The sequence below is a fragment of the Oryctolagus cuniculus genome, chromosome 1, assembly GCF_964237555.1.
Source record: "Oryctolagus cuniculus chromosome 1, mOryCun1.1, whole genome shotgun sequence".
NCBI classification, from domain to species: Eukaryota; Metazoa; Chordata; class Mammalia; order Lagomorpha; family Leporidae; genus Oryctolagus; species Oryctolagus cuniculus.
The window spans coordinates 8,345,453-8,464,393 of NC_091432.1; the positions used below are offsets into that span (position 1 = coordinate 8,345,453).

The window sequence follows — 118,941 nt, forward strand, 5'->3', positions numbered from 1 at the left end:
GATAATCAGTTTAGTATACATTAAGTAAAGATTTCAACGGTTTGCACCCCCATTGAAACACAAAGTGAAATATATTGTTTGAGTACTCGTTATAGCATTACGTCTCAATGTACAGCACATTAAGGACAGAGATCCTACATGAGGAGTAAGTGCACAGTGACTCCTGTTGTTGACTTTACCAACTGACACTCCTGTTTATGGCATCAGTAATCTCCCTATGCTCCAGTCATGAGTTTCCAAGGCTATGGAAGCCCCTTGAGTTCTCCGACTCTTATCTTGTTTAGACAAGGTCATAGTCAAAGTGGAGGTTCTCTCCTCCCTTCAGAGAAAGGTACTTCCTTCTTTGAAGACCTGTTCTTTCCACTGGGATCTCACTCACAGAGATCTTTTGCCAGAGTGTCTTGGCTTTCCATGCCTGAAATACTCTCATGGGCTTTTCAGCCAGATCCGAATGCCTTTAGGGCTGATTCTGAGGCAAGACTGCTGTTTAGGACATCTGCCATTCTATGAGTCTGCTGAGTATCTCATTTCCCATGTTGGATCACTCTCCCCTTTATTTATTCTACCGGTTAGTGTTAGCAGGTACTAGAATTGTTTATGTGCTCCCTTTGACTCTTAGTCCTTTCATTATGATCAATTGTGAACTGAAATTGATCACTTGGACTAGTGAGATGGCATTGGTACATGCCACCTTGATGGGATTGAATTGGAGTCCCCTGGTATGTTTCTAACTCTACCATTTGGGGCAAGTCAGCTTGAGCATGTCCAAATTATACATCTCTTCCCTCTCTTATTCCTACTCTTATGTTTAACAGGGATCACATTTCAGTTAATTTTCAACACTTAAGAATAACTGTGTATTAATTACAGAATTAAACCAGTCATATTAAGTAGAACAGACAAAAAAAACTACTAAGAGGGATAATGTATTAAGTTGTTCATTAACAGTCAGGGCTATGCTGATCAGGTCACCGTTTCCCATAGTGTCCATTCCACTTCAACAGGTTTCCTTTTTGGTGTTCAGTCAGTTGTCACCGATCAGGGAGAACATATGGTATTTGTCCCTTTGGGACTGGCTTATTTCACTCAGCATGATGTGTTCCAGATTCCTCCATTTTGTTGCAAATGACTGGATTTCGTTGTTTCTTACTGCGGTATAGTATTCTAAAGAGTACATATCCCATAATTTCTTTATCCAGTCTACCGTTGATGGGCATTTAGGTTGGTTCCAGGTCTTAGTTATTGTGAATTGAGCTGCAATAAACATTAGGCTGCAGACCGCTTTTTTGTTTGCCAATTTAAATTCCTTTGGGTAAATTCCAAGGAGTGGGATGGCTGGGTCGAACGGTAGGGTTATCTTCAGGTTTCTGAGGAATCTCCAGACTGACTTCCATAGTGGCTTTACAAGTCTACCTTCCCACCAACAGTGGGTTAGTGTCCCTTTTTCCCCACATCCTCGCCAGCATCTGTTGTTGGTAGATTTCTGCATGTGAGCCATTCTAACCGGGGTGAGGTGAAACCTCATTGTGGTTTTGATTTGCAATCCCTGGTTGCTAGTGACCTTGAACATTTTTTCATGTGCCTGTTGGCCATTTGGATTTCCTCTTTTGAAAAATGTCTATTGAGGTCCTTGGGCCATCTCTTAATTGGGTTGTTGGTTTTGCTTTTGTGGAGTTTCTTGATCTCTTTGTAGATTCTGGTTATTAACCCTTTATCTGTTGCATAGTTTGCAAATATTTTTTCCCATTCTGTCGGTTGTCTCTTCACTCTCCTGACTGTTTCTTTTGCAGTACAGAAACTTCTCAATTTGATGCAATCCCAATAGTTGATTTTGGCTTTGACTGCCTGTGCCTCCCAGGTCTTTTCCAGAAACTCTTTGCCTGTGCCAATATCGTAAAGGGTTTCTCCAATGTTCTCTAGTAACTTGATGGTGTCAGGTCGTAGATTTAGGTCTTTAATCCATGTTGAGTGGCTTTTTGTGTAAGGTGTAAGGTAGGGGTCTTGCTTCATGCTTCTGCATGTGAAAATCCAATTTTCCCAGCACTATTCATTGAATAGACTGTCCTTGCTCCAGGAATTGGTTTTAGATCCTTGATCAAATATAAGTTGGCTGTAGATGTTTGAATTGATTTCTGGTGTTTCAATTCTGTTCCATTGGTCTATCCATCTGTTTCTGGACCAGAACCATGCTGTTTTTATTACAACTGCCCTGTAGTATGTCCTGAAATCTGGTATTGTGATGCCTCCAGCTTTGTTTTTGTTGTACAAGATTGCTTTAGCTATTCAAGGTCTCTTGTGCCTCCATATGAATTTCAGCACCATTTTTTCCAGATCTGAGAAGAAGGTCTTCGGTATCTTGATTGGTATTGCATTGAATCTATAAATTGCTTTTGGGAGAATGGACATTTTGATGATATTGATTCTTCCAATCCATGAGCATGGAAGATTTTTCCATTTCTTGGTATCCTCTTCTGTTTCTTTCGTTAAGGTTTTGTAATTTTCATCGTAGAGATCTTTAACGTCCTTGGTTAAGTTTATTCCAAGGTATTTGATTGTTTTTGTAGCTATTGTGAATGGGATTGATCTTAGAAGTTCTTCCTCAGCCATGGCATTGTCTGTGTATACAAAGGCTGTTGATTTTTGTGCACTGATTTTATACCCTGCCACTTTGCCAAACTCCTCTATGAGTTCCAATAGTCTCTTAGTAGAGTTCTTTGGATCCCCTAAATAAAGAATCCTGTCATCTGCAAAGAGGGATAGTTTGAGTTCTTCATCCCAATTTGTATCCCTTTAATTTCTTTTTCTTGCCTAATAGCTCTGGCTAGAACCTCCAGAACTATATTGAATAGCAGTGGTGAGAGTGGGCATCCCTGTTTGGTACCAGATCTCAGTGGAAATGCTTCCAACTTTTCCCCATTCAATAGGATGTTGGCCATGGGTTTTTCATAGATTGCTTTGATTGTATTGAGGAATGTTCCTTCCAAACCCAGTTTGCTTAGAGTTTTCATCATGAACGGGTGTTGTATTTTATCAAATGCTTTCTCGGCATCTATTGAGATAATCATATGGTTTTTCTTCTGCAGTCTGTTAATGTGGTGTATCACATTGATTGTCTTGCGCACATTAAACCATCCCTGCATACCAGGGATACATCCCACTTGGTCTGGGTGGATGATCTTTCTGATGTGTTGTTGTATTCTATTGGCCAGAATTTTATTGAGGATTTTTGCATCTATGTTCATCAGGGATATTGGTCTGTAATTCTCTTTCAGTGCTGCATCTTTTTCCAGCTTAGGAATTAAGGTGATGCTGGCTTCATAGAAAGAATTTGGGAGGATTCCCTCTTCTTCGATTGTTCTGAATAGTTTGAGAAGAATTGGAGTTAGTTCTTCTTTAAATGTCTGGTAGAATTCAGCAGTGAATCCATCTGGTCCTGGGCTTTTCTTTTTTGGGAGGGCCTTTATTACTGTTTCAATTTCTGTCTCAGTTATGGGTCTGTTTAGGTTTTTGATGTCTTCCTGGTTCAATTTAGGCAGGTTGCATGTGTCCAGGAATCTATCCATTTCTGATAGGTTTCCCTTTTTGCTGGCATACAAGTCCTTGTAGTAATTTCTGATGATTCTTTTTATTTCTGTGGTGTCTGTTCAATTCAGTATATATTAAGTAAAGATTTCATTAGTTTACACCCACACGGAAATACAAAATGTAAAATACTGCTTCAGTACTAGTTATAGCATTACTTCACATTGGACAACACACTAAGGACAGATCCCACATGAGAATGAAGTACACAGTGACTCCTGTTGTTGACTTAACATTTTGACACTCTTGTATATGGTGTCAGTAATCTCCCTAGGCTCTAGTCATGAGTTGCCAAGGCTATAAAAGCCTTTTGGGTTTGCTGACTTTCAACTTATTCCAACAGGGTCATATTCAAAGTGGAAGTTCTCTCCTCCCTTCAGAGAAAGGTACCTCCTTCTTTGATGTCCCCGTTCTTTCCACTGGGATCTCACTCGCAGAGATCTTTCATTTAGGTCTTCTTTTTTTTCCCAAGTGTCTTGGCTTTCCATGCCTAAAATAATCTCATGGGCTCTTCAGCCAGATCTGAATGCCTTAAGGGCGGATTCTGAGGCCAGAGTGCTATTTAGGACATCTGCCATTCTATGAGTCTGCTGTGTATCCTGCTTCCCATGTTGGATTGTTCTCTCCCTTTTTTATTCTATCAGTTAGTATTCACAGACACTAGTCTTGTTTGTGTGATCGCTTTGACTCTTAGACCTATCAGTGTATCAATTGTGAACTGAAATTGATCACTTGGGCTAGTGAGATGGCATTGGTACATGCCACCTTGATGGGATTGTATTGGAATCCCCTGGCACATTTCTAACTCCACCATTTGGAGCAAGTCCAATTGAGCATGTCCCAGATTGTACATCTCCTCCCTCTCTTATTCCCACTCTTATATTTAACAGGGATCACTTTTCAGTAAAAATTTAAACACCCAAGAATAATTGTGTGTTAATTACAGAGTTCAACCAATAGTACTAGAACATATAACCCTACCATACAACCCAGCCATACCACTCCTTGGAATTTACCCAAAGGAAATTAAATGGGTAATCAAAAAAGCTGTCTGCATGTTAATGTTTGTTGCAGCTCAATTCACAATAACTAAACCTGTATCCAACCCAAATGCCCATCAACAGTAGACTGGATAAAGAAATTATGGGACATGTACTCTATAGAATACTATACAGCTGTCAAAAACAAACAAACCCCATCATTTGCAACAAGATGGAGGAATCTGGAAAACATTATGCTGAGTGAATTAAGCCAGTCCCAAAGGGACAAATATAAAATGTTCTCCTTGATCAGTGACAACTAACTGAGCACCAAAGGGGAAAGCTATTGAAGTGAAATGGACACTATGAGAAACAGTGACTTGATCAGCCCTTGTCCTGACTATTGATGTACAATGTAATACTTTATATCCCAGGGTTTGAGTTATTTCATAACTCACTCACAGTATTTACCATGCTAAACCTGGGTGTGTCACCTCAGACATGACCTTCACACTGGCGCACTGAACACAGAACCTTGGACACACCCACCACATGCCTCTAGGTATTTCCAGAAAGCAGACACTCTATTAGTCACTTAGACATAATCCAAATATTAAAACAGCCACAGTGAAAAAAAACAAATGAGTATCTCCTTAAATGCCAAATAAGAAACACACAAATTAAAGAAACAAGAGTAAGGAAGAAAACATGATATCCTCAAAGGAACATAACACTTCAGTACTAGCTTGTAAATATGATGAGATTAAAGAAATGCCAGATGGAATTCAAAAAAAATTGATCATAGGATAACAGAAGTTATCAGAAGCGAGTGCATGAACTAATGAAATCCATACATGAAGTGAAAGAAATCTTCTACCATGAAATTTAAATCTTACAGAGAAATCAAAATGAAATCTAGGAAATAAAGAATTAAAGAGAACAAATTAAAAATGCTGTGGAAAGCTTTAAGAAAAGGACATCTGACTTAGAAGATGAGGCAAAGGAATTTATAAAGTCAGACCTAACACAAAAAGAAGAAATTAGGAAACTAAAAAACACTGTTAGTAATCTAAAGGACATTATCAAACAACCCAACATATGCAGTCTATGGGTTCCTGAAGGCATGGAAAGATATAAAGGGTTAGAAGGCCATTTTAGTGAAATAAGAACAGAAATTTTTTTCCAATTTGGAGACAAAAAGGGACATTCCAATACAGGAAGTGTATAGAACTTCTAATGGACATGACCAGAAAGGAACTTCACCATGATGCATTGTAATGAAACTCTGCACAGTAAAATAAAGAAAAGATTCTAAAATGTGCATGAGAGAAAATGCCAGATAAATTTCAGAGGATCCCTAATTAATCTCACCACAGACTTATCATTAGAAACCTTACAGGCTAGGAGAGAATGGCGAGATATATTCTAAGTCTTAAGAGAAAAGAACTGTCAATCCAGAATACTGTACCCTGAAAAGTTCTCATTTAACAATGAAGGTGAAATAAAGATCTTGCATGACAAACAAAATTGAAAGAATTTGTCACCACCTGTCAGGCCCTACAAAAAAGCTTAAGGATGTGCTGCATACAGAAACACAGAAACATGATCATCACTATGTAAGAAGGTAAAGGAAGTAAGTAAATCCCTCAGTAAAAGTAAATCCAAAGTAAAAAAATAGAAATGTTCATGGAAAAATGGCAGGGCAAAGTCATTACTTATCAATAGTCATCTTGAATGTAAATGGCCTCAACCCCCCACTTAAAAGGCATAGACTGGCTGAAGGGATTAAAAAATAAAACCGGGGGCGGAGCCAAGATGGCGGAATAGTGAGGGCACGCACCGATAGTCCGGGAAAATTTAATTTAATAAAAGTGGAGTTACGGTAGCCTCAGAAAAAGGATCAGGAAAAAAAATTGCAGAGGAAACTCTTCTGGAGCTAGTGGCGGTGACTCAGAGGCCCTACTGGGAGAGCAGGGTCGCCCACCGTGCAGAAGCCTAACCACGGGAGCTGCAGAGTCTGAGCGCCAGTGCAGGAAGGGGAGTCGATGTGACACAGACACCAGCGGGGAGAGGAGGGATGCCCAGGCCTCCGAGTCCACACATCGGTGCTGGAAGCGGAGGTGAGCTCAGTAACCAGAGACATTGGCAGGGAAATGGCAGACAGAATTTTAGAGGGAAGCAGGCTTTGAAGAGGGAAAGTTCAACAGACTACAGGAGAGAAGAGGAAAAAATAAATAAATAAATAAATAAATAAATAGGTGGGGGCGTACTGGTACAGACAAGTTCCTCTCACCGCCAACCTTGCAAAGGCGAGCAAGAGACAAAGAGCTGGGATATACATAATAAAAGGGGAGAGTTAAGGCTACAATTCAGTAGCCTAGGCAACCCAGTGGGAGTCCGCAGGAGAAACCAAGCCTGCAGAGACTCTTTGGGTAGAAGCCAGAGATCTGAAGCTAAATACCATCCATTCTACTCAGCCTTGCAGTATTACTTACCTCCTGAATAAAAAATAAAATAAAATAAATAGATGAATAAATAAATAAATAGAGATTTACCACGGATAACCTTTGCACACATGTAACCCTGAAGAACCAAGCAGAGCTCTCAGGCCGCACCCATCTCAAGCCTCCAAGGCTCCTTCAACAGCAGGCAGTCCACTTAACACAGACATAGTATAAAAAAAAAAAAACCTCACAGTAAGGGAAAAAGAATTAACCATGCCAAGAAATAAACACAGAAATCGAGGAAACACTGAAAGAAAATTATAGACCAATATCCCTGATGAACATAGATGCAAAAATCCTCAATAAAATTCTCGCCAATAGAATACAACAACACATCAGGAAAATCATCCACCCAGACCAAGTGGGATTTATCCCTGGTATGCAGGGATGCTTAAACATTCGCAAATCAATCAATGTGATACACCACATTAACAGACTGCAGAAGAAAAACCATATGATTATCTCAATAGATGCCGAGAAAGCATTCGATAAAATTCAACACCCTTTCATGATGAAAACTCTAAAAAAGTTGGGTATAGAAGGAACATTCCGCAATATAATCAAAGCAATTTATGAAAAACCCACGGCTAGCATCCGATTGCATGGGGAAAAGTTAGAAGCATTTCCACTGAGATGTGGCACCAGGCAGGGATGCCCACTCTCACCACTGCTATTTAACATAGTTCTGGAAGTTTTACCCAGAGCCATCAAACAAGAAAAAGAAATTAAAGGGATACAAATTGAGAAGGAAGAAGTCAAACTATCCCTCTTTGCAGACGATATGATTCTTTACTTAGAGGATCCAAAGAACTCTACTAAGAGACTATTGGAACTCATAGAGGAGTTTGGCAAAGTGGCAGGATATAATATCAATGCACAAAAATCAACAGCCTTTCTATACAAAAGCGAAGCCATGGCTGAGAAAGAACTTCTAAGATCAATCCCATTCATAATAGCTACAAAAACAATCAAATACCTTGGAATAAACTTAACCAAGGACGTTAAAGATCTCTACGATGAAAATTACAAAACCTTAAAGAAAGAAACAGAAGAGGATACCAAGAAATGGAAAAATCTTCCATGCTCATGGATTGGAAGAATCAATATCATCAAAATGTCCATTCTCCCAAAAGCAATTTATAGATTCAATGCAATACCAATCAAGATACCGAAGACCTTCTTCGCAGATCTGGAAAAAATGGTGCTGAAATTTATATGGAGACACAGGAGACCTCGAATAGCTAAAGCAATCTTGTACAACAAAAACAAAGCTGGAGGCATCACAATACCACATTTCAGGACATACTACAGGGCAGTTGTAATCAAAACAGCATGGTACAGGTCCAGAAACAGATGGACAGACCAATGGAACAGAATTGAAACACCAGAAATCAACCCAAACATCTACAGCCAACTTATATTTGATCAAGGATCTAAAACCAATTCCTGGAGCAAGGACAGTCTATTCAATAAATGGTGCTGGGAAAACTGGATTTCCACGTGCAGAAGCATGAAGCAAGACCCCTACCTTACACCTTACACAAAAATCCACTCAACATGGACTAAAGACCTAAATCTACGACCTGACACCATCAAGTTACTAGAGAACATTGGAGAAACCCTTTACGATATTGGCACAGGCAAAGAGTCTCTGGAAAAGACCCGGGAGGCACAGGCAGTCAAAGCCAAAATCAACTATTGGGGTTGCATCAAATTGAGAAGTTTCTGTACTGCAAAAGAAATAGTCAGGAGAGTGAAGAGACAACCGACAGAATGGGAAAAAATATTTGCAAACTATGCAACTGATAAAGGGTTAATAACCAGAATCTACAAAGAGATCAAGAAACTCCACAAAAACAAAACCAACAACCCAATTAAGAGATGGCCCAAGGACCTCAATAGACATTTTTCAAAAGAGGAAATCCAAATGGCCAACAGGCACATGAAAAAATGTTCAAGGTCACTAGCAACCAGGGAAATGCAAATCAAAACCACAATGAGGTTTCACCTCACCCCGGTTAGAATGGCTCACATACAGAAATCTACCAACAACAGATGCTGGCGAGGATGTGGGGAAAAAGGGATACTAACCCCCTGTTGGTGGGAATGCAAACCGGTCAAGCCACTGTGGATGTCAGCTTGGAGATACCTCAGAAACCTGAAGATAACCCTACCGTTCGACCCAGCCATCCCACTCCTTGGAATTTACCCAAAGGAATTTAAATTGGGAAACAAAACAGCGGTCTGCACCCCAATGTTTATTGCAGCACAAATCACAATAGCCAAGACCTGGAACCAACCTAAATGCCCATCAATGGTAGACTGGATAAAGAAATTATGGGATATGTACTCTTTAGAATACTGTACCACAGTAAGAAACAACGAAATCCAGTCATTTGCAACAAAATGGAGGAATCTGGAACACATCATGCTGAGTGAAATAAGCCAGTCCCAAAGGGACAAATACCATATGTTCTCCCTGATCGGTGACAACTGACTGAACACCAAAAAGGAAACCTGTTGAAGTGAAATGGACACTATAAGAAATGGTGACCTGATCAGCATAGCCCTGACTGTTAATGAACAACTTAATACATTATCCCTCTTAGTAGTTTTTTTTTGTCTGTTCTACTTAATATGACTAGTTTAATTCTGTAATTAATACACAGTTATTCTTAAGTGTTGAAATTTAACTGAAATGTGATCCCTGTTAAACATAAGAGTAGGAATAAGAGAGGGAAGAGATGTACAATCTGGGACATGCTCAAGCTGACTTGCCCCAAATGGTAGAGTTAGAAACATACCAGGGGACTCCAATTCAATCCCATCAAGGTGGCATGTACCAATGCCATCTCACTAGTCCAAGTGATCAATTTCAGTTCACAATTGATCATAATGAAAGGACTAAGAGTCAAAGGGAGCACATAAACAAGTCTAGTACCTGCTAATACTAACCGATAGAATAAATAAAGGGGAGAGTGATCCAACATGGGAAGTGAGATACTCAGCACACTCATAGAATGGCAGATGTCCTAAACAGCACTCTTGCCTCAGAATCAGCCCTAAAGGCATTCGGATCTGGCTGAAAAGCCCATGAGAGTATTTCAGGCATGGAAAGCCAAGACACTTTGGCAAAAAAAAAAAAAAAAACCTAAATAAAAGATCTCTGTGAGTGAGATCCCAGTGGAAAGAACAGGTCTTCAAAGAAGGAAGTACCTTTCTCTGAAGGGAGGAGAGAACCTCCACTTTGACTATGACCTTGTCTAAACAAGATAAGAGTCGGAGAACTCAAGGGGCTTCCATAGCCTTGGAAACTCATGACTGGAGCATAGGGAGATTACTGATGCCATAAACAGGAGTGTCAGTTGGTAAAGTCAACAACAGGAGTCACTGTGCACTTACTCCTCATGTAGGATCTCTGTCCTTAATGTGCTGTACATTGAGACTTAATGCTATAACGAGTACTCAAACAATATATTTCACTTTGTGTTTCAATGGGGGTGCAAACCGTTGAAATCTTTACTTAATGTATACTAAACTGATAATCTGTAAAAAAAAAGAAGAAGAAGAAGAAGAAGAAGAAGAAGAAGAAGAAGAAGAAATTATCAATTCCCAACTTGACTCTCACTGGGATTAAACATGACAATAGGTCTGCTCTGATTTCATCATCATTTAAAAAAAATCATCTATTATTTTTCACTTTATGTTTCTGTGTGGGAGCAAACTGCTGAAATCTTTACTTAATGTATGCTAAACTGATCTTCTGTATATAAAGAGAATCAAAAATGAATCTTGATGTGAATGGAAGGGGAGAGGGAGTGGGAAAGGGGAGGGTTGTGGGTGGGAGGGACGTTATGGGGGGGAAGCCATTGTAATCCATAAGTCGTAGTTTGGAAATTTATATTCATTAAACAAAAGTTAAAAAAAATAAAAAAAAGACTCACTAACACACACACACACAAAAACAATCTATTTGCTGCCTACAAGAAACACATCTAACCAACAAAGACACACACAGACTAAAAGTGAAAGATTCGAAAAAATATTCCATGTCAACAAAAAGGAAAGAGCTGGTGTAGCCATCTTAATATCAGAGAAAATAAACTTTAACACAAAATCTGTTAAAAGATACAAGAAGGGAACTATATAATGATAAAAGGATTAATTCAACAGGATGTTTTAAGTATTATAAAGGTATATGCACCTACAAACAGGGCCACGGGCTATTTAAACAGGATCTAAAGGGATTAAAGGAAACTTAGACCCAAATACAGTAGTATTGGGGTCTTCAATATGCCACTTTCATCAGTGGACAGATCAACAAGACAGAAAGTCAACGAGGAAACATCAAATTTAATCGACACTATAGACAAAATGGACCTTACAGATATTGACAGAATTTTTCATCCTACACTTGAAGAATACACATTCTCCTCTGCAGTGCATGGAACTTTCTCTAGGAAGGACCACATACTAGACCATAAAGCAAGTCTCAGAAAATTCAAAAGAATAGAAATCATACCATGCATCTTCTCAGGACACAGTGGAATAAAGCTGGAAATCAGCAACTCAGGAAGCTCTAGAGCATATGCAAACTCATGTAGACTGAACAACATGCTCCAGAATGAGCAGTGGGTCACAGAAGAAATAAAAAGATGAATCAATGTGTTCTAGAGGGAATGAGGCTTGAAGCCCCAAGGGGGAAAGTACACCAGTCTAACTAGAGGAGGGAAAAAATAAAAGGCACAGTTAGGACACAATTCTTTCTCTCAAATCACCTTAAAAAGACATCCAAGCTCATAGAGCAGGTGCCATTTTTGACAAACATAATAGCTGTGCAAGTTCCTGTCTGTGCCTGGCAATCAGCTGAGCAGAGATACCTGACTCTGTCAGAGAGTAATAACAGGAGGCTAAGATCTAGTGAATGTGTGGAGCTTCTGAACTGAGACAATGAAAAAAAATGAGGGTGTGTGAGAGAACTTACATTGTGGCTCAGACTTTGAGTGGTCTTGGTGGGAGACGCTACAAGCTCGGGCAGCCCTGGCTTCCTGGTGAGAGACACTGCAGGGGAATCTGAACTTACTCTGAGGACTGCACAGATCCTTTGTGTGGTCCTTGGGACAGAGGAGATGAATATTATACTCACTGGGGCTAGTGCTTAGGCACTTATCACCAATGAGGAGAAGAACTCAGCTGAGTGAAATTACTTCCCTTCTGATAAAAAAAGAGAAGAATTACCATGCCAAAATGGGTGTGTCACCTTAGGCACACCCTTAACACTAAAGAACTGAGCAGAACTCTCTGGCCACACCCACCACTAGCCTCTAGAGAGTCACTGAGTGCACACAGTCCACTTATTTACAGAGTCATAGCACAACATTAAAAGCCATGACAGCAGGAAAAAAAAAAAAAACAAGAAACAACCAAAGAGTATCACCACACATTCTGAACAACAAATGCAATAATCCAAGAAACAAGAATAAGGATGACAAAATGATGCTCCCATAAGAACATGACACTTCAATACAAAATTATAAAGACGATGAGACAGAAGGAATGCAAGAAAGGGAACTAAAAATGGATGATAAGAACACTTAGAAATAATCCAAAGCAAGCACATGAACTACTGAAATCTATGCAGGACATGAAAGAAAATCTTTCTCATGAAAATAAAATCTTAAGGAGGAGTCAAAATGAAATGAAGAATTTAATAGAACAAATAAAAATGCAGTTGAGAGCCTTAAGAACAGAATCAGTGAGGCACAAGAGAGAACAAAGAGAATATATCAGACTTAGAAGACAGAGCACAGGAAAATATACAGTCAAACCAAAGACAAGCAGAGGAAATAAGAAATCTAAAAAATAGTGTTGGGAATCTACAGGATACTAATAAAAAACCCAACATTTGGGTTCTAGGAGTTCCTGAAGGCATGGAGAGAGATAAAGAATTAGAAGGCCTTTTTAGTGAGATACTAGCAGAAAACTTCCCAGGTTTGGAGAAAGAAAGAGACGTCCAAGTACAGGCAGGACACAGAACTCCCAATAGACATGACCAGAAAAGATCCTCACCATGTCCCATTGCAATCAAACTCACCACAGTGAAACATAAAGAGAAGATTCTAAAATTTGCAAGAGAGAAATGCAAGATTACTCTCATAGGATCTCCAATTAGACTCATCAGAAATCCTACATACTAAGAGGGAATGGCAAGATATAGCCCAAGTACTAAGAGGAAAAAAAATTTCCATCCCAGAATATTATATCCTGCACAGCTCTCATTTGTGAATGAAGGTGAAATAAAGACTTTTCGTGGCAAACAGAAATGGAAAGAATTTGTCACCACTCGTCCAGTCCTTAAAAGATGTTTAAGATGTGTTACAAGGAGAAACACAAACACAGTCATCAATACAATAGAAGATAAAGGAATACAATCTCTCAGTAAAAAATCACAGCATGTTCAAAGTTTATTAGAAATATCTTTGGAAACATGGCAGGGCAAAGTCACTACTTATCAATAGTGACATTGAATGTAAATGGCCTCAACTCTCCAGTTAAAAACACAGACTGGCTTAATGGATTAAAAGGCAAAACCCCATTTGTTTGCTGCTTACATGAAACATATCTTTCCAACAAAGGTGCATGCAGACTGAAAATGAAAGGTTAGAAAAAGATATTTCATGCCAACAAAACCAGAAAAAAGCTGGCACAGACATCTTAATATCAGAAAAATATATTTTAGCACAAAAACTGTTAAGAGTGACAAAGAGGGCACTATATAATGGTTAAGGGATCAATTCAACAGGAAGGTGGACTATTATAAACATATATGCACCTAATTACAGGGCACTGGGCTATTTAAAAGATATGTTAAGGAACTTAAAAGGAGACTTAGAGTCCAATACAATAGTATTGGGGGACTTTAATACTCCACTTTCAGCAATGAACAGATCAACCAGACAAAAAGTCAACAAGGAAACAGCAGATTTAATTGACACTATATAGCAAATGGACCTAACAGATATCTACAAAACTTTTCATTCTACACTTGTAGAATACACATTCTTATCAGCAGTACATGGAGCTTTCTCTAGGATTGACCACATACTAGGCCATAAAACAAGTCTCAGGAAATTCAAAAGACTAGAAATCATACCATTCATCTTATCAGACCACAATGGAATGAAGCTGGAATTTAGCAACTCAGGAATCCCTACAGCTTATGCAAACACATGGAGACTAAACAACATGCCCAGAATGAGCAGTGGGTCATAGTAGAAATCAAAAGAGAAATCAAAAACTTTCTGGAAGTAAATGAAGATAACAACACAACATATCAAAACTTCCTGGATACAGCAAAAGCAGTGTTAAGAGGAAAGTTTATAGCAAGAGGTGTCTCCATCAAGAAATTGGAAAGGCTGTCAATGCATCTCATGGATCTAGAAAAACTGCAGCAAACCAAACCTAAAACTAATATGAGACAAGAAATAATTGAAATTAGAGAAGAAATAAACAACATTGAATCCAAAAAATTATAAAAGATCAATAAAACAAAGAGCTGTTTTTTTGAAAAAAAATAAACAAAATTGACACACCATAGGACCAACTAACAAAAAAAGAGAAGACCTAAATCAATAAAATTAGAGATGAAAAAGGGAATGTAACGACAGACACCATAGACTTTAAGAGTCTTCAGAACTTACTACAAAGAGTTGTATGCCCACAAACTAGGAAATCTATCAGAAATGGATAGATTCCTGGACACATACAACCTACCTAAATTGAACCATGAAGACAGAGAAAAACTAAACAGATCATAACCAAGATGGAAATTGAATCAGTAGTAAAAGCCCTCCCAACTAAGAAAAACCTAGGACCAGATGGATTCACGCTGAATTCTACCAGACATTGAAGGAAGAACTAACCCAATTATTCTCAAGTTATTAAATACAATTGAAAGAGAGGGAATCCTCCAAATTCTTTCTACTAAGCCAGCAACACCTTAATTCCTAAATGTAAAAAAAAGATGCGGCCAGAGAAAGAGAACTACAGACCAATTTCTCTGATGAACATAGATGCAAAAATCCTCAATAAAATTGTGGCCAATAAAATTCAACAACACATCAGAAAGATCATCCACCTAGACAAGTGGGATTTATCTCAGTTATGCAGGGATGGTTCAACATTCACAAATTAATCAATGTGAGGCACCACATTAGCAAACTGCAGAAGAAAAACCATAGGATTATCTCAATAGATACAGAGAACGCATTTGATAAAATACAATACCCTTTCGTGATAAAAACTCTAAGCAAATTTGGTATGGAAGGAACATTCCTCAAGAGTATCAAGGCAATTTATGAAAAACCAATGGCCAGCATCCTGTTGAATGGGGGAAAGGTTGGAAGCATTTCCACTGAGATCTGGTACCAGACAGGAATGCCCAGTATCACCACTGCTATTCAATATAGAACTGGAAGTTTTAGCCAGTGTCCTTAGGCAAGAAAACAAATGAAAGGGACACAAATTGGGAAGGAAGAAGTCAAGCTATCCCTCTTTGCAGATGATCTGATTCTTTATCTAGGGGATCCAAAGAACTCCACTAAGAGACTATTGGAACTCAGAAGAGTTGGTCAAAGTAACAGGATATAGTCATTTCCCAAAAATCAACTGGGATACAAATTGGGAAGCAAGGAATCAAACCATCCCTCTTGAAGATGAAATGATTCTTTATTTAGGGGATCCAAAGAACTCTACTAAGAGACTATTGTAACCCATAGGAGAGTTTGGCAAAGCAGCAGGATATAAAATCAATGCACATGAATCAACAGCCTTTGTATACACAGACAATGCCATGGCTGAGAAAGAACTTCTAAGATCAATCCCATTCACAATAGCCACAAAAACAATCAAATACCTTGGGAATAAACTTAACTAAGGATGTCAAAGAACTCTACAATGAGAATTACACAACTTTTTTAAAAAATAGAAGAGGATATACAAAAAATGGAATAATCTTCCATGTTCATGGATTGAAAGAATCAATACCATCAAAATGTCCATTCTCCCAAAAGCAATTTATACATTCAATGGGATACCAATCAAAATATCAAAGACATTCTTCTCCAATCTGGAAAAATGATGCTGGAATACATATGAAGGCACAGGATACTTTGAATAGCTATAGCCATCTAGTACAACAAAAACAGAGCTGGAGGCATTACAATACCAGATTTCAAGACATACTACAGGGTAGTTATATTCAAAACAGCATGGTACTGGAACAGAAACAGATGGATAAGCCATTTGAATAGAATAGAAACAGCAGAAATCAATCCAAAATGTACAACCAACTTATATTTTATCAAGGAGCTAAACCCAATTCCTGGAGCAAGGATATTCTACTTGATCATGATATTAACCCAAAATATATGATCTATTTGGTGTGGTTTTGGATTTGATTTGTGAATATTTTGCTGAGCATCTTTACATTTATGTTCATTAAGGATAGGTCAATAGTTTTCTTTTTTTTTCATGTTATTGCTCAATGTTGGTATTAAAGTGATGCTGGCCTAATGAGCCACGGCGCCGGCCAGGACATGTATTCTATAGAATACTATATAGCTGTAAAAAAAAAATGAAACCCAGTCATTTGCAACAAGATGGAGGAATCTGGAAAACATCATGCTGAGTGAAATAAGCCAGTACCAGAGGGACAAATATCATATGTTCTCCCTGATCGGCGACAACTAACTGAGCACCAAACGGGAAACTTGTTGAAGTGAAATGGACACTATGAGAAACACTGACTTGATCAGCTCTTGTCCTGATGGTTGATGTACAATGTAATACTTTATCCATTTTAGTATTAGTAAAGGCAGGGAGAGAATTATTTAGCAGAGTTGCTTTTAGCTTTTGAAATTTAATCCATTTAAAGATTTACCCTCCTGTGTGCTTGTCCTCAGTACACTGTGGAAATTAGCATTGGACTTTGGCATGTACAGTGTCCTTCAATGAACTGAAATAAACCTAGTGAACAGTTCAATTATTTCCTAGAAATAGAATTGGAGAGACACCAACATGAACTGCTTTCTGATTTTTCTGTGGAAGAACAGAAACTCAGGGCTTTTCTTACTTAGTATGAAATTTAGATTAAATACGTGCAAAATTAATACAATCATTTGCTTTCAGTTAAGTAAAGTGGAATGTGATGACATCACTAATTTTGGTAACTGATCATATGCTTTAATTTAAACCACAGTAAGGATTCCTAGTAATTTTAAACTACATGAAGTGTGGTTAGATAAGGAAGGCAGAGGTAAATTCTTATGAGGACTTATTTCCTTGTTTTTACTTATTCATGAATTTGATGCCTTTAAGGTTCTTTTCTAGTTTTCAATTTAACATATTGTCATGATGAACTCTATCTGCTTATTTCTGGTAATGCTCCTCCATTTGAAGTAAATGTTTTATTTCTAATTGAAATATAATAATTATACATATTTGTAAGATAAAAAGTGAAGTTCCTAAACATGTATCGTGTCATGATCGAATTGGGTAATAAGACTACCTATCACTTTGAACACCTATCATTTCTTTATGATGAAAACTTTCAAAATTCTCTCCTCTACCTTTTTTTAAATATGCAGTCTACATTATTGGTAACTGTAGTCACCCCATTGTGCCACAGAATACCCGAGCTTTCTCCTCTAAACTGGAGCACTGCATTGTATCTCTCTCTCAGACTCTCCTTTCCCAGACTCTTCCCCAACCTCTGAAACCACTGTTCTACATTTGACTTCTATGAGATAATTTTTTTTAGGTTTCACAAAGAGTGAGATCATGTGGTGTGGTGCAATGAGAAGGCCATGCCAAGGTGGCCACTGAGAAGCTAGCGTCAGTTACTCAAAAATGTCTTCAGAACCCACCTGGCAATGGAGCCTGCCTGGCAACAGGCAGTGATTGGTTAGGGCATTAACTGCCCCATGACTGGATTGGCTGCCTCGCCTATATAAGCTGCAGTACCAACTGAAATAAGCGAGTCTGTGGGCTGCTTGCCTCTGGCCCACTTTCACCTGACTCTCAGGGTCTGTGTGGTGACACTGTACCTCTTGCCCCCACCATGCTCCTCCTCTCAGAACGAATCCACAGCAACATCTGGCACCTAACGTGACTGAGAGAGAAACAGGGTGTCGGACTTGGCGAGATCTCCCTTTGATTTCGGCAAGTAGGCCCCTCGCTGTTTTGTGTGCTGTTCAGTTCTGTGAGGGTGAGCACAGAACACCCTCCTATGCCCCTTTCCTTGTCCTTTCTTACTTTTGATTCTCAAGGGGTCAGCCCAGCTTATAAACACTGGCGATCCTTTCCATCACAGACCCCGGCCCCTATGGTTGGGTAGAAAGACCCCCTGACAGGAGAATGGAAGGGACCACACCCTCTGCTAACCAATGGCCAAGGGTATGCTTGTGTGTTTCCAGAAAATGCAGGACAGCCCATTTGCGTACCAGCAGAAACATCAAGCCTGCAACTGACAGCCAACCAGAACCAGCAAACAACACAGAATCTGCCTTGTTAGCGGTTGCACCTGCTACTGATTGTCAAGCTGCTGCCTTATCATTCTGCCCTGAGGAACTGCCCATAGCCACATCTGTTACTGCTTTATTCCTCACTTAGTTCTGGTAACACACTCAAATGACCCACAGCCTGTGTGGGTCCTGATTACCATTGTTTCGCATTCTTACCCCCATCAGAGCAAGCACTCCTGTGGTCTCAAGCTTTGAGGGCTGGTTAGTCAATGACAGGTAAGATCCCCTGGGAGACAACCTAAGACAGGCACAGCTGTGTACAGAGACCACATGGAAATGGGGTCAACAATGGTATGGCCAAGAATCATGCCTCACATTGCTCAAAAATAAACGAAAGGGGGGAAATGTGGTGGAATGAGAAGTCCATGCCAAGATGGCCACTGGCAAGCAATCATCACATACTCAGGAATGGCTTCAGAACCCAACTGGCAATGGAGCCTGCCTGGCAACAGGCAGTGATTGGTTAGGGCATAAACTGCCCCATGACTGGATTGGCTGCCTCGCCTATATAAGCTGCAGTACCAACTGAAATAAGCGAGTCTGTGGGCTGCTTGCCTCTGGCCCACTTTCACCTGACTCTCAGGGTCTGTGTGGTGACACTGTACCTCTTGCCCCCACCATGCTCCTCTTCTCAGAACGAATCCACAGCAACAATGTGGAATTTGTTTTTCTGTGCCTGGCTTATGAAATTGAACAAAATGTCTTTCAAATTAATTCATGTTGTAACAAGTGACATGATTTGATTTTTTTACAGCTTAATAGTATTCCATTGTTTATATATAACACATTTTTTTATCAGTCCACCCACTGACAGACACATAGGTTGATTCCATGTCTGGGGTATGGTGAATAGTGTTGCAATATACATAAGAGTGCAGATGTTTCTTTAACATACTGAATTCATTTCCTTTAGATATATTAGTAGTGGGATTGCTGTATCATATTATAGTTCTAATTTTAGTTTTTTCAGGAAACTTCATATTGTTTTCCATAATGACTGTACTAATTTACATTCTTACCAACAGTGTGCAAGGGATCCCTTTTTTTTCAACTTTTATTTAATACATATAAATTTCTAAAGTACAACTTCTGGATTATAGTGGCTTTTCCCCTATAGCCTTCCTCCCTCCAACAACCATCCCAACTCCCACTCCCTCTCCCCATCCCATTCTTCATCTAGATTCATTTAAAATTATCTTTATATACAAAAGATCAACTTAGCATATACTAAGTAAAGACTTCAACTGTTTGCACTCACACAGGTACACAAAGTATAAAGTACTGTTTGAGTATTAGTTTTACCATTAATTTGCATAGTACACCACATTAGGGACAGAGACCCTACATGGGGAGTTGGTATACAGTGACTCTCATTGTTGATTTAACAGTTGAAAGTCTTATTTATGATGTCAGTAATCACCCGAGGCTCTTGTCATGAGCTGCCAAGGCTATGGGGGGCTCTTAAGTTCACAAACTCTGATCTTATTTAGACAAGGACATAGTCAAAGTGGAGCTTCTTCTGGGTCTCCTATATTGGTGCAGGAGCCCAAGGACTTGGACCATCCTCCACTGTTTTCTCAGAAGTGGAGCAGCTCAGACTCGAACTGGTGCCCATATTGGATGTTAGCACTGCAGGCTGGGGCTTTAACCTGTTGCTCCACAGTGCTGCCCCCATCTCTGTGTATTTTCAAAACACCCATCTTTAGTTCCATAGATTCTTCTTGATCAGTTCTGCTGTTGATAGTCTATTGTATTTTGTTGTTGTTTTTTTCAACTCCAGAATATCTGTGTTGCTATTATTATTATTTCAGTTTGTCTGATAAATCTCTGAATCATTTCCCTGTGTTTTCTTTAAGTTTATTGTTTCCTTAAAATAGCTACTTTGAATTCTTTGTATGAGATTCACACATCTGCATTCTCTTAGGCATAGTCACTGGCAATTTGTCCCTTTATTGACCTTATATTTCTCTTTTCTTGATGCTTGCAGGTATGTATTTGTGTCTGCTCATTGAAGAATTCATTGGGGACTTGTTCCTGATTCTCAGACTGGCACTTTCTGGGTACTCATTCTTCTTTAAAACTTTTCAGAAACTCTTGGCAACTTGACTTATGTTCCATAAACTTGTGACTGCTACAGCTACCAACAACAGATGCTGGCAAGGATGTGGGGAAAAGGGGACTCTAACCCACTGTTGGTGGGAAGGTAGACTTGTAAAGCCACTATGGAAGTCAGTCTGGAGAGTCCTCAGAAACCTGAAGATAACCCTACCATACAGCCCAGCCAAACCACTCCTTAGAATTTACCCAAAGGAATTTAAACTGGCAAACACAAAAGCTGTCTGCACATTAATGTTTGTTGCAGCTCAATTCACAATATCTAAGACCTGGAACCAACCCAAATGCCCATCAACAGTAGACTGGATAAAGAAATTATGGGACATGTACTCTATAGAATACTATACAGCAGTCAAAAACAATGAAACCCGGTCATTTGCAACAAGATGGAGGAATCTGGAACACATTATGCTGAGTGAATTAAGCCAGTCCCAAAGGGACAAATATCATATGTTCTCCCTGATTGGTGACAACTAACAGAGCACCAAAGGGGAAAGCTGTTGAAGTGAAATGGACACTATGAGAAACAGTGACTTGATCAGCCCTTGTCCTGACATTTGATATACAATATAATACTTTATCCCTTTTAGTATTTTTTTGTTCTAGTACTATTGGTTGAACTCTGCAATTAACACACAATTATTTTTAGGTGTTTAGATTTAACTGAAAAATGATCCCTGTTAAATATAAGAGTGGGAATAAGAGAGGGAGGAGATGTACAATTTGGGACATGCTCAATCGGACTTGCCCCAAATGGTGGAGTTAGAAACGTGCCAGGGAATTCCAATACAATCCCATCAAGGTGGCATGTACCAATGACATCTCACTAGTCCAAGTGATCAATTTCAGTTCACAGTTGATCACACTGATAGGTCTAAGAGTCAAAGTGATCACACAAACAAGACTAGTGTCTGCTAGTACTAACTGATAGCAACTTCCCCAGCCCCCACTCTGTTGGGAACCTTGCCTGGCAGTGGAATCCTAATAAAAGCCTGTGAATTAATTGATTCGTCTGCCTGGGAAGTTCTGTTATGCGCCAGACACCTTGCATATGGTGCCAAAACTGGGGAGCTGAGGTTGCGAGCCTCCCCTTTCTAGGTTTGATGCCCCCTCACTCCTTGAACCTGTCTGGTGCTCCAGGCTGACTATGGACCACGCTCGACCAACTGTAAGTAAATCCTCCCTTGCTCTCCCTCCCTCCTCTGGGTTGGCCCAGTCTCTGTGATCTCTGGCTAGCTCTCTGTCCGGACAGAGACCTCCAAATTGTGTGCACGTAGCCTCTGTTCTCCGCTCTTTAGCCTCCCAGCAGTTTGTGGAGACATCCCACCACTGGCTTGGCCCCGTAAAGGACTGACCTCTAATCTGTCTACTGAAGTCTTGGACAGGGGACGCCTTGACCAAATTTCAGTAGATCCCGGATACCGGGGAGACCATGCAATCTGGCCAATCCTGAGGGTGGGACTCAAAATGCCCTCTGGCCTGCCTCCTAAAGAACTTGAAGAAACTGGGACTGGCCCAGGACCTACGGAGTAAACGCCTAATTTTCTACTCCATCCAGGCATGGCCTAATTACCTTGAGAATTTCTGCCGCAGGGAGAGAAAATGTCCAGAGGTCCCATATGTCCAGGCTTTCTGAGACCTCCGCTCCCATCCTGCTCCCTTCTCCCTTACTTTCTCTGCCTGCTCCACAGCCCAGGTCTTGCTGGCCAAGATCAGGCCCCCACCTCCTAAGGACACTTCTTCTGTGTTACTGCCAAACTCTCCACCCTCTGCCTTTTTGGACCCTCCTGAGTTCCTGGGGATCCCACAGCTAGCCAGGAACCTCCTGCCCCCATATGCGCATTCTTCCACCCTGCCGCACCCCATGTCCTGCCTCTCCCCACAGCCATTGCTGGAAGCCAGGTAGCCACGTGGCCCAACCACCAGTGTCAAGCTCCACCCCCATCCTATTGGGACTCGCTACTTCTGCTTCCCTGGTGCCCTCCAGCAAAGTTTTGAAAGGACCTGTTCCTGACACGTGGCTCTCTATTCTCCTCCTCTGGTTTCCTTTCTTTGAATCTAGGAAGACCACTACATTTGAAAATATTGCTTTGTAACTTGCTGAGCTTATTTTTGCAATTTAACAGGTTTCTGGGTAATCAGTACTCAATGAAACAGCAATGGGTAATTAGTACTTGTTTTAGATGAATGCAATTTTAATTTTAATTGAATTCAAGTAGAGATATATCATATCAGCATCTTAAGTCATCTAGGTGTAACTGCCAATTTATTATAAACTCTTGTATACTAAACATGTTAAATTTGTGTTAAAAATGTTATAGAAATGTGCATTTGGTAAGGAAGGTTAAAAGGAAAGAGTTATTTTAAATAAAGAAAGGACAAAGTTTGTAAGATTGACTTAATCCTGATGGCTAGTTTACTCTAGACTGGAATGGAAATGATGGAATGTTTCAAGTAGGTTGAAGAGGGTGTGTGGAAGTCACAGAAGGTTACAGAAGAAATCTTGGATCTTAATGAGAAAGCCACAGAGGCCTAAAGAGTTAAATGTTCTGTAAAATCCTACAGGTGCTTTCAAAAATGCTATGTGAAGTAATCAAGTGCCTCTTGTTGAGTTTATAATGGGTTTATAATTTTAAACGTGGCAACTTAAAGTCTCTTGTCATCTACAGTTTTATATATCAGATTTGCTACTCATAAAACTAAAGCGTTGTTGGTTTTGTGCTTAGCTGTCCTCCTATAGGTTCTGATGGACTTTTTCCAGCCACTTCTATTGTATTCAGTACTTTGGGATGGCACTGCAAACAGATGAAGCCAATGATGTATTATAGGTTCCAACTGAGAGAAAGTATGATTAACTGAGGTTACTAAGAGCAGAAAGTAATTCGAATCAATTGGTAAATTAAACAGTTAGAGTTTAAAAAGCTAGTATTGACACTGCTATATTTGTTATCTAATGATTTAAACTGCTTTCTAAGTTTTCATTTGATATTGCTATTGTCAGTAAGTGACCTGGGACTGGCACCCCCATTTATCTATTCTAACTTGTTCTCTCACTTCTCGATTCTCTTCAAGGCAGGAAACTAATTCTATTCTGAAGGACTCTCCAAGGTGCACAATTTGATTTTTAGATTAGATATGGGACTTGAGCACCACCTTGACTTGCATCCTCTGGTCTGCTTTAACAAAAACCAGGAGGAAGAGAAAGCTAGGTATCAGAAGCAATGGGTGGCAGGCCTATTAATGGCTGTTCTGTACAGTGCTCTGCCCTCAAAGATACCCAACAGGCCAGTCCACTGCAGTGGCTTTTAGTGTGGTAAGCCTGGGCTTCTGCAGAAGTCAGCTTGTGAAGAGCCCTGGCAGCTCTGCCAGCCAAGAGTTGGATCACTGGAAGTGGAACTGCCCTGGAGTTGAAGGACTTCATGTCAGAGCCACAGATTTTATTGACTCTAAGCTGAAAAGCCCCTCACTTAGCCCAGCTTCCAAAGTGACCACCACAGCTGAGGGGACAGCCAAGTAGGGTCAGCAACATTACAGGCAGAACTGTAAATTTCCTGTTAGAGATGCCACCTGCCTTTACCTGGCCAGCTCTCCTCCCAGACCAGCTATGTAATGGAAGTAAACAGGGTGCCTTCCCCAAGAAGGTTCACACCTCCCTTAGGATGTACCCTATGTGAAGAGATAGATAAGTCTGGGCCTCTTAACTTACAAGGCCTAAAGCCCACCAGATTATTATCAAGCCCCTTCTGTCAGGTTCTATTTGTCTCTCAATTGGAGAACTTATTCATGACTTAGACAGCACCTTCCTTTGTAACCATAGCCTCTACTCTAACATTAATGGCTCTGCTCCCAACCTTTGTGTACTGATGGTCCTCTCCCTCACTTAATGTTGCATGATTATTCAGAATTTCTCTACAGACAAACCCCTCTACCTGCAAAAGTTGAGTGGCCTTTCTCCCAGTCCCGGGTGGGATCAGATTTAAACCACGTCCATCAAACAATCCTCACAAGGGTCCAGAGACCCCTCCTCATTTCCTGTGCTCTATGAAATCCTTTCACTACCTGGTGAATGCCACTCTTAGGATCATTGGTTGCTACTCTCACCCTGACTTGTATACTACAGTGTCTGTTTAAGTGTTTGCAGCAGGTGATAATGGAATGAACTGAGGCCTTCAGCAACCAAGCAGTCAACCAGATGCTTCTCCATCCATACATGCCTGTCCCTGCAGAGCCCCAAGATACCCCCAGCGGGCCCCTGTAGACAACGTCCCCAGTCAGCAGGAAGTAGCCAGACTCATCATCACCCCCTTTCCTATCATCAAAAGGTCGGGATGGTAGCATTGGGACCCACAAGGAGGGAAGGCCTGCACTTCCGGGAATGGAGGGTCCCTACCTGTACTTCCCTGGAAGAAAAGTCCTTGTCAAAGTACCTGTGGGTGCCTAAAGGTTAACCAATGAGGATCAGACCCACCTCAACCTTTAACCCGCATGCCCTGAATCTATAAAAGGAGCACTCCCAATCTCTGACGCGCAATTTCCCCGGCCCCTGCTCTGTTGCTCTGTTGGGACCGGGGAACCGGGCCCGGGACTGGAATCCTTATAAAAGCCTGTGAATTAAAAAAATATATATGCTAACTGATAGAATCAAAAAGGGAGAGAACGATCCAACATGGGAAGCAGGATACACAGCAGACTCATAGAATGGCAGATGTCCTTAAATAGCACTCTGGCCTCAGAATCAGCCCTTAAGGCATTCGGATCTGGCTGAGGAGTCCATGAGAGTATTTTAGGCATGGAAAGCAAAGACACTCTGGAAAAAAAAATAAGACCTAAATGAAAGATCTCTGCAAGTAAGATCCCAGTGGAAATAACAGGGCCATCAAAGAAGGAGGTACTTTTCTCTGAAGGAAGGAGAGAACTTCCACTTTGACTATGACCTGGTCTGAATAAGATTGAAGTCAGTGAACTCAAAAGGCTTCCATAGCCTTGGAAACTCATGACTAGAGCCTAGGGAGATATCTGATGCCATAAACAAGTGTGTCAAATTGTTAAGTCAACAACAGGAGTCACTGTGTACTTCCTTCTCGTGTGGGGTCTGTCCTTAATGTGTTGTCCACTGTGAAGTAATGCCATAACTAGTACTGAAACATTATTTTACACTTTGTGTTTCTGTGTGGGTGTAAACTGATGAAATCTTTACCTAATATATACTAAATTGATCTTCTGTGTATAAAGATAATTGAAAATGAATCTTGATATGAATGGAATGGGAGAGGGAGCAGGAGATGGGAGAGCTGCAAGTTGGAGGGAAGTTATGGGGGGGGGAAGCCAATGTAATCCATAACCTATACTTTGGTAATTTATATTTACTAAATAAAAGTTAAAAAAAGAATCTGAAAAAAATAAAAAAAGAACTTGTCTATAAATACATGAAATTTGTTCCCTTAATATTAAAATTTTTAAAAAAGAAAAAACCTCAACATAGGGGCAGTCATTATCACAAAGCCACTTGAGATACCACTACATCCCATATCAGACTGATGGTTCAAATCCTATCTACTCTACACTTAAAATTCAGCTCCCTTTAATGTGCCTGGGAGGCAGGGAATGATGGCCCAAGTACTCTGGTTCCTGTCACTTATCTGGGAGATCCAGACAGAGCTCTGGGCCTTGGCTTTAGATTGGTCTAGCCCCAGCACTTGCAGGAATTTGGGGAGTGAAGAGAAGAAGTAGATGGAAAAATTGTCTCCTCCCTCCCTCTCTCTCTCTCTTTGTGTGTGTGTTTCTCTCTCTCTCTCTCTCTCTCTTTCTCTCTCACTGTCATTCTTGCTCACTCTTTCTGACTTTCAAATAAAGAAATCATTTAAAAGGCAACTAAAATACTGTCCTACTACATTCAGCAAGCTTTAATGAACTTTCCAATCTACTATGCTAGTTCATATCATCCACCAACAAAATTTATTTTCAATCTAAGTACTCCCTTTTTCCCATTAACTTATTGCATTGAGAAGAAATCATTCAAAATATATAAATGATGAGAGTAGAAATTTGTAACTTATTCATGGAATTTGGGAGAAAGCTTTCAGTATTTCAGCATTAACCATGATGTTATTGGAAGATTTTCTTTACTTTTCCTCTATCAGTTTATAAAATTCCCTTTTATTCCTATAATGCTTAAAGTTTTCATCAAGAACAGATGTTGCAATTTTCTAAAACTATTGGGCTGATCACTTTTTCTTTTGAATCTCATAAAATGGAAATTTAGTGTTTAATGCTTTCCTTTTTCTTTTTTTTTACTTTTATTTAAGCTATATAAGTTTCATGTATTTCATATATGCAGATATAGAAGAAACATAGTGATGCTTCCCACCAACCTCCCTCACACCCATGTTCCAGCCCTTCTTCCTCCTCCCTTTCCCATTCCCACTCTTAATTTTTACCAAGATCTATTTTCAGTTTACTTAATGATCATAGAGTTAACCCTACACTAAGTAAAAGAGTTAAGCAAATAGTATGAGGGAAAAAAGTGGTTCCTCAACAGAAGAGACAGGGCTATAAACAATCATCAAATCTCAAAATGTCCATTTCACTCCTATAGATTACCTTTTAGGCACTATGTAAGTTATCTCCGATCAGGGAAAACATGATATCTTTCTGTTGCAAAAGATGGAATTTCATTTTTTTACTGCTGAGTAGTGCTCCGTAGTGTATATATATTCCATTATATACCATAATTTCTTTATCCAGTCAACAATTTATGGACACCTGTCTTGATTCCATATCTTAGCTATTGTGAATTGTGGTGCAATGAACATGGAAGTACAGATAAATCTTTCAGATGCTAATTTCTTTTCGTTTGTTAAATTCCCAGGAGTGGGATGGCTGGATCACATGATAGGTCCATGTTCAGATTTCTGGGATATTGCCATACTGTCTTTCACGGTTGCTGCAAAAGTATACATTCCCACAAACAGTGGACTAAGGTACCTTTTTCCCCACATATTCACCAGCATTTGCTGTTTGTTGATTTCTATATGAGAGCTGTGCTTCCTGGGGTTAAGTAAAACCTGATTGTGGTTTTGATATGCATTTCCTTGATTGTTAGTGATCCTGAGCATTTTTTCAAGTGTCTGTTGGCCATTTCAATTTCCTGTCTTGAAAAATGCCTGTACAAGTCATTTGTCTATCTCTTAATTTTTTTGTTGTTGTTAAATTTCTTGAGCTCTTTAGAGATCCTAGATCTCAACCCATTATCAGTTGCATAGTTTGTAAATATTTTCTCCCATTCTGTTGGTTTACTCTTCCCTTTGCTGAGTGTTTTGAGTATTTCTTTTGTAGTGCAGAAGCTTCTCAGCTTGATGTATCCCATTTCTCTATTATTGTTTTGATTGCCTGTGCTTCTGGGGTCTTTTCAAAGAATTCTTTGCCTATTTCTTTTTCTTTAACTTTTATTTAATGAATATAAATTTCCAAAGTACGATTTATGGATTACAATGGCTTCCCCCCCCATACCGTCCCTCCCACCCACAACCCTCCCCTTTCCCACTCCCTCTCCCCTTCCATTCACATCAAGATTCATTTTTGATTATCTTAATATACAGAAGATCAGCTTAGTATACATTAAGTAAGGATTTCAACAGTTTGCTCCCACACAGAAACATAAAGTGAAAAATAATAGATGATTTTTTTAAATGATGATGAAATCAGAGCAGACCTATTGTCATGTTTAATCCCAGTGAGAGTGAAGTTGAGAGTTGATAATTTCTTTTTTTTTTTTACAAAGGATCAGTTTAGCATACATTAAGTAAAGATTTCAACAGTTTGCACCCCCATAGAAACACAAAGTGAAATATATTGTTTGAGTACTCGTTATAGCATTAAATCTCAATGCACAGCACATTAAGGACAGAGATCCTACATGAGGAGTAAGTGCACAGTGACTCCTGTTGTTGACTTTACCAATTGACACTCCTGTCTATGGCATCAGTAATCTCCCTATGCTCCAGTCATCAGTTTCCAAGGCTATGGAAGCCCCTTGAGTTCCCCGATTCTTATCTTGTTTAGACAAGGTCATATTCAAAGTGGAGGTTCTCTCCTCCCTTCAGAGAAAGGTACCTCCTTCTTTGAAGACCTGTTCTTTCCACTGGGATCTCACTCACAGAGATCTTTTGCCAGAGTGTCTTGGCTTTCCATGCCTGAAATACTCTCATGGGCTTTTCAGCCAGATCTGAATGCCTTTAGGGCTGATTCTGAGGCCAGAGTGCTATTTAGGACATCTGCCATTCTATGAGTCTGCTGAGTATCTCACTTCCCATGTTGGATCACTCTCCCCTTTATTTATTCTATCGGTTAGTATTAGCAGGTACTAGACTTGTTTATGTGCTCCCTTTGACTCTTAGTCCTTTCATTATGATCAATTGTGAACTGAAATTGATCACTTGGACTAGTGAGATGGCATTGGTACATGCCACCTTGATGGGATTGAATTGGAATCCCCTGGTATGTTTCTAACTCTACCATTTGGGGCAAGTCAGCTTGAGCATGTCCCAAATTATACATCTCTTCCCTCTCTTATTCCCACTCTTATGTTTAACAGGGATCACATTTCAGTTAATTCAACACTTAAGAATAACTGTGTATTAATTACAGAATTAAACCAGTCATATTAAGTAGAACAGACAAAAAAAAACTACTAAGAGGGATAATGTATTAAGTTGTTCATTAACAGTCAGAGCTATGCTGATCAAGTCACCGTTTCCCATAGTGTCCATTTCACATCAGGAGGTTTCCTTTTTGGTGTTCAGTCAGTTGTCACCGATCAGGGAGAACATATGGTATTTGTCCCTTTGGGACTGGCTTATTTCACTCACCATGATGTGTTCCAGATTCCTCCATTTTGTTGCAAATGACTGGATTTCGTTGTTTCTTACTACGGTATAGTATTCTAAAGAGTACATATTCCATAATTTCTTTATCCAGTCTACCGTTGATGAGCATTTAGGTTGGTTCCAGGTCTTAGCTATTGTGAATTGTGCTGCAATAAACATTAGGGTGCAGACCGCTTTTTTGTTTGCCAATTTAAATTCCTTTGGGTAAATTCCAAGGAGTGGGATGGCTGGGTCGAATGGTAGGGTTATCTTCAGGTTTCTGAGGAATCTCCAGACTGACTTCCATAGTGGCTTGAGCAGTTTGCATTCCCACCAACAGTGGGTTAGTGTCCCTTTTTCCCCACATCCTCGCCAGCATCTGTTGTTGGTAGATTTCTGCATGTGAGCCATTCTAACCGGGGTGAGGTGAAACCTCATTGTGGTTTTGATTTGCATTTCCCTGATTGCTAATGACCTTGAACATTTTTTCATGTGCCTGTTGGCCAATTCGATTTCCTCTTTTGAAAAATGTCTATTGAGGTCCTTGGGCCATCTCTTAAGTGGGTTGTTGGTTTTGTGTTTGTGGAGTTTCTTGATCTCTTTGTAGATTCTGGTTATTAACCCTTTATCAGTTGCATAGTTTGCAAATATTTTTTCCCATTCTGTCGGTTGTCTCTTCACTCTCCTGACTGTTTCTTTTGCAGTGCAGAAACTTCTCAATTTGATGCAATCCCAATAGTTGATTTTGGCTTTGACTGCCTGTGCCTCCCGGGTCTTTTCCAGAAACTCTTTGCCTGTGCCAATATCTTGAAGGGTTTCTCCAATGTTCTCTAGTAACTTGATGGTGTCAGGTCATAGATTTAGGTCTTTAATCCATGTTGAGTGGATTTTTGTGTAAGGTGTAAGGTAGGGGTCTTGTTTCATGCTTCTGCATGTGAAAATCCAATTTTCCCAGCACCATTTATTGAATAGACTGTCCTTGCTCCAGGAATTAGTTTTAGATCCTTGATCAAATATAAGTTGGCTGTAGATGTTTGGGTTGATTTCTGGTATTTCAATTCTGTTCCATTGGTCTATCCATCTGTTTCTGTACCAGTACCATGCTGTTTTGATTACAACTGCCCTGTAGTATGTCCTGAAATGTGGTATTGTGATGCCTCCAACTTTGTTTTTGTTGTACAAGATTGCTTTAGCTATTCGAGGTCTCTTGTGCCTCCATATAAATTTCAGCACCATTTTTTCCAGATCTGCGAAGAAGGTCTTCGGTATCTTGATTGGTATTGCATTGAATTTATAAATTGCTTTTGGGAGAATGGACATTTTGATGATATTGATTCTTCCAATCCATGAGCATGGAAGATTTTTCCATTTCTTGGTATCCTCTTCTGTTTCTTTCGTTAAGGTTTTGTAATTTTCATTGTAGAGATCTTTAACGTCCTTGGTTAAGTTTATTCCAAGGTATTTGATTGTTTTGTAGCTATTGTGAATGGGATTGATCTTAGAAGTTCTTCCTCAGCCATGGCATTGTCTGTGTATACAAAGGCTGTTGATTTTTGTGCATTGATTTTATACCCTGCTACTTTGCCAAACTCTTCTAGGAGTTCCAATAGTCTCTTAGTAGAGTTCTTTGGGTCCCCTAAATAAAGAATCATGTCGTCTGCAAAGAGGGATAATTTGAGTTCTTCCTTCCCAATTTGTATCCCTTTAATTTCTTTTTCTTGCCTAATAGCTCTGGTTAGAACCTCCAAAACTATATTGAATAGCAGTGGTGAGAGTGGACATCCCTGTCTGGTATCAGATCTCAGTGGAAATGCTTCCAACTTTTCCCCATTCAATAGGATGTTGGCCATGGGTTTTTCATAGATTGCTTTGATTGTATTGAGGAATGTTCCTTCCAAACCCAGTTTGCTTAGAGTTTTCATCATGAACGGGTGTTGTATTTTATCAAATGCTTTCTCGGCATCTATTGAGATAATCATATGGTTTTTCTTCTGCAGTCTGTTAATGTGGTGTATCACATTGATTGTCTTGCGCACATTAAACCATCCCTGCATACCAGGGATAAATCCCACTTGGTCTGGGTGGATGATCTTTCTGATGTGTTGTTGCATTCTATTGGCCAGAATTTTATTGAGGATTTTTGCATCTATGTTCATCAGGGATATTGGTGTGTAATTCTCTTTCAGTGCTGCATCTTTTTCCGGCTTAGGAATTAAGGTGATGCTGGCTTCATAGAAAGAATTTGGGAGGATTCCCTCTTCTTCGATTGTTCTGAATAGTTTGAGAAGAATTGGAGTCAGTTCTTCTTTAAATGTCTGGTAGAATTCAGCAGTGAATCCATCTGGTCCTGGGCTTTTCTTTGTTGGGAGGGCCTTTATTACTGTTTCAATTTCTGTCTCGGTTATGGGTCTGTTTAGGTTTTCTATGTCTTCCTGGTTCAATTTAGGTAGGTTGCATGTGTCCAGGAATCTATCCATTTCTGATAGGTTTCCCTGTTTGCTGGCATACAAGTCCTTGTAGTAATTTCTGATGATTCTTTTTATTTCTGTGGTGTCTGTTGTTACATTTCCTTTTTCATCTCTGATTTTATTGATTTGGGTCTTTTCTCTTCTTTTTTTAGTTAGTTGGGCCAATGGGGTGTCAATTTTGTTGATTTTTTCAAAAAACCAGCTCCTCGTTTGGCTGATTTTTTGGAATGTTTTTCTTGATTCAATCCTGTTGTTTTCTTCTCTGATTTTAATGATTTCTCTTCTCCTACTAGATTTGGGTCTGATTTGCTGTAGGTTTTCTAGATCCTTGAGGTGAATTGAAAGCTCATCTATTTGGTGCCTTTCCAATTTCTTGATGTAGGCACCTATTGATATAAACTTTCCTCTTAACACTGCTTTTGCTGCGTCCCATAAGTTTTGGTATGTTGTGCTGTTGTCCTCATTTACTTCCAGAAAGTTTTTGATTTCTCTTTTGATTTCTTCTCTGACCCATTGTTCATTCAGGAGCATGTTGTTCAATCTCCACGTGTTTGCGTATGCTCTAGGGATTCCTGAGTTGCTAATTTCCAACTTCATTCCTTTATGGTCTGAGAAGCTGCATGGTATGATTCTAATTCTTTTGAATTTGCTGAGACTTGCTTTATGGCCTAGTATGTGGTCAATCCTAGAGAAGGTTCCATGTACTGCTGAGAAGAATAAAATCTTTAGCTGTAGGATTGAAAGTTCTGTATATATCTGTTAGATCCATTTGGGCTATAGTGTCATTTAAATCTACTGTATCCTTGTTGATCTTCTGTCCTATTGATCTGTCTATTTCTGAGAGTGGAGTATTGAAGTCCCCCAGTACTATTGTATTGGGGTCTAAGTCTCCCTTTAAGTCCGTTAACAAATCTTTTAGATAAACCGGTGCATGTACTTAGGTGCATCTACATTGATAATTGTTATATCTTCCTGTTGAATTGATCCCTTAATCATTATGTAGTGTCCCTCTTTGTCTCTCTTAACAGTTTTGTGGTAAAGTTTATGTTGTCTGATATTAAGATTGCTACGCCCGCTCTTTTTTCATTTCTGTTGGCATGGTATATCTTTTTCCAGCCTTTCACTTTCAGTCTGTATGGATCTTTGTTGGAAAGATGTGTTTCTTGTAAGCAGCAAATAGATGGGTTTTGTTCCTTAACCCAATCAGCCAATCGGTGTCTTTTAACTGGACAGTTCAGGCCATTAATGTTCAATGTGACTAATGATAAGTGGTAACTTTGCCCTGCCATTTGCCAAAGATAAGTTCTAATATATGCTTTGAATTCCCTGTGATCTTTTGCTGTGAGGTTTCCTTCCTTGGTTTCCTTCCTTTACCTTCTTTCATATTGATGACCGTGTTTCTGTGTTTCTGTGTGTAACACATCTTTAAGCATCTTTTGCAGGGCTGGACGAGTGGCAACAAATTCTTTCAATTTCTGTTTGCTATGAAAAGTCTTTATTTCACCTTCATTCACAAATGATAGCTTTGCAGGATATAATATTCTGGGCTGGCAGTTGTTCTCTCTTAGTACCTGGGCTATATCTCGCCATTCCCTCCTAGCTTGTAGAGTTTCTGATGAGAAGTCAGCTGTGAGTCTGATTGGAGATCCTCTGAGAGTAATCTGACGTTTCTCTCTTGCACATTTTAGGATCTTTTCTTTATGTTTCACTGTGGAGAGTTTAATTACAACGTGTCGTGGTGAGGATCTCTTATGGTCGTGTTTATTAGGGGTTCTGTGACCTTCCTGTACTAGGATTTCTCTGTCCTTCTCCAAACCTGGGAAATTTTCTGCTAGTATCTCACTAAAAAGGCCTTCTAATCCTTTCTCCCTCTCCATGCCTTCAGGAACTCCTAGAACCCGAATGTTGGGTTTACTAATAGTATCCTGAAGATTCCCGACAATATGTTTTAGATTTCTAATTTCCTCTACTTTTCTTTGGTCTGACTGTATCCTTTCCTGTTCTCTGTCTTCTAAGACCGATATTCTCTCTTCTTCACCCATTCTGTTTGTAAGGCTCTCTATTGTGTTTTTCATTTGATCTATTGAATTCTTCACTTCAGTCACTATCACAGTTTCCAGTTGTACTAGTTGTTTCATTTCATTTTGATTCCTCCTTAATATTTCATTTTCATGAGAGAGATGTTCTATCTTGTCCATTAAGGACTTCTGTAGTTCAAGAATTTGTTTTTGAGAACTTCTTAATGTTCTTATCAATTTTTTGAGATCTGCTTCTTGCATTTCTTCTATCTCATCATCTTCATAATCTTGAATTGGGGTGTCTTTTTCATTTGAGGGAGTCATGGTGACTTCCTTGTTTTTATTATCTTGGTTTTTGCATTTGTTATTTGTCATATTGGAGATATTTGGTTTCTTCACTGTGGTGCTTTTTCTTGTTATACTATGACTCTAGATTAAGTGGACTATCTGTTTTTGATGGAGCCTTAGGGCTTGAGATGGGTGTGGCCTGAGAGCTCTGTTTGGTGTGCCAAAGGTGACACTCCCAGGTTAGGCATGGTAATACTCTCTCTCTCTCTCTCTTTCTTTTTTTTGATTCAAAAGGGAAGTTATTCTGCACAGCTGAACAAAGTTGGAGGTAGTTAGCAGGCAAATGATATACCCACAGGAGCCAGAGATCGGAAGCTCTTTCCCAAGGACTACACAGGGAATCTGTTCGGCCCTCAGAGTGGGCTCAAATTCTCCTTCAGTCTCCCACTGGGTTGCCAAAGTTACGGAATTGTAGCGTCTCTGGAGAGTGCTCACGTGAATTCCGTGAGTTCTCTTCCACACCGTCTCTTTTTTCACAGTCTCAGTTCAGTAGCACCACAAATTTACTAGGTCCTAATCTCCTGTTAATTTGCCCCGCCCAGAGTCAGGTTTTTCTGCTAGGCTCAGGGCCGGTGCAGACCTGAGGTCGCTCTGCTTATGACGTATGTCCAAGATGGTGCCTGCTCTTTGTCTTGCTCGCCCTTGAGAGGTGAGTGGAGAGAGAGAAACCCGTGTCCGTACCAGTCACCTTTTTTTTTCTCTCTCTCTCTCTCTTCCAGCTAGCCTGGTGAACTTCCCCCCCCCGCCCCGGGGGTCATTCCCTCTAGTCTCCTCTCTCCGCTTGCCTGCCGTTGTCTCGGGCTATTGAGGTTCGGCTCACCTCGCGTTCCAGCGCTGGTGTGTTGAGTCTGCCGCTGGTGTCCCGAACTGTGGGCTCCCACGCTCTCCACACAAGTCCGCTCCCCTTCCAGTGCCGATGTGTGGACTTGGAGCCCTGGACGTCCCAAGCCTCCCCGCTGTTGTCTGTGTGGCACGCACTCCCCTTCGAGCACTGGCGCACAGACCCTGTGGCTTCCGCAGCTCGGTCCAGCGGCTCAGCTTCCACACGGTGGGCGACCTTGTTCTCCCAGTAGGTCCTCTGATTCACGGCCACTCGATCCAGAAGAGTTTCCTCTGCAATATTTTCCTGGTTCTTTTTTCTGAGGCTACCATAACTCCCCTTTTATTAAACTAAATTTTCCCGGACTATCGGTGCACGCCCTCACTATTCCGCCATCTTGGCTCCGCCATTCTTTGCCTATTTCAATGTCTGGCAGAGCTTCCACAATGTTCTCCTCTAGTAATTTGATGGTATCAAGCTGTAGATGTACATCCTTGGCCCATTTTGAGTTGATTTTGTATAAATTGTAAGTTTAACATATTGGTCTTGTTTCATGCTGCTGCATGCAGAGATCCAATTTTCCAGCACAATTTGTAGAAGAAACTATCTTTGCTCCAGGGATTGATCTTAGCTCTTTTGTCAAAGATTGGCTTGTTGTAGATTCTTGGAAATATTTCTGGGCTTTCCATTCTGTTTGATTGGTCTACATGTCTATTCTTACGCCAGTACCCAGTTAAAGTGCTTATAACTGTCCTGTAGTATGTCTTCAAATCTGGAATGGTGATGCCTCTGGCTTTCTTTTTGTTGTATAGGATTGTTTTAGCTATTTGGGGTCTCATGTTTCCATACAAATTTCAGCATTATTTTTTCTAGATTTGAGAAGAATGCCATTGGTATCTGCATTGGGTTTCTATAGGACTTGTAAATTGAGTTCTGTAGTATGGACATTTTCATGATATTATTTTCTTTTTTATTTATTTTGTTTAAGGAATACAACTTCAGCAGATATAGAAGTGGTGGAATAGGGAGAGAGTTCATTGATATTCCCAGAAAAGTTAGTTTAATATGTGGAGATAGTGAAGTCTCAGGGAAGAGTTGGGGAAAAAATGCAGATGAAAATCTTCCAGAATTAGAGAGACACAGTGGATCTATGAGGAGGACATGGGTGCCCATGGCTCGGGAGCCCAACTGCCAAGAATCTTCTCCTCCACACCAGCACTGGAAAGAGAGGTGAGGCAAAACCACAGTAGCCCAAGACACTGGTGGAAAAGTGGCAGGAAAAGCTTAGAGGGAACGAGGCTTGAAGCCCTGTGGAGTAAAGTACACAAGACTAACTGGAGGAGAGAAAAAAACAAAAGGCATGGTACACACATGATTCTCTCTCTACATACACCTTACGAAGAGTACAAGACAATAGAGCAGGTGCCGTTTTGAACACATGTAACAGCTGCACCAGTTCAGGGCTGTGCCAGCCCTGAACCAAACAGAAAAACTTACTCTGGTTGGGAGTAATAACAGGAGACTAAGACTAATGAATGCGTGGAGCTAATGAACCAGGACTGTGAAAAAAAATTGAGGGTGTGTGGGAGAACTCACAGTGTGGCTGAGACTTGAGTAGTCTTGGTGGGAGACACCACAAATTCGGTATCCCTGGCTACCAGGTAAGACACATTGAAGGGGAATCTGAGCTTACACTGAGGACTGAACAGATCCTTTGTGTGGTCCATGGGACAGAGCAGATGAATATTATACCCACTGGGGCTAGTGTTCAGGCACTGATTGACATCAAGGAGAAGAGCTCAGCTGAGCAGAATTACTTCCCTTCTGAATAAAAAAAGGAGAGAAGATTCACCATGCGAAACCTGGATGTGTCACATTTGGCACAAACTTTATCCTGAAGAAATGAACACAGCTCTCTGGCCATGCCCACCAAAAGCCTCTAGAAATTCAACAAAAGCAGACAGTCCACTAAATCTAGAGTCATAGTATAATGAGAAAAGCCACCACAGCAAAAAATAAATAAATAAAAAGAAACCAAATATCTCCACAAGGCCAAAAACAGAGGAAACAAGAACAAGGAAGACATCGTGATGCTCCCAAATGAACAGGACACTCCAATACAATATTGTGAAGATGATGAGATAGAAGAAATGCAAGATATGGATTTCAAAAAATTTATGATCAGAACATTTAGAAGCTATCAAGAACAAATGTATTAACTACAGAAATCCATACAGGACAGGACAGAAAATCTGTCTCGTGAAAATTAAATCTTAAGGAGGAATCAAACTGAAATGACAAATTTACTAGAACATGAAATTGAGATACTAAAGAGAAATCAAAATGAAATGAAGAATTCAATACTATTGGAACAAATGAAAAACACACTTGAGTGAAAAAACAGAATAATGACGTAGAAGAGAGAACATCGGACTTAGAAGACAGAGCACATGACAGTATACAATCAAACCAAAGAAAAGGAAATTAGAAATCTAAAAATATTGTTTGGAATCTACAGGATACTATTGAAAACCCAATCTTCGGTTCTAGGAGTTCCTGAAGGCATGGAGAGAGAGAAAGGATTAGAAGGCCTTTTTAATGAGACATTAGCAGAAAACTTCCCAGGTTTCAAGAAGGAAAGAGACATCCAAGTAAAAGAAGCACATAGAAGCCCCAATAAACATGACCAAAAGAGGTTCTCACCAAGACACATTGTAATCAAAACTCACCACAGTGAAACATAAAGAAAAGATTCTCAAATGTGTAAGAGATTACTCTCAGCAGATCTCCAATTAGACTCACAGCTGACTTCTCATCAGAAACCCTACAGGGTAGGAGGGAATGGTGAGATATCACCCAAGTACTAAGAGAAAAAAACTGCCAGCCCAGAATAGTATATGCTGCAAAGTTCTCAATCATGAATGAAGGTGAAATAAAGACCTTTCATAGCAAACAGAAATTGAAAGAATTTGTCACCACTCATCCAGCCCTGCAAAAGATGCTTAAAGATGTGTTATACACAGATATACAGAAAAACAGCCATCAATATGAAAGAAGGTAAAGAAAGAAAATCTACCAGTAAAAGACCACAGGAAACTCAAAGCATATATTAGAAATATATTTAGGAAAATGGCAGGGCAAAGTCACTACTTATCAATAGTCACATTGAATGTTAATGACCTCAATTCTCCAGTTAAAAGACACAGATTGGCTGAATGGATTAAGGAACAAAACGCATCTATTTGCTGCTTAAGAAACACATCTTTCCAACAAAGATGCATGCAGACTGAAAGTGAAGGTTGGAAAAAGATATTCCATGCCAACAGAAACCATAAAAAGCAAGTGTAGCCATCTTAATATCAGACAAAATAAATTTTAACACAAAAACTGTTAAGAGAGATGAGAGGGGCACTATATAATGATTAAGGGATCAATTCAACAGGAAGATGTAACTACTATAAATGTATATGCACCTAATTACAGGGCACTGGATTATTTAAAAGATATGTTAACGAACTTACAGGCAGACTCCAATACAATAGTATTGGGGAACATCAATACTCTACTTTCACGATAGATCAACCAGACAGAAGATCAACAAGGAAACAGCAGATTTAATCTAAACTATAGACCAAATGGATCCAACAGATATCTACAGAAATTTTTGTCCTACACTTAAAGAATATACATTTTTATCAGCAGTACTAAAACCTACTCCAGGATTTACCACATGCTAGACCATAAAACAAGTGTCAGCAAATTCAAAAAAATGAGCTATCAATGCACCTCAAGGATCTAGAAAAACTGCAGCAACCAGACCCAAATCAAGAAGGAGAAGAGAAATAATTAAAATCACAGAAGAAATTAACAGGATTGAATGCAAAAAAATTACAAAAAATCAACAAAAAAGCTGCTTTTTTTGAAAAAAAATTGACACACCATTATACCAACTAATTAAAAAAAGAAGAGAAAATACCCAAACCAATAAAATCAGAGATGAAAAAAGAACTGTAACAACAGATATAAAAAGAATCATCAGAAATTACTACAAAGAGTTGTATGCCAGCAAACAGAAATATAACAGAAATGGATAGATTGCTGCACACATACAACCTACCTAATTGAACCGTGAAGACATAGAAAATCTAAACAGACCCATTACCAAGACAAAAGTTGAATCAGTAATAAAGGTACCCCCAACAAAGAAAAGCCCAGGACCAGATGGATTCACTGCTGAATTCTACCAGACATTTAAAGAACAACTAACTCCAATTCTTCTCAAACTATTCAGAACAATCAAAAAAGAGCGAATCCTCCCAAATTCTTCCCATGAAGCCAGCATCACCTTAATTCCTAAACCCGAAACAGATGCAGCATTGAAAGAGAATTACAGGCCAGCGCTGCGGCTCACTAGGCTAATCCTCTGCTTTGCGGTGGCGGCACACCAGGTTCTAGTCCAGGACGGGGCGCTGGATTCTGTCCCAGTTGACCCTCTTCCAGGCCAGCTCTCTGCTGTGGCCAGGGAGTGCAGTGGAGGATGGCCCAAGTGCTTGGGCCCTGCACCCCATGGGAGACCAGGATAAGTACCTGGCTCCTGCCATCGGATCAGCACGGTGCGCCGGCCGCAGCACGCCAGCCACGGTGGCCATTGGAGGGTGAACCAACGGCAAAAGAAGACTTTCTCTCTGTCTCTCTCTTTCACTGTCCACTCTGCCTGTCAAAAAAAAAAGAAAGAGAATCACAGACCAATGTCCCTCATGAATATGGAAGCAAAAATCCTCAATAAAATTCTAGCCAATAGATTGCTACAACACATCAGAAAGATCATCCAACAAGACCAAGTGGGATTTATCCCTGTCATGCAGGGAGAGTTCAACATTCGCAAATCAATCAATGTGATACACCACATTAACAAACTGCAGAAGAAAAACCATATGATTATCTCAATAGATACAGAGAAAGCATTTGATAAAATACAACACCGTTTCATGATGAAAACTCTAAGCAAATTGGGTATAGAAGAAACATTCCTCAAAACAATCAAAGAAATTGATGAGAAACCCACAGCCAGTATCCTATTGAATGGGGAAACGTTGGAAGCATTTCCACTGAGATCCAAGGTATTTGATTGTTTTTGTAGCTGTTGTGAATGGGATTGATCTTAGCAGTTCTTTCTCAGTCGTGGCATTGTCTGTGTATACAAAGGCTGTTGATTTTTGTGTATTGATTTCATTTCCTGCTAATTTGCCAGACTCTTCCATGACTTCCAATAGTCTCTTAGTAGAGTTCTTTGGATCCCCTAAATAAAGAATCATATCATCTGCAAAGAGGGATAGTTTGACTTCTTCCTTCCCAATTTGTATCCCTTTCACTTCTTTTTCTTGCATAATGGCTCTGGCTAAAACTTCCAGAACTATATTGAATAGCAATGGTGAGAGTGGGCATCCCTGTCTAGTACTGGATCTCAGTGGAAATGCTTCCAACTTTTCCCCATTCAACAGGATGCTGTTTGTGGGTTTTTCATAAATTGCTTTGATTGTATTGAGGAATGTTCCATCTATTTCTAAATATGTTTTGAACTTCCCATGATCTTTTACTGGGAGATTTTCTTCCTTTACCTTCTTCCATATTGATGGCCGTGTTTCTGTGTGTAACACATCTTTAAGCATCTTTTGCAGGGCTGGATGAGTGGTGACAAATTGGATGATACTTGGATGTCTCTTTCCGTCTCCAAACCCGGGACGTTTTCTGCTGGTATCTCACTAAAAAGGCCTTCTAGTCCTTTTGCTCTCTCCATGCCTTCAGGAACTCCTAGAACCCAAATGCTGGGTTTTTAATAGTATCCTGTAGATTCCTGACAATATTTTTTAGATTTTTAATTTCCTTTTCTTGGGTTTGACTGTATAATCTCCTGTGCTCTGTTTTCTCAGTCCTATATCTCTCTTCTGCCTCAGTGATTCTGTTTTTCAGGCTCTGAATCGTGTTTTTCATTTGTTCTATTGAATTCTTCATTTCATTTTGATTTCTCTTCAATATCTCAATTTCACGTTCTAATAAATTTCTCATTTCATTTAGATTCCTCCTTAAGATTTCATTTTCATGAGAGAATTTTCTGTCCTGTCCTGTTTGGATTTCTGAGTTCATGCATTTGTTTTTGATTACTTCTAAGTGTTCTTATCATAATATTTTTAAATCCATATCTTGCATTTCTTCTATCTCATCATCTTCATAATCTTGTATTGTAGTTTCATGTTCATTTGGGAGTGTCATATTGTCCTCCTTCTTGTTTCCTTGATTTCTGAGTTTGTTGTTTGGCATTGTGGAGATATTCTTTAGTTTCTTCTTTTTTTCTCACTCTGGTAGCTTTTCTTGCTATACAATAACTCTAGATTAAGTGTACTGTCTGCTTTTGGTGAATTTCTAGAGGTTTATAGTAGGTGTGGCTGGAGAGCTCTGTTCAGTTCTTCAGAGTTAAGGGTGTGCTAAAGGTGACATACCCAGGTTTGGCATGGTAAATCTCCTCTCCCTCTGTCTTTTTTTTTATTCAGAAGGGAAGTAATTCCACTCAGCTAAGCTCTTCTCCTCGATGGCAATCAGTGCCTGAACACTAGCCCCAGTGGGTATAATATTTGTCTGCTCTGTCCCAAGGACCACACAAAGGATCTGTTCAGTCCTCAGTGTAAGCTCAGATTCCCCTGCAATGTCTCTCACCCAGTAGCCAAAGCTGCCCGAATTTGTGGTTTCTCCCATGGAGACTACTCACATCACTGCCACAACCCCTCGGTTTTCTTTTTTATTTTCACAGTCCCAGTTCATAACTCCACATATTCACTAGGTTAACCTCCTGTTATTTCTCCCCACCAGAGTCAGCTTTTTCTGTTTGGCTGAGAGTGGGCACAGCCCCGAGCTGGCACAGCTGTAACGTATGTCCATATGATGCCTGCTCTATTGTTTGCTCGCCTTTGTAAGGTGTGTGGAGAGATACGATCATGTCCGTACCAGTCCCTTTTTTTTTCCTCTCCTCTAGTTAGGCTGGGGTACTTTCCCCCAGGGGGCTTCAAGCCTCGTTCCCTCTAGGCACTTCCTGCTGCTTTTCTGCCAGTGTCTCAGGCTACTGAAGTTTCACCTCACCTCCCTTTCCAGTGCTGGTGCGTAGACTCAGCAGGTGGGGTCCCAAGCCGTGGGCTCCCATGCCCTCTATGTAGGTCCATGTGTCCCTCTAATTCCAGAAGAGTTTCCTCCATAGTTTTTCCCTAACTCTTCCCTGAGACTACAGTATATCCACTTTTATGAAACTATCTTTTTCTGGATGATCAGTGAGCTCCCTCCCTTTTCCACCATCTTGGAGTTCTTGAGAGCCAGCTGTTGTGATTTTAACAGCCTTGCAATATGAAATCTGTAATTTTGATGCCTCTGCCTTTGTTTTTCTTGTATAGGATTGCTTTATCTATTCTATGTTTCCATATGAATTTCAGCATAATTTTTCTTGATCTAAGAAAAATTCCATCGGTATTTTGATCTGGATCACTAGAATCCTCAATGCTTTCTGAAGTATGGACATTTTGGTTATATATAATTCTCCCAATGCACAAATACATAATATTTTTCAATTTTTGTGATTTCTTATATTTTTAATGTTTTTAAATTTTTATCATAGAGATCCTGACCTCCTAGGTTAAATTTATTCCAAGGGACTTAATTATTTTTGGATATCATGAATGGGATTGATATTAAAAGTTCTCTCTCAGCCATGGCATTGTCTATGTATACTTAGGCTATTGATTTTTGTGTGTTGTTTTTATTCACAGCAACTTTACCAAACTCTCTTGTGACTTCAAATAATCTCTTAGTGGGGCTTTTGGATCTCCTATATATAGAACCATGTCACCTGCAAACAGAAATAATTTGATTTCCTCCTTTACAATTTGTATCCCCCTTGATTTCTCTTTCTTGCCTAGTGGCTTTGGCTAAAACTTCCAGTACTAGATTAAATAGCAATGGTGAAAGTGCGCAGGCTTGTCTGGTTCCAGACCTTAGTGGAAATGCTTCCAGCCTTTACCCATTCAATAAGATACTGGCTGTACATTTTCAAAAAATGCTTTAGTTATGCTACAGAATGTTCCTTCCCTCCTTTTCAATTATTTTGCATAGCTTGAAAAGTATTGGAATTAGTTCTTATTTAAAAGTCTGGTATAATTCAACAGTGAAGCAATGTGGTGCTGGGCTTTTTGTTGCTTGGAGGGTCTTTATTACTGACTCAGTTTCCATCTTGGTTATTGGTCTGTTTAGGCTTTCTATGTCTTCATGACTCAATTTTGATATGTTGTATGTGTTCAGGAATCTACACATTTCTTCTACATATCCCAACCTGTTGACATACGGCCATTTGTAGTAGTTCCTGATGATTCTTTTATTTCTGTAGTACCCATTGCTACATCTCCTTTTTCATCTCTGATTTTAATAATTTGAGTCTTCTACCTTGGTTGTTTCTATTTAAGTATGACAATTGTGTTTCAATTTTGTTTTTTTTTTCAATAAACCAACTCTTCATTTCACTGACTTTTTGTATTTTTGTTTCATTTTGTTTATTTCTTCTCTAATTATAATTTTTTCCTCAATAATTTGTGATTTGGTTTGTTGTTTTTCTATGTTCTTGAGATGCATTGATAGTTCATTTGTTTGATGGCTTTCCAGTTTCTTGATATAGGTACTAATTTCTATAAGCTTCCTTCTTACACTGCTTTTGCTATAGCCCCTAATTTTTGACATGTTGAATTGTCACCTTTTCTCATTTTCAAGATTATTTTATTTCTCTTTAGATTTCTTCTATGACCCATGTTCATTCAGGAGCATGTTGTTCATTCTCCATGTCTTTGCATATATTCTAGAGATTGTAGGTTGTTAATTAACAGCTTCATTTCATTGTTGTCAGAAAAGATGCATGGTATGATTTCAATATTTTTAATTGGCTGTGGCTAGCTTTATGGCCTAGTATTTGGATTATCCTAGAGAAAGTTCCATGCACTGATTTAAAAAATGCATTCTACAAGTGAGTGACGAAATGTTCTGTACAAAGCAGTTAGTTCCATTTGGTCTATAATGTTTTAAATAGGCACCCTGGCATTGGTGCATATACATTTATTATAGTCACATCTTCCTGTTGAATTGATGCCTTGATCGATACATAATGCCCTATTTGTCTCATTTAACAATTTTTGTGTTAAAGTCTATTTTCTCTGATATTAGAATGCCTACATCTCCTCAAAATTCACATGATAAATCCAACTCCCCAACATCTAAAGATATAACAGGATTTGGAGAAAAGATAAAATGAGATTGAAGGGACTGGATCCTAATCTATCTCTTATTAGCTGAATATAATATTTTGTGACACTAATAAACATATAAATTTCATAGGTACAAAATTTGGATTCTAGCTATTCTTTCCCCCATACCCACCCTCCCACCCGCAAACCTTCCCACTCCTACTCTCTCTCTCATCTCATTCTTCATTAAGATTCATTTTTAATTATCTTAATATACAGAAGATCAACTCTATACTAAGTAAAGATTTCAACAGTTTGCAACCACACAGACACACCAAGTCAAGCTGAGTGAAAAAAGCCAGTTCAAAGGGACAAATATCATATGTTCTCCCTGTTCTGCAACAACTAACTGAGCAACTAAAAGGAAATCTGTAGAAGAGAAACTGACACTATAGGAAGGAATGACTTGATACTTTATACTTTGTGTGTTTGTGTAGGTGCAAAGTGTTGAAATCCTTACTTAGTATATACTAATTTGATCTTCTGTATATAAAGATAATTAAAATGAATCTTAATGAAGAATGGGATGGGAGAGGGAGTGGTAGATGGGATGGTTTGCAGGAGGGAGGATGGTTATGGGGGGAAAACCACTATAATCCAAAAGTTCTGCTTTCAAATTTATATTTATTAAATGAAAGCTTTTGAAGGGAGGAGAGAACATTCACTTTGCTTATGGCCATTTCCAAATACCGATGGAGACTATGGTCACAAGAGGTTTCCAAAACCTTGGCAGCCCAAGAGCCTCGGGTCATCACTGATGTCATAAAAAAGAGTGTTAATTGTTAAAGGAACAACAGCAGTCACTGTGCACTTGCTCTCCATGTAGGACCTTTGTCTCTATTGAATTGTGATATGAGAATGGACTGCAAATTCTCTCCATAAACTGTACTCTACATGTTGTGTTTGTGTGTGGGTACAAAGTGTTGATGTATATGATTAGCATGGAGTTGGTCCTCTGTAAATAAAGTCATACTAAAATGAACCATAATGAAGAAGGAGATGGGAGAAGAAGAGGGAGGATGAAGGGAGCTGGGTGGAGGTGGGAAATGGGAAAAAACCACTATATTCCTAATGTTGTATCTATGTAAAATTATTAAATAAAATTTTAAAAAAATAAGATATAACTCTTCGAAAAGAAAGAAAGAGAGAGAGAGAGAGAGAGAGAGAGAGAGAGAAAGAAAGAAAGAGGAAGGAAGGAAGGAAGGAAGGAAGGAAGGAAGGAAGGAAGGAAGGAAGGAAGGGGAAGGAAGAACGGACTTGATCAGCCCTTTTCTCACTGTAGAGGAACAATTACTATTTTATTCTTTTTGGAAAAAAAATCTTAAAATCACTGACACTGGTATAAGATGAACTGAAGCAGAATTTCAGTTACCAGCAGTCAGCATTTCCAGTCAACATTCCACTTTGCTTTCTTTTAACTAAAGAGTCTTTTCATTAACCTTCAGTCTGAATCCATTTCTAACCAAGAAAAAGCCCTGCTCTGACGATTGAGAGACACACCATCAGGCACTTTACTAGTGAGTCTCCAACAACACTTCTCTGAAAACAAATACAACATTGAGCTTGTATACTTTAGGTCATATGGAGATTCCAACCAGCTGAAAGTCTGCTCCACTCTTGCGAAGTTCAGGGGTCAGGATCATTCATGGAGAAGTGCTTTAGCAGGATCAGGCATCAATAACTGCTGTCTCTTAGTCAAATAATTACATCTGTGACTTTTTTTAACCTGTTGGCTGCCAACATCAAAAGAACTGTGGAAACTCCTGCTCTTCTCTTCTGCAGTGCTGGGACCGGGCATATTGAGAAAGTGGGGCCAAGATCAACACAGCACTAGAGGACGTGGTGAAAGGAAACATTCTCTTCCTCTGAACTTCTCTCCATTGTCATTGTGCTTCACCTTGGAGACAACCTGCTCAGCCTCAATGGGCTTCGATGTGCTCCTGGATCAAGCTGGAGATCTGGGGAGATTTCAGATCCTTCAGATTGCTTTCTTTTTTGTCGCCAATGTTATAACATACACTCATATTCTGTTGGAGAACTTCACTGCAGCCATCCCTGGGCATCGCTGCTGGGTCCCCCTCCTGGACAACCACACCACCTCTGGCAATGACTCTGACATCTTCAGCCAAGACGCCCTCCTGAGAGTCTCCATCCCGCTGGACTCAAACCTGAGGCCAGAGAAGTGCCGTCGCTTCACCCATCCCCAGTGGCAGCTCCTTCATCTGAACAGGACCTTCCCCAATATAAGTGAGTCAGACACAGAGCCCTGTGTGGATGGTTGGGTGTACAATCAGAGCTCCTTCTCCTCCACCATTGTGACTAAGGTAAGAGTCCTCATTAAACCTCTTTATAGAGAAGTGATGTGAACTGAAGGTGTTTGGATTTGACACAAAGAATGGACTGAGAATTCTCTACCAACTTATTTTGTCAAATGAAGAAAGTCTGCATTCCTTCAGCAATTAGCAATTGCTTATCTGTACCACAATATCAAGGGTGCTACTATGGAGGTTAATGAATTGAACAAACTATACCTCAACCTACTACTATATCATGTTACATAGAGAGGATAACCCTAAATGTTAAAAGTAATTGAAGTGCTACTCTCCAAATGTTTTGCTACTTCAGTGCTACTCAGTACTGATTGCAAAACTGAAGCACAGTGCAGGTAAATCAGAACCTATATACATAGAATCCAGCCATCAGTCCTGTTGAGGCTCTTTAGCTGATTTGATGAGTAGACAATACAAATGGCCAACAGATATGTGGAGAAAAGGTGAATATTACTAGCTCTCACAGATATGAAAATAAAATCAAAACCATAATGAGATATCACCTACTCCAGTTAGAATGGATATTATCAAAAAGGCAAAAAGTAACTTTGGCTGCCCTGAATGTGGAAGAAAGGGAACTCTTACACACTATTGCTGGAATGTAAATTAATACAGCCATTATAGAAAACAGTATAAGACTTCTTCAAAAACTTGAAAGAGAACTGCCATATGACCTAGCAAACTCACCACTGGGTATATATCCAAAAGACATGAAATCATTGTTTCAAAAAGTCATCTCTGTTCCCCCACGGTCATTGCTCTTCACAGTAGCCAGGATTTTATATCAACCAGGTTTCCATCATCACATGAATTAATAAAGAAAATACGGGTGCCCACATTGTAGTTGAGTGTGTTAATATGCTACCTGCAAAGCTGGCATCCAATGTAAGCACTGAGTTGATGCCAAACTGCTCCTCTTTTCTGCTAATGCTCCTGGGAAAGTGGAAGAACATGTGCCAGGTGCTTAGGCCCCTGAGATGGAGTTCCAGATCCTGGTTTTTGCCCCATCTCAGCCCTGGCTATTGCAGCCATTTGTGGAGTGAACCAGTGGATGGGAGTTCTTTCTCTCCGTGTGTGTCTTGCTCTAACTCTCTGTAACTCTGACTTTCAAATATGTAATATATTAATATTTTCCAAAGGAAATACAATTTATACATATTAGATTTCCACTCACTTATTTAAAATAAATGAAATCCTGTCATTTGCATCAAACTGGATAGAACTGAAAGACATCATGTTAATTGAAATAAGTTAGACACAGGAAGAACAATGTTACATGTTCTTCCTCATATATGGAGCTAAAATAAACCTCAGTATAAGCATAGTTAATTACTATAGGCTGTGAGAGATGGAAGGCACAGAGGAAGCTTGGATTTTAAAAACTGGAAAAAAATTGAGAGTGGCTTATGGATAGTGGCAAATATATATGGTGTTAAAATTACTGAAAGCTTGGAATGGGTTGTATGGGAACTCCTCACATAACAAAAATTATAGGTTTTTTTTTTAAACGTCTAAACTGGGCTGGCGCCACGGCTCAATAGGCTAATCCTCCACCTGCGGCGCCAGCAAACCGGGTTCTAGTCCTGGTCGGGGCGCCGGATTCTGTCCCGGTTGCCCCTCTTCCAGGCCAGCTCTCTGCTGTGGCCCGGGAGTGCAGTGAAGGATGGCCAAGTGCTTGGGCCCTGCACCCACATGGGAGACCAGGAAAAGCACCTGGCTCCTGGCTTCGGATCAGCGTGGTGCACCAGCCTCAGCCCACCAGCGGCAGCGGCCATTGCAAGGTGAACCAACAGCAAAAGGAAGACCTTTCTCTCTGTCTCTCTCTCTCATTGTCCACTCTGCCTGTCAAAAAATAAAAAATAGAAAAAAACTAAACTGAAAAGTTTTAAAAAGAAAAACCAAACATTTTATAATAATTAAGCATAAACTATGGAGTAACATGTTGATGACATGATGAGGGAAAAAACTTGGATTTTCCTAAGTATTTAAATTTTGGTAACTTAAGTTTCTTAAAATGACATTTTATGTGAATTTAATTTTGGTACATCACAAATGTGTTGAACAGTAATACAGTAAAAGGATTTGGAGCTCTAGGTGAAAAATTACTAAAGTCGTGCACACACGTGGTAACAGACTATCAGAAGGGTATGGTGTAAAAGAGGCAGTGGCATTTGAAAGGTTGATATGAGTTTCAGTATTTCTAGAGTGTGGGCAACCAGAGGGAAGTGACTGTAGATGAAATTGGAGAAGAAGGCAGAACCCCATAGCAGGAGCTCGTGTGTATCATATGGAGGAGTTTGTGGTCAGGCTCCACCAAAGGGCTGAAGCTCTCCTAACACTCTGCTGTGCTGCTTCCTCTTCCAGTGGGACCTCGTCTGTGAATCTCAGTCACAAAAATCAGTGGTTCAAACCCTGTTCCTGAGTGGGTCGCTGCTGGGAAGTCTGATATTTGGCTATCTCTCAGACAGGTAAGTGTCACCTCACTTTATTTGGGGTTGTTGATCACATGATCCACACATTCATGTATTTTAGAAGACTGATAAGCTCACACTGTACCCTTTATGCTGGGCTACATACTCACCTAATTGTCTGATTTCAGGGAGCTACAACAATAAGCATATTTGCTACATGACCTGGATATTATAATTTGTTATGACAAATCTATTCATTGTGTGCATAATAGGAGACATAAAGAGACATCTAAATAAGATTCAAGCAAGTTTCATGAGTGATTTTCAAAACACATTGAAGGGTGTGAGATTTCTGAGTTGGAGTGAGTTCAATACAAGGACAGGTAGAGAATTTGAGGCATGTTCAAAACCACAAGATTGTGAAATAATGTTGTTGGCCTTGGCGATGATATGAAACACCTGGAACCTGTGAGATCAATGATGACGGACACTTGTAGACTGGCATCGTTTTGTGTCTGCAGCATAGATGCACATGTACAGTGGGTCGTCATTGCTGTAAAATCTCTTGTGAAACAACATGGAGCAGATATGGTGGTAAACCTTACAGCAATAACCTGAGAGCTGATCCTTGTGAAATAGGTACAACATTTAATTATTGCAACAATAAAATGTAAATAATCTTAAGAATTTATGGTGACATGGTTTGGTACAAGAAGTTAGAGATTTTGTGTGTCCTGAAACTGCTTCTCCTGAAGGAGGCAACCGTGCCTGTCACTAAGGATGTCTCTTACTAGAACAACCAAGAACTACAGACGCTCATTGCCATCCAGTTGTCTTAGTTAAGAGCTATGACTTGAGTTTACACAGTTACATATTACATGTACAGAATTAACTTGCCCCTAGCTTTCCATTCTGTCTATTCCCTTATTCTGTTGTCTTTCCACTACAAACTTTTCTCCAACTCTGCCCTGGGAATGTGGTCCCTCCCCTATTCTTCTGGTATCTTCCTGTGGTCAAAGTCAGCATGTATTTCTCTATTTAACCATTTGAGATCTCTGCCCCTAGTTTTCAAACTCCAACCTCAGTACTACAATTGAAATTGCAGAATGAGTGGATGAGCAAATGAATGACAGAGTTTAGATAACATCTGAATAAGTTTTCTTCAAGCGTATTTTTATGTTACACTTTTAAGCAGTATAATTTTAAAATATGGCATATTCATCTGAGTTTATTTGTTTTTATTGTTTTCTTTTTTTTAACTTTTATTTAATGAATAAAAAATTTCCAAAGTACAGCTTATGGATTACAATGGCTTCCCCCCATACCGTCCCTCCCACCCACAACCCTCCTCTTTCCCACTCCCTCTCCCCTTCCATTCACATCAAGATTCATTTTCGATTATCTTAATATACAGAAGATCAGCTTAGTATACATTAAGTAAGGATTTCAACAGTTTGCTCCCACACAGAAACATAAAGTGAAAAATAATAGATGATTTTTTTTAAATGATGATGGAATCAGATCAGACCTATTGTCATGTTTAATCCCAGTGAGAGTCAAGTTGGGAGTTGATAATTTCTTTTTTTTTACAGAGGATCAGTTTAGTATGCATTAAGTAAAGATTTAAACAGTTTGCACCCCCATAGAAACACAAAGTGAAATATACTGTTTGAGTACTCGTTATAGCATTAAATCTCAATGCACAGCACATTAAGGACAGAGATCCTACATGAGGAGTAAGTGCACAGTGACTCCTGTTGTTGACTTTACCAATTGACACTCCTGTTTATGGCATCAGTAATCTCCCTATGCTCCAGTCATGAGTTTCCAAGGCTATGGAAGCCCCTTGAGTTCCCCGATTCTTATCTTGTTTAGACAAGGTCATAGTCAAAGTGGAGGTTCTCTCCTCCCTTCAGAGAAAGGTACCTCCTTCTTTGAAGACCTGTTCTTTCCACTGGGATCTCACTCACAGAGATCTTTTGCCAGAGTGTCTTGGCTTTCCATGCCTGAAATACTCTCATGGGCTTTTCAGCCAGATCCGATTGCCTTTAGGGCTGATTCTGAGGCCAGAGTGCTATTTAGGACATCCGCCATTCTATGAGTCTGCTGAGTATCTCACTTCCCATGTTGGATCACTCTCCCCTTTATTTATTCCGTCGGTTAGTGTTAGCAGGTACTAGACTTGTTTATGTGCTCCCTTTGACTCTTAGTCCTTTCATTATGATCAATTGTGAACTGAAATTGATCACTTGGACTAATGAGATGGCATTGGTACATGCCACCTTGATGGGATTGAATTGGAATCCCCTGGTATGTTTCTAACTCTACCATTTGGGGCAAATCAGCTTGAGCATGTCCCAAATTATACATCTCTTCCCTCTCTTATTCCCACTCTTATGTTTAACAGGGATCACATTTCAGTTCATTTTCAACACTTAAGAATAACTGTGTATTAATTACAGAATTAAACCAGTCATATTAAGTAGAACAGACACCCTGAACGCGCCCGATCTCGTCTGAGTTTATTTGTTAAGTGTGTTTTCATTACTAAAAGGCTGTTACCAAGTGAGAGAGATCTTCCATTGTGGGTTCATACCCCAAATACCCAAAACAGCCAAGGTTGTACCAGTCAGGAGCCCAGAAATCTTTCTGGGTCTCCCGTAAGTGCAGCAGTCACCCAAGAACTTGAGCCGTAATTGTCTGCCTTCCAAGATGCATTATCAGAAAGCTGCATGAGAAACAGAATGCCTGGGACTCAAGGTAGCAGTCCTACTTGGAGGGCAGGCATCCCAGCTGACAGCTTAACCATGGCACCGTAATGCCTGTCCCTCAGGCAAATTTGTATAAACAATATGAAAAACAAGCTATCATCACATGCTTCAATATACAGGAAACATTATATAACATAGGATCACATGTTATATTATTCCAATTTTTAAAATAGAAACAAAACAAATTAATATATGGTAGTTTAAGTTGTAAAATTATATAGTTTGTTGGGAGTAGGGGCTAACAGAGTGCACAAAGTGGGATTCTTGTCTAGAACAATGTTCTTTTTGACCAGGGACTGGTTTAGTGAGTACTTTGTTTTTCTGGCTGAAAAGCCTATGAGAGTATTTCAGGCATGGAAAGCCAAGACACTCTGGCAAAAAAAAAAAAAAAAAAAAAAAAAAACCCTAAATGAAAGATCTCTGTGAGTGAGATCCCAGTGGAAAGAACAGGTCTTCAAAGAAGGAGGTACCTTTCTCTGAAGGGAGGAGAGAACCTCCACTTTGAATATGACCTTGTCTAAACAAGATAAGAGTCGGGAAACTCAAGGGGCTTCCATAGCCTTGGAAACTCATGACTGGTGCATAGGGAGATTACTGATGCCATAAACAGGAGTGTCAATTGGTAAAGTCAACAACAGGAGTCACTGTGCACTTACTCCTCATGTAGGATCTCTGTCCTTAATGTGCTGTACATTGAGACTTAATGCTATAACGAGTACTCAAACAGTATATTTCACTTTGTGTTTCTATGGGGGTGCAAACTGTTGAAATCTTTACTTAATGTATACTAAACTGATCTTCTGTAAAAAAAAAAAAGAAGAAATTATCAATTCCCAACTTGACTCTCACTGGGATTAAACATGACAATAGGTCTGATCTGATTCCATCATCATTTAAAAAATCATCTATTCTTTTTCACTTTATGTTTCTGTGTGGGAGCAAACTGTTGAAATCTTTACTTAATGTATGCTAAACTGATCTTCTGTATATAAAGAGAATCGAAAATGAATCCTCATGTGAATGGAAGTGGAGAGGGAGTGGGAAAGGGGAGGGATGCGGGTGGGAGAGACGATATGGGGGGGGGAAGCCATTGTAATCCATAAGCTGTACTTTGGAAATTTATATTCATTAAATAAAAGTTAAAAAAAAAGAAAACGCTTTGTGTTGATAGTTCAGAGACAAAATACAGCTCTCTTGATTTCACTCCTCACTGCTCTAAACACTATATTCAATGCGTACTTTTGTATAACAAACTTTTGGGATAACTTCCCATAATTCATTGCCTTTCATATGGCTTCATATGGAAAAAGTCTTCCTGGTGATTGTTGACTGACAGGAGTCGATAATGGTCTAATATGGACTAGGAGGATTATATCTGTGATTTCTGCTGTTGACAAATATAATTATTCCACTAGCCTTCAGTGCAGTGTTCCAAATGTGAAACATTTATCTTGACTTTGAAGATGTACCATCTTGTGTTAAGTTTTCCATACATTATTTCCTTCCTAAATAATCTTATTTCTTAGGTATGGAAGGAAGGGGGTTTACACATGGTGTCTCCTCCAGACGGCCATCATGGACACCTGTGCCACCTTTGCTCCCACCTTCCTCATCTTCTGCATTCTACGCTTCTTGGCTGGATTTTCTGTCATAATTGTTTTGTCAAACTCTTCCATCCTTGGTAAGTTAACAATTCCAGACTTTCATTGTATCTATGCCTTGAGATGACCTTGTATTTGCCCTTTGATTGAAATAACTGTATATGTTTTTCAGCATCCGAGTGGGCAGTAACCAACTCACAACATATAGGAGTAACACTGTTGTTATGTGCCCACAGCATTGGGCAGATACTCTTGGGAGGATTAGCTTTTGCCATTCGAGACTGGCACACACTGCATCTGACTGCGTCTATACCCTTGTTTGTCCTGTCCTTGCTCTCCAGGTATGTACAACCATGGGGAGGCTACTGTGGGAACACATGGGAACATCTTGACATTTAACATGTTTGATACTAGCCTGACACTGAGCCTTGGTCTCTAGTCATAACCATTGGACTACTTGAAATGCAATTTTCAAGGAAAATTTGTAAGGAAGAGAATGGGACTTCACCATGGAGGCTGGGACTTGGTAGGCATCATTGCGGTACACTAGAGAAAGAATTATTATGAAATCATTTTAATAGAAAATAATAAGTACTGAGTCATGAGGCAAAGACATTATTTATGTAACTTTGGAAGGCACTATGTCATGGCGATCCTTTGGTGGTTCTTGTCCATGTGATATTGTACTAAAGACAATGAGTTTCTCTCTGCAAGTGTTTGACACAAGAAGTGTATGCTTTTCCAGCATTAAGGATTGGCATGCATGGGACTCCAAATCCCATTAAGTTGGCAGGTACCAATACCATCTTACTAGGTAAAGTGATCATTTTAATTTCACATCTGATCATAAAGATAGGATTAAGTTTCAAACGGATCACTGAAATAAGACCAAGTGTCTGCTAATAATGATTGATAGACTTAAAAAAGAGAGAACAATCCAACATGGAAAGCAGGACACAAGCAGACTCATAAAATGACAAATTCCCTAAACAGCACTCTGACCTCTGAATCAGATCTTAAGGCATTTGGATCTGTCTAGAAAGCCCATGAGAGCGTTTCAGGCATGGAAAGCCAAGACACTAGCAAAAAAATGACCTACATGAAAGATCTCTGTGAGTGAGATCCCAGTGGAAAGAAGGGGCCATCAAAGAAGGAGGTGCCTTTCTCTGAAGGGAGGAGAGAACTTCCACTTTGCTTATGGCCTTGTCTAAATAATGTCGGCATTTGTGGACTCAAGAGGCTTTTATAGCATTGGCAGCTCATGACAAGAGCCTCGGGTGATTATTGACGTCATAAATAAGAATGTCAGTTGTTAAATCAACAACAGGAGTCACTGTGCACTTGTTCCCCATGTAGGACCTCCATCCTTAGTGTATTGTACTATGAGAATTAACGGTCAAACAAGTCTTCAAACAGTGCTTTATACTTGGTGTGTCTGTGGGGGTGCAAACTGTTGAAATCTTTACTTAGTATGGAGTTGATCTTCTGTATATAAAGATAATTAAAAATGAATCTTAATGAAGAATGGGATGGGAGAGGGAATAGGAGGGGGGATGGTTGGGGGTGGGAGGGCAGGTATGGGTGGAAGAACCACTATAATCCAAAAGCTGTACTTATGAAATTTATATTTATTTAATAAAAGTTTTCTATAAAAAAGAAAAGAATTGGCATGGAGGAAACTTCTAGGAAAATTAAAGAAAAAAAACCTCCAAAAATTGGGCCCTTAATAAAAGCAAAAAAAATATCAAAAATATAAGAATCACCTTTCAGAAATCTAAGCTAAGGTCTGCACTGATTCAGTGAATCTTTCATTCAAGAAAAATAGCTGAATCCCATTAAGAACAATTTGTTTTGGGGTACTTTAAACATATCCTAATTTTATTTCCTACTCTTCTTGTATGTGTAGTCTTGAAGAAAAAAAAATAATGTCTTATATTCTTGTTGTTAGCAGAACGGCATTTGAGTTATTTCATAGGCTCGTTCACAGTAAGTTGTCATTATTTGACCAGCCTGGTGAGTTGCCTAAGAACTCATTTCACAGACTGCTTGACTCGACGTTGACTTGCCCAACACAGGAAAAAACAACAGCTATTTCACTGGAGTGTCTGAGGCACAAGTCTGGAAGAGAAAGGGAAGTGGCAGAGATGTTGCCAGCATGGAGATTCACAAGAGCCTTATAAAAAGGGAAACTAAGACCATAGCATTCAGGATCCCAACACTCAAGATTCACTCTGTATCAGAAGGGACACTGACAGGAAGATGATCAGCAGGACTCCTACTCAAGCCACAGAAATCTGAAGGATGTGCTGCTGGAGATACTTATAGGCCTCATAAACTATCTACTGCTGCTTTCCCACACACACTGGCAGGGAGGCAGATTTGAAATGGTGCCTTCAGGCCTGGAACCAGTGCTGTGATATGGGATGCCATCATTTCAGGCAGCAGCTAACCCACTGCTGCATAATTCTGGTGTCACTTTTTTTAATTCCCATATTTTGATTTATAATTATTTCTTTCCTCAGGAGCAATTTCCAGTGCAAATTTAGAAAGAAATTTTGAATTTTAATAAATCAACAACTTATGAAAATATTTTTACTAATAGTACCAATGACCTCCATAGATATTTAAGAAACCAAGAGTACAGGAATTTGGAAACATTTGTTTTTTACATTTACCGATACATTTTTATAAATATACTTAATTAACTAACAAACTAAAATATGTGATGAACATATTTATTGTTCTGCAAACAACAATTCTCAAAGCCAATTGTACTGAATAGGAAGCAATAAAATTGCATCACAGATTTACCTGTATTTTTTTTTTTTTTGCTAAATACTTTTTTTTTGACAGGCAGAGTAGATAGTGAGAGAGAGAGATAGAGAGAAAGGTCTTTCTTTGCCGTTGGTTCACCCTCCAATGGCCGCCATGGCTGGCGCGCTGTGGCCGGCGCACTGCGCTGATCCGAAGCAAGGAGCCAGGTGCTTCTACTGGTCTCCCATGGGGTGCAGGGCCCAAGCACTTGGGCCATCCTCCACTGCCATCCCGGGCCATGGCAGACAGCTGGCCTGGAAGAGGGGCAACCAGGACAAAATCCGGCACCCCGACCGGGACTAGAACACGGTGTGCTGGCACCGCTAGCTGGAGGATTAGCCTATCGATCCGCGGCGCCAGCCACTAAATATTTTTTAATTAGTTTTTTTTTCAAATTTTATTTGATATATAAATTTCCAAAGCACAACTTTTGGATTATATGGTGTCGGGTTATAGATTTAGATCTTTAATCCATGTTGAGTGGATTTTTGTCTAAGGTGTAAGGTAGGGGTCTTGCTTCATGCTTCTGCACATGGAAATTCAGCTTTCCCAGCACCACTTGTTGAATAGACTGTCCCTGCTCCAGGAATTGGTTTTAGATTCTTGATCAAATATAAGTTGGCTGTAGATGTTTGGGTTGATTTCTGGTGTTTCTATTCTGTTCCATTGGACTATCCATCTGTTTCTGTACCAGTACCATGCTGTTTTGATTACAACTGCCCTGTAGTATGTCCTGAAATCTGGTATTGTGATGCCTCCAGCTTTGTTCTTGTTGTACAAGATTGCTTTAGCTATTTGAGGTCTCCTGTGTCTCCATATAAATTTCAGCATCATTTTTTCCAGATGTGAGAAGAATGTCTTTGGGATTTTGATTGGTATTGCATTGAATCTATAAATTGCTTTTGGAAGAATGAACATTTTGATGATATTGATTCTTCCAATCCATGAGCATGGAACATTTTTCCATTTTTTGGTATCCTCTTCTATTTCTTTATGTAAGATTTTGTAATTCTCATCGAAGAGATCTTTAACATCCTGGTTAAGTTTATTCCAAGGCATTGGATTGTTTTTGTGACTATTGTGAATGGGATTGATCTTAGTAGTTTTCTGTCACCCAGGGAATTGTCAATATATACAAAGGCTGTTGATTTTTGTGCACACATGTGCCCTAGCTGAATTGAACGATGAATACATAGAAAACGTAAACAGACCCATAACCAGGGAAGAAATTGAATCAGTAATAAAGTACCTCCCAACAAAGAAAAGCCCAAGACCGGACGGATTCATTGCTGAATTCTACCAGACATTTAAAAAGAATTTATTCCAATTCTTCGCAAACTATGCAGAACAATCGAAAAAGAGGGATCCTTCCAAATTCTTTCTATGAAGCCAGCATCACCTTAATTCCTAAGCCAGAAAAAGGCACAGTATTGAAAGAATATTACAGACCAATTTCCCCGATGAATATAGATGCAAAAATCCTCAATAAAATTCTGGCCAATAGAATGCAACAACACATCAGAAAGATCATCCACCCAGACCAGTTGGGATTGATCCCTGGTATGTAGGGATGGTTCAACGTTTGCAAATAAATCAATGTGATAGACCTCATTAACAAAGTGCAGAAGAAAAACCATATGATTATCTCAATAGATACAGAGAAAGCATTTGATAAAATCCAACACCGTTTCATGATGAAAACTCTAAGCAACTTGGGTATAGAAGAAACATTCCTCAATACAATCAGAGCAATTGATGAAAAACCCACAAACAGCATCCTGTTGAATGGGGAATTTTGGAAGTATTTCCACTGCTATCAGTACTAGACAGGGATGCCCACTCTCACCACTGCTATTCAATATAGTACTGGAAGTTTTAGCCAGAGCCATTAGGCAAAAAAAGAAGTGAAAGGGGTACAAATTGGGAAGGAAGAAGTCAAACTATCCCTCTTTGCAGATGATATGATTCTTTACTTAGGGGATCCAAAGGACTCTACTAAGAGACTACTGGAACTCATAGAAGAGGGTTTTGTTTTTGATCCATTCAGCCAGTCTGGGTCTTTTAACTGGAGAGTTGAGGCCATTAATGTTCAATGTGACTATTGATAAGTAGTAACTTTGCCCTGCCATTTTCCCAAAGATATTTTCTAGTATATGTTTTGAACTTCCTGTGGTCTTTTACTGTGAGGTTTTGTTCCTTTACATTCTTCCGTATGGATAGTCACGTTTCTGTGCTTCTGTGTGTAACACATCTTTAAGCATCTTTTGCAGGGCTGGATGAGTGGTGACAAATTCACCTTCATTCACAAATGAGAGCTTTACAGGAGATAATATTCTGGGCTGACAGTTTTTTTCTCTTAGTTCCTGGGCTATATCTTGCCATTCCCTCCTAGCCTTTAGGGTTTCTGATGAGAAGTCTGCTTTGAGTCTAATTCGAGATCCTCTGAGAGTAATCTGGCATTTATCTCTTGCACATTTGAGAATCTTTTCTTTATGTTTCACTGTGGTGAGTTTGATTACAATGTTTCATGGTGAGGATCTCTTCTTTTCATGTTTGTTGGGAGTTCTGTGTACTTCCAGTACCTGGATGTCTCTCTTTCTCCAAATCCAAGAAGCTTTCTACTAGTATCTCACCTAAAATGCCTTCTTATCCCTCTCTCTCTCCATGCCTTCAGGAACTCCTAGAACCCGAATGTTGGGTTTTTTAATGGTATCCTCGATTCCCAACAATATTTTATTTAGATTTCTAATTTCCTCTTCTTTTCTTTGGCTTGACTGTATACTGTCCTGTGCTCTGTCTTCTAAGTCCGATATTCTCTCTTCTGCCTCACTGATTCTGTTTTTATGCTCAAGTGTGTTTTTATTGTTCAATTGAATTCTTCATTTCATTTTGGTTTCTTTTCAATATCTCAATTTCATGTTCTACTAAATTCCTCATTTCATTTTGATTCCTCCTTAAGATTTCATTTTCACAAGAGATTTTTCTGTCATGTGCTGCATGGATTTCAGTAGTTTATGCATTTGTTTTTGATTACTTCTAAATATTCATATCTTAATTTTTTTAGTTCCATTTCTTGAACTTCTTCTATCTCATCATCTTCATAAACTGTATTGGAATGCCATGTCTTTTGGGAGCATCATGTTGTCTTCCTTGTTCTTGTTTCCTCAGATTTTGCGTTTGTTGTTTGGCATTATGGAGATATTCTTTGGTTTCTTCTTTTTTTCACTGTGGTGGCTTTTCTTGTTATACTATGACTCTAGATTAAGTGTACTGTCTGCTTTTGGTGAATCTCTAGAGGCTTGTGGTAGGTGTGGCCAGAGAGCCTTGTTCAGTTCTCAGGGTTAAGGGTGTGTCTAAGGTGACACACCCAGGTTTGGTGTGATAAATCTCTCTCTCTCTCTCTCTCTCTCTCTCTCTCTGTCTCTCTCTCTCTCTTTTAATCAGAAGGAAAGGAATTCCACTCCGCTGAGCTCTTCTCCTCGATGGCAATCAGTGCCTGAACACTAGCCCCAGTGGGTATAATATTTGTCTGCTCTGTCCCAAGGTCCACACAAAGGATCTGTGCAGTCCTCAATGTAAGCTCAGATTCCCTTGCAATGTCTCTCACTGGATAACCAAAGTCACCCGAATCTGTGGCATCTCCCACTGAGACTACTTACAGCTCAGCCACACCATGAATTCTCCCTCACATCTTCAGTTTTTTTCTTCCACAGTCCTGGTTCATAAGCTCCACATATTCACTTGGTCTTAGTCTCCAGTTATACTCCTCACCAGAGTCAGTTTTGGGTTTTTTTGTTTTTTTGTTTTTGTTTTTGTTTTTGCTCTGCTGAGAGCAGTACAGTCACAAGCTGGCACAGCAGTTACATATGTCCAAAATGGCACCTGCTGTAGTGTCTCACTCACCTTTGTAAGGTGAGTGGAGAGAGAGAATCGTGTCTGTGCTGGACCCTTTTATTTTTTTCTCTCTCCTCTAGTTAGGCTGGTGTACTTTCTCCCATGGGGCTTCAAGCCTCGTTCCCTCTAGGTTCTTCCTGCTGCTTTTCCACCAGTGTCTTGGGCTTCTGCAGTTTCACCTGACCCATCTTTCCAGCACTGAGCGGAGACTCTCGGCAGCTGGGCTCCCGAGCCATGGGCACCCATGCCCTCCACATAGATCCACCAAGTCCCTCTAATTCTGGAACTGTTTCCTCTGCCGTTTTTTCCTTAACTCTTCCCTGAGACTACACCATCTCCACTTTTATTAAACTATCTTTTTCTGGACTATCAGTGAGCTCCCTCCCTATAGTGCCATCTTGGAACCTCTGAGGTTTACCTGTATTATTTGTCCTTAAGTCAAGTTTACACCCTTATTATTTTAATATCTAACAAAATTAAGTATAACTTTTGCTTGACCAGAAAATACAAGCATAATATATGTCAGTGACCCTGAAAACATCTTTAATATATTTCTACAAACAAATTTGAAACAACCTATCAGAGATTTATTTAAATCCTGTGGATCAAAAGGTATTTGGATTAATTTAATAGTTTTAATTTGCATGAACACTGAATTATCTATAAAGTAGTTTTGAATAGTTTGAGAATTAGCAATAGTTCTTCTTTAAAAGTTTGGTAGAATTCAGCAGTGAAGGCTCTGATCCTTGGCTTTTTGTTAAGAGGGGCTTTATTATTGATCCAATCTTCATCATGTTTATTGGTCTATTTAGGTTTTCTCTGTCTTCATGACTCAATTTTGGTAAATTGTATTTGTCCAGAAATAATAGTAACAATAATGCCTGAGATCAAGACTGAATCAATCTCTGTTCTATGTGTCCAGCTTCATCTTAATTCCAAAGCCAGGAAAAGATACAAAAAAGAAAGAGAACTACCAATCCATATCCCTGATGAATGTGGCTGCAAAAATCCTTAACAAACTACTACCCAACTAAAACTCACAATATATCAAAAAAGATTATCCATCCAGACCAAGTAGTATTCATCTGTGATATGCAGCGATGGTTCAATATACGCAAATCAATAATACAGCACATGAACAATTTGAATAAAAACCATATGATTATTTAAACCAACGAAGAGAAGGCAGTTGATAAAACACAGCACCCTCTCATGATAAAAAAAAAAAGTTCTAGCTGCTCCACTTCCAATCCAGCTCTCTGCTATGGCCTGGGAAATCAGTAGAAGATGGCCCAAGTCCTTGGGTCCCTGCACCCTTGTGGGAGATCTGGAAGAAGCTCTTGGCTCCTGGCTACAGATCAGCACAGTTCCAGATTGTGGTCAATTGGGGAGTGAACCAGTGGATGGAAGACTCTCTCTCTCTCTGCCTCTCCTCTCTCTGTATAACTCTGACTTTGAAAAAAAAATATATATATATATATATCTTTAAAAAAAAACATGTCCCAAATGCTTGAACCCCTATCCTTAGGAAGACCAGTACAGTGAAGAAGGCACATTGATTAAGCTACACTGCTAGAATTTATGTTAGTATTCTATGGAAGCAGAAAGGAACCTCAAGTTAGGGTTAAGTGACAATTAAGCAATTGAGTGCTAACATATCCTTTGCTGTGTTCTTTCAACAGGAGGCTGGTGGAGTCTGCTCGGTGGCTAATTACCACCAATCAGCTAGTTGAGGCCACCAAGGCACTTAGAAGAGTTGCACACATCAATGGAAAAGAGAGTGCTGGAGAGATCCTGACCCTTGAGGTGATCTGGAAAGGGGAGCTAGGTACTGGGATAAAACCCATGAACTAACAATCACGCTCATCTGGGTTTCTGAGGGAATGCAGGCTAAAAATAGAATTTTGTGAGTGGGGTAATGCATCTCTATCTTGTTTCCCTATGGATTCATAAATTTATAGAGGGGTCACTGAAAAAAAAATTTATCTGTCCTGTTGCTAAGAATTTGAACAGAGATATTGCAATTCATTGGCATACGTGCACATAAAATTGGAACATAGATATTGCGATTCCTGGGCGTAAGTGCACATGGTAGTTTGAATCAACAGCTAAATATCCATACCTTGGACATGTAGTAGGAAATATTGAAAAAAATTCATTTCCCACTTTAGTCCCCTTTAGGATAATCAGAGCCTATAAAACAAAAAATCCTGATGTGACTCATCCGTGTGCTTGGTCACTGATTCATATAAAAACATTTATTTACCTACAGTACACCAGCTGGGTAATAGATACTAGTAGATGCATAATTCAGAGTCAATGAAATCAGTAACTTCCATCTTATAATTGGACACAAAATTAATAATTCATTGTGTAGAACAGGTGTTAAAATAAGATTATAGAAGGAAGCTCAAAGATGGTGGAATAGGGAGGGAGCACACTGAAAGTCCGGGAAAAGGCAGTTTAGTAAAAGTGAAAATACTGTAGGTTCAGGGAAGAGTTAGGGAAAAAACAGCAGAGGAAACTCTTCTGGAACTAGGTGGACCTACGTGGAGGGCACGGGTGCCCACGGCTCGGGACCCCAGCCGCCAAATCTATGCCTCAGCGCTGGAAAGGGAGGTGAAGTGAAACCTCAGTAGTCCGAGACACTGGCAGGAAAGAGGAAGGAAGAGCCTAGAGGGAATGAGGCTTAAAGCCCTGTGGGGGAAATTTCAGCAGCCTAACTAGAGAAGAGAAAAACAAAATATATATATATATTTATATATATTATATATAATATGTACTATATTATATATTTATATAATATATTTATATTATATTTATATTTTATTTATATAATATTTATATTATATGAATATAATAAATATATTTATAAATAAATGTATATAAATTAAATATATAATATTATATTATAAGATAATATATAATTTTATAATATTATAGTATAATGTGATATATAATACATATAATTTATATTATAAATATATTTATATGTTATGATATATAAATATATACTATATATATTTATAATATAGATTATTATATATTTATACATAAACATATATATTTTATATATATTATATATATATAAAAGGGAACTGTATTATGGAAACGATTCTCTCCTCTCACCATACAAAGGAGAGCAAGACAATAGAGCAGGCGCCATTTTGGACATACGTAAAAGCTGCGCCAGCCATCAGACAAGCAAAAAACCTGACTCTGGTGGGGAGAAAGTACAGGAGGTTAGGACATAAAATCTGTGTAGCTAATGAACTGAGACTGTGAAAAAAAAATCAAACTGTTGAAATCTTTACTTAATGTGTACTAAACTGATCTTCTGTAAAAAAAAAAAAAAAAAAGAAAGAAATTTTCAATTCCCAACTTGACTCTCACTGGGATTAAACATGACAATAGGTCTGATCTGATTCCATCATCATTTAAAAAATCATCTATTATTTTTCACTTTATGTTTCTGTGTGGGAGCAAACTGTTGAAATCTTTACTTAATGTATGCTAAACTGATCTTCTGTATATAAAGAGAATTGAAAATGAATCTTGATGTGAATGGAAGGGGAGAGGGAGTGGGAAAGGGGAGGGTTGCTGGTGGGAGGGACGTTATGGGGGGGAAGCCATTGTAATCCATAAGCTGTACTTTGGAAATTTATATTCATTAAAAAAAAGTTAAAAAAAAAAAAAAGGAGTGTGTGAGAGGACTCAAAGAGTACCGGAGACATGAGTACTCTCCGGAGATGCCAAAATCTTGGTAACCTTGGCAACCCGGTGGGAGATTGCAGGGAATTTGAGCTTACACTGAAGACTGCACAGATCCTTTGTGGGGTCCTTGGGACAGAGCAGATGAATATTATACCCACAGGAGCCAGAGCTTAGACACTGACTGCCTTCAACTCTGCTCAGCTGTGCGGATTTACTCCCCTTCTGAATAAAAAAGAGAGAGAGAGAGAGAGATTTACCACGCCAAACATGGGTGTGTCACTTTTGGCGCACCCTTAACCCTGAAGAACCAAACAGAGCTCACTGGCCACACCCATCACAAGCCTCTAAGGCTCCATCAAAAGCAGACAGTCCACTTAATCTATGGTAATAGTATCCTGAGAAAAACCACCATAGCAACAGAAAAAAAAAAAAAAAAGAAGATACCAAAGAATATCTCCACAATGCCAAGCAACAAATATAGAAACCGAGGAAATAAGAACAAGGAAGATATTATGATGCCCCCAAATGAACAAGACACCCCAATTCAAGATTATGAAGATGATGAGATAGAAAAAATTCAAGATACGGATTTCAAAAATGTAAGATAAGAACATTTACAAGTTCTCAAAAACAAATTCTTGAACTACAGAAATCCTTAATGGGCAGGATAGAAAATCTCTCTTGTTAAAATGGAATTTTAAGGAGGAATCAAAATGAAATGAAGGATCTAATAGAACATGAAGTTGTGATAATGAAGAGAAATCAAAATGAAATGAAGAATTCAATAGATCAAATGACAAACGCATAAGAGAGCCTTAAAAACAGAATGAGTGAAGCAGAAGAGAGAATATCGGACTTAAAACACAGAGCACAGGAAAGTATACAGTCAAACCAAAGAAAAGAAGAGGAAATTAGAATCCTAAAAAATAGTGTTGGGAATCTACAGGATACTATTTAAAAACGCAACATTCGGGTTCTAGGAGTTCCTGAAGGCTTGGAGAGAGAGAAAGGATTAGAAGGCCTTTTTAGTGAAATACCAACAGAAAACTTCCTGGGTTTGGAGAAGGACAGAGAAATCCTAGTACAGGAAGCTCATAGAACCCCTAATAAACATGACCAAAAGAAAGCCTCACCATGACACATTGTAATCAAACGGGATACAGTGAAACATAAAGAAAAGATTCTAAAATGTACAAGAGAGAAACATCAGATTATTCTCAGAGGATATCTAATTAGATTCACAGCAGACTTCTCATCAGAAACCCTACAGGCTAGGAGGGAATGGTGAAATATAGCCCAGGTACTAAGAGAAAAAACTGTCAGCCCAGAATATTATATCCTGCAAAGCTCTCATTTGTGAATGAAGGTGAAATAAAGCCCTTTCATAGCAAACAGAAATTAAAAGAATTTGTTGCCACTCGTCCAGTCCTGCAAAAGATGCTTAAAGATGTGTTACACACAGAAAATGAGAAACACAGCCATCAATATGAAAGAAGGTAAAGTAAGAAAACCTCAAAGTAAAAGATCACAAGAAACTCAAAGCATATATTAAAAATATCTTTGGGAAAATGGCAGGGCAAGTCACTACGGTGTATTCAATACATGGTGCTGGGAAAACTGGATTTCCATGTGCAGAAGCATGAAGCAAGACCCTTATGTTACACCTTATACAAAAATCCACTCAATATGGATTAAGGATCTAAAAATATGACCCGACACCATCAAATTATTAGAGAACATTGGAGAAACCATGAAAAATATAGTCACCGGCAGAGACTTCTTGGAAAAGACCCCAGAAGCACAGGCAGTCAAAGCCAAAATTAACAATAGGGATTACATCAAATTGAGAAATTTCTGTACTGCAAAAGAAACAGTCAGGAAAGTGAAGAGGCAACCAACAGAATGGGAAAAATATTTGCAAACTATGGAACAGATAAAGGGTTAATAGCCAGAATCTACAAAGAGATCAAGAAATTCCACCAGAACAAAACAGGCAACCGACATAAGAGATGGGCCAAGGACCTCAATAGACATTTTTCAAAGAGGAAATCCAAATGGCCAAAAGGCACAGAAAAAAGTGTTCAGTATCACCAGCAATCAGGAAAGGCAAATCAAAACCACAATGAGGTTTCACCTCACCCTGGTTAGAATGGCTCACATACAGAAATCAACTAACAACAGATGCTGGCGAGGATGTGGGGATAAAGGGACACCAACCCACTGTTGGTGGTAATGCAAACTGCTTAAGCCACTATGGAAGTCAGTCTGGAGATTCCTCAGAAACCTGAAGATAACCCTACCATACAACCCAGCCATCCCACTCCTTAGAATTTACCCAAAAGAAATTAAATTGGCAAACAAAAAATCTGTCTGCACCTTAATGTATATTGCAGCTCAATTCACAATAGCTAAGACCTGGAACCAACCCAAATGCCCATCAACGGTAGACTGGATAAAGAAATTATGGGACATGTACTCTATAGAATACTACACAGCAGTCAAAAACAATGAAATCCGGTCAATTACAACAAAATGGAGGAATCTGGAACACATCATGCTGAGTGAAATAAGCCAGTCCCAAAGGGACAAATATCATATGTTCTCCCTGATTGGTGACAACTAACCAAGCACCCAAAAAGGAAACCTGTTAAAGTGAAATGGACACTATGAGAAACAGTGACTTGATCAGCCCTTGTCCTGACTGTTGATATACAATATAATACTTTATCCCTTTTAGTATTTTTGTCCTACTTAATTCTATTGATTGAACTCTAATTAACACACAATTATTCTTAGGTGTTTAAATTTAACTGAAAACTGATCCCTGTTAAATATAAGAGTGGGAATAAGAGAGGGAGGAGATGTACAATTTAGGACTTGCTAAATTGGACTTGCCCCAAATAGTAGAGTTAGAAACGTGCCAGGGGATTCCAATTCAATCCCATCCCGGTGGCATGTACCAATGCCATCTCACTAGTCCAAGTGATCAATTTCAGTTCACAGTTGATCATAGTGATAAAATTAAGAGTCAAAGGGATCACATAAACAAGACTAGTGTCCGCTAATACTATCTGATAGAATTAAGAAGGAGAGAATGATCCAACATGGGAAGCAGGATACACAGCAGACTCATAGAATGGCAGATGTCCTAAACAGCACTCTGGCCTCAGAATTAGCTCTTAAGGTATTCGGATCTGACTGAAGAGCCCATGAGAATATTTTCGGCATGGAAAGCCAAGACATTCTGGGGAAAAAAAAGACCTAAATGAAAGATCTCTGCGAGTGTGATCCCAGTAGAAAGAAGGGGCCATCTTTCTACTTTCTAACTTATTCTGAGGGGAGGAGAGAACTTCCACTTTGACTGTGACCTTGTCTAAAAAAGATCAGCATCAGCGAACTCAAAATGCTTCCATAGCCTTGGCAACTCATGACAAGAGCCTAGGGTGACTACTGATGCCATAAGCAAGAGTGTCAATTTGTTAAGGCAACAACAGGAGTCACTGTGCACTTACTCCTCATGTAAGATCTCTGTCCTTAATGTGTTGTACTTGTGAATTAACACTATAACTAGTACTCAAACAATATTTTTCACTCTTTGTTTCCTTGTGGGTGCAAACTTGAAATCTTTACTTAATATATACTAAATTGATCTTCTGTATATAAAGATAATTGAAAATGAATCTTGATGTGAATGGAATGGGAGAGGGACAGGAGATGGGAGGGTTGTAGGTGGGAGGGAAGTTATTGGAGGGGAGCCATTGTAGTCCATAAACTGTACTTTGTAAATTTATATTTATTAAATAAAAGTTTCAAATATGCAAGTAATTTTGGGAGGACACAAGATAGTATTCACTCTAGCTTAATGGATTAGGAAAGGATTACGAGTTAGCTGTTAAAATGAAATAGAAAGGCATTGCAACATCACAGAAACTGATTTGTAGCTGTGCAGCTAATAAATGTCCCATATAGACCATGAAAGAAAGCAATGCCTTTTAGAATAAAATGTTCTTCAAGGAAAAAACAAAGTTCCTGGCCTCTAATCCAATGACTCCATTTCCCTTACATGATAAATAAATTGCCACTGGCCCATTGTCCAGGAAAAACTAATTTCATTATTGCTTATATGCAAAGTCTATAATCTTGACATTTAAATGATGCCCCAATGTGGATGAGACCACTTATGTACAGTTCTCTAATTACAGCACTTTTATATTTGGACTTCTATTTCCTCCAACATGCTTTTCACTTTCTATTGGCCTTCAGAAGCAGCTTGCTCAATACACAGATTTCTGCTAAAGTTATTGAAGGCAATAGCATGGTCTTCAAAAAGTTTGTGGAAATACCTATCATAAAATAATTATACATAGATTCCAAACTTCTTGCACCAACACAAATTTATTAACTCAATTTTCCACTTATTGTTTGAAGTCCCCACCTATACGCTTTCTCTATCATAATCCTGAAAAATCCTCCCAGCCTTCACCCACTGCCCAATTCCAAATCCATTCCCAAATTTTTAGCTATTTTTAACAGCTGTACTCCATTTCCTGTGCCAACACCATAAAGAAAACTCTTTTGCATGGAACAAATGACCTCAAAATATAGTGTCCAAATAAGCATCTAGGAAGGGATTACCTTGGTCCATTATTATTAACAGTCTCTCACAGTTTGCAATCAAGACAGCTGCTGCAACTGGGATTTCATCCAGTCTTCAGTGGGGAAGGATCTACTTGCCAGCTTACGCACATGGTTGTTGGAAGGATGAAGATCTCAGATCATTGAACTGAGGACTCCTTCATGGTCATATGGATCTCTCCAATATGACAGTGCTTAGATAAAGTGTGTAGCTGGAGAGGGAACCCAGCATGGCAGAAGTCACAGTGTTTCATAATCTACCTATAGACTTAGCAGCCCATCACTCTTGCTCTATTCTGTTTATTGGAAGCAACCCACACTTGAGAAGATGGGATGACACAAAAGTAAAAATTCCAAAAGGTAGTATTGAGGTTTGTCATTCAAAGATGCCCACCACAGTTTTCACATGACAAAAAGTCTCCTTATCTGATTTTACAATATGTAAACCTTAATATTAAGTAATATTCTTGTTTATATGGGGGGATATGCCACAAAAGATAGCCTACAGAGAGCGTTTATCTGTTCATACATTCGCCAATGCCTTCATCAGCCTGGGCTGGGATGGCCATGAGACCAAGAGTCCACAAATCAATCCAGGTCTACCAAGTGTGTGTCATGAATCCAATTACATTAGCCATCACCACTGACGCTCTGGAATCTGCATTAACAGAAAGCTGAATACAGGAGAATGAGCCAGTGCTAGGAATCAAACCCAGGTACACTGATGTGGGAAGCAGGCATCTTAACCACTAGTGTACACCCCCATTCCAATCTTGATGTCAGAGTTTAATCTCTGGAATTGATGGTACCTTATTATTGCCATTTAATGCTAAATTCTATTAATTATTATTTTCTTGAAATTTCAAAAATCCTAGAACAATATGCATGCCAGTGTATCTGTCCCACCACTAACCCAACCTTGTTCATCATCAGTGAAATTTTTAGGGCGGCGCCGCGGCTCACTAGGCTAATCCTCCGCCTTGCGGCGCAGGCACACCGGGTTCTAGTCCCGGTCGGGGCGCCGGATTCTGTCCCAGTTGCCCCTCTTCCAGGCCAGCTCTCTGCAGTGGCCAGGGAGTGCAGTGGAGGATGGCCCAAGTGCTTGGGCCCTGCACCCCATGGGAGACCAGGAGAAGCACCTGGCTCCTGCCATAGGATCAACGCGGTGCGCCGGCCGCGGCGGCCATTGGAGGGTGAACCAACGGCAAGGGAAGACCTTTCTCTCTGTCTCTCTCTCTCACTGTCCACCCTGCCTGTCAAAAAATAAAAAAAGAAATAAAAAAAAAGAAATTTTTAGTAATTGAATCACAATAGCACACTCCAATGAGCAACAGATATGGGAAATTCATTGATCAGTCTAGCTCTAAATTTTCATTGTGCTATTAATAAATTAGTATCATTTTGTGAAATAATAATTGCTTTCTTTTGTTTTACATTTGTTTCATGGTGACATATGATCCTGTGGGTAAATTGTAGACAACTTCCATGAAATAGAAGTGTTTATTTCATTTCTAAAGTAAAGCATAACTGCACATATTAATGGGGCATCATTAGAAGTTTCAATACATGTGTACATTGTATATTGCTCAAGTCACCATGATCTTACCTATTTCCTCAAATTTTTATCATTAATTTGTTATAAAAACATTAAAATTCTTACTCTAATGCTATTTCTTTTTTGGGAAATACATGATTGAACTTCAAAAATTTTATAAAAAATTGGCCGGCACCACGGCTCACTAGGCTAATCCTCCGCCTTGTGGCACTGGCACACCGGGTTCTAGTCCCGGTCAGGGCGCCGGATTCTGTCCCAGTTGCCCCTCTTCCAGGCCAGCTCTCTGCTGTGGCCAGGGAGTGCAGTGGAGGATGGCCCAAGTGCTTGGGCCCTGCACCCCATGGGAGACCAGGAGAAGCACCTGGCTCCTGCCATCGGATCAGCGCGGTTCGCCGGCCACAGTGCACCAGCGGCGGTGGACATTGGAGGGTGAACCAACGGTAAAGGAAGACCTTTCTCTCTGTCTCTCTCTCTCACTGTCCACTCTGCCTGTCAAAAAAAATTTATAGAAAATGGAACTGAGAATAAGGTTATTTGAGTAAAAAAAATTGAAATTCATTCATATCAAAAGTCTTCAAAAAGCTCATAGAAAATGTTATTGTGGAAAAACTATGCATGGATTTCCAAAGTTTTTTCATCAAAATAATTTATCTTTTAATTTCTTTTTCACAAGCCATTTGAAGCACTTTTATGTAATATGTTATCCTTACCTATCGTCGCAACTGCACAACAGAACACCAGAATTTATTTCTTCTATGGTACTTTAATTTAGTGCCAGTGGACCAATTTTTTCTGACATAGTAAGTCACATGTTAAATTCAGGGTAAAATTCTAAGCCAATTTTAAAGCCTAAAACTAACTCTATAGGTGTTAGTAAAGTTCGCCTCTCATAGAACTTGCCTAAGCCAAGTTCACACTGTATCAACATATTCCCTGCACTTTTCACTGCCTTTAACTCTGCACACCATTAATGATGGGAGGCTACATGCCTATCATACTTAGACAAAGATGTCTTGGATCCAAATAATGAAGTGGATGTAGTTTTCAGAAAAGAAAAAAAAAAAAACACTGACTCATGCATGGATTTTGTGCATTTTGCAGATCAGCAGGCTGTTGATGCATGAATACATTTCTGGGATCTTGATTCTGTTCTATGGTCTATATATCCATTTTATATCATTTTACTTATGCTCTATATTAGCTCATTAAATCAGGAATTGTGGTGCCTTAAGCTTTGTTCTTTGTTGCTCAAAATTGCTTTGGCTATTCCAGAACTTTTATGCTTCCATATGAACTCTAGCCTTTTTTTGTTCTCCAAAGAATGGCATCTGAATTTGGGTGGCAATTCTTTTGAATCTGTAATCATATTAGGTAGTATGGATATTTTGATAACAGGAGCATTAATTCTTCAAGTCCATGAATATGGGAAGTATTTCCACATATTTGTGTCTTCTTCAATTTTTTTATGAATGTGTCATCATTTTCACTGTGAAAAACATTTCTAATCCTTGGTTGAAATTTTTCTGGGTATTTTTCATAGTTTTAGTGAATGGGACTTCTTTTATGATTTATTTTATAGTATCTTTGTTGATGTATAAAACTGCTATTGATTTATGTTAATTTTATATCCTGTACCTTTATTGAATTTGTGTATCATATCTAATAGACTTTTGGTGGACTCATTAGATTTTTTAACATATAGAATCAAGTCACCTGCAAACAGGGATGACTTAATTCCTTTCTCTCCTGTTTGTATATTTAAAAAATTTATATTTCTCTAAGTTAGCTAGTTGCTCTGGCTAAGGTTCTCTTATTCTAACAAGGAAGGACAGGTCCTTCAGGCTTACTGTAAAGAACAGAAATCTTGAACCCTGAAACAACTGCTTTTTCATGGTATTCCCTTAATATTGTAAATCATTTTTCAATGTTTTCTGCCCTTCATAAGCTCAATTTTTAGCAGGCTTTATTCCTATGCAATTCATCTGAGTTCCCATTTCCCACTACACCTTTTGGAACTCTCCATACAAGAGATAGATTACTGACTGCCCACGTCCCCCTAGACAGAAGGGTCCATGAGTACAGTGAATTCTGGGTCTATCTCATCTTCCAGGACTCACACTACACTCATTGACATCTCATAAATGCTTTTTGTTTTTGTTGTTGAAGTTTGTGAGGTCCACCATGAAGGAGGAGATGGACAAAGCCTCAACCAAACCATCCATGGTCGAGATGTTCCATGCACACAAACTGCGCATGAGAATTTTCTACATAAGCCTTCTGAGGTGAGTTACACTGGGTGATGAAAATGAAGAATTCTTATGTTGCCTTACATTTGTCTATTTTCATTAGGTTGCCAATTTTTTGGTTCTTTATTAAAATATATTCTAAACATAATATTTAGAAATACATTCTGAATGTCTTATCTCAGTCTGGAAATTAAAGGATGTGTTTTGATTAAATTTTTATCGTTTTTATTTCTATTAATGTAAAGAGAACATATTTCACATATTTCATAGGTACTTTCTAAGAAGATATCCAAATTCCCTCCCTGCTCAGCTCCCTCCCTGAATCCCCTTGATCCTTCCTATTTTTTTCTTAATACAAAAACCTAACTTCAGTCCAATCAGTAATCACAGGCTTAATTTAACACTAATCATAATAATCAACAAGTAAAAAGTAGGAAGACCACAGTTCCACAGGAGTATACACAAGGGCTAAAACAACAACCATATTATAAGATGTGCATTTCATTCCGACACATTTTTGGCATTCTATATTAACAGCCACATATCAGAGACAACATATGATATTTATTTTTTTTTGCACTGGATTATTTCAGTAAGCATAATGGCTTCTAATTGCTCCATTTTGTAGGTAAAGACAGGACTTCTTTTTTTTGCTTAAGTAGTATTCCACGGTGTGTGTGTGTGTGTGTGTGTGTGTGTGTATCATATTTTCTTTGTGGATACATTGATTCTATATCTTACCAATTGCTAATTGAGTTGCAACACACATGGGGGTACAGATCACTTTTCAAATGCTGGATCTATTTTCAGATTTCTTCCCTAATATTTATACCAGGTTACATTACTACCAACAGTGGGTTAGGGTACCTTTTCCCCACATCCTCACCAACATTTGTTATTTTTTGATTTGGAGATGATAACCATCCTAATTGGGGTGATGTGAAACTTCATTGTGATTTTGATTTACATTTCCTTGATGCTTAGAGATACTGAGCGCATTTCAGCCATTTGAATATTATTATTTGAAAAACGTCTTTTCATGTTCTTTGCTATTATTAACTGGATTGTTAGTTTTGTTGTTGAATTTCTTGAGCTCTTATAGATGCTGGGTATTAATCCTTTATTAGTTGCATAGTTTACAAATGTTTTCTCCCATTCTATCAGTTTATTCTTCACTTTTCAAAGTGTTTCCTTGCAGGTTGAAGCTTCTTAGCTTTATGTAATCTCATTTGTCTATTTCTGTTTTTATTTCCTGTGATTCTGGGAACTTTTCCAAGAAGTCTTTGCCTATACCAATGTCTTTCAGAATTTACCCGATGTTTTCCTCTAGTAATTTGGTGGTTTGAGGTCATACATCCTCGATCCATTCTGAGTTGATGTTTATTAAGGTATAAGGTAGTGTCTTGTTTCATACTTCTGCATGCAAAGACCCAATTTTCCCAGCACCATTTATTGAAGAGACTGTCCTTTCTCCAAGGATTGATTTTTTAGCTCCTTTGCCAAAAAATACTTGGTTATAAATATGTGTATTAGCTTTTTGGGTTTCTTTTCTGTTCCATTGATCTACATGTCTATTTTTGTGCCAGTACCAAGATGTTTTGATTACGATTGTCCTTGTAGAATGTCTTGAAATCTGATATTGAATTGCCTATGGCTTTTTTTGTTTTTCCTTTAGTTATTTAAAGGCTCACATGACTCAAGCATTTTACCATTGTTTTTTTTCCTACATCTGAGGAGACTGTCCTTTGCATTTTTATTGGGATCACACTGAATGTGTAAATTGCATTTTTGATACTGTTTCTTCTATACTATGAGCCTGGATGATTTTTTCATTTTTTTGTGTGTCTTCTCCTATTTCTCTCTTTAATGTCTTGTAATTATACTGAAGAGATCTTTCATCTCCTTTGTTAAATTTATTCCCGGGTATTTAAATTTTTGTAGCTATTGTGAATAGTACTGATCTTTCAGATCTTTCTCAATCAAGGCATTGCTTGTATATACAAAATCTATTGATTTTTGTGTGTTGACTTTATACTCCGAAACTTTACAAAATTCTTTTATGAGATCTAGTAGTTTCAGAGTGGAGTACTTTGTTTCTGTATATTTAAAATCATGTCATCTTGCATACAGGGATAATTTGACTTCCTCCTTTCAATTTCTATCACTTGGATTTCTTTTTCTTGCCTAATGGCTCTGACAAAAAACTTTTTCAGTCCTAAATTGAATAGTAGTGCTGAAAGTAGGCATCCTTGTCTGGTTTTGCATCTTAGTGGAAATGTTCCATCTTTTCTCCATTAAATGGAATGCTGGCTTTGGATTTTGTCGCTCCCCCTCTTCGCGGAGGAACGACACAGGACCCTGCACTGTTCTTTCGTCTGCTCGGCCCTCCCCGGGTTTGCTGCTGGTTCTTCCCAGGTTGGCTACCGTCCCTCCACCTCTGTGGAAGGGCGGTTCCCCCTGCCACTTTCCCCACTTCCGCGGGGGAGCGGCACACTGCCGGCCGGCTCTCTCGGGGGCTGCACAGGTGTTCCTTCAGATAGATGTTCCTCGTGCATGTTGTCTCTCTCCTCCTTTATAGTCCTCTTCCACCAATCCCAACTCTGCTACCCACACGCCGAGTACGCTGCTCTCCTCCAATCAGGAGCAGGTCCTGCTGTTTATTGGTTGAACTGGAGGCAGCTGTGTAGAAGCTGTTTCCTCCTCTCCCAGCGCCATATTGTGGGAGAGCAGATGCATAGAATAAGTCTTAATTCCAGTAACTTAGTCTAGTCCGAGTTGCTCCCAGTTGCTCCCCACAGGATTTGTCATATATTGCTTTGATTTTGTTGAGGGTTATTCCTTCTATATCCAATTTGCTTAAGGTTTTTGTTATCAAACAGTATTGCATTATATCAAATGCCTTCTCTGAATCTATTGAGATAATCATGATTTTTATTCTGTGATTTGTTAATGTGATGTATCACATTCATTGGTTTGAACATGTTGAGCCATCTCCACATACTATGGATAAATCCAATTTGTTCTTGGGGAATTGTTGGGGGTGTAGCAACTGAAAGGAGAGACCAGACATGGGAACTCTTACTCTGAAGAATGTCACTGGGATGATCAACACCGCTCCCAGCATGCATATCTTATTGACAAGGATTTCATCTGCCTTGTACAGTACATGCACATGCTCATATAACTCTAAGATTACTTATAACATTGATTGATAATCTTCAGACATGATTGTCAATTCATTGATGGGGCACCTTGTGACTTGGAGTACTAGAAAAGCAAGTCTGGGAAAGTAGCTGCTTGTCCTCATGGGAGCACACGTTCCTGTGAGAACCCAATGCTCTTCTTTATAATAGGTCATTTACTATCCTGAATCAGTTTCTGTGGCCACACCCTGTCTCCAGGAGGAGTGTGTCCTCAACTGAGACTGCTTTGGCGGAAGCCGTTTCCTATGGTGAATGATCTTTCTGGTATGTTGTTGGATTTGATTGGCTAATAATTTGTTTAGGATTTGTGCATCTATTTTTATCAGGGATATTGGTCTGTAGTTCTCTTTCTTTGTTTTATCTTTTCCTGGCTTTGGAATTAATATTTATAGTTTAAGAAGAATTACAATTAGTTTTCTTTCAAATTTTGGTAGAATTCGGCAGTGAAACTATCTGTTCCTGAGATTTTCTGTTTGGGAGGTCTGTATTATTGGTCCAGTCTGCATCTTGATTTGGTCTATTTAGGTTTTCTATCTTCATGACTCAATTTTGGTAGACTGTGTGTATTCAAACACTTCATCCATCTTTTCATCTTCACATTCTAATATTGAAGTGATGTTGTAATCCTTTTGGGAAGTCATATTGTCTTCCTTGTTCATGTATCTTGTATTTCTACATTTATTTTTAGGCATTTGTAGAAACACGCGTAGGTTTTCTCCTACAATGTATTTTCTCTTTGAAAAGCCTCTGTGGCATAGTGGTGAATCTACTTCTTCAATGGACATCCAGAGGTGTGCACTGGGTGGGGCGAGGGAGCTCTGGTCAGTGCAGCTGGGTGGGTCATGAGTCCGATGTGACCCCCAAGTCGGGCATGGTAAATCTGCTGTGAGCATTGGGGAGCGTACAATCACATCAGGTAGCATGATCACAGCTTCGTCTCCTCTCTGCCATGGTGATCAGTGCTCATGGTGAGCCCACAGCTGCTACACACCCCACCACCACAGGCAATGAACCACAGGAAGGAACAGTGTGGTCCTCAGTGTGAGTAGAGAACCCTTTGCAGTGATCCACCCCGGGCACTCAGGGAACTCTCAGGTTCTGGAGCTAAACACAAGGATTTCCCAGAGACCCAGCTCCATCTGAATCCTATCATGCAGTCACATAATTCCCATAGTCACAGTAAGCAGAGCTCCCACAATCACAGGCAACAGGGGATCCACTCTCAGCTCTGCTAGCCTACCCCATTCACAGAGAGAGCCTACGCATTCCCAAAGCCAGCTGCCTGTCGGTGATCTGCATTGGCAGCTTGATTCCTGGTGCCCAGGGTAGAATGAGAGGAGGGAACACCTCACAGGCCCCACCCCTACCAACCCTCCAGGCCACGCTCAAAGTCAATGAGGACCACATATTTATCCCTCTGATAAAATCCCCTGGTCATGTTCATGTGAGCTGCACCTGCCTCTACTCACCTAATGAAGATAACTCTTCCTCCCTGTTGGTTCCCAGGCACCCTTGTCAGGGGATGCAAAGAAAGCAGTGTGCTCTCCCTTCACAGCATTGGTGGACACCATGCCCCATGCTAGCACTCAAATTCAGTGTAGTCTACAGGTTTCTCCCCAAGGCAATATCAGCAGTGACGTAGTGCCTCAGGTTCCTCTCATCTTGCTCAAAGACGACAATATCTCCTCTAGCCACTGGCTGTGGGATGTGCTTCTGATGTCCCCACATGCTGCTGTGTATTCTTACTGTCCATGCTGCTATGTGGCATCTCCCTTCTTTCCGTAGAATTTCCACTGGAAACATCCCTCCCACCCTCCCCTGGGAATGTACTTACTCTACTTTTCTTCAGTTATTTTCTCATAGTCACAATCAGCATGTGTTTTCCCTACTCAGCCATATGGAATCTCCTCAAACTAAATTTCTTTTTTTTAATTTTAATTAACGAATATAAATTTCCAAAGTACAGCTTATGGATAACAATGGTTTCCCCCCCATAACGTCCCTCCCACCCACAACCCTCCCCTTTCCCACTCCCTCTCCCCTTCCATTCACATCAAGATTCATTTTCGATTCTCTTTATATACAGAAGATCAGTTTAGCATACATTAAGTAAATATTTCAACAGTTTGCTCCCACACAGAAACATAAAGTGAAAAATACTGTTTGAGTACTAGTTACAGCATTAAATCTCAATGTACAGCACACTAAGGACAAAGATCCTACATGAGGAGTAAGTGCACAGTCACTCCTGTTGTTGACTTAACAAATTGATACTCTTGTTTATGGCATCAGTAATCACCCTAGGCTCTTGTCATGAGCTGCCAAGGCTATGGAAGCCCCCTGAGTTCACTGACTCTGATAATTTTTAGACAACGCCATGCTTAAAGTGGAAATTCTTTCCTCCCTTCAGAGAAAGGTACCTCCTTCTTTGATGACCCATTCTTTCCACTGGGATCTCACTCGCGGAGATCTTTCATTTAGGTCTTTTTTTTTCCAGAGTGTCTTGGCTTTCCATGCCTGAAATACTCTCATGGGCATTTCAGCCGGATCTGCATGCCTTAAAGGCTGATTATGAGGCCAGAGTGCTGTTAGGACATTTGCCATTCTATGGGTCTGCTGTGTATCTCACTTCCCATGTTGCATCATTCTCTCCCTTTTTGATTCTATCAGCTAGTATTTGCAGACACTATTCTTGTTTCTGTGATCCCTTTGGTTCTGAGTCCTATCATTATGATCAATTGTGAACAGAAATTGATCACTGGGACTAGTGAGATGGCATTGGTACATGCCACCTCGATGGGATTGAATTGGAATCCCCTGGTATGTTTCTAACTCTACCCTTTGAGGTAAGTCAGCTTGAGCATGTCCCGAATTGCACATCTCTTCCCTCTCTTATTCCCATTCTTATATTTAACAGTGATCACTTTTCAGTTAAGTTTCAGCACTTAAGAAGAATTGTGTATTGATTACAGTATTCAACCAAAAGTATTAAGTAAAACAAACAAAAAAATACTAAGACGGATAACATATTAAGCTGCTCATCAACAGTCAGGGTGAGGGCTCATCAAGTCACCATTTCTCATAGTGTTCATTTCACTCTAACAGGTTTCCTTTTTGGTGCTCAGTTAGTTGTCACCTATCAAGGAGAACAAGTGGTATTTGTCCCTTTGGGACTGGCTTACTTCACTCAACATAATGTTTTCCAAATTCCTAACAGGGATCACATTTCAGTTAAAATTTAAACAGCTAAGAATAATTGTGTGTTAATTACAAAGTGCAACCAATGGTACTAGAACAAAAAAATACTAAAATGGATAAAGTATTACATTGTACATCAACCATCAGGACAAGAGCTGATCAAGTCACTGTTTCTCACTGTGTCCATTTCACTTCAACAAGTTTCCCCTTTGGTGCTCAGTTAGTAGTCGCCGAACAGGGAGAACATATGATATTTGTCCCTTTGGGACTGGCTTAATTCACTCAGCATGATGTTTTCCAAATTCCTCCATTTTGTTGCAAATGACCGGGTTTCATTGTTTTTGACTGCTGTATAGTATTCTACAGAGTACATGTCCCATAATTTCTTTATCCAGTATACCGTTGATGGGCATTTGGGTTGGTTCCAGGTCTTAGCTATTGTGAATTGAGCTGCAATGAACATTAATGTGCAGACAGCTTGTTTCTTTGCCAATTTCATTTCCTTTGGGTAAATTCCAAGGAGTGGTATGGCTGGGTTGTATGGTAGGGTTATATTCAGGTTTCTGAGGAATCTCCAGACTGACTTCCATAGTGGCTTAACCAATTTGCATTCCCACCAACAGTGGGTTAGTGTCCCTTTTTCCCCACATCCTCTCCAGCATCTATTGTTGGTAGATTTCTGAATGTGAGCCATTCTAACTGGGGTGAGGTGGAACCTCATTGTGGTTTTGATTTGCATTTCCCTGATGGCTAGTGATCTTGAACATTTTTTCATGTGTCTGTTGGCCATTCGGATTTCCTCTTTTGAAAAATGTCTATTGAGGTCCTTGGCCCTTCTCTTAAGTGGGTTGTTTGTTTTGATCTGTGGAGTTTCTTGATTTCTTTGTAGATTCTGGTGATCAACCCTTTATCAGTTGCATAGTTTGCAAATATATTTTCCCATTCTGTCAGTTGTCTCTTCACTTTCCTGACTGTTTCTTTTGCAGTACAGAAACTTCTCAATTTGATGCAATCCCAAATGTTAATTTTGGCTTTGACTGTCTGTGCTTCTGGGGTGTTTTCCAAGAAGTCATTGCCGGTACCTATATCTTGCAGGGTTTTTCCAATGCTCTCTAATAATTTGATGGTGTCAGGTCATAGATTTAAGTCTTTAATCCATGTTGAGTGAATTTTTGTGTAAGGTGAAAGGTAGGGGTCTTGCTTCATGATTCTGCATGTGGAAATCCAATTTTCCCAGCATATTTATTTTTTTTTTATCTTTTATTTAATGAATATAAATTTCCAAAGTACGACTCATGGGTTACAATGGCTTCCCCCCCCATATCGTCCCTCCCACCAACAACCCTCCCCTTTCCCACTCCCTCTCCCCTTCCATTCACATCAAGATTCATTTTCGATTATCTTAATATACAGAAGATCAGCTTAGTATACCTTAAGTAAGTATTTCAACAGTTTGCTCCCACACAGAAACATAAAGTGAAAAATAATAGATGATTTTTTTAAAATGATGACGAAATCAGATCAGACCTATTGTCATGTTTAATCCCAGTGAGAGTCAAGTTGGGAATTGAAAATTTCTTTCTTTTTTTTTTTTTTTTTTTTTTTTTTTTACAGAAGATCAGTTTAGTGTACATTAAGTAAAGATTTCAGTCCTTTGCACCCCCATAGAAACACAAAGTGAAATATACTGTTTGAGTACTCGTTATAGCATTAAGCCTCAGTGTACAGCACGTTAAGGACCGAGATCCTACATGAGGAGTAAGTGCACAGTGACTCCTGTTGTTGACTTTACCAATTGACACTCCTGTTTATGGCATCAGTAATCTCCCTATGCACCAGTTATGAGTTTCCAAGGCTATGGAAGCCCCTTGAGTTCTCCGACTCTTATCTTGTTTAGACACGGTCATAGTCAAAGTGGAGGTTCTCTCCTCCCTTCAGAGAAAGGCACCTCCCTCTTTGAAGACCTGTTCTTTCCACTGGGATCTCACTCACAGAGATCTTTTTGCCAGAGTGTCTTGGCTTTCCATGCCTGAAATACTCTCATGGGCTTTTCAGCCAGATCTGAGTGCCTTTAGGGCTGATTCTGAGGCCAGAGTGCTATTTAGGACATCCACCATTCTATGAGTCTGCTGAGTATCTCACTTCCCATGTTGGATCACTCTCCCCTTTATTTATTCTATCGGTTGGTGTTAGCAGATACTAGACTTGTTTATGTGCTCCCTTTGACTCTTAGTCCTTTCATTATGATCAATTGTGAACTGAAATTGATCACTTGGAGTAGTGAGATGGCATTGGCACATGCCACCTTGATGGGATTGAATTGGAATCCCCTGGTATGTTTCCAACTCTACCAATTGGGGCAAGTCAGCCCGAGCATGTCCCAAATTATACATCTCTTCCCTCTCTTATTCCCACTCTTATGTTTAACAGGGATCACATTTCGGTTAATTTTCAACACTTAAGAATAACTGTGTGATAATTACAGAATTAAACCAGTCATATTAAGTAGAACAGACAAAAAAAAAAATACTATGAGGGATAATGTATTAAGTTGTCCATTAGCAGTCAGAGCTATGCTGATCAAGTCACCATTTCTCATAGTGTCCATTTCACTTCAGGAGGTTTCCTTTTTGGTGTTGAGTCAGTTGTCACCGATCAGGGAGAACATATGGTATTTGTCCCTTTGGGACTGGCTTACTTCACTCAGCATGATGTGTTCCAGATTCCTCCATTTTGTTGCAAATGACTGGATTTCGTTGTTTCTTACTGCGGTATAGTACTCTAAAGAATACATATCCCATAATTTCTTTATCCAGTCTACCGTTGATGGGCATTTAGGTTGGTTCCAGGTCTTGGCTATTGTGAATTGTGCTGCAATAAACATTAGGGTGCAGACCGCTTTTTTGTTTATCAATTTAAACTCCTTTGGGTAAATTCCAAGGAGTGGGATGGCTGGGTCGAATGGTAGGGTTATATTCAGGTTTCTGAGGAATCTCCAGACTGATTTCCATAGTGGCTTGACCAGTTTGCATTCCCACCAACAGTGGGTTAGTGTCCCTTTTTCCCCACATCCTCGCCAGCATCTGTTGTTGGTAGATTTCTGTATGTGAGCCATTCTAACCGGGGTGAGGTGAAACCTCATTGTGGTTTTGATTTGCATTTCCCTGATTGCTAGTGACCTTGAACATTTTTTCATGTGCCTGTTGGCCATTTGGATTTCCTCTTTTGAAAAATGTCTATTGAAGTCCTTGGCCCATCTCTTAAGTGGGTTGTTGGTTTTGTTTTTGTGGAGTTTCTTGATCTCTTTGTAGATTCTGGTTATTAACCCTTTATCAGTTGCATAGTTTGCAAATATTTTTTCCCATTCTGTCGGTTGTCTCTTCACTCTCCTGACTGTTTCTTTTGCAGTACAGAAACTTCTCAATTTGATGCAATCCCAATAGTTGATTTTGGCTTTGACTGTCTGTGCCTCCCGGGTCTTTTCCAGAAATTCTTTGCCTGTGCCAATATCTTGAAGGGTTTCTCCAATGTTCTCTAATAACTTAATGGTGTCAGGACGAAGATTTAGGTCTTTAATCCATGTTGAGTGGATTTTTGTGTAAGGTGTAAGGTAGGGGTCTTGCTTCATGATTCTGCACGTGGAAATCCAGTTTTCCCAGCACCATTTATTGAATAGACTGTCCTTGCTCCAGGAATTAGTTTTAGATCCTTGATCAAATATAAGTTGGCTGTAGATGTTTGGGTTGATTTCTGGTGTTTCAATTCTGTTCCATTGGTCTATCCATCTGTTTCTGTACCAGTACCATGCTGTTTTGATTACAACTGCCCTGTAGTATGTCCTGAAGTCTGGTATTGTGATGCCTCCGGCTTTGTTTTTGTTGTACAAGATTGCTTTAGCTATTCGAGGTCTCTTGTGCCTCCATATGAATTTCAGCATCATTTTTTCTAGATCTGCGAAGAATGTCTTTGGTATCTTGATTGGGATTGCATTGAATCTATAAATTGCTTTTGGGAGAATGGACATTTTGATGATGTTGATTCTTCCAATCCATGAGCATGGAAGATTTTTCCATTTTTTGGTATCCTCTTCTATTTCTTTCTTTAAGGTTTTGTAATTTTCATCGTAGAGATCTTTAACGTCCTTGGTTAAGTTTATTCCAAGGTATTTGATTGTTTTTGTAGCTATTGTGAATGGGATTGACCTTAGCAGCTCTTTCTCAGTCATGGCATTGCTTGTGTATACAAAGGCTGTTGATTTTTGTGCATTGATTTTATACCCTGCTACTTTGCCAAAATCTTCTATGAGTTCCAATAGTTTCTTAGTAGAGTTCTTTGGGTCCCCTAAATAAAGAATCGTGTCATCTGCAAAGAGGGATAGTTTGAGGTCTTCCTTCCCAATTTGGATCCCTTTAATTTCTTTTTCTTGCCTAATAGCTCTGGCTAGAACCTCCAGAACTATATTGAATAGCAGTGGTGAGAGTGGGCATCTCTGTCCGGTACCAGATCTCAGTGGGAATGCTTCCAACTTTTCCCCATTCAATAGGATGTTGGCCATGGGTTTTTCATAGATTGCTTTGATTGTATTGAGGAATGTTCCTTCCAAACCCAGTTTGCATAGAGTTTTCATCGTGAAAGGGTGTTGTATTTTATCAAATGCTTTCTCAGCATCTATTGAGATAATCATATGGTTTTTCTTCTGCAGTCTGTTAATATGGTGTATCACATTGATTGTCTTGCGCACATTAAACCATCCCGGCATACCAGGGATAAATCCCACTTGGTCTGGGTGGATGATCTTTCTGATGTGTTGTTGCATTCTATTGGCCAGAATTTTATTGAGGATTTTTGCATCTATGTTCATCAGGGATATTGGTCTGTAATTCTCTTTCAGTGCTGCATCTTTTTCCGGCTTAGGAATTAAGGTGATGCTGGCTTCATAGAAAGAATTTGGGAGGTTCCCTCTTTTTCGATTGTTCTGAATAGTTTGAGAAGAATTGGAGTCAGTTCTTCTTTAAATGTCTGGTAGAATTCGGCAGTGAATCCATCTGGTCCTGGGCTTTTCTTTGTTGGGAGGGCCTTTATTACTGTTTCAATGTCTGTCTCAGTTATGGGTCTGTTTAGGTTTTCTATGTCTTCCTGGTTCAATTTAGGTAGGTTGCATGTGTCGAGGAATCTATTCATTTCTGATAGGTTTCCCTGTTTGCTGGCATACAAGTCCTTGTAGTAATTTCTGATGATTCTTTTTATTTCTGTGGTGTCTGTTGTTATGTTTCCTTTTTCATCTCTGATTTTATTGATTTGGGTCTTTTCTCTTCTTTTTTTAGTTAGTTGGGCCAATGGGGTGTCAATTTTGTTGATTTTTTCAAAAAACCAGCTCCTCGTTTGGCTGATTTTTTGTAGTGTTTTTTTGGATTCAATCCTGTTGATTTCTTCTCTGATTTTAATTATTTCTCTTCTCCTACTAGATTTGGGTCTGGTTTGCTGTAGGTTTTCTAAATCCTTGAGGTGAATTGAAAGCTCATCTATTTGGTGCCTTTCCAATTTCTTGATGTAGGCACCTATTGATATTAACTTTCCTCTTAACACTTCTTTTGATGCATCCCATAAGTTTTGGTATGTTGTGCTGTTATCCTCATTTACTTCCAGAAAGTTTTTGATTTCTCTTTTAATTTCTTCTATGACCCATTGTTCATTCAGGAGCATGTTGTTCAATCTCCACGTGTTTGTGTATGCTCTGGGGATTCCTGAGTTGCTAATTTCCAACTTCATTCCCTTATGGTCTGAGAAGCTGCATGGTATGATTCTAATTCTTTTGAATTTGCTGAGACTTGCTTTATAGCCTAGTATGTGGTCAATCCTAGAGAAGGTTCCATAGTACTGCTGAGAAGAATGTAAAATCTTTAGCTGTAGGATTGAAAGTTCTATATGTATCTGTTAGATCCATTTGGGCTATAGTGTCGTTTAAATCTACTGTCTCCTTGTTGATCTTCTGTCCTGTTGATCTGTCTATTTCTGAGAGTGGAGTATTGAAGTCCCCCAGTACTATTGTATTGGGATCTAAGTCTCCCTTTAAGTCCATTAACAAATCTTTTAGATAAACCGGTGCCCTGTAATTAGGTGCATATACATTGATAATTGTTATGTCTTCCTGTTGAATTGATCCTTAATCATTATATAGTGTCCCTCTTTGTCTCTCTTAACAGTTTTTGTGGTAAAGTTATGTTGAGGCAAGATGGCAGAATAGGAAGGGAGCACACTGATAGTTTGGGGAGAGACAGTTTAATAAAAGTGGAGATACTGCAGGTTCAAGGTAGAGTAGGGGAAGAAACAGCAGAAGAAACTCTTCCGGAACGAGTGATTCACAGTGGACCTGCGTGGAGAGCATGGGAGCCCACAGTTCGGGACACCAGCGGCAGACTCAACACACGTCAGCACTGGAACGCGAGGTGAGCCGAACCTCAATAGCCCGAGACACCGGCAGGCAAGCAGAAAGAGGAGACTAGAGGGAATGACCCCTGGTGGGGAGAAGTTCACCAGGCTAACTAGAAGAGAGAGAGAGAGAAAAAAAGAGTGACTGATAAGGACACGGGTTTCTCTCTCTCCGCTCACCTCTCAAAGGTGAGCAAGACAAAGAGCAGGCACCATCTTGGACATACGTCATAAGCAGAGTGACCTCAGGTCTGCACCGGCCCTGAGCCTAGCAGAAAAACCTGACTCTGGGCAGGGCGAATTAACAGGAAATGAGGACCTAGTAAATTTGTGGTGCTACTGAACTAAGACTGTGAAAAAAGAGACGGTGGGTGAGAGAACTCACGGAATTCACGTGAGTACTCTCCAGAGACGCTACAATTCCGTAACTTTGGCAACCCAGTGGGAGACTGAAGGAGAATTTGAGCCCACTCAGGGCAGAACAGATTCCCTGTGTGGTCCTTGGGAAAGAGCTTCCGATCTCTGGCTCCTGTGGGTATATCATTTGCCTGTTAACTACCTCCAACTTCGTTCAGCTGTGTGGAATTACTTCCCGTTTGAATCAAAAAAAAGAAAAAGAGAGAGAGAGAGAGATAGAGAGAGAGAGATCTACCACGCCTAAACTGGGAGTGTCACCTTTGGCACACCAAACAGAGCTCTCAGGCCACACCCATCTCAAGCCTCTAAGGCTCCATCAAAAACAGACAGTCGACTTAATCTAGAGTCATAGCATAACAAGAAAAAGCACCACAGTGAAGAAACCAAATATCTCCAATATGCCAAATAACAAACGCAAAAACCGAGGTAATAAAAACAAGGAAGTCACCATGACGCCCCCAAATGAAAAAGACACCCCAATTCAAGATTATGAGGATGATGACATAGAAGAAATGCAAGAAGCAGATCTCAAAAAATTGATAAGAACATTAAGAAGTTCTCAAAAACAAATTCTTGAACTACAGAAATCCTTAATGGACAAGATAGAAAACCTCTCTCATGAAAATGAAATATTAAGGAGGAATCAAAATGAAATGAAACAACTAGTACAACAGGAAACTGTGATAGTGACGAGAAATCATAATGAAGTCAAGAATTCAATAGATCAAATGAAAAACACAATAGAGAGCCTTACAAACAGAATGGGTGAAGCAGAAGAGAGAATATTGGACTTAGAAGACAGAGAACAGGAAAGGATACAGTCAGACCAAGGAAAAGAAGAGGAAATTAGAAATCTAAAACACATTGTAAGGAATCTTCAGGATACTATTAAAAAACCCAACATTCGGGTTCTAGGAGTTCCTGAAGGCATGGAGAGAGAGAAAGGATTAGAAGGCCTTTTTAGTGAGATATTAGCAGAAAATTTCCCAGGTTTGGAGAAGGACAGAGAAATCCTAGTACAGGAAGCTCACAGAACCCCTAATAAACACGACCAAAAGAGATCCTCACCACGACACGTTGTAATTAAACTCTCCACAGTGAAACATAAAGAAAACATCCTAAAATGTGCAAGAGAGAAACGTCAGATTACTCTCAGAGGATCTCCAATCAGACTCACAGCTGACTTATCAGAAACCCTACAAGCTAGGAGGGAATGGCGAGATATAGCCCAGGTACTAAGAGAGAAAAACTGCCAGCCCAGAATATTATATCCTGCAAAGCTATCATTTGTGAATTAAGGTGAAATAAAGACTTTTCATAGCAAACAGAAATTGAAAGAATTTGTTGCCACTCGTCCAGCCCTGCAAAAGATGCTTAAAGATGTGTTGCACACAGAAACACAGAAACACGGTCATCAATATGAAAGAAGGCAAAGGAAGGAAACCTCACATCAAAAGATCACAGGGAATTCAAAGCATATATTAGAACTTATCTTTGGCAAATGGCAGGGCAAAGTTACCACTTATCAATAGTCACATTGAACGTTAATGGCCTGAACTGTCCAGTTAAAAGACACAGATTGGCTGATTGGGTTAAGGAACAAAACCCATCTATTTGCTGCTTACAAGAAACACATCTTTCCAACAAAGATCCATACAGACTGAAAGTGAAAGGCTGGAAAAAGATATACCATGCCTGTTGAAATCTTTACTTAATGTATGCTAAACTGATCTTCTGTATATAAAGAGAATCGAAAATGAATCCTCATGTGAATGGAAGGGGAGAGGGAGTGGGAAAGGGGAGGGTTGCGGGTGGGAGGGACGTTATGGGGGGGAAGCCATTGTAATCCATAAGCCGTACTTTGGAAAGTTATATTCATTAAATAAAAGTTAAAATATATATATATAATTAAAAAAGATATAAAAAAAGAAAAAAAGGATATACCATGCCAACAGAATTTAAAAAGAGCCAGCGTAGCCATCTTAATATCGGACAAACTAAATTTCTTAATATTCATAAAGTTCTATTTATTAAAATTTTCTTTTACAGCTAGTGTTTCTGGTATCCTGTTTAAGACATTTTTGCTACTCCAAGTTTATACAGAAATTCTCTTGTCAAAAATGTTTGCCTTTCACAATTATATCTTTGCTTCATCTCAAATTAATTTCTGTGTAGAATGTGAGATAAGGATAGAGGTTGATTTTTTCCTGATGAACTGAAATTGACTTCTTACTAAATGAAAAAACCATCCCTTCTCTAGTGAATTTCTTTTGCATTTTCATAAATTAGACTATATATATATATGTAATTTTTGACTCAAAATTCTGTTAGATTACTATTTCTGCCTCAAATGTTTATAAAACCCAAGAATGAATCAATATTGCTCTAACAATTTTCTTTGGATAGATATTAGTTACATATTGATTTTCCATAATAGAAATGACTACTGAGAATTTCTTTGTCCTTGTATTTTCAAGTTATTTTTCAAATTGTTTTCTCAAGAAAATAACCCACTTCATCTAAGCTGTCTAATGTGGAGCCATAACATTATGCACAATACTTTCTTTGTATCACTTAAATGACTGTAACATATAAAGAACTTTCCTTTATTCATCCTGATATGAATAATTAGAGTATTATTTTTGTGGGGAAAATATTCTTGCTAAGAGTTTATGAAGTTTAGGCCAGTGCCGCGGCTCAATAGGCTAATCCTCCACATTGCGGCACTGGCACACCAGGTTCTAGTCCCGGTCGGGGTACCGGATTCTGTCCCAGTTGCCCCTCTTCCAGGCCAGCTCTCTGCTGTGGCCAGGGAGTGCGGTGGAGGATGGCCCAAGTGCTTGGGCCCTGCACACGCATGGAAGACCAGGAGAAGCACCTGGCTCCTGGCTTTGGATCAGTGCAATACGCTGGCCACAGCACCCCGGCCGCGGCGGCCACTGGAGGGTGAACCAACGGCAAAGGAAGGCCTTTCTCTCTGTATCTCTCTCTCTCTCACTTTCCACTCTGCCTGTCAAAAAACAAAAAATAAAAAATAAAAAAGAGTTTATGAAGTTTAAAGATTTTCCAAAGATATAAATTCATATATGTTATTGTTTGCTACTTCATTGTTTTCTGAATTTATCTTAAGTGTTTTATTACTTCTAAGTGTGTGAATGTATGTGTTTGTGTGTGTCTTCCTGGAAGGGAAACTTGGTTCATTTCTTTGCAAGCTTTCATCTTTTCTGATAAAAGAATGTAAAATCAGTAAGTCCCCTGTAAACATTACCAAAGCTGTAATCCAAGTGTTTTCAGGAGCTGTATATTTTCATTCTAAATCAGTTCAAATTAATGTCTGGTTGCTATTTGGATCCTCTTTGACTAATAGGTTTTATATAAATGTGATTTGTTTCCAAACATCTATAGGCAATCTGGTTGTTCATTTGTTTAGATTTCTATTCCTTTACCCTTGGCTCTGGTGTATTGAATAATAATTTAATAACCCAAAATATATTTTGTTTTAGTAAATACAAATATTTTAAAATATATTTCCCACAGTTACTTTGTAATGATCTATATATATCAAATCATTCTAGTGGACCAAGATGTTCTATAATACACTTCTCTATTTCATTATATTTTTTTAACTTTTATATTTTTTTGACTTTTATTTAATGAATATAACTTTCCAAAGTACAGAATGTTGATTACAATGGATCCCCCCATAACGTCCCTCCAACCCGCAACCCTCCCCTTATCCACTCCCTCTCCCCTTCCATTCATATCAAGATTCATTTTCGATTCTCTTTATATACAGAAGATCAGTTTAGCATACATTAAGTAAAGATTTCAACAGTTTGCTCCCACACAGAAACATAAAGTGAAAAATACTGTTTGAGTACTAGTTATAGCATTAGATCTCAATGTACAGCACACTAAGGACAAAGATCCTACATGAGGAGTAAGTGCACAGTCACTCCTGTTGTTGACTTAACAAATTGATACTCTTGTTTATGGCATCAGTAATCACCCTAGGCTCTTGTCATGAGTTGCCAAGGCTATGGAAGCCCCCTGAGTTCACTCACTCTGATAATTTTTAGACAATGCCATGGTCAAAGTGGAAGTTCTCTCCTCCCTTCAGAGAAACGTACCTCCTTCTTTGATGACCCATTCTTTCCACTGGGATCTCACTCATGGAGATCTTTCATTTAGGTTTTTTTTTCCAGAGTGTCTTGGCTTTCCATGCCTGAAATACTCTCATGGGCATTTCAGCCGGATCCGCATGCCTTAAGGGCTGATTATGAGGCCAGAGTGCTGTTAGGACATTTGCCATTCTATGGGTCTGCTGTGTATCTCACTTCCCATGTTGCATCATTCTCTCCCTTTTTGATTCTATCAGCTAGTATTTGCAGACACTATTCTTGTTTCTGTGATCCCTTTGGTTCTGAGTCCTATCATTATGATCAATTGTGAACAGAAATTGATCACTGGGACTAGTGAGATGGCATTGGTACATGCCACCTCGATGGGATTGAATTGGAATCCCCTGGTATGTTTCTAACTCTACCCTTTGAGGTAAGTCAGCTTGAGCATGTCCCGAATTGCACATCTCTTCCCTCTCTTATTCCCATTCTTATATTTAACAGTGATCACTTTTCAGTTAAGTTTCAGCACTTAAGAAGAATTGTGTATTGATTACAGTATTCAACCAAAAGTATTAAGTAAAACAAACAAAAAAATACTAAGACGGATAACATATTAAGCTGCTCATCAACAGTCAGGGTGAGGGCTCATCAAGTCACCATTTCTCATAGTGTTCATTTCACTCTAACAGGTTTCCTTTTTGGTGCTCAGTTAGTTGTCACCTATCAAGGAGAACAAGTGGTATTTGTCCCTTTGGGACTGGCTTACTTCACTCAACATAATGTTTTCCAAATTCCTAACAGGGATCACATTTCAGTTAAAATTTAAACAGCTAAGAATAATTGTGTGTTAATTACAAAGTGCAACCAATGGTACTAGAACAAAAAAAATACTAAAATGGATAAAGTATTACATTGTACATCAACCATCAGGACAAGAGCTGATCAAGTCACTGTTTCTCACTGTGTCCATTTCACTTCAACAAGTTTCCCCTTTGGTGCTCAGTTAGTAGTCGCCGATCAGGGAGAACATATGATATTTGTCCCTTTGGGACTGGCTTAATTCACTCAGCATGATGTTTTCCAAATTCCTCCATCTTGTTGCAAATGACCGGGTTCCACTGCAGCCTCACACACAAGGATTAATGTGAAGGTTTCCACACGGAGGAGCAGAGAAGAGAATCTCACAAGATGCTGCAAAGATAAATAAATGAACACTCCCTGATTTCCAACATTTAACCCTATTTTTGTTCAGTTCTTTATAATGTCAAATGGAGTGATGAACTCAGATTGCATATTTTTCTATACGATAGTTTCAATACCTTCTGCTGGAGTTTGGGTACCTTAGGTACCTCTCTCCTGTGCCCTCGGCACAACCTGCAACAAACAGCTTATTTTGAAGTCATGTTTCACCATAATTTTATACGTAAATCATTGTCTTAAGGAGAAATATGCTATGACGCAGTACAAAATTTTTTCTGTTACATTGACTTCAGCTACTTGGACAATATTTTCTTCAAGTATAGGACTTGTCTTCAAAATTGTAAATTATATTCCTTAAGCTCTAAGCCTTATTAAATTGGTCTTTATTCCTTTATTTACTTCAGGCTGGGAACCACTGTACCCTTTTACGGCTTGATACTCAACCTACAGGAACTGGGGAGCAGTACCTTCATGTTCCAGATCCTCTTTGGAGCTGTCACATTCATATCCAGATGTATTATCCTTTTGATAACTAAATACATGGATCGTCGGATCAGTCAGTCGTTGTTTTCCTTCCTGGCAGGACTTTGCATTCTGGTCAACACCTTTTTGTTCAAAGGTGAGAGAGGCAGGAGTTTGGGGGAAGGAATTGGCTTCCCTCAGTCCTCAGGAATTATGTGGGTTTATATGTGGCCAAAATAAAACCGTTGGCATTGAGAGATGCAGGCTTGCTTGAAGTTAACAAGACAGCTTGAAACTGCTCCTGATAAAAAATCATTGGCATGTCTTAGGCTCCAGCCAAGCCAGTGTCAGCAAGGGGTGGCTCAGATACACAGGTGTCTTCATGACATGCAGGATGAACCTGGACACCAGTATTGACTACACAGAGCCGCTTCTCTACCAGTTACAGCACAGACTGTTGGCTAATCATGCTGTAATATACAAGGAAGGGGTCGGTCTTGCTGTTGTATCCCCAAACACGCACACAGTGCTCTCATCACTTCTGTCTGGGACTCTTCCAGTGTTAAGGCTTTCCTGCTTGGCATCTCACTCACTCTTTCATAGTCATTTTTTTTAAGTTGCCATTTGAGTCACCATAAATGCAAAAGAATTTTAGGAGAAATTCTTTGACTACAGTGAAATAAAAATCCCTGCCTTCAATCAGAGAACTGTATGGCAGGAAGAACAAGAGAGTCTCATCTGGTTTCATCAATTGAACTGTTTTGTGTTCTGCGGCCCAGACTGATAGGCTTCAATCCACCTCATGCAAGTTGGCTGAATAATAGAAGAGCCTTCTCCATTGTTTAAGGTCTGATTTGATTATTTTCATTGAATTTTGTAAGTTCCTTTTTGAAATTTTAGTGTTAATGTTTCCCAACATCACATTGCCTATTTAAAAAATAGGAGACCTGGCCGGCGTCGAAGCTCAATAGGCTAATCCTCCACCTGCAGCACTGGCACAACGGATTCTAGTCCCAGTCAGGGCACCGGATTCTGTCCCGGTTGCTCCTCTTCCAGGCCAGCTCTCTGCTGTGGCCCAGGAGTGCAGTGGAAGATGGCCCAAGTGCTTGGGCCCTGCACCCGCATGAGAGACCAGGAGAAGCACCTGGCTCCTGGCTTCAGATCAGCGCAGTGTGGCGGCCACAGTGTGCCAACTGCAGTGGCCATTGGGGGGTAAACCAACGGAAAAGGAAGACCTTTCTCTCTGTCTCTCTCTCGCACTGTCCACTCTGTCTGTCAAAAAAAAAAATAGGAGACCTAATTCTCTCATGAACTATTATTCTAGATCCACTGTCTCTTCAAAAAATCCACTCTAAATAAACACAATCTATTTGTTACTATTTGATAGAATACATGTCTATATCAAAAAAGGTTTCCCACACTGTTCATTCCAGTTATTACCTTTCCAGTTATATACAGTTTATATATCAAATATCCATTTTATAGATATAATAGATATAATAATAAGTGACCTGTAATAATGGTATATACATTTATTATCTGAACATACATCTATTTCTTACAGAAAGTGCACAGTAATTAAGAAATAAAATTACTTCATCGTGCAGGAAGACATAAAGCAACTAACTGAAATCGTTTCACTCATTGTTTAAGCTACGACATTCTGCAGTCCACAGTCATCCATGTATCAACCATTACATAACTTCTGGGATGTGCAGTCTGTATATGTTAGGTCATACCTGAAACCACCACCCCCCCCCACCAACCCTCCAGCAGAATCATTCCATGTCTATCGGGAGGTTGACAGATTTCTTTGTCCTATATTTTCTGACTCTCCTTGGTCCTCCTCTCTCCAGAAATGCAGACTCTACGTGTGATTTTAGCAACTTTGGGAATTGGTGCTGTTTCTGCTTCCACTACTACTTTTGCAGTCCAATATGCAGAACTCATCCCTACTATATGCAGGTATAAGAAGTACTAGAAGGTCATATGTCTGCTTTCCAAATGAGACTTTTCTAGAATAATAGATATTTACTGTAAAAATAAAAATGAAAGGTTTAGATGTCAGAGGATTAAAAATGGTGATACAAGTGAATGCAACAACTAATAACCAATAATTATTAAAACTAAGTTCGTACCAGATGATGTGCCATGTCCAACAATGCATCATTGCACTAACCTTGTAAACCACTCTACAGAATTGGTGCTACATTGACGTCTACCTCAATAATGATAAAATAGAGTTTTCAAGCAATCGCCAAAATCAAAAATCAAACAGGGAGAAAGAGAAACAAATATCACTAATAAGGGCTTGCTGGGTGTATAATAATTGTTTCAGTTTCCCCCAAAAAAATCAAGATGATAAATAAGAATTTGCATGATATATCTCTACAAAATTTTCTCTGTATTGTTATTTACACACAAAGGTCAACAGTTGCAGGAATCAATAATGTGTTCTCAAGAACTGGAGCAGTACTAGCACCCCTCCTGATGATCTTAGTGGTGTATTCGCCCCACCTGCCCTGGATCATGTATGGAGTCTTCCCCATCCTTTCTGGCCTGATTGTGTTTGGCCTTCCGGAAACCAGGAATCAGCCTCTTCCTAACACCATTCAGGATGTGGAAAAGGAGTGAGTAAATCCTGTAGCTGTCACCAGAGTGGGGAGCAGCTGTGTCAATAGCACTGCCATGGGGAAAGGAATGACCCTTTACGGTTTTGTCCAAGTGAGCTCAGACCAGGGTTGTTTGTCTCCATGTCCTTGAATTCACTGGCAGCTTTGCCCCATCCACAGAGGTGTCAGATTCTTTGTGAGGTTGTGAGGTTCTCTAGGTCACAGAGACCATTCTAGACAAGTAGGGTTAGTGGTGAAATAGCCAAAAGTAGCCTCATTATGAATGGTTCATTCTCTCTACCCTTACAAGGATGACACACTCCTAAGGTTTTCTCATAAACTTACTAAAACTGAAATGCTTCACTCTCATCATGCTGCTTTTATCATCCATCAACCCAATGATGCTTGATAAAAATGGGAAAGAAACTCAGTTCTCCTAATGGATATAAACCTGTTCAGTGATTTAGTAAGAATTATGGGACTGGAGTATGGACAAGCTTCTTTGCAGAATGCCACTATGTCTACAGGAAGTTGGTCTGTTGGGATATTTGTGAGATATGTGCAGTTATTCTGTATTTCTTTGTTTCTTGACTTTGTTTTTGTTGGATTTCTTTTTCCAGCACAAAAGATTCGAGGAGAGTAAAGGATGATGATACTTTCCTGAAAACCACACAATTTTAAGACATTCCCAAGAATCGACCCAAAGAAGAGCTAAATAAGGAGGAAAAAATAAAGCTTGATCCTATATATCTATAAACCAGTGAAAATATAATGTTCAAATGAATGCCTTTTACATTCATAGAACAAAATATATCAATTTTCCCAAAATAATTATTAGTTCTTAATTCCACAAAGCAGCTGTTTATATGGGGGACTAGTTGAAAGCTAGCTCCGAATTCATCTGCAAATTATTAACAGCCAAGGTGTCTTAGAAAAAGCAGCATTCTTTATGTGTTCTAACCATTGCACTCATGGGTATTACCAAAGGAAATGAAATCACTATGTCAAAGAGATATCTACACTTGCATGTTAATTACAACACTATTCCTAATTACCAAAATGTGGAAGCAATGTAAATGTCCAATAGATGAATAGATACAGAATAGTTTGTATAGATACTGAATATTATTCAGTTGTTTAAAATATATTATCCTATCATTTGCAACAAAAAGGATGGATCAGGTGGACGTTATGAGAACTGAAAATTGACAAGCATGGAAAGACAAATGCTGCATATCTCACTCATACATAGAGTCTAAGATAAATCGATCTCACAGAAATAGAGCATAGATGATGGTTACCTGAGGCTAGGCGGTTGGATGAGGGATGCAGGTGGGGAAATGCTGGTCAAAGGATATAAAATTACAGTTATATAGAAAGAATAAGCTCAAGAGACCTGCTGTATAGCCCTGTGACAAAAGTAGACAACAATATGTTGTATTCTTTTAAAATGCTTAGAGTGGGTGGTATTATAACTACAAAAAATGATATTTTATGATGTAATTATATGTTAAGTAGCCAAATGTAACCATTCTGTTATGCAAATAGGCATCGAAAACTCGTGTTCTGTATAATAAGTACAATTACTTTTATCTACAAATTCAAAAATAAGTAAATGAATTTGAAAAAGGGAAAAGCACAATAAGGGTGACTAAAGTGATCATATATGATAAATCATATGATGAATTTTTGAAATTACAGACATCAGAATTTGAAATTTCAGAAGTGACCAGCAGTCATGGTAATTCCAGAGAAGATGCAAACATGTACAATCTATGAAATTTTGGCACCAAAAAATCACATCTAAGTTAAAAGATTATGTAATAAATAGTAGTAATTTCCATTTTGGAAATAAACAAATTCACAAACATGATGGCAATGGTTTACTTTTGGTGGTGATAGGTTTTTTTCCCTTGCATTCCTTCAGCTCCATATTTTAAGCAAATGTGAAATATTTGAATTATTATAAGTATTATCAAATATTAAAGCACAACTTGTATGGTAAAAGACTTCAAAATATATGTGTTTGCATGTACTTAATATACATATCATTATAAATAAAGCTACAGTTATGTACAAATCATAAACATTAAGGATAGTTTTCAAGAGTAACACAACATGGGTAATAAATATGTGAAAAATGTAAAAATTGAATTGTGTTAAAAGAAAAATACACTACAATGAAATACCAACTTTCATTTCCAAAAGCAGCAAATATTTTAAAGGAGCCAGTCATACTTGAGATGGGTGAGGTATACTGAAACTGACATTCAAGCAATACTGAGGGAGCTACTAAATAAACCATATTTTGAAGCTGCTAAAAAAATACTTTAACTTAACAAAAGTTTCAATACAATGTTTAAATATTGTAGTTATTGTGAATGGCACTGATCTTATAAGCTCTTTCTCAGCCATGGCATTGTTGGTGTATACAAAGGCTATTGATTTCTGTGTGTTGTTTTTATGTTCTGCAACTTTACTAAAGTCTTCAGTAGTCTGGTAGTTCTAACAGTCTCTTTGTGGAGTCTTTTGGTTGCTCTGTAGGATTGTGTCATCTGCAAACAAGGATAATTGGACTTCCTACTTCCCAAGTTTTATCCCTTTGATTTCTTTGTCTTGCCTAATGGCTATGCCTAAAACTTCCAGAAGTATATTGAATAGCAATAGTGCACATTCTTGTCTGGTTCCAGATCTTAGTGGAAATGCTTTCAAACTTGTAAGATCAATACCATTCATAGTAGCTACAAAAAAAATTTCACCAAGAATGTGAAAGATCTCTACAATGAAAATTTCAAAACATTAAAGAAATTTAAGAAGATACAAAGAAATTTTAAAATCTTACACATCCATGGCTTATAATTAATATCATCAAAATGACCATTCTACCAAAAACAATTTATAGATTCAATGTTATCCCAATTAAAATATCAAGGACATTCTTCTCAGATCTAGAAAAAATGATACTAAAACTCATAGGGAAATAAAAGAGGCTATGAAAAGCTGAAGCTGTCTTAAGCCACAAAACAAAGCCTGAGAATTCACAATACCAGATTCTAAGACTTACTACAGGGCAGTTGTAATCAAACAGCTGGGTACCGGCACAAAAATAGACATGTGGACCAATGGAACAGAATGGAAACCTCAGAAATTAACCCACACATCCACAGCCAATTAATCTTTGACAAAGTTAAAACCAATTCCTGGAGAAAGGACAGTTTCTTCAACAAATGGTGCTGGGAAAAGTAGATCTTGTCATGCAGAAGTATGAAAGAAGACCCCTACCTTACAACTTATCCACAAATCAACTCAAAGTGGATCAAAATCTAAATCTATGACCTCATACCATGAAATTACTAGAGTAAAACATCAGAGAAACATTGGCAAAGGCAAAGACTTCTTGGAAAAGACACCTGAAATACGGGCAATAAAGACAAAAATAGACAAACGGGATCACACAAAACTAAGAAGCTTTGGCACTGCAAAGGAAACACTTAGGCAAGTGAAGAGACATCGATAGAATTTAATACTGAAATACTGAAGGCTTTCTCCCAAAGTCCTTGAATAAATAACAGATTTCTACTCTCACCATTTATGTATTTTGAATGATTTCTTCTCAATGCAATAGGTTAATGGGAAAAAGGGAGCACTTAGATTGAAAAGGAAATTTTATTGGTGGAAGATGTGAACTAGCATAGTAGATTGGAAAGTTCATTAAAGCTTGCTGAATGTAGTAGGACAGTATTTTAGTATTAACCATGAGGTTTTTGGAAGGTTTTCTTTATTTTTCCTCTATCAGTTTATAAAATTCCCTTTTATTCCTATAATGCTTAAAGTTTTCATCAAGAACAGATGTTGCAATTTTCTAAAACTATTGGACTGATCACTTTTTCTTTTGAACCTCATAAAATGGAAAATTTAGTGTTTAATTTTTTTCTTTTTCTTGTTTTTTTTTACTTTTTTAAGCTATATAAGTTTCATGTATTTCATATATGCAGATATAGAAGAAACATAGTGATACTTCCCAGCAACCTCCCTCACACCCATGTTCCAGCCCTTCTCCTCCTCCCTTTCCCATTCCCACTCTTAATTTCTACCAAAATCTATTTTCAGTTTACTTAATGATCATAGAGTTAACCCTACACTAAGTAAAAGAGTTAAGCAAATAGTATGAGGGAAAAAAGTGGTTCCTCAACAGAAGATACAGGGCTATAAACAATCATTAAATCTCAAAATGTCCATTTCACTCCTATAGATTACCTTTTAGGCACTCTGTAAGTTATCTCAGATCAGGGAAAACATGTATCTGTCTTTTTTTTTGCAAAAGATGGAATTTCATTTTTTACTGCTGAATAGTGCTCCATAGTGTATATATATTCCATTATATACCATGATTTCTTTTTTTTCTTTCTTTTTTTTTTTTTTTTGACAGGCAGAGTGGACAGTGAGAGAGAGTAAGAGAAAAAGGTCTTCCTTTTTGCCGTTGGTTCACCCTCCAATGGCCGCCACTGCGCTGATCCAAAGCCCGGAGCCAGGTGCTTCTCCTGGTCTCCCATGTGGGTGCAGGGCCCAAGGACTTGGGCCATCCTCCACTGCACTCCCAGGCCACAGCAGAGAGCTGGCCTGAAAGAGTGGTGACCGAGAACCATGATTTCTTTATCCAGTCAACAATTTATGTACATCTGGCTTGATTCCATATCTTAGCTATTGTGAATTGTGGTGCAATGAACATGGAAGTACAAATAACTCCTTCGGATGCTAATTTCTTTCGGTTTGGATAAATTCCCAGGAGTGGGATGGCTGGATCACATGGTAGGTCCATGTTCAGATTTCTGGGATATCGCCATACTGTCTTCCACAGTTGCTGCACAAGTTTACATTCCCACCAACAGTAGACTAAGGTACCTTTTTCTCCACATATTCACCAGCATTTGTTGTTTGTTGATTTCTGTATGAGAGCTGTTCTTACTGGCGTTAAGTAAAACCTCATTGTAGTTTTTTGTTTATTTAGTAAATATAAATTTCCAAAGTACAGTTTATGGATTACAATGGCTTCCCTCCCATAATTTCCCTCCCACTCACACCCCTCCAATCTCCCGCTCCCTCTCCCATTCCATTCACATCAAGATTCATTTTCAATTCTCTTTATATACAGAAGATCAATTCAGTATATATTGAGTAAAGATTTCATCAGTTTGCACCCACACAGAAACACAAAGTGTAAAATACTGTTTCAGTACTAGTTATAGCATTCCTTCACGTTGGACAACACATTACGGATTGTGGTTTTGATATGCATTCCCTTGATGGAAATGATCCTGAGTGATCCTGAGCATTTTTTCAAGCGTCTGTTGGCCATTTCAATTTCCTGTCTTGAAAAATGCCTGTACAAGTCCTTTGTCTATCTCTTAATTGTTTCTTTTGTTGTTGTTAAATTTCTTGAGCTCTTTAGAGATCCTAGATCTCAACTCTTTATCAGTTGCATAGTTTGTAAATATTTTCTCCCATTCTGTTGGTTTACTCTTCCTTTTGCTGCGTGATTTGAGTATTTCTTTTGTAGTACAGAAGCTTCTCAGCTTGATGTAATCCCCTTTGTCTATTTTTGTTTTGATTGCCTGTGCTTCTGGGGTCTTTTCCAAGAATTCTTTGCCTATTTCAATGTCTGGCAGAGCTTCCACAATGTTCTCCTCTAGTAATTTGATGGTATCAAGCTGTAGATGTACATCCTTGGTCCATTTTGAGTTGATTTTGTATAAATTGTAAGTTTAACGTATTGATCTTGTTTCATGCTTCTGCATGCAGAGATCCAATTTTCCAGCACAATTTGTAGAAGAAACTGTCTTTGTCCCAGGGATTGATCTTAGCTCCTTTGCCAAAGATTGGCTTGTTGTAGATTCTTGGAAATATTTCTGGGCTTTCCATTCTGTTCGATTGGTCTACATGTCTATTCTTATGCCAGTACCCAGTTAATGTGCTTATAACTGCCCTGCAGTATGTCTTCAAATCTGGAATGGTGATGCCCCTGGCTTTCTTTTTGTTGTATAGGATTGTGTTAGCTATTTGGGGTCTCACGTTTCCATACAAATTTCAGCATCATTTTCTCTAGATTTGAGAAGAATGCCATTGGTATCTGCATTGGGTTTCCATAGGACTTGTAAATTGAGTTCTGTAGTATGGACATTTTCATGATATTATTTTCTTTTTGTATTTATTTTGTTTAATGAGTACAACTTCAGCATTATAGAAGATGATGGAATAGGGAGGGATATCATTGGGAAAATGGCAGGGCAGAGTCACTACTTATAATAGTCACATTGAACATTAATAGCCTCAATTTTCCAGTTAAAAGACACAGACTGGCTGAATGGATTAAGGAACAAAACCCATCTATTTGCTGCTGACAAGAAATACATCTTTCCGGGTCGGCGCCGTGGCTCTCTAGGCTAATCCTCCACCTAGTGGGGCCTGCACACCGGGTTCTAGTCCCGGTCGGGGCGCCGGATTCTGTCCCAGTTGCCCCTCTTCCAGGCCAGCTCTCTGCTGTGGCCAGGGAGTGCAGTGGAGGATGGCCCAAGTGCTTGGGCCCTGCACCCCATGGGAGACCAGGATAAGTACCTGGCTCCTGCCATCGGATCAGTGTGGTGCGCTGGCTGTAGCACGCCAGCCCCAGCAGCCATTGGAGGGTGAACCAATGGCAAAGGAAGACGTTTCTCTCTGTCTCTCTCTCTCACTGTCCACTCTGCCTGTCAAAAAAATAAATTAAAAAAAGAAAAAAAAGAAAAAGAAACACATCTTTCCAACAAAGATACATGCGGACTAAAAGTCAAAGTTTGGAAAAAGATATTCCATGACAACAGAAATGAAAAAAGAGCAGGTGTGGCCATCTTAATATCAGACAAAATAAACTTTAACACAAAAACTGTTAAGAGAGACAAAGAGGGGCACTATATGATTAAGGGATCAATTCAACAGGAAGATGTAACTATTATAAACGTAGATGCACCTAATTACAGGGCACTGGGTTATTTAAAAGATATGCTAAGGAACTAAAAGGGAGACTTAGACTCCAATACAATAGTATTAGAGAACATCAATACTCTACTGTCAGCAATAGACAGATCAACCAGACAGAAAATCAACAAGGAAACAGCAGATTTAATTGACTCTATAGACCAAATGGATCTAACAGATATCTACAGAAATTTTTGTCCTACACTTAAAGAATACACATTTTTCTCAGCAGTACATAAACCCTACTCCAGGACTGACCACATGCTAGACCATAAAACAAGTCTCAGAAAATTCAAAAAAAATCAAAATCATATCATGCATCTTCTCAGACCACCATGGAATGAAGCTGGAAATTAGCAACTCAGGGATCCCTAGAGCATATGCAAACACATGGAGACTGAACCACATGCTCCTGAATATACAGTGTGTCCTACAAGAAATCAAAAGAGAAATCAAAAAATTTCTGGAAGTAAGTAAGGATAACAACACAACATATAAAAACTTATGGGATACAGCAAAGGCAGTGATAACAAAGTTTATAGCAATAGGGGCCTACACCAAGAAATTGGAAAGGCCCCAAAAAATGAGCTATCAATGCACCTCAAGGATCTAGAAAAACTGCAGCAAACCAGAACCAAAACAAGTGGGAGAAGAGAAATAATTAAAATCAGAGAAGAAACCAACAGAATTGAATCCAAAAAAAAAAATTACAAAAGAGCTGCAAAGCGAAGACCTGGTTTTTTGAAAAAATAAAAAATTGACACACCATTGACCCAACTAACTTAAAAAAGAAAATACCCAAATTAATAAAATCTGTGATGAAAAAGGGAATGCAACAACAGACACCACAGAAATAAAGAGTCATCAGAAATTACTACAAAGAGTTGTATGCCAGCAAACAAAGACGGAGGCATCACAATACCAGATTTCAGGACATACTACAGGGCAGTTGTAATCAAAACAGCATGGTACTGGTACAGAAACAGATAGATAGACCAATGGAACAGAATAGAAACACCAGAAATCAATCCAAACATCTACAGCAAACTTATATTTGATCAAGATATAAAACCAATTCCTGGAACAAGGACAGTCTATTCAACAAATGGTGCTGGGAAAACTGGATTTCCACATGCAGAAGCATGAAGCAAGACCCCTACCTTACACCTTACACAAAAATCCACTCAACATGGAATAAAAATATAAATATACAAAACGACACCATCAAATTATGATAGAACATTGGAGAAACCCTGCAAGATATATGCACAGGCAAAGACTTCTTGGAAAAGACCCCAGAGGCACAGGCAGTCAAAGCCAAAATTAACAATTGGGATTGCATCAAATTGAGAAGTTTCTGCACTGAAAAGAATCAGGAAAGTGAAGAGGCAACCAACCGGATGGGATAAATTATTTGAAAACTGTGCAACAGATAAAGGATTAATAACCAAAATCTACAAAGAGATCAAGAACCTCTATGGCCAGCACCTCGGCTTACTTGGCTAATCTTCCACCTGTGGTGCCGGCACCCGGTTCTAGTCCCGGTTGCGTCAGTGGATTCTGTCCCAGTTGCTCTCTTCCATTCCAGCTCTCTCCTGTGGTCTGGAAAGGCAGTGGAGGATGGACCAAGTACTTGGGCCCTGCACCCACATAGGAGACAAGAAGGAAGCACCTGGCTCCTGGCTTCAGAACAGCTCAGTGTGTCAGCCACATTGGCCATTTGAGGGTTGAACCAATGGAAAAGGAAGACCTTTCTCTCTGTCTCTCTCTCTCTCTCACTGTCTAACTCTGCCTGTCAAAAAAAAGAACCTCTACAACAAAAAAACAAACAACCCACTTAAGAGATGGGCCAAGGACCTCAATAGACATTTTTCAAAAGAGGAAATCCAAATAGCCAACAGACACATGAAAAAATGTTCAGAATTGATGACAAACAGGAAACTGCAAATCAAAACCACAATGAGGTTTCACCTCACCCTGGTTAGAATGGCTTACATGCAGAAATCAAGTAACAACAGATGCGGCAAGGATGTGAGGAAAAGGGGACACTAACCGACTGTTGGTGGGAATGCAAACTGGTAAAACCACTATGGAAGTCAGTTTTGAGGTTCCTCAGAAACCTGAATATAACTTTACCATACACCCAGCCATCCCACTCTTTGGAATTTACCCAAAGGATATTAAATTGGCAAATAAAAGAATTGTCTGCACCTCAATGTTTATTGCAGCTCAATTCACAATAGCTAAGACATGAAATCAACCTAAATGCCCACAACAGAAGACTTTGGGATAAAGAAATTATGGAATATGTATTCTATAGAATACTATACAGCAATAAAAAATGAAATCCAGTCATTTGCAACAAATTGGAGGAATTCTGGAAAACAACATGCTGAGTGAAATAAGCCAGTCCCAAAGGGACAAATATATGTTCTCCTTGATCAGTGACAACTAACCAGTTCATGCCCTAGCTGCTCCTCTTCTGACCCAGCTCTCCACTATGGCCTGGGAAAGCAGTGGAAGATGACCCAAGTGCTTGGACCCCTGCACCCACATGGGAGACCTGGAAGAAGCTCCTGGCTCCAGATGGGCCAAGCCCCACCCATTGCAGCCATTTGGAGAGTGAACTAGCAGATGGGAGACTTTTCTATCATCTCTCCCTCTCTCTGTAATTCTACCTCTCAAATAAATGAATAAATCTTTAAAAAAAAAAAGTAAGATTTGAAATCCATGAATCTTTGGAGTCTTCAAAAAGTTCATGGAAAATGCCTATTATGAAAAAACAGTGTATGAATTTCAAAAATTTTACAGCTTATCATTTAATTTTAGGGTTTATCATTTAATCCCATGTTTCCATGAACTGTTTGAGGTATCCTACACATTTCCTTTATTCATTTATTAATGGACGCTAGGGTTGACTCCATGGCTTCATTATTGTGAATATTGCTGAAATAAACATGGGAGTGCAACTATTTAAAAAATTGATTCCTGGGCTGGCGCCACAGCTCACTAGGCTAATCCTCTGTCTTGCGGCACCAGCACACCAGGTTCTAGTCCCGGTCGGGGCGCCAGATTCTGTCCCGGTTGCCCCTCATCCAGGCCAGCTCTCTGCTGTGGCCCGGGAGTGCAGTGGAGGATGGCCCAAGTGCTTGGGCCCTGCACCCCATGTGAGACCAGGATAAGTACCTGGCTCCTGCCATCGGATCAGCGTGGTGTGCCAGCCGCAGCACGCCGGCCACGGCAGCCACTGGAGGGTGAACCAAGGGCAAAGGAAGACCTTTCTCTCTGCCTCTCTCTCTCACTGTCCACTCTGCCTGTCAAAAAAAAATTGATTCCTTAATCATTACATAATGCCCTTCAGTACTATTTTAATAGTTTTTGTGTTAAAGTCTATTTTGTCGAGTACTAGCATGGCTACATCTGCTAATTTTTGCTTTCCATTAGTATGAATTATCTTTTTCCAGCCTTTCACTTTCAGTCTGAGAGTGGTAAGGCTCTTAGGTTTCTGGTTTTTCATTTGGGAGATATCACTGCCTTGGTGTAGGGTAGGAGTTTGCTTCCTCTTTAATGAATATTACATTAAAATACAGAATTTTTTGCACTAATCCTAGGTGTTCTTATCTCCCGAAAAGGTGAGCATGTTCTAATTCTAGTGATTAGAAAATGAGTTCATGGAGGGAGGAGGCAAGATGGCGGAATAGGAAGGGAGCACACTGATAGTCCGGGGAGAGATAGTTTAATAAAAGTGGAAATACTGCAGGTTCAAGGAAGAGTAGGGGAGGAAACAGCAGAAGAAACTCTTCCAGAATGCGTGATTCACAGCAGACATGCGTGGAGAGCCTGGGAGCCCACAGTTCAGGACACCAACGGCAGACTCAACACACCAGCGCTGGAACGCGAGGTGAGCCGAACCTCAATAGCCTGAGACACCGGCAGGCAAGCGGAGAGAGGAGACTAGAGGGAACGACCCCCGGGGGGGGAAGTTCACCAGGCTAACGGGAAGAGAAAGAGAGAGAAAAAAAAAAGGGTGACTGGTACGGACACAGGTTTCTCTCTCTCCGCTCACCTCTCAAGGGCGAGCAAGACAAAGAGCAGGCACCATCTTGGACATACGTCATAAGCAGAGCGACCTCAGGTCTGCACCGGCCCTGAGCCTAGCAGAAAAACCTGACTCTGGACGGGGCGAATTAACAGGAGATTAGGACCTAGTAAATTTGTGGTGCTACTGAACTGAGACTGTGAAAAAAGAGACGGTGGGGGAGAGAACTCGGAATTCACGTGAGCACTCTCCAGAGACGCTACAATTCCGTAACTTTGGCAACCCAGTGGGAGACTGAAGGAGAATTTGAGCCCACTCTGAGGGCAGAACAGATTCCCTGTGTGCTCCTTGGGAAAGAGCTTCCAATCTCTGGCTCCTGTGGGTATATCATTTGCCTGCTAACTACCTCCAACTTCGTTCAGCTGTGCGGAATTACTTCCCTTTTGAATCAAAAAAAAAAAAAGAAAGAGAGAGAGAGATTTACCACGCCTAACCTGGGAGTGTCACCTTTGGCACACCAAACAGAGCTCTCAGGCCACACCCATCTCAAGCCTCTAAGGCTCCATCAAAAACAGATAGTCGGGGGCGGAGCCAAGATGGCGGAATAGTGAGGGCGCGCACCGATAGTCCGGGAAAATTTAGTTTAATAAAAGGGGAGTTACGGTAGCCACAGAAAATAGAACCAAACAAAAATTGCAGGGGAAACCCTTCTGAATGGAGCAGGCGTGAATCGGACGACCTACTGGGAGAACAAGGTCACCCACCGCACGAGAGCAAAGTCGCGGGACCCAGCCGCAGAAGCCCCAGGGTCTGCGCGACAGTGCTCCAAGGAGAGTGCACGCCACACAGAAAACAGCGGGGAGACTTGAGACGCTCAGGGCTCCGAGTCCACACATCGGCGCTGGAAGGGGAGGTGAGCTCAATAACCCGAGACATTGGTGGGGAAACGGGGGTCAGAATCTAGAGGGGGGCCGGAAAGTGCAGCAAACTCACTACCGGAAAGAAGGAAAAAAAAAAGCTTCGGGGTTTCTCTTCCCCCTAACCTTGCAAAGGTTACAAGGCTGCCAGACTTGAAGAATTCCCAAGAGACAAAGAGCAGGCCTCCTCTTTGGATTTACATATCAGTGGGGGAGAGTTAAGGAACTGAGTCACTACAATTCAGTAGCCTAGGCAACCCAGTGGGAGTCCAGAGGAGCCAAAGACTGGAAGCTAAATACCATCAATGCTGCACAGCCCTGCCCTGCAGTGTTACTTACCCCCTGAATAAATAAAATAAATAAATAAATAAAAAGAGAGAGATTTACCACACATAACCTGAGGGTGTCACCTTTGCACACCCTTAACCTGGAAGAACCAGGCAGAGCTCTCAGGCCGCACCCATCTCAAGCCTCCAAGGCTCCTCCAACAGCAGGCAGTCCACTTAACACGGACACAGTATAAAAAAAAAAAAAAAAAAAAAAGAAAAAAAAAAGCGCAGTGACGCAAGAAGAATTAACTATGCCGAGTAACAAACACAGAAATAGAGGGAGCAAGATCAACGATGACACTATGATGCCTCCAAATAAGCAAAACACCCCAAGCCAAGAGTATGAAGATGATGAGATAGAAGAAATGCAAGATACGGATTTCAAAAAATTTATGATAAGAACATTTAGAAGTTTTCAAAAGCAAATCCTTGAACTACAGAAATCCTTAATGGACAAGATTGAAAATCTTTCTCGTGAAAATGAAATTTTAAGGAAGAGTCAAAATGAAACTCAGAAACTAGTAGAACAGGAAAGTGTAATAGTCAAGAGAAATCAAAATGAAATGAAGAGCTCAATAGATCAAATGACAAACACATTAGAAAGCCTTAAAAACAGAATGGGTGAAGCAGAAGAGAGAATATCGGACTTAGAAGATAGAGCACAGGAAAACATACAGTCAAACCAAAGAAAAGAAGAGGAAATTAGAAACCTGAAAAATATTGTTGGGAATCTACAGGATACTATTAAAAAAACCAACATTCGAGTTCTAGGAGTTCCTGAAGGCATGGAGAGAGAGAAAGGATTGGAAGGCCTTTTTAGTGAGATACTAGCAGAGAACTTTCCAGGTTTGGAGAAGGACAGAGATATCCTAGTACAGGAAGCTCATAGAACCCCCAATAAACATGACCAAAAGAGATCCTCACCACGACACGTGGTAATTAAACTTACCACAGTGAAACATAAAGAAAAGATCCTAAAATGTGCAAGAGAGAAACGTCAGATTACTCTCAGAGGATCTCCAATCAGACTCACAGCTGACTTCTCATCAGAAACCCTACAAGCTAGGAGGGAATGGCGAGACATAGCACAGGTGCTAAGAGAGAAAAATTGCCAGCCCAGAATATTATATCCTGCCAAGCTCTCATTTGTGAATGAAGGTGAAATAAAGACCTTTCATAGCAAACAGAAATTGAAAGACTTTGTGGCCACTCGTCCGGCCCTGCAAAAGATACTTAAAGATGTGCTACACTCAGAAACACAGAAACACGGCCATCAATATGAAAGAAGGGAAAGGAAGAACACCTACCAGTAAAAGAGCATGGGAAGCTCAAAGCATATACTAGAAAATATTTCCGGGAAAATGGCAGGGCAAAGTCACTACGTATCAGTTGTCACATTGAACATTAATGGTCTGAATTCTTCAGTTAAAAGACACCGTTTAGCTGACTGGCTCACAGAACACAACCCAACTATTTGTTGCCTACAAGAAACACATCTCTCTAACAAAGAGGCATGCAGACTGAAAGTGAAAGGTTGGAAAAAGATATTCCATGCCAACAGAAACCAAAAAAAAGCAGGTGTAGCCATATTAATATCAGACAAAATAAACTTTAATACAAAAACTGTTAAGAGAGACAAAGAGGGACACTATATAATGATTAAGGGTTCAATTCAACAGGAAGATGTAACTATTATAAATGTATATGCACCTAATTACAGGGCACCGGTCTATTTAAAAGATATGTTAAGGGACTTAAAGGGAGATTTAGATTCCAATACAATAGTACTGGGGGACTTCAATACTCCACTCTCAGAAATAGACAGATCATCCGGACAGAAGATCAACAAGGAAACAGCAGATTTAATTGACACTATTGCCCAAATGGATCTAACAGATATCTACAGAACTTTCAACCCTACATCTACAGACTTCACATTCTTCTCAGCAGCGCATGGAACCTTCTCTAGGATTGATCACATACTAGGACATAAAGCAAATCTCAGCAAATTTAAAAGAATTAGAATCATACCATGCAGCTTCTCAGACCACAGCGGGATGAAGCTGGAAATTAGCAACTCAGGAAACCCCAGAAAGTATGCAAACACATGGAGACTGAACAACATGCTCCTGAATGAACACTGGGTCATTCAAGAAATCAAAAGAGAAATCAAAAACTTTCTGGAAGTAAATGAAGACAACAACACAACATATCAAAACTTATGGGATACAGCAAAAGCAGTATTGAGAGGCAAATTTATAGCAATAGGTGCCTATATCAAGAAATTGGAAAGGTACCAAATAAATGAGCTTTCAGCGCACCTCAAGGACCTAGAAAAACTGCAGCAAACCAAACCCAAATCTAGTAGGAGAAGAGAAATAATTAAAACCAGAGAAGAAATTAACAGGATTGAATCCAAAAAAACATTACAAAAAATCAGCCAAGCGAGAAGCTGGTTTTTTGAAAAAATAAACAAAATTGACACCCCATTGGCCCAACTAACTAAAAAAAGAAGAGAAAAGACCCAAATCAATAAAATCAGAGATGAAAAAGGAAACGTAACAACAGACACCACAGAAATAAAAAGAATCATCAGAAATTACTACAAGGACCTGTATGCCAGCAAACAGGAAAACCTATCAGAAATGGATAGATTCCTGGACACATGCAATCTACCAAAATTGAACCAGGAAGACATAGAAAACCTAAATAGACCCATAACTGAAACAGAAATTGAAACAGTAATAAAGGCCCTCCCAACAAAGAAAAGCCCAGGACCAGATGGATTCACTGCTGAATTCTACCAGACATTTAAAGAAGAACTAATCCCATTTCTTCTCAAACTATTCAGAACAATCGAAGAAGAGGGAATCCTCCCAAATTCTTTCTATGAAGCCAGCATCACCTTAATCCCTAAGCCAGAGAAAGATGCAGCACTGAAAGAAAATTACAGACCAATATCCCTGATGAACATAGATGCAAAAATCCTCAATAAAATTCTGGCCAATAGAATACAACAACACATCAGGAAAATCATCCACCCAGACCAAGTGGGATTCATCCCTGGTATGCAGGGATGGTTCAACATTCGCAAATCAATCAATGTGATTCACCACATTAACAGACTGCAGAAGAAAAACCATATGATTATCTCAATTGATGCAGAGAAAGCATTTGATAAAATTCAACACCCTTTCATGATGAAAACTCTAAGCAAATTGGGTATAGAAGGAACATTCCTCAATATAATCAAAGCAATTTATAAAAAACCCACAGCCAGCATCCTATTGAATGGGGAAAAGCTGGAAGCATTTCCACTGAAATCTGGCACCAGGCAGGGATGCCCACTCTCACCACTGCTATTTAACATAGTTCTGGAAGTTTTAGCCAGAGCCATCAGACAAGAAAAAGAAATCAAAGGAATACAAATCAAGAAGGAAGAAGTCAAACTATCCCTCTTTGCAGACGATATGATTCTGTACTTAGAGGATCCAAAGAACTCTACTAAGAGACTATTGGAACTCATAGAGGAGTTTGGCAAAGTGGCAGGATATAAAATCAATGCACAAAAATCAACAGCCTTTGTATACACAAGCAATGCCATGACTGAGAAAGAGCTGCTAAGATCAATCCCATTCACAATAGCTACAAAAACAATCAAATACCTTGGAATAAACTTAACCAAGGACGTTAAAGATCTCTACGATGAAAATTACAAAACCTTAAAGAAAGAAATAGAAGAGGATACCAAAAAATGGAAAAATCTTCCATGCTCATGGATTGGAAGAATCAACATCATCAAAATGTCCATTCTCCCAAAAGCAATTTATAGATTCAATGCAATCCCAATCAAGATACCAAAGACATTCTTCGCAGATCTAGAAAAAATGATGCTGAAATTCATATGGAGGCACAAGAGACCTCGAATAGCTAAAGCAATCTTGTACAACAAAAACAAAGCCGGAGGCATCACAATACCAGACTTCAGGACATACTACAGGGCAGTTGTAATCAAAACAGCATGGTACTGGTACAGAAACAGATGGATAGACCAATGGAACAGAATTGAAACACCAGAAATCAACCCAAACATCTACAGCCAACTTATATTTGATCAAGGATCTAAAACTAATTCCTGGAGCAAGGACAGTCTATTCAATAAATGGTGCTGGGAAAACTGGATTTCCACGTGCAGAAGCATGAAGCAAGACCCCTACCTTACACCTTACACAAAAATCCACTCAACGTGGATTAAAGACCTAAATCTACGTCCTGACACCATTAAGTTATTAGAGAACATTGGAGAAACCCTTCAAGATATTGGCACAGGCAAAGAATTTCTGGAAAAGACCCGGGAGGCACAGACAGTCAAAGCCAAAATCAACTATTGGGATTGCATCAAATTGAGAAGTTTCTGTACTGCAAAAGAAACAGTCAGGAGAGTGAAGAGACAACCGACAGAATGGGAAAAAATATTTGCAAACTATGCAACAGATAAAGGGTTAATAACCAGAATCTACAAAGAGATCAAGAAACTCCACAAAAACAAAACCAACAACCCACTTAAGAGATGGGCCAAGGACTTCAATAGACATTTTTCAAAAGAGGAAATCCAAATGGCCAACAGGCACATGAAAAAATGTTCAAGGTCACTAGCAATCAGGGAAATGCAAATCAAAACCACAATGAGGTTTCACCTCACCCCGGTTAGAATGGCTCACATACAGAAATCTACCAACAACAGATGCTGGCGAGGATGTGGGGAAAAAGGGACACTAACCCACTGTTGGTGGGAATGCAAACTGGTCAAGCCACTATGGAAATCAGTCTGGAGATTCCTCAGAAACCTGAATATAACCCTACCGTTCGACCCAGCCATCCCACTCCTTGGAATTTACCCAAAGGAGTTTAAATTGATAAAGAAAAAAGCGGTCTGCACCCTAATGTTTATTGCAGCACAATTCACAATAGCCAAGACCTGGAACCAACCTAAATGCCCATCAATGGTAGACTGGATAAAGAAATTATGGGATATGTATTCTTTAGAATACTATACCGCAGTAAGAAACAACGAAATCCAGTCATTTGCAACAAAATGGAGGAATCTGGAACACATCATGCTGAGTGAAGTAAGCCAGTCCCAAAGGGACAAATACCATATGTTCTCCCTGATCGGTGACAACTGACTGAACACCAAAAAGGAAACCTCCTGAAGTGAAATGGACACTATGAGAAATGGTGACTTGATCAGCATAGCCCTGACTGCTAATGGACAACTTAATACATTATCCCTCATAGTATTTTTTTTTTGTCTGTTCTACTTAATATGACTGGTTTAATTCTGTAATTATCACACAGTTATTCTTAAGTGTTGAAAATTAACTGAAATGTGATCCCTGTTAAACATAAAAGTGGGTATAAGAGAGGGAAGAGATGTATAATTTGGGGCATGCTCGGGCTGACTTGCCCCAATTGGTAGAGTTGGAAACATACTAGGGGATTCCAATTCAATCCCATCAAGGTGGCATGTGCCAATGCCATCTCACTATTCCAAGTGATCAATTTCAGTTCACAATTGATCATAATGAAAGGACTAAGAGTCAAAGGGAGCACATAAACAAGTCTAGTGTCTGCTAACACTAACCGATAGAATAAATAAAGGGGAGAGTGATCCAACATGGGAAGTGAGATACTCAGCAGACTCATAGAGTGGCGGATGTCCTGAATAGCACTCTGGCCTCAGAATCAGCCCTAAAGGCACTCGGATCTGGCTGAAAAGCCCATGAGAGTATTTCAGGCATGGAAAGCCAAGACACTCTGGCAAAAAGATCTCTGTGAGTGAGATCCCAGTGGAAAGAACAGGTCTTCAAAGAGGGAGGTGCCTTTCTCTGAAGGGAGGAGAGAACCTCCACTTTGACTATGACCTTGTCTAAACAAGATAAGAGTCGGAGAACTCAAGGGGCTTCCATAGCCTTGGAAACTCATGACTGGTGCATAGGGAGATTACTGATGCCATAAACAGGAGTGTCAATTTGTAAAGTCAACAACAGGAGTCACTGTGCACTTACTCCTCATGTAGGATCTCTGTCCTTAATGTGCTGTACACTGAGGCTTAATGCTATAACGAGTACTCAAACAGTATATTTCACTTTGTGTTTCTATGGGGGTGCAAACTGTTGAAATCTTTACTTAATGTACACTAAACTGATCTTCTGTTTAAAAAAAAAAAAAAAAAAGAAACTATCAATTCCCAACTTGACTCTCACTGGGATTAAACATGACAATAGGTCTGATCTGATTTCATCATCATTTAAAAAAAAATCATCTATTATTTTTCACTTTATGTTTCTGTGTGGGAACAAACTGTTGAAATCCTTACTTAAGGTATAATAAGCTGATCTTCTGTATACTAAGATAATCGAAAATGAATCTTGATGTGAATGGAAGGGGAGAGGGAGTGGGAAAGGGGAGGGTGGTGGGTGGGAGGGACGGTATGGGGGGGAAAGCCATTGTAACCCATGAGACGTACTTTGGAAATTTATATTCATTAAATAAAAGATTAAAAAAAAAAAAAAAAAAAAAACAGATAGTCCACTTAACCTTGAGTCATAGTATAACAAGAAAAAGCACCACAGTGAAGAAACCAAATATCTCCAATATGCCAAATAACAAACGCAAAAACTGAGGTAATAAAAACAAGGAAGTCACCATGACGCCCTCAAATGAAAAAGACACCCCAATTCAAGATTATGAAGATGATGAGATAGAAGAAATGCAAGAAGCAGATCTCAAAAAATTGATAAGAACATTAAGAAGTTCTCAAAAACAAATTCTTGAACTACAGAAATCCTTAATGGACAAGATAGAAAACCTCTCTCGTGAAAATGAAATATTAAGGAGGAATCAAAATGAAACGAAACAACTAGTACAACAGGAAACTGTGATAGTGACTGAAGTGAAGAATTCAATAGATCAAATGAAAAACACAATAGAGAGCCTTACAAACAGAATGGGTGAAGCAGAAGAGAGAATATCGGACTTAGAAGACAGAGAACACGAAAGGATACAGTCAGACCAAAGAAAAGAAGAGGAAATTGGAAATCTAAAACATATTGTCAGGAATCTTCAGGATACTATTAAAAAACCCAACATTCGGGTTCTAGGAGTTCCTGAAGGCATGGAGAGGGAGAAAGGATTAGAAGGCCTTTTTAGTGAGATATTAGCAGAAAATTTCCCAGGTTTGGAGAAGGACAGAGAAATCCTAGTACAGGAAGCTCACAGAACCCCTAATAAACATGACCAAAAGAGATCCTCACCACGACACGTTGTAATTAAACTCTCCACAGTGAAACATAAAGAAAAGATTCTAAAATGTGCAAGAGAGAAACGTCAGATTACTCTCAGAGGATCTCCAATCAGACTCACAGCTGACTTCTCATCAGAAACCCTACAAGCTAGGAGGGAATGGCGAGATATAGCCCAGGTACTAAGAGAGAAAAACTGCCAGCCCAGAATATTATATCCTGCAAAGCTATCATTTGTGAATGAAGGTGAAATAAAGACTTTTCATAGCAAACAGAAATTGAAAGAATTTGTTGCCACTTGTCCAGCCCTGCTAAAGATGCTTAAAGATGTGTTACACACAGAAACACAGAAACACGGTCATCAATATGAAAGAAGGTAAAGGAAGGAAACCAAGGAAGGAAACCTCACATCAAAAGATCACAGGGAATTCAAAGCATATATTAGAACTTATCTTTGGCAAATGGCAGGGCAAAGTTACCACTTATCATTAGTCACATTGAACGTGAATGGCCTGAACTGTCCAGTTAAAAGACACCGATTGGCTGATTGGGTTAAGGAACAAAACCCATCTATTTGCTGCTTACAAGAAACGCATCTTTCCAACAAAGATCCATACAGACTGAAAGTGAAAGGCTGGAAAAAGATATACCATGCCAACAGAAATGAAAAAAGAGCGGGCGTAGCCATCTTAATATCGGACAACATAAACTTTACCACAAAAACTGTTAAGAGAGACAAAGAAGGGCACTATATAATGATTAAGGGATCAATACAACAAGAAGATATAACAATTATCAATGTATATGCACCTAACTACAGGGCACCAGTTTATCTAAAAGATTTGTTAACGGACTTAAAGGGAGAGTTAGACCCCAATACAATAGTACTGGGGGACTTCAATACTCCACTCTCAGAAATAGACAGATCAACAGGACAGAAGATCAACAAGGAGACAGTAGATTTAAACGACACTATAGCCCAAATGGATCTAACAGATATCTACAGAACTTTCAATCCTACAGCTAAAGATTTTACATTCTTCTCAGCAGTACATGGAAACTTCTCTAGGATTGACCACATACTAGACCATAAAGCAAGTCTCAGCAAATTCAAAAGAATTAGAATCATACCATGCAGCTTCTCAGACCATAAAGGAATGAAGTTGGAAATTAGCAACTCAAGAATCCCTAGAGCATACGCAAACACGTGGAGATTGAACAACATGCTCCTGAATGAACAATGGGTCATAGAAGAAATCAAAAGAGAAATCAAAAACTTTCTGGAAGTAAATGAGGATAACAGCACAACATACCAAAACTTATGGGACGCAGCAAAAGCAGTGTTAAGAGGAAAGTTTATATCAATAGGTGCCTACATCAAGAAATTGGAAAGGCACCAAATAGATGAGCTTTCAATTCACCTCAAGGATTTAGAAAACCTACAGCAAACCAGACCCAAATCTAGTAGGAGAAGAGAAATAATTAAAATCAGAGAAGAAATCAACAGGATTGAATCCAAAAAATATTACAAAAAATCAGCCAAACGAGGAGCTGGTTTTTTGAAAAAATCAACAAAATTGACACCCCATTGGCCCAACTAACTAAAAAAAGAAGAGAAAAGACCCAAATCAATAAAATCAGAGATGAAAAAGGAAATGTAACAACAGGCACCACAGAAATAAAAAGAATCATCAGAAATTACTACAAGGACTTGTATGCCAGCAAACAGGGAAACCTATCAGAAATGGATAGATTCCTGGACACATGCAACCTACCTAAATTGAACCAGGAAGACATCGAAAACCTAAACAGACCCGTAACTGAGACAGACGTTGAAACAGTAATAAAGGCCCTCCCAACAAAGAAAAGCCCAGGACCAGATGGATTCACTGCTGAATTCTATCAGACATTTAAAGAAGAACTAACTCCAATTCTTCTCAAACTATTCAGAACAATCGAAGAAGAGGGAATCCTCCCAAATTCTTTCTATGAAGCCAGCATCACCTTAATTCCTAAGCCGGAAAAAGATGCAGCACTGAAAGAGAATTACACACCAATATCCCTGATGAACATAGATGCAAAAATCCTCAATAAAATTCTCGCCAATAGAATGCAACAACACATCAGAAAGATCATCCACCCAGACCAAGTGGGATGTATCCCTGGTATGCAGGGATGGTTTAATGTACGCAAGACAATCAATGTGATACACCACATTAACAGACTGCAGAAGAAAAACCATATGATTATCTCAATAGATGCTGAGAAAGCATTTGATAAAATACAACACCCGTTCATGATGAAAACTTTAAGCAAACTGGGTTTGGAAGGAACATTCCTCAATACAATCAAAGCAATCTATGAAAAACCCACAGCCAACATCCTATTGAATGGGGAAAAGTTGGAAGCATTCCCACTGAGATCTGGTACCAGACAGAGATGCCCACTCTCACCACTGCTATTCAATATAGTTCTGGAGGTTCTAGCCAGAGCTATTAGGCAAGAAAAAGAAATTAAAGGGATAAAAATTGGGAAGGAAGAACTCAAACTATCCCTCTTTGCAGATGACATGATTCTTTATTTAGGGGATCCAAAGAACTCTACTAAGAGACTATTGGAACTCATAGAAGAGTTTGGCAAAGTAGCAGGGTATAAAATCAATGCACAAAAATCAACAGCCTTTGTATACACAGACAATGCCATGGCTGAGGAAGAACTTCTAAGATCAATCCCATTCACAATAGCTACAAAAACAATCAAATACCTTGGAATAAACTTAACCAAGGACGTGAAAGATCTCTACGATGAAAATTACAAAACCTTAAAGAAAGTAATAGAAGAGGACACCAAGAAATGGACAAATATTCCATGCTCATGGATTGGAAGAATCAATATCATCAAAATGTCCATTCTCCCTAAAGCAATTTATAGATTCAATGCAATACCAATCAAGATACCGAAGACCTTCTTCGCAGATCTGGAAAAAATGGTGCTGAAATTCATATGGAGGCACAAGAGACCTCGAATAGCTAAAGCAATCTTGTACAACAAAAACAAAGCTGGAGGCATCACAATACCAGATTTCAGGACATACTACAGGGCAGTTGTAATCAAAACAGCATGGTACTGGTCCAGAAACAGATGGATAGACCAATGGAACAGAATTGAAACACCAGAAATCAACCCAAACATCTACAGCCAACTTATATTTGATCAAGGATCTAAAACCAATTCCTGGAGCAAGGACAGTCTATTCAATAAATGGTGCTGGGAAAATTGGATTTCCACATGCAGAATCATGAAGCAAGACCCCTACCTTACACCTTACACAAAAATCCACTCAACATGGATTAAAGACCTAAATCTACGACCTGACACCATCAAGTTACTAGAGAACATTGGATAAACCCTTCAAGATATTGGCACAGGCAAAGAATTTCTGGAAAAGACCCGGGAGGCACAGGCAGTCAAAGCCAAAATCAACTATTGGGATTGCATCAAATTGAGAAGTTTCTGTACTGCAAAAGAAACAGTCAGGAGAGTGAAGAGACAACTGACAGAATGGGAAAAAATATTTGCAAACTATGCAACAGATGAAGGGTTAATAACCAGAATCTACAAAGAGATCAAGAAACTCCACAACAACAAAACCAACAACCCAATTAAGAGATGGCCCAAGGACCTCAATAGACATTTTTCAAAAGAGGAAATCCAAATGGCCAACAGACACATGAAAAAATGTTCAAGGTCACTAGCAATCAGGGAAATGCAAATCAAAACCACAATGAGGTTTCACCTCACCCCGGTTAGAATGGCTCACATGCAGAAATCTACCAACAACAGATGCTGGCGAGGATGTGGGGAAAAAGGGACACTAACCCACTGTTGGTGGGAATGCAAACTGGTCAAGCCACTATGGAAGTCAGTCTGGAGATTCCTCAGAAACCTGAAGATAACCCTACCGTTTGACCCAGCCATCCCACTCCTTGGAATTTACCCAAAGGAATTTAAATTGGCAAACAAAAAAGAGGTCTGCAGCCTAATGTTTATTGCAGCTCAATTCACAATAGCTAAGACCTGGAACCAACCTAAATGCCCATCAACGGTAGACTGGATAAAGAAATTATGGGATATGTACTCTTTAGAATACTATACCGCAGTAAGAAACAATGAAATCCAGTCATTTGCAACAAAATGGAGGAATCTGGAACACATCATGCTGAGTGAAATAAGCCAGTCCCAAAGGGACAAATTCCATATGTTCTCCCTGATCGGTGACAACTGACTGAACACCAAAAAGGAAACCTGTTGAAGTGAAATGGACACTATGGGAAACGGTGACTTGATCAGCATAGCCCTGACTGTTAATGAACAACTTAATACATTATCCCTCTTAGTAGTTTTTTTGTCCGTTCTACTTAATATGACTGGTTTAATTCTGTAATTATCACACAGTTATTCTTAAGTGTTGAAAAGTAACTGAAATGTGATCCCTGTTAAACATAAGAGTGGGAATAAGAGAGGGAAGAGATGTATAATTTGGGACATGCTCAAGCTGACTTGCCCCAAATGGTAGAGTTAGAAACATAGCAGAGGATTCCAATTCAATCCCATCAAGGTGGCATGTACCAATGCCATCTCACTAGTCCAAGTGATCAATTTCAGTTCAAAATTGATCATAATGAAAGGACTAAGAGTCAAAGGGAGCACATAAACAAGTCTAGTACCTGCTAACACTAACCGATAGAATAAATAAAGGGGAGAGTGATCCAACATGGGAAGTGAGATACTCAGCAGACTCATAGAATGGCAGATGTCCTAAATAGCACTCTGGCCTCAGAATCAGCCCTAAAGACATTCGGATCTGCCTGAAAAGCCCATGAGAGTATTTCAGGCTTGGAAAGCCAAGACACTCTGGCAAAAGATCTCTGTGAGTGAGATCCCAGTGGAAAGAACAGGTCTTCAAAGAAGGAGGTACCTTTCTCTGAAGGGAGGAGAGAACCTCCACTTTGACTATGACCTTGTCTAAACAAGATAAGAATCGGAGAACTCAGAGGGCTTCCATAGCCTTGCAAACTCATGACTGGAGCATAGGGAGATTACTGATGCCATAGACAGGAG

The 118,941-nt window shown here is 39.3% G+C and overlaps 1 protein-coding gene across 1 annotated transcript; it reads left to right on the forward strand.

The window, feature by feature from the left end:
- Nucleotides 1-45,866: 45,866 nt before the first annotated feature.
- On the forward strand, nucleotides 45,867-96,563 carry LOC100345797 (steroid transmembrane transporter SLC22A24-like). Its single transcript, XM_008274353.4, has 10 exons — nucleotides 45,867-46,931; nucleotides 49,302-49,405; nucleotides 53,646-53,800; nucleotides 53,893-54,061; nucleotides 62,111-62,234; nucleotides 72,499-72,614; nucleotides 91,554-91,768; nucleotides 93,468-93,576; nucleotides 94,038-94,241; nucleotides 94,844-96,563. Exons 1-10 carry the CDS (start codon nucleotides 46,530-46,532, stop codon nucleotides 94,902-94,904), a joined length of 1,659 nt encoding a protein of 552 aa, XP_008272575.4. The 5' UTR covers nucleotides 45,867-46,529; the 3' UTR covers nucleotides 94,905-96,563.
- The last annotated feature ends 22,378 nt before the right edge of the window (nucleotides 96,564-118,941 follow it).

Excerpts from the sequence above, each read along its gene's own strand:
- LOC100345797 (XM_008274353.4), top strand. The coding sequence starts at position 46,530 with ATGGGCTTCGATGTGCTCCTGGATCAAGCTGGAGATCTGGGGAGATTT. Across the intron at positions 46,932-49,301 it reads CCTCCACCATTGTGACTAAG|TGGGACCTCGTCTGTGAATC; the intron begins GTAAGAGTCCTC and ends TTCCTCTTCCAG. Across the intron at positions 54,062-62,110 it reads GTCCTGTCCTTGCTCTCCAG|GAGGCTGGTGGAGTCTGCTC; the intron begins GTATGTACAACC and ends TTCTTTCAACAG.